This window comes from Camellia sinensis, chromosome 6 (genome assembly GCF_055761805.1).
Source record: "Camellia sinensis isolate YWXY chromosome 6, ASM5576180v1, whole genome shotgun sequence".
In the NCBI taxonomy this organism is placed as follows: Eukaryota; Viridiplantae; Streptophyta; class Magnoliopsida; order Ericales; family Theaceae; genus Camellia; species Camellia sinensis.
The window spans coordinates 66,847,289-66,991,467 of NC_138966.1; positions in this window are offsets into that span (position 1 = coordinate 66,847,289).

Genomic DNA, 144,179 nt, shown 5'->3' on the forward strand with positions numbered 1-144,179 from the left:
AGAAGCTCTAGAAGAGGGAGAAGAGTTCTTGAGAGAGAAGTAGATCTTCAAGCTTGATTCCTAGAGATCGAACCGTTAGATCCGTGTTCTAAGGTTAGATTCTTGATCTGCTCATGATGTTCTTTATGTTTATGTTATTGCATTGCATGATTGAAAATGATTTGTAAGCCATGCATCGTTTTGAAGCTCGATTCTAGAAAGAGAAAATGACATTCATGTGTTCTTCAAGAAAGTCTTGTTTTGATCCGAAAGCTTTTCGCCTAGACTCAAGTTTTGTGTTTGTTCTTGCATGATTTTCAACTACGGGTACCCAGGTCCATGTTTTCAAACTCTTAGCACGAAAATCCCAGATTTGTGATGGCGGATTATGATCAAGCATTCGTATTTTCCATGTTTTCACACTCATGTTCTTCATGTTCATCAACAGAGGGAAACCCAGAGTTTCCCGACCTCTTTCCTTGCATGTGGCCCTCGGGAACACACCTCGGCAAGGAGGTGTGGAACCTCGGCCTAGACCTGGTTGGTGCCCAGCATGTTTTCCGAAAACATTTGTGTATATGAGAGACTCGTTTGAAAGCGCATTCAATAGGCTTTGCCATGTGTTGTAGGACTTGGGCTTGTCTCGACCCCGACGTGTGAAGAAACGAAGTGAGTGGTATTTTTAATAAAGCTATGTTACACTTGCTTTCATAAATCTCGTCTTGCCTTGCTTTGAAAAGTACTTGATCTAGCATGAATGACTATCCCTATTTTGTATATCAAATGCTATCTTGTTTTGATGACTTGTCTTGACAGTCCTTAGTGCTAGAGGACTATAAACTTTCGCAGCACAGCTTGTCTTGACAGTCCTTAGTGCTAGAGGACTCTAAACTTTCGCAGCACAGCTTGTCTTGACAGTCCTTAGTGCTAGAGGACTCTAAACTTTCGCAGCACAGCTTGTCTTGACAGTCCTTAGTGCTAGAGGACTATAAACTTTCGCAGCACAGCTTGTCTTGACAGTCCTTAGTGCTAGAGGACTCTAAACTTTCGCAGCACAGCTTGTCTTGAAACTCTTGTCTTGATATGTCATCACCCCTTGAAATAAGTAGATGTTATTAACATCCAAGGAACATGAAAGCCGGCAAATGAACTTGATTTCCCTCTTGATCGAAAAGTATGCTATGTATAGTTTTGAAAGAAATCTTGGATATCAATCATGCAAAACCTTTATTTCTAGTATCATTCACTGAGTATCCAAGCTCACCCTCTCTATATATATGTAGGTGATGAACAAGAAGGCATTGAGGCCTAGACGTGATTGCCGATGTGTTTTGGGTGCCTTGCCGACATGTTTTGGATTTGCGTTTTGCATCGTCTTGAAGATTATGCTTCTCGGCTTATGTTTTCTTTGTTTGTTTTGGCATATGTCGGCTTGAGAAGCCTTTTGGTCAGGATGTATTTTGTGTTCCATTTTGTTGTATCTAAAATTGTAAGACTTGTAAAGATGTTTGATGTATGGCATTCCATTGGACTTATGCACGGCTCTCATGGACAACTCGGTTTATATGTATATTTTGCTTCCGCTCTTGTAAGCCCCATATTTCATACTCTGATTGTGTGTGATTTTTGTAAGACGGCCTTCGGTAACCTCGGGTTACTGGCCATCACGGCACCAAACTACTAGGGGCGGTTTGGGGGCGTGACAAAATTCTCATTAAATTACTCTAAAAATTCTCAGTAAATGATAAAGTAAATTACTTAGAAAATTCTCAATAAATTCCTAGCAAATTCTTAGTAAATTACTTAGTAAATTCTCAGTAAATTACTAATTAAATATCCAAGAAATTCTCAATAAATTATTTAGTAAATTCTCAATTAATTACTCGGTAAATTTCTAGTAAATCTTCAGTAAATTATATAGAAAATTTGAAGTAAATTTTTCATAATTTCACGGTAAATTACTCAATAAAATCTCAGTAAATTACTCATTGAATTCTTAATAAATTACTCAGAACATTACCCAGTAAATCGCTAAGTAAATTACTCCGCAAATTCCCAGTAAATTACTTGGTAAATTATTCAGTAAATTCAAATTAAATTACTCAAAAAATTCACAGTAAATTACAAAGTAAATTACTTAGAAAATTCTCAATAAATTCCCAGTGAATTACTTTCCAAATTATCAGTAAATTACTAATTAAATTCCCAAGAAATTCTCAGCAAATTATTCAGTAAATTCCCAATTAATTACTCAGTAAATTCCTAGTAAATCCTCAGTAAATTATTTGGAAAATTTGAAGTAAATTTTTCGTAATTTCACGGTGAATTACTCAATAAAATCTCAGTAAATTACTCACTGAATTCTCAGTAAATTACTCAGAACATTACCCAGTAAATTGCTAAGTAAATCAATCAGTAAATTCTGAGTAAATCACTCAGTAAATTCCAAGTAAATTACTTGGTAAATTACTCAGTAAATTCTCATTAAATTACTCAGAAAATTCTCAGTAAATTATAAAGTAAATTACTTAAAAAATTCTCAATAAATTCCCAATATATTCTCAGTAAATTACTAATTAAATTCCCAAGAAATTCTCAGTAAATTATTCAGTAAATTCTCAATTAATTACTCGGTAAATTTCTAGTAAATCCTCGGTAAATTATATAGAAAATTCGAAGTAAATTTTTCATAATTTCACGGTAAATTACTCAATAAAATCTCCGTAAATTACTCATTGAATTCTCTGTAAATTACTCAGAATATTACCTAGTAAATTGCTAAGTAAATTACTCAGTAAATTATAAAGTAAATTACTTAGAAATTTCTCAATAAATTCCGAGTAATTTCTCAGTAAATTACTTAGTGAATTCTCAGTAAATTACTAATTAAATTCTCAAGAAATTCTCAGTAAATTATTCAGTAAATTCCTAGTAAATCTTCAGTAAAGTATTTAGAAAATTCGAAGTAAATTTTTCATAATTTCACGGTAAATTACTAAATAAAATCTCAGTAAATTACTCAGAACATTACCCAGTAAATTGAGAAGTAAATTACTCAGTAAATTCTGAGTAAATCGCTCAGTAAATTCCCCGTAAATTACTCGGTAAATTACTCAGTAAATTCTCATTAAATTACTCAAAAAATCCTCAGTAAATTATAAAGTAAATTACTTAGAAAATTCTCAATAAATTCCCAGTAAATTACTTAGTAAATTCTCAGTAAATTACTGATTATATTCCTAACAAATTCTCAAAAAATTATTCAGTAAATTCTCAATTAATTACTTAGTAAATTCCTTGTAAATCCTCAAAAAATTATTCAAAAAATTCGAAGTAAATTTTTCATAATTTCACAGTAAATTACTCAATAAAATCTCAGTAAATTACTCATTGAAATCTCAGTAAATTACTCAGAACAGTACCAAGTAAATTGCTAAGTAAATTACTCAGTAAATTCCGAGTAAATCACTTAGTAAATACCGAGTAAATTACTCGGTAAATTACTCAGTAAATTCTCATTAAATTACTCAGAAAATTGTCAGTAAATTATAAACTAAATTACTTAGAAAATTTTCAATTAATTTCCAGTAAATTCTCCGTAAATTACTTAGTAAATTCTCAGTAAATTACTAATTAAATTCCCAAGAAATTCTCTAAAAATTATTCAGTAAATTCTCAATTAATTATTCAGTAAATTATTTAGAAAATTCGAAGTAAACTTTTCATAATTTCATGGTAAATTACTAAATAAAATCTCAGTAAATTACTCATTGAATTCTTAGTAAATTACTTAGAACATTACCCAGTAAATTGCTAAGTAAATTCCAAATGAATCACTCAGTAAATTCCCACTAAATTACTCGGTACATTACTCAATAAATTCTCATTAAATTACTCAGAAAATTCTCAGTATATTATAAAATAATTACTTAGTAAATTCTGAATAAATTCCCAGTAAATTCTCAGTAAATTTCTTATCAAATTCTCAGTAAATTACTAATTAAATTCCTAAGAAATTCTCAGTAAATTATTCAGTAAGTTCTCAATTAATCACTCAGTAAATTCCTGGTAAATCCTCAGTAAATTATTTAGAAAATTCGAAGTAAATTTTTCATAATTTCTCGGTAAATTACTCATTGAATTCTAAGTAAATTACTCAGAACATTACCCTGTAAATTGCTAAGTAAATTACTCAGTAAATTCCGAGTAAATCACTCAGTAAATTCCTAGTAAATTACTCGGTAAATTACTCGGTAAATTCTCATTAAATTACTCATAAAATTCTCAGTAAATTATAAAGTATATTACTTAGAAAATTCTCAATAAATTCCCAGTAAATTCTCAGTAAATTACTAATTAAATTCCCAAGAAATTCTCAATAATTTATTCAGTAAATTCTCAATTAATTACTTAGTAAATTCCTAGTAAATCCTCAGTAAATTATTTAGAAAATTCGAAGGAAATTTTTCATAATTTCATAGTAAATTACTCAATAAAATCTCAGTAAATTACTCATTGAATTCTGAGTAAATTACGAGTAAATCACTCAGTAAATACCTAGTAAATTACTCGGTCAATTACTTAGTAAATTCTCATTAAATTACTCAGTAAATTCTCAGTAAATTACTCAGTAAATTCTTATTAAATTCTCAGTAAATTATAAAGTAAATTACTTAGAAAATTCTCAATAAATTTCCAGTAAATTCTCAGTAAATTCAAAATTAATTACTCAGTAAATTCATAGTAAATCCTCAGTAAATTATTTAGAAAATTCGAAGTAAATTTTTCATAATTTCACGGTAAATTACTCAAAAAAATCTCAGTAAATTACTTATTGAATTCTCAGCAAATTACTCAGAACATTACCCAGTAAATTGCTAAGTAAATTACTCAGTAAATTCCTAGTAAATTACTCGGTAAAGTACTCAGTAAATTCTCATTAAATTACTCAGATTATTCTGAGTAAATTATAAAGTAAATTACTTAGAAAATTCTCAATAAATTCCTTATAAATTCACAATAAATTACTTAGGAAATTCTCAGTAAATTTTTCAGTAAATTCTCAATTAATTAAACTGTAAATTCATAGTAAATCCTCAGTAAATTATTTAGAAAAATCGGAGTAAATTTTTCATAATTTCACCGTAAATTTCTCAATAAAATCTCAGTAAATTACTCTTGAATTCCCAGTAAATTACTCAGAACATTACCCAGTAAATTGGTAAGTAAATTACTCAGTAAATTCTGAGTAAATCACTCAGTAAATACCCAGTAAATTACTCGGTAAATTACAAAGTAAATTCTCATTAAATTACTCAGAAAATTCTCAGTAAGTTATAACGTAAATTAGTTACAAAATTCTTAATAAATTGCCAGTAAATTCTCAGTAAATTACTTAGTAATTTCTCAGTAAATTATTCAGTAAATTCTAAATTAATTAATCAGTAAATTATTTAGAAAATTCGAAGTAAATTTTTAATAATTTCACGGTAAATTACTCAATAAAATATCAGTAAATTACTCAGAACATTACCCAGTAAATTGCTAAGTAAATTACTTATTAAATTCCGAGTAAATTCCCAGTAAATTACTCGGTAAATTACTCAGTAAATTCTTATTAAATTACTCAGTAAATTCCCAAAAAATTCTCAGTAAATTACAAAGTAAATTACTTAGAAAATTCGCAATAAATGCCCAGTAAATTACTTAGTAAATTCTCAGTAAATTACTCTGAACATTACCCAGTAAAATGTGAAGTAAATTCCGAATAAATCACTCAGTAAATTCCCAGTAAATTACTCGGTAAATTTCTCAGTAAAGTCTCATTAAATTACTCAAAAAATTCTCAGTAAATTACTTAGAAAATTCTCAATAAATTCTCAGTAAATTACTAATTAAATTCCCAAGAAATTCTCAGTAAATTATTCAGTAAATTCTCATTTAATTACTCAGTAAATTCCCAGTAAATTACTAATTAAATTCCCAAGAAATTCTCAGTAAATTATTCAGTAAATTCTCATTTAATTACTCAGTAAATTCCCAGTAAATTATAAAGTAAATTACTTAGAAAATTTTCAATAAATTTCCAGTAAATTACTTATTAAATTCTTAGAAAATTACTAATTAAATTCTCAAGAAATTCTCAATAAATTATTTTGTAAATTCCCAACTAATTACTCAGTAAATTCCTAGTAAATCCTCAGCTAATTATTTTCAAAATTTGAAGTAAATTTTTCATAATTTCACTGTAAATTATTCAATAAAATCTCAGTAAATTACTCATTGAATTCTCAGTAAATTACTCAGAACATTACCCCGTAAATTGCTAAGTAAATTGCTCAGTAAATTCTGAGTAAATTACTCGATAAATTACTAAGTAAATTCTCATTAAATTATTCAGAAAATTCTCAATAAATTCCCAGTAAATTACTTAGTAAATTCCTAATTAAATTCCCAAGAAATTATTAGAAAATTATTCTATAAAATCTCAATTAATTACTTAGTAAATTCCTAGTAAATCCTCCGTAAATTATTTAGAAAAATCGAAGTAAATTTTTCATAATTTCATCGTAAATTACTCAATAAAATCTCTGTAAGTTACTCATTGAATTCTCAGTAAATTACTCAGAACATTACCCAGTAAATTGCTAAGTAAATTACTCAGTAAATTCTGAGTATATCACTCAGTAAATTCGAAGTAAATTACTCGGTAAATAACTCAGTAAATTCTCATTAAATTACTCTAAAAATTGTCAGTAAATTATAAAGTAAATTACTTAGAAAATTCCAAATAAATTCTCAGTAAATTACTAACTAAATTCCCAAGAAATTCTCAGTAAATTATTCAGTAAATTCTCAGTTAATTACTCAGTAAATTCCTAGTAAATCCTCAGTAAATTATTTAGAAAATTTGAAGTAAATTTTTCATAATTTCACGGTAAATTACTCAATAAAATCTCAGTAAATTACTCATTGAATTCTCAGTAAATTCTGAGTAAATCACTCAGTAAATTCCCAGTAAATTACTCGGAAAATTACTTAGTAAATTCTCCTTAAATTACTCAGAAAATTCTTAGTAAATTAAAAAGTAAATTATTAGGAAGTTCTCAATAAATTCCTAGTAAATTCTCAGTAAATTACTTAGTAAATTCTCTTTAAATTACTAATTAAATTCCAAAGAAATTCTCGGGAAATTATTAAATAAATTCTCAATTAATTACTCAGTAAATTCCTAGTAAATCCTCAGTAAATTATTTAAAAAATTCGAAGTAAATTTTTCTTAATTTCACGGTAAATTACTCAATAAAATCTTAGTAAAGTACTTAGAACATTACCCAGTAAATTGCTAAGTAAAGTAGTCAGTAAATTCTGAGTAAATTTTGAGTAAATTCCCAGTAAATTACTCGGTAAATTACTCAGTAAATTCTCATTAAATTACTCAGAAAATTCTCTGTAAAATAAAAAGTAAATTACTTAGAAATTTCTCTATAAATTCCTAATAAATTCTCAGTAAATTACAAATTAAATTCCCAAGAAATTCTCAGTAAATTATTCTGTAAATTCTCAATTAATTACTCAGTAAATTCCTAGTAAATCCTCAGTAAATTATTTAGAAAATTAGAAGTAAATATTTCATAACTTCACGGTAAATTACTCAATAAAATCTCAGTAAATTACTCATTGAATTCTCAGTAAATTACACAGAGCATTACCCAGTAAATTGCTAAGTAAATTACTCAATAAATTTCGAGTAAATCACTCAGTAAATTCTCAGTAAATTGCTCGGTAAAATACTCAGTAAATTTTCGTCAAATTACTCTGATAATTCTCAGAAAATTATAAAGTAAATTACTTAGAAAATTCTCAATAAGTTCCCAGTAAATTCTCAATAAACTACTTAGTAAATTCTCAATAAATTACTAATAAAATTCTCAGTAAATTATTCAGTAAATTCCTAGTAAAACCTCAGTAAATTATTTAGAAAATTCGAAGTAAATTTTTCATAATTTCACAGTAAATTACTCAATAAAATCTCAGTAAATTACTCATTGAATTCTCAGAAAATTACTCAGAACATTACCTAGAAAATTGCAATGTAAATTACTCAGTAAATTCCGAGTAAATCACTCAGTAAATTCCCAGTAAATTACACGGGAAATTACTTAGAAAGTTCTCAATAAATTCCCAGTAAATTCTCAGGAAATTATGAAATAAATTCTCTATTAATTACTCAGTAAATTCTTAGTAAATCTTCAGTTTAATATTTAAAAAATTCGAAGTAAATTTTTCATAATTTCACGGTAAATTACTCAATAAAATCTTAGTAAATTACTCATTGAATTCTCAGTAAATTACTCAGAACATTACCCGGTAGATTGCTAAGTAAATTACTCAGAAAATTCCAAGTAAATCACTCAGTAAATTCCCAGTAAATTACTCGGCAAATTACTCAGTAATTTCTTATTAAATTACTCAGAAGATTCCCAGTAAATTATAAAGTAAATTACTTAGAAAATTCTCAATAAATTCCCAGTATATTCTCAATAAATTGCTTAGTAAATAATCAATAAATTATTCAGTAAATTCTCAATTAATTACTCCGTAAATTCCTAGTAAATCCTCAATAAATTATTTAGAAAATTCGAAGTAAATTTCTCATAATTTAACGATAAATTCCCCAATAAAATCTCAGTAAATTACTCATTGAATGCTCAGTAAATTACTCAGAACATTACCCAGTAAATTGCGAAGTAAATTCTGAATAAATCACTCAGTAAATTCCCAGAAAATTACTCAGAAAATTACTCAGTAAATTCTCATTAAATTACTCAGAAAAATCTCAGTAAATTATAAAGTAAATTACTTAGATAATTCTCAATAAATTCCTAGTAAATTCTCAGTAAATTACTTTGTAAATTCTCCGTAAATTACAAATTAAATAGCCAAGAAATTCTCAGCAAATTATTTAGTAAATTCCCAATTAATTACTCTGTAAATTCTTAGTAAATCCTAAGTAAATTATTTAGAAAATTCGAAGTAAATTTTTCATAATTTCACGGTAAATAACGCAATAAAATCTCAATAAATTACTCATTGAATTCTCAGTAAATTACTCAGTAAATCCTAGTAAATCACTCAGTAAATGCCCAGTAAATTACTCGGTAAATTACTCAGTAAATCTCATTAAATTACTCAGAAAATTCTAAGTAAATTATTTGGTAAATTCTCAATTAATTACTTTGTAAATTCCTAGTAAATGCCCAATAAATTATTTACACAATTCGAAGTAAATTTCTCATAATTTAACGGTAAATTCCTCAATAAACTCTGAGTAAATTACTTGTTGAATTCTCAGTAAATTACTCAGAACATTACCCAGTAAATTGCGAACTAAATTCCGAATAAATCACTCAGTAAATTCTCATTAAATTCTTAGTAAATTTCCAGTAAATTATAAAGTAAATTACTTAGAAAATTCTCAATAAATTCTTAGTAAATTCTCAGTAAATTACTAAGTAAATTCTCAGTAAATTACTAATTAAATTCCCAAGAAATTCTCAGCAAATTATTCAGTAAATTCTCAATTAATTACTCTGTAAATTCCTAGTAAATCCTCAGTAAATTATTTAGAAAATTCGAAGTAAATTTTTCATAATTTCACGGTAAATTACTCAATAAAATCTCAGTAAATTACTCATTGAATTCTCAGTAAATTACTCAGTAAATCCTAGTAAATCACTCAGTAAATGCCAGTAAATTACTCGAAAAATTCTCATTAAATTACTCAAAAAATTCAAAGTAAATTACTTAGAAAATTCTCAATAAATTCCCAGTAAATTCTCCGTAAATTATTTTGTAAATTCTCACTAAATTACTAATTAAATTCCCAAGAAATTCTCAGTAAATTATTCAGTAAATTCTCAATTAATTACTCAGTAAATTCCTTGTAAATCCTCAATATATTATTTAGAAAATTCGAAGTAAATTTTTCATAATTTCACGGTAAATTACTAATTGAATTCTCAGTAAACTACTCAGAACATTACCCAATAAATTGCTGTGTAAATTCTCATTAAATTACTCAGAAAATTCTCTGTAAATTATAAAGTAAATTACTTAGAAATTCTCAATAAATTTCCAGTAAATTCTCCATAAATTACTAATTAAATTCCCAAGAAATTCTCAAAAAATTATTCAGTAAATTCTCAATTAATTACTCAGTAAATCCTTAGTAAATTACTTTCAAAATTCGAAGTAAATTTTTCATAATTTCACGAAAAATTACTTAATAAAATCTCAGTAAATTACTCAGAACATTACCTAGTAAATTGCTAAGTAAATTCTAAGTAAATTCTGAGTAAATCACTCAGTAAATTCCCAGTAAATTACTCGGTAAATTACTCTGTAAATTTTCATTAAATTACTCAGAAAATTATAAAGGAAATTTCTTAGAAAATTCTGAATAAATTCCCAGTAAATTCTCAGTAAATTACATAGTAAATTATCCATAAATTACTAATTAAATTCCCAAGAAATTCTCAGTAAATTATTCAAAAAATTCTCAATTAATTACGAAGTAAATTCCAAGTAAATCCTCAGTAAATTCGAAGTAAATTTTTCATAATTTCACGGTAAAATACTCAATAAAATCTCAGTAAATTACTCAGAACATTACCCAGTAAATTCCGAGTAAATTACTCAGTAAATCCTGATTAAATTAATCAGAAAATTCTCAGTAAATTCCGATTAAATTCCCAAGAAATTCTCAGTAAATTCTCAATTAATTACTCCGTAAATTCCTGGTAAATCCTCAATAAATTATTTAGAAAATTCGAAGTAAATTTTTCATAATTTTACGGTAAATTACACAATAAAATCTTAGTAAATTACTTATTGAATTCTCAGTAAATTACTCAGTAAATCCCAGTAAATCACTCAGTAAATGCCTAGTAAATTACTCGGTAAATTACTAAGTAAATTCTCATTAAATTACTCAGAAAATTCTAAGTAAATTATAAAGTAAATTACTTAGAATATTCTCAATAAATTCTCAGTAAATTACTTAGTAAATTATCTGTAAATTACTAATTAAATTCCCAAGAAATTCTCAGTAAATTATTCAGTAAATTCTCAATTAATTACTCTGTAAATTCCTAGTAAATCCCCAATAAATTATTTAGAAAATTCGAAGTAAATTTCTCATAATTTCACGGTAAATTCCACAATAAAATCTGAGTAAATTACTCAGAACATTACCCCGTAAATTGCGAAGTAAATTCTGAACAAATCACTCAATAAATTCGCAGTAAATAACTCGGTAAATTACTCAGTAAATTCTCATTAAATTACTCAGTAAATTCCCAGTAAATTATTTATTAAATTCTCAGAAAATTACCAATTAAATTCCAAAGAAATTCTCAATAAATTATTTAGTAAATTCCCAATTAATTACTCAATAAATTCCTAGTAAATCCTCAGTAAATTATTTAGAATATTCGAAGTAAATTTTTCATAATTTCACGGTAAATTACTCAATAAAATCTCAGTAAATTACTCATTGGATTCTCAGTAAATTAATCAGAACATTACTCAGTAAATTGCAAAGTAAATTACTTAGTAAATTCCGGGTAAATCACTCAGTAAATTCCCAGTAAATTACTCGGTAAATTACTCAGTAAATTCTCATTAAATTAATCAGAAAATTCTAAGTAAATTATAAAATAAATTACTTAGAAAATTCTCAATAAATTTCCAGTAAATTCTCAGTAAATTACTTAGTAAATTCACAGTAAATTACTAATTAAATTCTCAAGAAATTCTCAGTAAATTATGCAGTAAATTCTCAATTAATTAAACAGTAAATTCCTAGTAAATCCGTAGTAAATTATTTAGAAAGTTTGAAGTAAATTTTTCATAATTTCACGGTAAATTACTCAATAAAATCTCAGTAAAGTACTCATTGAATTCTCAGTAAATTACTCAGAATATTACCCAGTAAATTGCTAAGTAAATTACTTAGTAAATTTCGAGTAAATCACTGAGTAAATTCTTATTAAATTACTTGAAAAATTCTCAGTAAATTATAAAGTAAATTACTTAGAAAATTCTCAATAAATTCCCAGTATATTCTCAGTAAATTACTTAGTAAATTATCAGTAAATAACTAATTAAATTCCTAAGAAATTCCCAGTAAATTATTCAGTAAATTCTCAATTAATTACTCCGTAAATTCCTAGTAAATCCTAAACAAATTAATTAGAAAATTCGAAGTAAATTTCTCATAATTTCACGGTAAATTCCTCAATAAAATCTCAGTAAATTACTCATTGAATTCCCAGTAAATTACTCAGAACATTACCCAGTAAATTGCAAAGTAAATTCTGAATAAATCACTCAGTAAATTCCCAGTAAATTACTCGGTAAATTACTCAGTAAATTCTCATTAAATTACTCAGAAAAATCTCAGTAAATTATAAAGTAAATTACTTAGATAATTCTCAATAAATTTCCAGTAAATTCTCAGTAAATTACTTAGTAAATTATCCGTAAATTACAAATTAAATACCCAAGAAATTCTCAGCAAATTATTCAGTAAATTCTCAATTAATTACTCTGTAAATTCCTAGTAAATCCTAAGTAAATTATTTAGAAAATTCAAAGTAAATTTTTCATAATTTCACGGTAAATAACACAATAAAATCTCCGTAAATTACTCATTGAATTCTCAGTAAATTACTCAGTAAATCCTAGTAAATCACTCAGTAAATGCCCAGTAAATTACTCGATAAATTACTCAGTAAATCTCACTAAATTACTCAGAAAATTCTAAGTAAATTAGAAAGTAAATTACTTAGAAAATTCACAACAAATTCTCTGTAAATTACTTAGTAAATTATCAGTAAATAACTAATTAAATTCTCAAGAAATTATAAGTAAATTATTCAGTAAATTCTCAATTAATTACTCTGTAAATTCCTAGAAAATCCCAAATAAATTATTTAGAAAATTTGAAGTAAATTTCTCATAATTTAATGGTAAATTCCTCAATAAAATCTGAGTAAGTTACTTATTGAATTCTCAGTAAATTACTTAGAACATTACCCAGTAAATTGCGAAGTAAATTCTGAATAAATCACTCAGTAAATTCCAATTAAATTATAAAGTAAATTACTTAGAAAATTCTCAATAAATTCCCAGTAAATTACTTATTAAATTCTCAGTAAAGTATAAAGTAAATTACTTAGAAAATTCTCAATAAATTCTTAGTAAATTCTCAGTAAATTACTAAGTAAATTCTCAGTAAATTACTAATTAAATTCCCAAGAAATTCTCAGCAAATTATTCAGTAAATTCTCAATTAATTACTCTGTAAATTCCTAGTAAATCCTCAGTAAATTATTGAGAAAATTCGAAGTAAATTTTTCATAATTTCACGGTAAATTACTCAATAAAATCTCAATAAATTACTCATTGAATTCTCAGTAAATTACTCAGTAAATCCCAGTAAATAACTCAGTAAATGCCAGTAAATTACTCAAAAAATTCTCATTAAATTACTTAGAAAATTCAAAGTAAATTACTTAGAAAATTCTCAATAAATTCCCAGTAAATTCTCCGTAAATTACTTAGTAAATTCTCACTAAATTACTAACTAAATTCCCAAGAAATTCTCAGTAAATTATTCATTAAATTCTCAATTAATTACTCAGTAAATTCCTTGTAAATCCTCAGTATATTATTTAGAAAATTCGAAGTAAATTTTTAATAATTTCACGGTAAATTACAAATTGAATTCTCGGTAAATTACTCAGAACATTACCCGGTAAATTGCTATGTAAATTCTGAATAAATGACTTAGTAAATTACTCAGTAAATTCTCATTAAATTACTCAGAAAATTCTCAGTAAATTATAAAGTAAATTACTTAGAAAATTCATAATAAATTCCCAGTAAATTCTCAGTAAATTACTTAGTAAATTCCCGTAAATTACTAATTAAATTCCCAAGAAATTCGCAAAAAATTATTCAGTAAATTATCAATTAATTACTCAGTAAATTCCTAATAAATCCTCAGTAAATTACTTACAAAATTTGAAGTAAATTTTTCATAATTTCACGAAAATTACTTAATAAAATCTCAGTAAATTACTAAGAACATTACCTAGTAAATTGCTAAGTAAATTCTAAGTAAATTCTGAGTAAATCACTCAGTAAATTCCTAGTAAATTACTCGGTAAATTACTTAGTAAATTTTCATTAAATTACTCAGAAAATGCTCAGTAAATTATAAAGTAAATTTCTTAGAAATTTCTCAATAAATTACTTAGTAAATTATCTGTAAATTACTAATTAAATTCCCAAGAAATTCTCAGTAAATTATTCAGTAAATTCTCAATTAATTACTAAGTAAATTCCTAGTAAATCCTCAGTAAATTATTTAGAAAATTCAAAGTAAATTTTTCATAATTTCACGGTAAATTACTCAATAAAATCTTAGTAAATTACTCAGAACGTTACCAAGTAAATTTCGAGTAAATTACTCAGTAAATCCTGATTAAATTAGTCAGAAAATTCTCAGTAAATTAAAAAGTAAATTACCTAGAAAATTCTCAATAAATTCCCATTAACTTCCCAAGAAATTCTCAGTAAATTCTCAATTAATTACTCAGTAAATTCCAGATAAATCCTAAATAAATTATTTAGAAAATTCAAAGTAAATTTTTCATAATTTCACAATAAATTACTCAATAAAACCTCAGTAAATTACTCATTGAATTCTCAGTAAATTACTCAGTAAATCCCAGTAAATCACTCAGTAAATGCCTAGTAAATTACTCGGTAAATTACTCAGTAAATTCTCATTAAATTACTCAGAAAATTCTAAGTAAATTATAAAGTAAATTACTTAGAATATTCTCAATAAATTATCAGTAAATTACTTAGTAAATTATCTATAAATTACTAATTAAATTCCCAAGAAATTCCCAGTAAATTATCCAGTAAATTCTCAATTAATTACTCTGTAAATTCCTAGTAAATCCTCAATAAATTATTTAGAAAATTTGAAGTAAATTTCTCATAATTTCACGGTAAATTCCTCAATAAAATCTGAGTAAATTACTCATTGAATTCTCAGCAAATTACTCAGAACATTACCCCGTAAATTGCGAAGTAAATTCCGAATATATCACTCAGTAAATTCGCAGTAAATTACTCGGTAAATTACTCAGTAAATTCTCATTAAATTACTCAGTAAATTCCCAGTAAATTATAAAGTAAATTACATAGAAAATTCTCAATAAATTCCCAGTAAATTATTTGTTAAATTCTTAGAAAATTACTAATTAAATTCCAAAGAAATTCTCAATAAATTATTTAGTAAATTCCCAATTAATTACACAATAAATTCCTAGTAAATCCTCAGTAAATTATTTAGAAAATTCGAAGTAAATTTTTCGTAATTTCACGGTAAATTACTCAATAAAATCTCAGTAAATTACTCATTGAATTCTCAGTAAATTAATCAGAACATTACCCAGTAAATTGCAAAGTAAATTACTTAGTAAATTCCGGGTAAATCACTCAGTAAATTGCCAGTAAATTGCTCGGTAAATTACTCAGTAAATTCTCATTAAATTACTCAGAAAATTCTAAGTAAATTATAAAATAAATTATTAGAAAATTGTCAATAAATTCCCAGTAAATTCTCAGTAAATTACTTAGTAAATTCACAGTAAATTACTAATTAAAATCTCAAGAAATTCTCAGTAAATTGTGCAGTAAATTCTCAATTTATTAAACAGTAAATTCTTAGTAAATCCTCAGTAAATTATTTAGAAAGTTAAAAGTAGATTTTTCATAATTTCACGGTAAATTACTCAATAAAATCTCAATAAATTAGTCATTGAATTCTCAGTAAATTACTCAGAATATTACCCAGTAAATTGCTAAGTATATTACTTAATAAATTCCGAGTAAATCACTGAGTAAATTCCCAGTAAATTACTTAGTAAATTACTCTGTAAATTCTCATTAAATTACTCATAAAATTCTAAGTAAATTATAAAGTAAATTACTTAGAAAATTCTCAATAAATTCCCAGTATATTCTCAGTAAATTACTAATTAAATTCCCAAGAAATTCTCAGTAAATTATTCAGTAAATTCTCAATTAATTACTCCGTAAATTCCTAGTAAATCCTCAATAAATTATTTAGAAAATTCGAAGTAAATTTCTCATAATTTCATTGTAAATTCCTCAATAAAATCTCAGTAAATTACTCATTGAATTCTTAGTAAATTACTCAGAACGTTACCCAGTAAATTGCGAAGTAAATTCGGAATAAATCACTCAGTAAATTCCCAGAAAATTACTCGGTATATTACTCAGTAAATTCTCATTAAATTACTCAAAAAATTCTCAGTAAATTATAAACTAAATTACTTAGAAAATTCTCAACAAATTCCTTGTAAATTCTCAATAAATTACTTAGTAAATTCTCAGTAAATTACAAATTAAATTCACAAGAAATTCTAAGAAAATTATTTAGTAAATTCTCAATTAATTACTCAGTAAACTCCTAGTAAATCCTCAATAAATTATATAGAAAATTCGAAGTAAATTTTTCATAATTTCACGGTAAATTACTGAATAAAATCTCAGTAAATTACTCAGTAAATCCCAGTAAATCACTCAGTAAATGCCCAGTAAATTACTATGTAAATTACTCAGTAAATTCTCATTAAATTACTCAGAAAATTCTAAGTAAATTATAAAGTAAATTACTTAGAAAATTCTCAATAAATTCTCGGTAAATTACTTAGTAAATTCTCAGTAAATTACTAATTAAATTACCAAGAAATTCTTAGTAAATTATTCAGTAAATTCCTAGTAAATCCTCAGTAAATTATTTAGAAAATTTGAAGTAAATTTTTCATAATTTCACTGTAAATTACTGAATAAAATCCCAGTAAATTACTCAAAACATTACCCAGTAAATTCCGAGTAAATTACTCAGTAAATCCTCATTAAATTAATCAAAAAATTCTCAGTAAATTGTGAAGTAAAGTACTTAGAAAATTCTTAATAAATTCCCAGTAAATTCTCAGAAATTTACATAGTAAATTATCAATAAATTACTAATTAAATTCCCAAGAAATTCTCAGCAAATTATTCAGTAAATTTTCAATTAATTACTTAGTTAGTTCCTAGTAAATCCTCAATAAATTATTTAGAAAATTCGAAGTAAATTATTCATAATTTCACGGTAAATTACTCAATAAAATGTCAGTAAATTACTAATTTAATTCTCAGTAAATTACTCAGAACATTACCCAGTAAATTGCTAAGTAAATTACTTTGTAAATTTCGAGTAAATCACTCAGTAAATACCCAGTAAATTACTCGGTAAATTACTCAGTAAATTCTCATTAAATTACTCAGAAAATATTAGGGAATTATACAGTAAATTACTTAGAAAATTCTCAATAAATTCCCAGTAAATTCTCCGTAAATTACTAATTAAATTCCAAAGAAATTCTCAGTAAATTATTCAGTAAATTCTCAATTAATTACTCAGTAAATTCCTTGTAAATCCTCATTAAATTATTTAGAAAGTTCAAAGTAAATTTTTCATAATTTCACGGTAAATTACTCAATAAAATCTTAGTAAATTACTCAGAACATTACCTAGTAAATTCCGAGTAAATTACTCAGTAAATCCTCATTAAATTAGTCAAAAAATTCTCAGTAAATTACTTAGAAAATTCTCAATAAATTTCCAGTAAATTCTCAGAAATTTACGTAGTAAATTATCAGTAAATTACTAATTAAATTCCTAAGAAATTCTCAGTAAATTCCTTGTAAATGCTCAATAAATTATTTAGAAAATTCAAAGTAAATTTTTCATAATTTCACGGTAAATTACTCAATAAAATCTCAGTAAATTACTCATTGAATTCTCAGTAAATTACTCAGAAAATTACCCAGTAAATTCCTAAGTAAATTACTCAGTAAATTTCGAGTAAATCACTCAGTAAATACCCAGTAAATTACTCAGTAAATTCTCATTAAATTACTTAGAAAATTCTCAGTAAACTATAAAGTAAATTACTTAGAAAATTCTTAATAAATTCCTAGTAAATTCTCAGTAAATTACTTAGTAAATTCTCAGTAAATTACTAATTAAATTCCCAAGAAATTCTCAGAAAATTATTTCGTAAATTCTGAATTAATTACTTAGTAAATTCCTTGTAAATCCTCAGTAAATAATTTAGAAAATTCGAAGCAAATTTTTCATAATTTCACGGTAAATTACTCAATAAATTCTCAGTAAATTACTCAATGAATTCTCAGCAAATTACTCAGAACATTACCCAGTAAATTACTAAGTAAATTACTTAGTAAATTCTAAGTAAATCACTCAGTAAATACCCAGTAAATTCTCATTAAATTACTCAAAAAATTCTTAGTAAACTCTAAAGTAAATTACTTAGAAAATTTTCAGTAAATTCTAAAGTAAATTACTTACAAAATTCTTAGTAAATTCTCAATAAATTACTAATTAAATTTCCAAGAAATTCTCAGTAAATTATTCAGTAAATTCTCAATTAATTACTTGGTAAATTTCTAGTAAATCCTCAGTAAATTATATAGAAAATTCAAAGTAAATTTTCATAATTTCACGGTAAATTACTCAATAAAATCTCAGTAAATTACTTATTGAATTCTCAGTAAATTACTCACAACATTACCCAGTAAATTGCTAAGTAAATTACCCAGTAAATTCAAATTAAATTACTCAGAAAATTTCCAGTAAATTATAAAGTAAATTACTTAGAAAATTCTCAATAAATTCCCAGTAAATTACTTAGTAAATTCTCAGTAAATTACTAATTAAATTCCCATGAAATTCTCAGAAAATTATTCAGTAAATTCTCAATTAATTACTAAGTAAATTCCTTGTAAATCCTCAGTAAATTATTTAGAAAATTCGAAGTAAATTTTTCATAATTTCACGGTAAATTACTCAATAAAATCTCAGTAAATTACTCAGAACATTACCCAGTAAATTGCTAAGTAAATTACTCAGTAAATTCTGAGTGAATCACTCAGTAAATACCCAGTAAATTACTCGGTAAATTACTTAGTAAATTCTCATTAAATTACTCAGAAAATTCTCAATAAATTCTAAAGTAAATTACTTAGAAAATTCTCAATAAATTCCCAGTAAATTCTCAGTAAATTACTTAGTAAATTCTCAGTAAATTATTCAGTAAATTCTCAATTAATTACTCAGTAAATTCCTTGTAAATCCTTAGTAAATTATTTAGAAAATTCGAAGTAAATTTTTCTTAATTTCATGATAAATTTCTCAATAAAATCTCAGGAAATTACTCATTGAATTCTTAGCAAATTACTCAGAACATTACCCAGTAAATTGCTAAGTATATTACTCGGTAAATTAGTCAGTAAATTCAAATTAAATTACTCAGAAAATTCTCAGTAAATTATAAAGTAAATTTCTTAGAAAATTCTCAACAAATTCCCAGTAAATTACTTAGTAAATTCTCAGTAAATTACTAATTAAATTCCCAAGAAATTCTCAAAAAATTCTTCAGTAAATTCTCAATTAATTACTCAGTAAATTCCTTGTAAATCCTATGTAAATTATTTAGAAAATTCGAAGTAAATTTTTCACAATTTCACAGTAAATTACTCAATAAATTCTCAGTAAATTACTCAATGAATTCTCAGCAAATTTATAGCGACCCCGGTCTTTTCCCATTTGATTATTGTATCCGGACTTAGGTTCCGTAGATTCTGTCATTGTATAATGGTTGTTGTTGTTGTTCCTTATTTTCTCTTTTGGAATTATAGGATGTGTTAGGCAGGTTTGTTCAGGTTGGTTGGGTTTAGAAACCAAGTGTTGCTGTCCAGGTTTTTGGTTCTTCGCTCGAGCGAGGAGTTGTTCGCTCGAGCGAGAGGTAGTGTTTGATTTGGACCTGTAGCTGTGCATTCTTGGCTCGAGCGAGCTTTTCTTCGCTCGAGCGAGTTAGTTCATCCTTCGCTCGAGCTATAGTTCCTTCGCTCGAGCGTGTGTCTGGGTTCTGACCTAAGGGTTTGAGTTCTTCGCTCGATCGAGCTTTCTTTCGCTCGAGCGAGCTTTTGGGTTGTTGGCTCGAGCAAGGCTTCCTTGGCTCGAGCGTAGTTTCTCTGTGTCTGGTCGCTCGAGCGACCAAGTCTTCGCTCGAGCGAGCCTGTCCAGTTTATATACACAGCAGCGGGATTTGATCAGTCTTTTTCATTTTCTTTTGATTCCAAACCCTAGGACCGACTTCTCTCTCTCCCTACTCACCTTCTTTCTTAGATTTGATCCACTTAGGGTGTGTGTCTACCCTAGATCCTTCATTAAAAAGATAGAGTGAGGCAAGGGCTACCATTTAATCTGAGCATTTGGCGATTTGGAGCACTTTGGTATTTGGGCACTCATCTCTTTCTTCACCTTTTGGGTTGTTTTCTTTGAGGTAGGGATTTCCTACTCCATTTTATAGGTTTTGTTCTAAGTTTTGGTATTTTAACATGTTGGGGATACTTTGGTAAATTTTGGGAAAAACCCTAGTTGTATTATTGAATTAATTTGTATAAGTAATTCATGGAATTGGGAAAAGAGGGTTAAATTCATGGAATTCATTGATTAAATGGCGTAATTGGGTAATTGGTATCATTTGTCTATTGAATTGTTGACATAGTTATTTTCAGTTTAGAAATAACTGTTTGGGCTATCGGTGGAGGATAGTCGTGATTGTTGTAGACATTGCATGTGGATTAGGAATAACTGAAACTAATCACATTGGTTAAGTCATTAATTTTGACTATGGCATTGATACAGAAAATACGTGTATTGATTGAGCATTGCATTTGCATACATTGTTTTGTGTGTGGGAGGAGATAGGGGATGTACTCCACGGTTTAGGGGAAGATAGGGGATGGACCTCTAAACCGGATTTTGTTTGGGAGGAGATAGGGGATGGACTCCATTAGCATCACTTTTATGTGTGCTTATTTATATAGAAGTGTTTTATTGATACAGCACTAAAATGTGTATCAATCTGGAAGTATGAAGTGTTTGATTTGAGCTTGAGTCTCATTTGTTGTTAATATTGGAAGGATGTAAATATGATATATGTGATTTCACTGTTATAAGTTTGGCCAGGTTCTGAGCCATGTTGATAAAACTGGAAAGTAAAACGTATCTTTGGCAATAATGTCATGAGTCTGTAAAATGAAGCAATTGATTATTTTGGTTAACCATCTGTTGAATGCTATTGCTTTATTCATTGCTTATATGTGGTTTAGTATATTTCTACTGGGCTGTGGCTCACCCTTTATGGGAACATCATTTTTAGGTTCAGGTGATAAACTACCTCCAAGGACTTAGCTTGGGAGGGTTTGGCTTCTGGATTGGAGAAGACTACCTTTAGTTAATTGTCTTTAGTTATTATTACATGTAAACATTCAAGCCTAGGGCTTTTCTTGTATTGAGTTAGAACTCATATTTTTGTATCCAAGTGTTGGCTTGGAAAGATGTAAGCCTGTAGGGCATTTTATTCGATATTACATGTAATGCTTTATTTAGTATTACTCTGATGAATGAATTCATAAATTGTCTTCTTTAAATAATGCATGTCAATGTTATATAATGGGTTAATTTTGAGGGCATGACAAAATTACTCAGAACATTACCCAGTAAATTGCTAATTAATTACTCAGTAAATTCGAGTAAATCACTCAGTAAATACCCAGTAAATTACTCAGCAAATTGTCAATAAATTACTCAGAAAATTCTCAGTAAATTCTAAAGTAAATTACTTAGAAAATTCTTAGTAAATTCTCAGTAAATTACTAATTAAACTCCCATGAAATTCTTAGTAAATTATTCAGTAAATTCTCAATTAATTACTGGGTAAATTTCTAGTAAATCCTCAATAAATTATATAGAAAATTCGAAGTAAATTTTTCATAATTTCACGGTAAATTACTCAACAAAATCTCAGTAAATTACTCATTGAATTCTCAGTAAATTACTCAGAACATTACCCAGTAAATTGCTAAGTAAATTACTCAGTAAATTCTGAGTAAATCACTCAGTAAATACCCAGTAAATTACTCGGTAAATTACTTAGTAAATTCTAAAGTAAATTACTTAGAAAATTCTCAATAAATTCCCAGTAAATTACTTAGTAAATTCTCAGTAAATTACTAATTAAATTTCCAAGAAATTCTCAGAAAATTATTTAGTAAATTCTCAATTAATTACATAGTAAATTCCTTGTAAATCCTTAGTAAATTATTTAGAAAATTTGAAGTAAATTTTTCTTAATTTCATGGTAAATTTCTCAATAAAATCTTAGGAAATTACTCATTGAATTGTCAGTAAATTACTCAGAACATTACCCAGTAAATTGCTAAGTAAATTACTCAGAAAATTATTTAGTAAATTCAAATTAAATTACTCAGAAAATTCTCAGTAAATTATAAAGTAAATTTCTTAGAAAATTCTCAATAAATTCCCAGTAAATTACTTAGTAAATTCTCAGTAAATTACTAATTACATTCCCAAGAAATTCTTAGAAAATTATTCAGTAAATTCTCAGTTAATTACTCAGTAAATTCCTTGTAAATCCTCGGTAAATTATTTAGAAAATTCGAAGTAAATTTTTCATAATTTCACGGTAAATTACTCAATAAATTCTCAGCAAATTACTCAATGAATTCTCAGCAAATTACTCAGAACATTACCCAGTAAATTACTCTTTAAATTATGAGTAAATCACTTAGTAAATATCCAGTAAATTCTCATTAAATTCTAAAGTAAATTACTTAGAAAATTCTCAGTAAATTACTTAAAAAATTCCCAAGAAATTCTCAGTAAATTATTCAGTAAATTCTCAGTAAATTACTCAGAACATTACCCAGTAAATTGCTAAGTAAATTACTCAATAAATTCAAATTAAATTACTCAGAAAATTCCTAGTAAATTATAAAGTAAATTACTTAGAAAATTCTCAATAAATTCCCAGTAAATTACTTAGTAAATTCTCAGTAAATTACTATTTAAATTCCCATGAAATTCTCAGAAAATTATTGAGTAAATTCTTAATTAATTACTACGTAAATTCCTTGTAAATCCTCAGTAAATTATTTAGAAATTTCGAAGTAAATTTTTCATAATTTCACGGTAAATTACTCAATAAAATCTCAGTAAATTATTGTAGCAACCCTCACCTTACTTTTGTCATACTTGCATACATCCATGCATGATCTTGTCTTGTTATGTTGTTTTGCAAGTTTTGCCTTGTCTTGCTTTGTTTAAGTATTGCTTACATGATTTTTGTTCCTTGCTTGGAGTGTAGCCGAGGTCACCTTGAGCTTAGTTCACCTCTGAACCTTTGTACTTAGAACTGTTTTGGAACCACTTGGTCGACCCCATCTTCACCCCCAGGCATGTTTGTCGAGATGTTTTGCACTTAGTGATCCTTGTCCTTGGGCAGGTATGGCCTAGACCGAGGTGTGGCACACCCCGGCCAAGGTGTGGCACAGCTTAGTCAAGTGTCGTCCTCCCTAGCCGATGTCTTTGTTACCCTATTGCCGAAGCTTTAACTTTAGCCGATGTCATTACTTGCCAATGTGTCTTGCCTTAGCTTGCTGTATATGCTTTGTCATAGACTTGTCTTATCAATCAATCACCTTTTTGAGTTAAACCAACCCAGTAGCGCCACATGTCCGAGCTGATTGTTAAGACAGCCGGCAGACCTAGAAACAAATCATTTTGTCTCAAATCTTTGCCTTTAGAGAGAGAAGCTCTAGAGAAAGGAGGAGAAGTTCTTGAGTGAGAATAGATCTTCCAAGCTTGATCTTCGAGGTTTGAACCGTTGGATTCGAGTTTTGAGGTTAGAATCTTAACCTACTCTTGTTGTTCTTATTGATCGTCTAGCTGCATTGCATGATCGAATCTGTTTTGCATGTCATGCATCGATCTGAAGTTGGTTTCGAAAGAGAAAGATAGTATTCACATGTTCTTGAAGAAAGTCTCGTTTTGATCCGAAAGTTTGGAGCAAAAACCATGTTTTTGTGTTTGTTCTTGCATGACCTTCTTGTATGGGTACCCAGGTCCATGTTTTGAACTCATGGAATGAAATCTCAGATTTTTGTAACAAGTTATGATCTTGCATTCATCTTCCTCATGATCATGTTCATCATGTTCTTCATGTTCTTCAAAGGGAAACCCAGGTTTTCCCGACCTTGCTTTTGAATGAGGCCATCGGGACCACACCTCGGCAAGGACCTAGTTAGTACCCAGTGTGTCTTCGTGGGACGGAAGCAGTGTTTAAACTCCTAGCATGTTTTGCTTTGTTATTGACTTGGATCTGATGAGAATGCCAGGATCATCTGCATGCATATAAAGCTTGTTTTGAGAATGTGATTGCCATGTGATTGTAGGTCCTTGATCTTTGCTTTGAGCTTACACCCGAGGAGATCTATGTGAGTGGTATTTTTAATAAAGCTATGTTATACTGTTTTGATAAATCTTGCTTTGCTTTGTTTTGACGAAAGTATTTGTTAAGCATGAATGAATAGCTCTGTTTTGATGTATCAAGTATAAGCTTTGTTTTGATGTCATTCTTGAAAAGTCCCTTGTACTGAAAGACTCTAAACTTTCGCAGTACCAAGTATAAAAGTCCCTTGTGCTGGAGGACTCTAAACTTTCGCAGCACTAAGTATAAAAGGATACGGTCCTTTCTTGGAAGGACTATTGTGTTAAAACGGGCTACGGGCCTAAGTAACACAAGACCATCATGTTAAAAAGAGCTACGGGCTTAAGTAACACAAGTCCCTTGTGCTGGAGGACTATAAACTTTCGCAGTACCTTCGACTAATCGATTACGGATCGTGCAGTCCTTGTTTTGCCACTGACGGTTTACCGCGTGGACTTGTTGTTCGGAAAGCTTGATTTGTGTTTTGCCGATGCCAGTAAGCATCCCTTGAGACTTGTAAGACTTGATAGATGAATACGGTTCATCTCTTGCTTTGGTAGAGTTTTGATGTGTTTTGCTCTGAAAGGATCTCGGCTAATATTCATATGATTTTGGCATGCTTTGTTTGGAATAGACTTCGGCTATATTCATGAAAAACCTTTATTACTAGTACCATTCACTGAGTATCCAAGCTCACCCTCTCTATATATATGTAGGTGATGAGCAGGACGTCGGCGACGCCTAGATGTGTTTTGAAAGCTTGTTTTGGATCCATGATTTTGCCGGCTTTGTTTTGTATTCACGTCGGCGATGTCATTTTTATGTCGGCAATTCTTGAAAATTATGCTTCTTGGCTTGTATTCACCGTATTTTGTATATGTCGGCTTGAGAGGCCTTTTGATCAAGATGTAATACGTATTTTACTTTGTTGTATTCAAGTTTGTAAAGTCATGTAAAGATGTATGTCATTCCATTTGATCTATGCACTGCTTTTAGGAACCACTTGTATTTTAGATTATCGATTCCGCATTTGTGAGCCCCGTTTATTATACTCTGATTGTGTTAAACTTTTGAAAGTTGGCCTTCGGTAATCTCGGATTACTGGCCATCACGGCACCAAACTACTAGGGGCGGTTTGGGGTCGTGACAGAATGGTATCAGAGCACAAGTTCCTCAGTATACGTTATTCACACACTTTGAGTCCTAAAGAGCATAGGATTTCTCTTAGAAAGATGTTAGGATTGCATCATGGTGCTTGCTATTTGAACGAGGTGTGCATTGTCTTGACATACCTATTTTTTACTTGCCTACGTGATTATTTGCTTATTTGTTTTAAAGTCACACTTTGCATGCTCATAGCATCATGAGGAGAGGTAGACCTCCAATTGGCCAGGATCAGCCCGAAGACAGATTGGACAGACTAGAAAGATTAGTTGAAGGTTTGGCCCGCGAGTTGAGGCAAACAAGACAGCAGTATGCTAGTGCTACGTCGACTCAGGCCGAGCAGACTAACGACTGAAATGTAGTTCCGCCTCCACCTCCACCAGTGCCACAAGTTCCCCCGCAACCAGCCTTATATGGGGATGGCACGATAGCTCTGATCAGGGAGTTCAAGAAAATGAAACCACCGAGATTCTCTGGGGGTATAGAGCCGATGAAGGCTGAGGCGTGGGTTTTGGAAATAGAAAAGTTGTTCGAAATCTTTCCTAGCACCGACGCTCAGAAGGTGACATTGGCAGCATTCACGTTAGATGATGACGCTCGCAGATGGTGGATGATGGTTCGAGAAAGCAATCCAGATCTAACCTGGACCCGATTCTTAGAGTTGTTCTACAACAAACACTTTCCCCTAAGTGTTCGAAACCGCAAGGCTACCGAATTTCAGACTTTGACGCAAGGCAACCGAACAGTGGCGGAATACGACGGCGCTTTTACTGAATTGGCGAGGTTTGCACCTCACATAGCCAACGATGAATACATGAAGGCCAGGAAGTTCGAGAGTGGGCTTCGCGAACCGATTCAAGACCGGGTTAACTTGCACAATATGCCGGCTTACGCCGAAGTGTTGAACAAAGCCATTCTGGCCGAAGCTAACCTGAATCGATACTAGAGCTCGGGGGAGAACCAGCGAAAGAGACAGAACTATGACAACCGCCGAGCACAGTTGGGCACCAAGAATAAGACGAACATGGGCAGTGCTGGTAACCTAAGGCAGGAAGGTAATGCTAAACCGACGTGTTCGGATTGTGGGAAGCAACATTTCGGGGTCTGTCGTCGGACGTCTAGAGCTTGCTATGAATGTGGCGAAATGGGTCATTATGTGAAAGATTGCCCTAAGACAAAGGCTGATAACAACAAGAAAGGTGAGAATATCTCGGGTTCCGTCCAGAAGGGTAATGTTGGAAAAGAACAGATGAGAGAGGGCAGAGTATTTGCGCTAGTACCAGGGGACACTCAGAATGCTGAGACAGTGGTGTCAGGTATACTCCTAATTTGCTCCCAAGATGCCTATGTGCTGATTGATTCGGGTTCTACGCATTCGTTTGTATCTACTAAGTTTGCCGAGAAAATTAATAGAGAACTAGAGCCCCTTGATTCTATATTATCTGTGTCTACTCCATCTGGGAGATCTATGATTGCTGTATCCATTTATAGAGCATGTGTTGTTGTGATTGAGAATGTTTAATTGTTAGTAGATTTAATGCCTCTGACATAACTCATTTTGATGTTATACTGGGAATGGATTGGTTAGTCGCAAATCATGCATCTATTGATTGTGTTTCGAAAAGTGTCACACTGAGACCCCCAAACCTAGCCGAGGTTATTTTCCAGGGTAAAGGGATAGTGCCCCCACCTTACTTGATTTCGTCCATTAAGGCCTATAAGTTAATTCAGAAAGGGTGTCGAGGCTACTTGTGTAGTATACTGGGTGATCAGAATGGAAATGTTAATTTAGCCGACATCCCAGTTATTAATGAATTCCCCGACGTCTTCCCGAACGAATTGCCTGGCCACTTAGCCGATAGAGAGATAGAGTTTACTGTTGATATCATGCCGGGAACCCAGCCGATCTCCAAAACACCCTACAGGATGGCCCCAGCTGAACTTAGGGAATTGAAGCTGCAATTACAAGAACTGTTGGATAAGGGATTTATTAGGCCGAGCACTTCACCATGGGGAGCACCTGTTTTATTTGTTAAGAAAAAGGATGGCACACTCCGCCTTTGCATCGATTACAGAGAACTTAATAAGGTCACCATTAAGAACAAGTACCCATTACCTAGGATTGATGATTTGCTTGACCAATTACAAGGAGCACGAGTCTTTTCTAAGATCGACCTTAGGTCTGGTTACCACCAACTTAAAGTTAAAGCCGAAGATATTGAGAAGACTGCTTTTCGGACAAGATATGGCCACTACGAGTTTTTAGTAATGCCTTTTGGAGTGACCAATGCCCCTACTGCATTTATGGATTTAATGAACAGAGTCTTCAAGCCATATTTAGATGAGTTTGTAGTTGTCTTCATTGATGATATATTGATCTATTCCAGGAGTAAAGCTGAACATGAAAATCATTTGAGACTTGCCTTATAGATTTTGAGGGACCGAAAATTGTATGCTAAGTTTAACAAGTGTGAGTTTTGGCATCCTACTATCTCATTCTTGGGTCATGTGATTAATGAAGAGGGTATCTCGGTTGATCCTAGCAAAATTGAGGCCGTAGTAAATTGGCCGAGGCCGACTAATGTGTCCGAGATTCGTAATTTTCTGGGTTTGGCGTTATTACAGGAAGTTTGTGAAGGATTTCTCAAGAATTGCAATTCCATTGACGCAATTGACTAAGAAGGGAACACTGTATGAATGGACTAAAGATCGGGAGTCAGCTTTCCAGGAACTGAAGACGAGGTTAGTTACAGCACCAGTACTTGTACTCCCATCAGGTAATGAAGAGTTTCATATCTATAGTGATGCATCGCATAAGGGTTTGGGTTGTGTATTGATGCAAAAGGGTAAAGTCATAGCATATGCATCTCGTCAGTTGAAACCACATGAAAGGAACTATCCCACCCATGATTTGGAGCTAGCAGCCGTCGTATTTGCTTTAAAGATTTGGCGTCACTACTTGTATGGAGCTTCTTGTCAGGTTTTTACGGATCATAAGAGTTTAAAGTACCTGTTCACTCAGAAGGAATTGAATTTGAGACAGAGAAGGTGGCTTGAGTTGTTGAAAGACTATGATATGCAAATTCAATATCACCCAGGTAAAGCTAACAGCGTGGCCGACGCTTTGAGTAGAAAGTCAGATGGAAATTTGGCATGTTTGACCATGGTAGCAATGGAGCCGACTATTGTTGATGAGGTAAAGACAAGACAGATGGAGGATAAATTCTTCAAGAAAATAGCCGAGGAGATTGTCACAAAGCCGAGATCAGGGTACACCATCGAAAATCAAGTGCTCAAGTTTGAAGGAAGGTTATGTGTGGCCGACATCCCAGAGTTGAAAAGGAAGATTTTGCAAGAAGCCTGCAACTCCAAATTTGCCGTCCATCTAGGAAGCACCAAGATGTATCAAGATGTGAAGCGGACCTTCTGGTGGCCAAATATGAAAAGAGAAATAGCTGAGTTCGTATTTCAGTGTCTGAGTTGTCAGCAAGTGAAGGCAGAACACCAGAGACCAGCAGGGCTTCTACAACCCTTATCAGTTCCTGAGTGGAAATGGGAACACATCTCCATGGATTTTGTGGTGGGTTTGCCGAGGACGCAAAGAGGTATGGATTCAATTTGGGTTATCGTTGACAGGTTAACTAAGTCAGCACACTTTTTGCCAGTAAAAACTACGTTCAATGCCGACCGACTTGCCGAACTGTACATGAATGAGATTATTAGACTTCACGGTGTGCCGGTGTCCATTGTATCAGACCGAGATTCGAAATTCGTTTCTAGATTTTGGCAGAGCCTGCAAGGAGCCTTGGGGACTGAGTTGAGGTTTAGCACAGCTTTTCACTCCCAGACTGATGGGCAAACGGAAAGAACCATTCAGACACTTGAGGACATGCTCAGAATGTGTGTACTGGATTTCAAGGGAAGTTGGGAATCGCATCTGTCATTAGTAGAATTCGCATACAACAACAGTTATCAAGCCAGCATTAGAATGGTGCCGTACGAAGCTTTGTATGGAAGGGAGTGCAGGTCGCCGATATGTTGGACCGAGGTGGGAGATACAGCTTTGATTGGCCCCGAGTTAGTTCAAAGAACGACCAAAAAGATTAAGCTCATTCAGCAGAGGATTAGGACCGCGCAGAGTCGACAGAAGAGTTATGCCAACCAGAGGAGAAGGGAGCTAGAATTCGAGGCTGGGGATCATGTATTTTTGAAGATCTCGCCGATGACAGCAGTTTCAAGATTTGGAAAGAAAGGTAAATTAGCACCCCGATATATTGGACCGTTTGAAATTCTTGAGAGAATTAACCCCGTTGCCTACAGACTTGCTTTGCCGCCAGATTTAAGCCAAGTCCACAATGTGTTTCATGTTTCGATGTTGAGGGAGTACATTTGAGACCCACTACATATAATTGATCATTCTGGAATTATGGTTAATGAGGATTTGGGCTATGAGGAGAAACCAATGAGGATTATGGACAGGCAAGTGAGGCAGTTGAGAAACAAATCGATACCAATGGTAAAGGTCGAATGGAAGGAGCATTATGGCACAAAAGCCACGTGGGAAAAGGAAGAGGATGTGAGAATCCGTTATCCGGAGTTGTTTATAGAGCAAGGTAATTTAAGTTTGGGGACCAAACTTCTTTAAGGGGGGTAGACTGTAGCAACCCTCACCTTACTCTTGTCATATTTGCATACATCCATGCATGATCTTGTCTTGTTATGTTGTTTTGCAAGTTTTGTCTTGCCTTGTTTTGTTTAAGTGTTGCTTGCATGATTTTGTTCTTTGCTTGGTGTAGCCGAGGTCATTTTGAGCTTAGTTCACCTCTGAACCTTTGTGCTTAGAACTGTCTTGGAACCACTTGGTCGACCCCCATCTTCACCCCGGGCATGTTTGCCGAGATGTTTTGCACTTAGTGATCCTTGTCCTTGGGCAGGTATGGCCTAGACCGAGGTGTGGCACACCCCGGCCAAGGTGTGGCACAGCTTAGTCAAGTGTCGTCCAGCCTAGCCGATGTCTTTGTTACCCTGTTGCCGAAGCTTTAACTTTAGCCGATGTCATTACTTGCCGATGTGTCTTGCCTTAGCTTGCTGCATACGCTTTGTCATAGACTTGTCTTATCAATCAATCACCTTTTGAGTTGAACCAACCCAGTAGCGCCACGTGTCCGAGCTGATTGTTAAGACAGCCGGCAGACCTGGAAACAAATCATTTTTTTGTCTCAAATCTTTGCCTTTAGAGAGAGGAGCTCTAGAGAAAGGAGGAGAAGTTCTTGAGTGAGAATAGATCTTCCAAGCTTGATCTTCGAGGTTTGAACCGTTGGATTCGAGTTTTGAGGTTAGAATCTTAACCTACTCTTGTTGTTCTTATTGGTCATCTAGCTGCATTGCATGATCGAATCTGTTTTGCATGTCATGCATCGATCTGAAGTTGGTTTCGAAAGAGAAAGATAGTATTCACATGTTCTTGAAGAAAGTCTCGTTTTGATCCGAAAGTTTGGAGCAAAAACCATGTTTTTGTGTTTGTTCTTGCATGACCTTCTTGTATGGGTACCCAGGTCCATGTTTTGAACTCATGGCATGAAATCTCAGATTTTTGTAACAAGTTATGATCTTGTATTCATCTTCCTCATGATCATGTTCATCATGTTCTTCGTGTTCTTCAAAGGGAAACCCAGGTTTTCCCGACCTTGCTTTTGAATGAGGCCATCGGGACCACACCTCGGCAAGGAGGTGTAGGACCTCAGCAAGGACCTAGTTGGTACCTAGTGTGTCTTCGTGGGACGGAAGCAGTGTTTAAACTCCCAGCATGTTTTGCTTTGTTATTGACTTGGATCTGGTGAGAATGCCGGGATCATCTGCATGCATATAAAGCTTGTTTTGAGAATGTGATTGCCATGTGATTGTAGGTCCTTGATCTTTGCTTTGAGCCTACACCCGAGGAGATCTATGTGAGTGGTATTTTTAATAAAGCTATGTTATACTGTTTTGATAAATCTTGCTTTGCTTTGTTTTGACGAAAGTATTTGTTAAGCATGAATGAATAGCTCTGTTTTGATGTCATTCTTGAAAAGTCCCTTGTACTGGAGGACTCTAAACTTTCGCAGTACCAAGTATAAAAAGTCCCTTGTGCTGGAGGACTCTAAACTTTCGCAGCACTAAGTATAAAAGGATACGGTCCTTTCTTGGAAGGACTATTGTGTTAAAACGGGCTACGGGCCTAAGTAACACAAGACCATCGTGTTAAAAAGAGCTACGGGCTTAAGTAACACAAGTCCCTTGTGCTGGAGGACTATAAACTTTTGCAGTACCTTCGACTAATCGATTACGGATCGTGCAGTCTTTGTTTTGCCACTGACGGTTTACCGCGTGGACTTGTTGTTCGGAAAGCTTGATTTGTGTTTTGTCGATGCCAGTAAGCATCCCTTGAGACTTGTAAGACTTGATAGATGAATACGGTTCATCTCTTGCTTTGGTAGAGTTTTGATGTGTTTTGCTCTGAAAGGATCTCGGCTAATATTCGTATGATTTTGGCATGTTTTGTTTGGAATAGACTTCGGCTATATTCATGCAAAACCTTTATTACTAGTACCATTCACTGAGTATCCAAGCTCACCCTCTTTATATATATGTAGGTGATGAGCAGGACGTCGGCGACGCCTAGATGTGTTTTGAAAGCTTGTTTTGGATCCATGATTTTGCCGGCTTTGTTTTGTATTCACGTCGGCGATGTCATTTTTATGTCGGCAATTCTTGAAAATTATGCTTCTTGGCTTGTATTCACCGTATTTTGTATATGTCGGCTTGAGAAGCCTTTTGATCAAGATGTAATATGTATTTTACTTTGTTGTATTCAAGTTTGTAATGTCATGTAAAGATGTATGCCGTTCCATTTGATCTATGCACTGCTCTTAGGGACCACTTGTATTTTAGATTATCGCTTCCGCATTTGTGAGCCCCGTTTATTATACTCTGATTGTGTTAAACTTTTGAAAGTTGGCCTTCGGTAATCTCGGATTACTGGCCATCACGGCACCAAACTACTAGGGGCGGTTTGGGGTCGTGACAAAATTACTCACTGAATTCTCAGTAAATTACTCAGAACATTACCCAGTAAATTGCTAAGTAAATTACTCAGTAAATTCTGAGTAAATCACTCAGTAAATACCCAGTAAATTACTCGGTAAATTACTCAGAAAATTCTCAGTAAATTCTAAAGTAAATTACTTAGAAAATTCTCAATAAGTTCCCAGTAAATTCTCAGTAAATTACTTAGTAAATTCTCAGTAAATTACTAATTAAATTCTCAGAAAATTATTCAGTAAATTCTCAATTAATTACTCAGTAAATTCCTTGTAAATCCTTAGTAAATTATTTAGAAAATTCGAAGTTAATTTTTGTTAATTTCATGGTAAATTTCTAAATAAAATCTCAGGAAATTACTCCTTGAATTCTCAGTAAATTACTCAGAACATTACCCAGTAAAATGCTAAGTAAATTACTCGGTAAATTACTCAGTAAATTCAAATTAAATTACTCATAAAATTCTCAGTAAATTCTAAAGTAAATTACTTAGAAAATTCTTAGTAAATTCTCAGTAAATTACTAATTAAACTCCCAAGAAATTCTCAGTAAATTATTCAGTAAATTCTCAATTAATTACTCGGTAAATTTCTAGTAAATCCTCAGTAAATTATATAGAAAATTCGAAGTAAATTTTTCATAATTTCACGGTAAATTACTCAATAAAATCTCGGTAAATTACTCATTGAATTCTCAGTAAATTACTTAGAACATTACCCAGTAAATTGGTAAGTAAATTACTCTTTAAATTCAGGGTAAATTACTCAGTAAACTCAAATTAAATTACTCAGAAAATTCTCAGTAAATTATAAAGTAAATTTTTTAGAAAATTCTCAACAAATTCCCAGTAAATTACTTAGTAAATTCTCAGTAAATTACTAATTAAATTCCCAAGAAATTCTCCAAAAATTATTCAGTAAATTCTCAATTAATTACTCAGTAAATTCCTTGTAAATCCTCAGTAAATTATTTAGAAAATTCGAAGTAAATTTTTCATAATTTCACGGTAAATTACTCGATAAATTCTTAGTAAATTACTCAATGAATACTCAGCAAATTACTCAGAACATTACCCAGTAAATTGTTAAGTAAATTACTCACTAAATTCTGAGTAAATCACTCAGTAAATACCCAGTAAATTACTCAGTAAATTCTCATTAAATTGCTCAGAAAATTCTCCATAAATTCTAAAGTAAATTACTCAAAAAATTCTTAGTAAATTCTCAGTAAATTACTAATTAAATTCCCAAGAAATTCTCAGTAAATTATTCAGTAAATTCTCAATTAATTACTCAGTAAATTTCTAGTAAATCCTCAGTAAATTATATGGAAAATTCGAAGTAAATTTTTCATAATTTCACGGTAAATTACTCAATAAATTCTCAGTAAATTACTAAATGAATTCTCAGCAAATTACTCAGAACATTACCCAGTAAATTGCTAAGTAAATCACTCAGTAAATTCTGAGTAAATCACTCAGTAAATACCCAGTAAATTACTCAGTAAATTCTAAAGTAAATTACTTAGAAAATTCTTAGTAAATTCTCAGTAAATTACTAATTAAATTCCCAAGAAATTCTCAGTAAATTATTCAGTAAATTCTCAATTAATTACTCGGTAAATTTCTAGTAAATCCTCAGTAAATTATATAGAAAATTCGAAGTAAATTTTTCTTAATTTCCTAGTAAATTTCTCTATAAAATCTCAGGAAATTACTCATTGAATTCTCAGTAAATTACTCAGAACATTACCCAGTAGATTGCTAAGTAAATTACTCGTTAAATTACTCAGTAAATTCAAATTAAATTACTTAGAAAATTCTCAGTAAATTTCTTAGAAAATTCCCAATAAATTCCCAATAAATTACTTATTAAATTTTCAGTAAAATACTAATTAAATTCCCAAGAAATTATCAGAAAATTATTCAGTAAATTCTCAATTAATTACAGAGTAAATTCCTAGTAAATTACTCGGTAAATTACTCAGTAAATTCAAATTAAATTACTCAGAAAATTCTCAGTAAATTATAAAGTAAATTACTTAGAAAATTCTCAATAAATTCCCAGTAAATTCTCAGTAAATTATTAATTAAATTCCCAAGAAATTCTCAGAAAATTATTCCGTAAATTCTCAATTAACTACTCAGTAAATTCCTTGTAAATTGTCACGCCCCACTTTTTATTACTCAAAGTATTACCAATTTCATTTACTTAATTCCATTTCAGAGATAACATGCGGAAATAAACTTGTATATTCAACTTGTAGAAGTGAATAACATTGCTCTCATTCGTATGTAAGTAAATATAACATGAGTACACTAAATAAATTGCCCTTGGGCTTACATCATTAAAAGTCAATAAGAAGGGTATAACCCTTTTTACATAAATGGCATTCCGCCAACACAAAAGAGGCCCCGTGGCCAACAAATAAGAAGATCCAAAACCTTGTAGAACATCCTGGCTATCACCTGAAAAAAGATTCAACAACGTGGGATGAACATATAGTCCAGTAGGGATCTCAACATGATCTCCAACAATAACAACTTACAGATAGCTATGATCATGAATGTTCATTCTCATACTAGAATAGTAATGTGGCAGTTTATACAAAATATACATAAGTATGAACTTTTCGAAAACAGCCATTTCATTCGACGCTATAAGCGGTTCACCTTTTTTTTCCTTTTTATTACCCATTTTTCCAAACTTTCATGACTATAACAGTTTTAGATAAAAACAATTTCACCAAGCCCATTACTCTTCCCCCATTTTCCGTACTTACAACAAAATGACCTTTTTTGAAAACATGTTCACAAATACCCCATTTTCCTTCACACTTCCAAAATCTCAAAATGGCATTTTGGTTTGTTTCCAATACATGCATATCAATACATGCATGCCTTAAATAAAAGGGAAATAACAAATCATCAACATGTATATAATCCACAAATGAGGCAGCTCGGCCTTTCAAAACTGTAACCATCGCAACCCATAACATACTTAGATATACTGACGATAACAATTAAAACTCTGCTCTACCGGCTATATGCACAGTAAGCTAAGGATATGCCAAACGATAAGCGAGATAATAACTCATTTTAAACATTTCATACCTCATAATAGATACACATTTTAGTACTGTATCAATCTCAGATAAAAATACTTCCATACTTCACAAATGATACACATTTTAGTGTTGTATCAATAACATGTAAAAACACTTCCAATATCAATAAGCACACATATAGTGGTGCTAATGGAGTCCATCCCCTATCTCCTCCCAAACAAAATCCGGTTTAGAGGTCCATCCCCTATCTTCCCCTAAACCGTTGAGTAACCAAAAACACTTCTATACTTCACAAATGATACACATTTTAGTGCTGTATCAATATCAAACAAAAACACTTCTAATATCAATAAGCACACATATAGTGGTGCTAATGGAGTCCATCCCCTATCTCCTCCCAAACAAAATCCGGTTTAGAGGTCCATCCCCTATCTTCCCCTAAACCGTGGAGTACATCCCCTATCTCCTCCCACACAAAACAATGTATATAAGCGATTATCATGTACAAATTCCTCAATACAACAAAGCATAAATAACAAGTGTAATACATACACATAAACCATTCAATAATGTTTACCCAACACAAGTGTAACGCATGCATCACAATTCAACACAACAATGTCATCATCCACCGATGACCAAGGACAAAACCTCTAGATACATGTATTCAGTACACCTAATAAAAGAGACTCAACTCTCAAGCAATCCTTAAACCCAACAACGACACTAGTACGATAGGTAAAGATAAAACCCCCAAATGTGTGTATTCAACACTCATGATACAATAGTTCAATTCTCAAATTTATTTTCTGAGACTCACATAGAGTTAACATTTCATTTACCATTTTCAAGATCAACTTTCATAATTTTTCAAGTCAACACGTTCCAACACTTATTCCAAAAACACTTTTCCCTTTTCACAAAACCAATTACATTCTCTTCATTTTACAAAATCAATTCCATGGATAATAAGCCATAACCCAACTTGATTCAATACATTCATTTCAAAATAACTCCAATACCATAATTAATCCTTTAACTGTTAACACCTTCTACACAACTCATATTAACAATAGAAATTTACCAACATTGTTCAACCATAAACCCTTTTTATTTTACCAAATCAAAATATAATTTAGGGCTTTCTCTTCTTTCAATAATAACATGCTAATTTTATTCTCTAATTAGTCCAAACCACAGTCAATGATAACAAAACCATTCTCAAACAACCAACCCTAGGTTCCCCTCATGATTTTCAAACAAATCCAACACGGATATGATTTTCATCCAATACAAAATTACCACATGTCTATCTATAGACGGAGTATTGAAAAAGAACAAAGAAATCCGTACCTCAAATGGAGAAGATGAAGGCCAAAAACCAAAGTGCTCCAAATCGCCAAACTTTCAGATTAAAATGAAGATCAAGGGAAGCTCCACACTCAATACAAAGGAACTAGGGTAGAAGATCACTAGAACTAGATGTATTTATAGAGAGAAGATGTAGTCTAGAGAGAGAAACTCTCAAGTTATTCATTCAATGAATTTCATTAAATTGATTAATGTATCTCATACATTCATGATACATAATGCATCTTCTATATTAATGAATTCATTAGATAGATTAATGTATTTTACATATTCATAATAGAAACATAATGCATCTCTAAGATTCATTCATGATAAATCCATCACATTCAATGTATTAGCATTAGTCTTCTATACATTGTATAAATAGGTATCAATGATTAGTCACCATCTAATTGATGTACATATATCTTACTAATGAGATGAATCTAGTATAATCATGCATAATCTTTGAAAAGTTGTCATATATTACAATTAAACAATGAAGGTAAAATTGGGATCGCTATATAAATCCTCAGTAAATTATTTAGAAAATTCGAAGTAAATTTTTCATAATTTCACGGTAAATTACTCAATAAATTCTCAGTAAATTACTCAATGAATTCTCAGAAAATTACTCAGAACATTACCCAGTAAATTGCTAAGTAAATTACTCAGTAAATTCTGAGTAAATCACACAGTAAATACCCAGTAAATTACTCAGTAAATTCTCATTAAATTACTCAGAAAATGCTCAGTTAATTATAATGTAAATTACTTAGAAAATTCTCAATAAATTTCCAGTAAATTCTCAGCAAATTACTAATTAAATCCCAAGAAATTCTCAGTAAATTATTCAGCAAATTCTCAATTAATTACTCGGTAAATTTCTAGTAAATCCTCAGAAAATTATATAGAAAATTCGAAGTAAATTTTTCATAATTTCACGGTAAATTACTCATTGAATTCTCTGTAAATTACTCAGAACATTACGCAGTAAATTACTCGATAAAGTACTCCGTAAATTCAAATTAAATTACTCAGAAAATTCTCAGTAAATAATAAAGTAAATTACTTAGAAAATTCCCAATAAATTTTCCAATATATTACTTAGTAAATTCTCAGAAAATTACTAATTAAATTACCAAGAAATTCTCAGAAAATTATTCAGTAAATTCTTAATTAATTACTAAGTAAATTCCTTGCAAATCCTCATTAAATTATTTAGGAAATTTGAAGGAAAATTTTCATAATTCCATGGTAAATTACTCAATAAAATCTCAGTAAATTACTCATTGAATTCTCAGTAAATTACTAAGAACATTACCCAGTAAATTGCTAAGAAAATTACTCAGTAAATTCTGAGTAAATCACTCAATAAATACCCAACAAATTACTCGGTAAATTACTCAGTAAATTCTCATTAAATTACTCAGAAAATTCTCAGTAAATTCTAAAGTAAATTACTTAGAAAATTCTCATTAATTCCCAGGAAATTTTTCGTAAATTACATAGTAAATTCTCAGTAAATTACTAATAAAATTCCCAAGAAATTCTCAAAAAATTATTCAATAAATTCTCAATTAATTAATCAGTAAATTCCTTGTAAATCCTTAGTAAATTATTTAGAAAATTCGAAGTAAATTTTTCTTAATTTCATGGTAAATTTCTCAATAAAATCTCAGTAAATTACTCATTGAATTCTCAGTAAATAACTTAGATCATTACCGAGTAAATTGCTTAGTAAATTACTCTGTAAATTCCTAGTGAATTACCTGATAAATTACTCAGTAAATTTTCAGTAAATTATAAAGTAAATTACTTTGAAAATTCTCAAGAAATTCCCAGGAAATTCTCAGTAAATTACTTAATAACTTCTCAGTAAATTACTAATTAAATTCCCAAGAAATTCTCAGTAAATTATTCAGTAAATTCTCAATAAATTACTCGGTAAATTTCTAGTAAATTCTCAGTAAATTATATAGAAAATTCGAAGTAAATTTTTCCTAATTTCACGGTAAATTACTCAGAACATTACCCTGTAAATTGCTAAGTAAATTACTCAGTAAATTCAAATTATGTTACTCAGAGAATTCTCAGTAATTTATAAAGTAAATTACTTAGAAAATTCTCAATAAATTCCCAGTAAATTACTTAGTAAATTCTAAGTAAATTATTAATTAAATTCCCAAGAAATTCTCAGAAAATTATTCCGTAAATTCTCAATTAATTAGTCAGTAAACTTCTTGTAAATCCGGAGTAAATTATTTAGAAAATTCGAAGTAATTTTTTTATAATTTCACGGTAAATTACACAATAAAATCTCAGTAAATTACTCAATGAATTCTCAGCAAATTACTCAGAACATTACCTAGTAAATTGCTAAGTAAATTGCTCAGTAAATTCTAAGTAAATCACTCAGTAAATTACTCGGTAAATTACTCAGTAAATTCTCAGTAAATTATAAAGTAAATTACTTAGAAAGTTTCCAACAAATTCCCAGTAAATTCTCAGTAAATTATTCAGTAAACTCTCAATTAATTACTCGATAAATTTCTAGTAAATCCTCAGTAAATTATATAGAAAATTCGAAGTAAATTTTTCATAATTTCACGGTAAATTACTCAGTAAAATCTCAGTAAATTACTCATTGAATTCTCAGAAAATTACTCAGAACATTACCTAGTAAATTTCTAAGTAAATTATTCAGTAAATTCCCAGTAAATCAATTGGTAAATTACTCTATAAATTCAAATTAAATTACTCAGAAAATTCTCAGTAAATTACTTAGAAAATTCTCAATAAATTCCCAATAAGTTGCTTAGTAAATTCTCAGCAAATTACTAACTAAATTTCCAAGAAATTCTCAAAAAATTATTTAGTAAATTCTCAATTAATTACTAAGTAAATTCCTTGTAAATCATCAGTAAATTATTCAGAAAATTTGAAGTAAATTTTTCATAATTTCACGGGAAATTACTCAACAAAATCTCAGTAAATTACTCATTGAATTCTCTGTAAATTACTCAGAACATTACCCAGTAAATTGCTAAGTAAATTACTCAGTAAATTCTGAGTAAATCACTCAGTAAATACCCAGTAAAATACTCGGTAAATTACTCAGTGAATTCTAATTAAATTACAGAGAAAATTCTCAGTAAATTCTAAAGTAAATTCCTTAGAAAATTCTCAAAAAATTCCCAGTAAATTCTCAGTAAATTTTCAGTAAATTACTAATTAAATTCCCAAGAAATTGTAAGAAAATTATTCAGTAAATTCTCAATTAATTACTTAGTAAATTCCTTGTAAATCCTCAGTAAATTATTTAGAAAATTCGAAATAAATTTTTCATATTTTCACGGTAAATTACTCAATAAAATCTCAGTAAATTACTCATTGAATTCTCAGTAAATTACTTAGAACATTACCTAGTAAATTGCTAAGTAAATTACTAGATAAATTACTTAGTAAATTCAAATTAAATTACTCAGAAAATTATCAGTAAATTATAAAGTAAATTACTTAGAAAATTCTCAATAAATTCCCAGTAAATTACTTAGTAAATTCTAAGTAAATTACTAATTAAATTCCCAAGAAATTCTCAGAAAACTATTCAGTAAATTCTCAATTAATTACTCAGTAAATTCCTTGTAAATCCTCAGTAAATTATTTAGAAAATTTGAAGTAAATTTTTCATAATTTCACGGTAAATTACTCAATAAATTCTTAGTAAATTACTCAATGAATTCCCAGCAAATTACTCAGAGCATTACCCTGAAAATTGCTAACTAAATTACTCAGTAAATTCTGAGTAAATCACTCAGTAAATTCTCTTTAAATTACTCAAAAATTTCTCAGTAAATTACTTCGTAAATTCTCAGTAAATTATAAAATAAATTACTTAGAAAATTCTCAATAAATTCCCAGTAAATTCTCAGTAAATTACTTAGTAAATTCTCAGTAAATTACTAATTAAATTGCCAAGAAATTCTCAGTAAATTATTCAGTAAATTCTCAATTAATTACTCGGTAAATTTCAAGTAAATCCTTTGTAAATTATATAGAAAATTCGAAGTAAATTTTTCATAATTTCATGGTAAATCACTCAATAAAATCTCAGTAAATTACTCATTGAATTCTCAGTAAGTTACTCAGAACATTAGCCAGTAAATTGCTAAGTAAATTACTCAGTAAATTCCCAGTAAATTACTTGGTAAATTACTCAATAAATTAAAATTAAATTACTCAGAAAATTCTCAGTAAATTATAAAGTAAATTACTTGGAAAATTCCCAATAAATTACTTAGTAAATTCTCAGTAAATTACTAATTAAATTCCCAAGAAATTCTCAGAAAATTATTCAGTAAATTCTCAATTAATTACTAAGTAAATTCCTTGTAAATCCTCCAAAAATTATTTAGAAAATTTGAAATAAATTTTTCATAATTTCACGGTAAATTACTCAATAAAATCTCAGTAAATTACTCCTTGAATTCTCAGTAAATTACTTAGAACAGTACCCAGTAAATTGCTAAGTAAATTACTCAGTAAATTCTGAGTAAATTACTCGGTAAATTACTCAGTAAAGTCTCATTAAATTACTCAGAAAATTCTTTGTAAATTCTAAAGTAAATTACATAGAAAATTCTCAGTAAATTCTCAGTAAATTACTTATTAAATTCTCAAAAAATTACTAATTAAATTCCCAAGAATTCTCAGAAAATTATTTAGTAAATTCTCAATTAAGTACTCATTAAATTCTTTGTAAATCCTTAGTAAATTATTTAGAAAATTCGAAGTTAATTTTTGTTAATTTCATGGTAAATTTCTCAATAAAATCTCAGTAAATTACTCAGAACATTACCCAGTGAATTGCTAAGTAAATTACTCGGTAAATTACTCAGTAAATTCAAAATAAATTACTCGAAAAATTTTCAGTAAATTATAAAGTAAATTACTTAGAAAATTCTCAATAAATTCCCAGTAAATTACTTAGTAAATTCTCATTAAATTACAAATTAAATTCCCAAGAAATTCTCAGACAATTATTCAGTAAATTCTCAATTAATTACTCAGTAAATTCCTTGTAAATCCTCAGTAAATTATTTAGAAAATTCGAAGTAAATTTTTCATAATTTCACGGTAAATTACTCAATAAATTCTCAGTAAATTACTCAATGAATTCTCAGCAAATTACTGAGAACATTACCCAGTAAATTATCACGTAAATTACTCAGTAAATTCTGAGTAAATCACTCAGTAAATTCTCTTTAAATTACTCAAAAATTTCTCAGTAAGTTACTTAGTAAATTCTCGGTAAATTACTAATTAAATTCCCAAGAAATTCTTAGTAAATTATTCAGTAAATTCTCAATTAATTACTCGGTAAATTTCTAGTAAATCCTCAGTAAATTATATAGAAAATTTGAAGTAAATTTTTCATAATTTCATGGTAAATTACTCAATAAAATCTTAGTAAATTACTCATTGAATTCTCTGTAAATTACTCAGAACATTACCCAGTAAATTGCTAAGTAAATTACTCGGTAAATTACTCAGTAAATTCAAATTAAATTACTAAGAAAATTCTCAGTAAATTATAAAGTAAATTACTTAGAAAATTCTCAATAAATTCCCAGTAAATTACTTAGTAAATTCTCAGTAAATTACTAATTAAATTCCCGAGAAATTCTAAGAAAATTATTCAGTAAATTCTCAATTAATTACTCAGTAAATTCCTTGTAAATTCTCAGTAAATTACTCAATGAATTCTTGACAAATTACTCAGAACATTACCTCGTAAATTGCTATGTAAATTGCTCTGTAAATTCTGAGTAAATCACCCATTAAATTCCCAGTAAATTACTCGGTAAATTACTCAGTAAATTCTGATTAAATTAATCAAAAACTTCTTAGTAAATTATAAAGTAAATTACTTAGAAAATTCTCAATAAATTCCCAGTAAATTCTCAGTAAATTGCTAAGTAAATTACTCAGTAATTTCTTAGTAAATCACTCAGGAAATACCCAGTAAATTACTCGGTAAATTACTCAGTAAATTCTCATTAAATTACTCAGAAAATTCTCAGTAAATTATAAAGTAAATTACTGAGAAGTCTCTCAATTAATTCCCATTAAATTCCCAGTAAATTACTTAGTAAATTCACAGTAAATTACTAATTAAATTCGCAAGAAATTCTAAGAAAATTATTCAGTAAATTCACAATTAATTACTCGGTAAATTCCTTGTAAATCCTTAGTAAATTTTTTAGAAAATTCGAAGTAAATTTTACATAATTTAACGGTAAATTACTCAATAAAATCTCAAAAAATTACTCATTGAATTCTCATTAAATTACTCAGAACATTACCCAGTAAATTGCTAAGTTAATTCCGAATGAATCACTCAGTAAATTCCCACTAAATTACTCGGTACATTACTCAGTAAATTCTCATTAAATTACTCAGAAAATTCTCAGTAAATTATAAAGAAAATTACTTAGAAAATTCTCAATAAATTCCCAGAAAATTCTCAGTAAATTACTTAGTAAATTCTCAGTAAATTACTAATTAAATTCCCAAGAAATTCTCAGTAAATTATTCAGTAAGTTTTCAATTAATTACTCAGTAAATTTCTAGTAAATCCTAAGTAAATTATTTGGAAAATTCAAAGTAAATTTTTCTTAATTTCAAGGTAAATTACTAAATAAAATCTCAGTAAATTACTCATTGAATTCTCAGTAAATTACACAGAATATTACCCAGTAAATTGCTAAGTAAATTACTCGGTAAATTACTCAATCAATTCTCATTAAATTACTCAGAAAATTCTCAGTAAATTATAAAGTAAATTACTAAGAAAATTCTGAATAAATTCTCAGTAAATTACTAATTAAATTCCCAAGAAATTGTCAGTGAATTATTCTGTAAGTTCTCAATTAATTACTCAGTAAATTTCTAGTAAATCCTCAGCAAATTATTTGGAAAATTCAAACTAAATGATTCATAATTTCACGGTAAATTACTCAAAAAAATCTCAGTAAATTACTCATTGAATTCTCAGTAAATTACTCAGAATATAACCCAGTAAATTGCTAAGTAAATTACTCAGTAAATTCTCATTAAATTACTCAGAACATTCTTAGTAAAATTATAAAGTAAATTACTAACAAAATTCCCAATAAATTTCCAGCAAATTCTCAGTAAATTACTTAGTAAATTCTCAGTAAATTATTCAGTAAATTCTCCATTGATTACTCGGTAAATTTCTTGTAAATCCTCAGTAAATTATATAGAAAATTCGAAGTAAATTTTTCATAATTTAACGGTAAATTACTCAAGAAAATCTCAGTAAATTACTCATTGAATTCTCTGTAAATTACTCAGAACATTACCCTGTAAATTGGTAAGTAAATTACTTTGTAAATTCTGAGTAAATCACTCAGTAAATACCCAGTAAATTACTCGGTAAATTACTCAGTAAATTCTAATTAAATTACTCAGAAAATTCTCAGTAAATTATAAAGTAAATTACTTAGAAAATTCTCAATAAATTCCCAGTAAATTACTTAGTAACTTCTCAGTAAATTTCTAATTAAATTCCCAAGAAATTCTCAATAAATTATTCAGAAAATTCTCAATTAATTACTCAGTAAATTCCTTGTAAATCCTCAGCATTTTATTTAGAAAATTTGAAGTAAATTTTTAATAATTTCACGGTAAATTACACAATAAAATCTCAGTAAATTACTCATTGAATTCTCAGTAAATTACTCAGAACATTACCCGGTAAATTGCGAAGTAAATTACTCAGTAAATTCTGAGTAAATCACTCAGTAAATTCCCAGTAAATTACTCGGTAAATTACTCAGTAAATTCTCATTAAATTACTCAGAAAATTCTCAGTAAATTATAAAGTAAATTACTTATAAAATTCTCAATAAATTTCCTTTAAATTGTCAGTAAATTACTAATTAAATTCCCAAGAAATTCTTAGTAAATTCTTAATTAATTACTCAGTAAATTCTTAGTAAATCCTCAGTAAATTATTTAGAAAATTCGAAGTAAATTTTTCATAATTTCACGGTAAATTACTCAATAAAATCTCAGTAAATTACTCATTGAATTCTCAGAAAATTACTCAGAACATTACCCAGTAAATTGCTAAGTAAATTACTCAGTAAATTCTTAGTAAATCACTCAGTAAATACCCAGTAAATTACTCGGCAAATTACTCAGTAAATTCTCATTAAATTACTCAGAAAATTCTCAGTAAATTATAAAGTAAATTACTGAGAAAATTCTCAATTAATTCCCATTAAATTCCCAGTAAATTACTTAGTAAATTCACAGTAAATTACTAATTAAATTTGCAAGAAATTCTCAGAAAATTATTCAGTAAATTCTCAATTAATTACTCGGTAAATTCCTTGTAAATCCTCAGTAAATTATTTAGAAAATTCGAAGTAAATTTTACATAATTTAACAGAAAATTCCTCAATAAAATCTCAGTAAATTACTCAATGAATTCTCAGTAAATTACTAAGAATATTACCCGGTAAATTGCTAAGTAAATTCCGAATGAATCACTCAGTAAATTCCCACTAAATTACTCGGAACATTACTCAGTAAATTCTCATTAAATTGCTCAGAAAATTCTCAGTAAATTATAAAGTAAATTACTTAGAAAATTTTGAATAAATTTGCAGTAAATTCTCAGTAAATTACTTAGTAAATTCTTAGTAAATTACTAATTAAATTCCCAAGAATTCTCAGTAAATTATTCAGTAAGTTCTCAATTAATTACTCAGTAAATTTCTAATAAATGCTCAGTAAATTATTTGGAAAATTCAAAGTAAATTTTTCATTATTTCAAGGTAAATTACTAAATAAAATCTCAGTAAATTACTCATTGAATTCTCAGTAAATTACTCAGAATATTACCCAGTAAATTGCTAAGTAAATTACTCGGTAAATTACTCAATCAATTCTCATTAAATTACTCAAAAAATTCTCAGTAAATTATAAAGTAAATTACTAAGAAAATTCTGAATAAATTCCCAGTAAATTTTCAGTAAATTACTTAGTAAATTCCTAGTAAATTACTAATTAAATTCCCAAGAAATTCTCTACAAATTATTCAGTAAGTTGTCAATTAATTACTCAGTAAATTTCTAGTAAATCCCCAGTAAATTATTTGGAATATTCAAAGTAAATGTTTCATAATTTCACAGTAAATTACTCAATAAAATCTTAGTAAATTACTCATTGAATTCTCAGTAAATTACTCAGAATATTACCGAGTAAATTGCTAAGTAAATTACTCAGTAAATTCTCATTAAATTACTCAGAACATTCTCAGTAAATTATAAAGTAAATTACTTACAAAATTCTCAATAAATTCCCAGTAAATTCTCAGTAAATTACTAATTAAATTCTCAGGAAATTCTCAGTAAATTATTCAGTAAGTTATCAATTAATTACTCAGAAAATTTCTAGTAAATCCTCAGTAAATTATTTGGAAAATTCAAAGTAAATATTTCATAATTTCACGGTAAATTACTCAATAAAATCTCAGTAAATTACTCATTGAATTCCCAGTAAATTACTCAGAATATTACCCAGTAAATTCTCATTAAATTACTCAGAACATTCTCAGTAAATTACAAAGTAAATTACTTACAAAATTCTCAATAAATTCCCAGTAAATTCTCAGTAAATTACTTAGTAAATTCTCAATAAATTACTAATTAAATTCCCAAGAAATTTTCAGTAAATTATTCAGTAAATTCTCAATTAATTACTCGGTAAATTTCTTGTAAATCCTTAGTAAATTATATAGAAAATTCGAAGGAAATTTTTCATAATTTCACGGTAAATTACTCAAGAAAATCTCAGTAAATTACTCATTAAATTCTTAGTAAATTACTCAGAACATTACCCTGTAAATTGCTAAGTAAATTACTCAGTAAATTCTGAGCAAATCACTTAGTAAATACCCAGTAAATTACTAGGTAAATTACTCAGTAAATTCTAATTAAATTACTCAGAAAATTCTCAGTAAATTACAAAGTAAATTACGTAGAAAATTCTCAATAAATTCCCAGTAAATTCTCAGTAAATTACTTAGTAAATTCTCAGTAAATTTCTAATTAAATTCCCAAGAAATTCTCAGAAAATTATTCAGAAAATTCTTAATTAATTACTTAGTAAATTCCTTGTACATCCTCAGTAAATTATTTAGAAAATTTGAAGTAAATTTTTAATAATTTCACGGTAAATTACACAATAAAATCTCAGTAAATTACTTATTGAATTCTTAGTAAATTACTCAGAACATTACCCGTTAAATTGCAAAGTAAATTACTCAGCAAATTCTGAGTAAATCACTTAGTAAATTCCCAGTAAATTACTCGGTAAATTACTCAGTAAATTCACATTAAATTCCTCAGAAAATTATAAAGTAAATTACTAAGAAAATTCTCAATAAATTTCCAGTAAATTCTCAGTAAATTACTAATTAAATACCCAAAAAATTCTCAGTAAATTCTCAATTAATTACTCAGGAAATTCCTAGTAAATCCTCAGTAAATTATTTAGAAAATTCGAAGTAAATTTCTCATAATTTCACGGTAAATTACTCAATAAAATCTCAGTAAATTACTCATTGAATTCTCAGTAAATTACTCAGAACATTACCCAGTAAATTGCTAAGCAAATTCTTAGTAAATCACTCAGTAAACTTCCAGTAAATTACTCAGTAAATTACTTATTAAATTCTCATTAAATTACTCAGAAAATTCTCAGTAAATTATAATGTAAATTACTTTGAAAATTCTCAATAAATTCCCAGTAAGTTCTCAGTAAATTACTAATTAAATTTCCAAGAAATTCTCAGCAAATTCTCAATTAATTACTCAGTAAATTCCTAGTAAATCCTCAGTAAATTGTTTAGAAATTTCGAAGTAAATTTTTCATAATTTCACGGTAAATTACTCAATAAAATCTTAGTTAATTACTCATTGAATTCTGGGTAAATTACTCAGAATATTACCCAGTAAATTCCTAAGTAAAATACTCAGTAAATTCTCATTAAATTACTCAGAAAATTGTCAGTAAATTATAAAGTAAATTACTTAGAAAATTCACAATAAATTCCTAGTAAATTCTCAGTAAATTACTTAGTAAATTATCAGTAAATTACTAATTAAATTCCCAACAAATTCTCATTAAATTCTCAATTAATTACTCAGTAAATTCCTAGTAAATCCTCAGTAAATTATTTAGAAAACTCGAAGTAAATTTTTCATAATTTCACGGTAAATTACTCAATAAAATCTCAGTAAATTACTCATTGAATTCTCAGTAAATTACTCTGAACATTACCCAGTAAATTGCTAAGTAAATTACTCAGTAAATTTCGATTAAATCACTCAGTAAATACCCAATAAATTACTCGGTAAATTACTCAGTAAATTCTCCTTAAATTACTCAGAAAATTCTCAGAAAATTATAAAGTAAATTACTTAGAAAATTCTCAATAAATTCCCAGTAAATTCTTAGTAAATTACTTTGTAAATTCTCAGTAAATTAGTAGTTAAATTCCCAAGAAATTCTAAAAAAATTATTCAGTAAATTCTAAATTAATTACTCAGTAAATTCCTTATAAATCCTCAGTAAATTATTTAGAAAATTTGAAGTAAATTTTTCATAATTTCACGGTAAATTACTCAATAAAATCTCAATAAATTACTCATTGAATTCTTAGTAAAGTACTCAGAATATTACCCAGTAAATTGCTAAGTAAAATACTCAGTAAATTACTTGGTAAATTACTCAGTAAATTCTCATTAAATTACTCAAAAAATTCTCAGTAAATTATAAAGTAAATTACTTAGAAAATTCACAATAAATTCCCAGTAAATTCTCAGTAAATTACTTAGTAAATTATCTGTAAATTACTAATTAAATTAACAAGAAATTCTCAGTAAATTATTCAGTAAATTCTCAATTAATTACTCGGTAAATTTCTAGTAAATCCTCAGTAAATTATATAGAAAATTCGAAGTAAAATTTTCATATTTTCACAGTATGTAACGCCCTCAAAATAATAACATTATACCCATCAAATAAGACATGCATTTACATATAAACTAACCACATTCCTTTATTCCTTAGAGTTCCATTACATAAGTATTACATGTTAACATCATAACAAAATGCCCTACGGGCTTACAGCTTTCCAAGTTAACACTTGGTTACAACAAAGAGTACTAACTCGTTTACACATTAAGCCCTTGGCTTGAAGTTACATGTAATACATCAAAAGTTAAGCAACAAAAGTATGCCTGCCTCTAGCCTCCCAGCTATGTCCTTGGAGGTGGCATGCTGCCTGCACCTGAAAATGATATTCCCATATAGGGTGAGCCACAGCCCAGTAGAAATACACTAAACCAACCATGAACAATGACTAAAATATTAGCAATTGATAGATGGCCAACACTGATACATTCACATAAATTACACATTTATGTCAAACGACTTACAAGTCCCAATTACTTTTCATTTCCCTTTTTCAACGGACAGGCATATAAGCACTACCCACATGCACAACAGATATGTATAACAACAATATCCACATTCTCAGATAAGCAAATAAGCTAAATCCACATTCTACAACAGATATGTATAACCACAATATCCACAGATAAGCATATAAGCTCTATCTTCACTTCTAGACAAGCATATGAGCTGTATCCACACATCACAAAGATAAGCATATAAGCTCTATCTTCACTTCTAGACAAGCATATGAGCTGTATCTACGGAGTTCATCCCCTATCTTCTCCCAACACTAACCGGTTTAAAGGTACATCCCCTATCTTCCCCTAAACCGCGGAGTACATCCCCTATCTCCTCCTCTACACATAACGTATATAAACACATTGGTTCTATATACAATCACCCAATACATACAATTAATGTATTCTATCAATCGTCAAGTTCCATGACACATTTCATTGATTAGTTTCAGTTTGCCTAATCATCATACATTGTCTACAACAATCACGACTATCCTCCACCGATAGCCCAAAGCAGTTATTTCTAAACAGAAAATAAATGCACAATGGATATTCAATCAACATTTCATTTCTTCATTCTTCTCAATTAATTATCCCAATTAATTAAACAATGTAATTAGGTCAATTCCCATAATTAACATTTCAACCCTTAGGTCCCATTTTCATCAATGATTCAACAATCATTCCATTTTTCTATGCCAAACATGCATCTAGGTTTATTATGAATAAAACCCCAACTTTTGTAAAATTACACAAAAGCCCCAAACTTTCACAAAATTACCAAACCAAGCCCAACATCTCAAAATACCAAAATTTAAAGACAAAACCCATAGAGAGGAGTAGGATATCCCTACCTTGAAGTTTTAGCCAAAAAGGAGATGAAGACTCGAAGATCAACTTGCTCCAAATCCAAACTTTTTCAGATTAAATCGAAGCTCTCAACACCCTCTATCTTTTTAACAAAGGCCCTAGGCTAGATTCACACCCTAGGGAGATCAAATCTTATAGAGAATGTAAGTGTAGGGAGAGAGAGGCTCGGATCAAGGGTTAGATCAAAGAAAAGAAGTGAAAAAGTGATGTTTTAGACGCTGCTGTCCGCTGATATAAAACACGCTCGCTCGAGCGAAGACTTGGTCGCTCGAGCGACCAGACACAGAAAACTCTCGCTCGAGCCAAGAAGTTCTCGATCGAGCGAAGAAAAATCCAGACCGCTCGAGCGAAGGAAGCTCGCTCGAGCCAAGAAAGACAGCTCTCAGGTCCAGAACCAGGTGCAACCGCTCGCTCGAGCGAGCCACTCTGGCTCGACCCACCAAACACGAACCCCACTCTCGCTCGAGCGACCAACTCCTCGCTCGAGCGAAGGTCCAAAATTCTGGGCAGCAACACTAGGCTCCCGAACACAACCAACCTGTAACAAACCTGCTTAACACATCCTATAACTCAAATATGAAGAAAAAGGAATGTAAACACGATAATAACCAACTACCAACATCCACGGACACATGTCCGGATCACTGTACAACAAGGGTAAACCCGGGATCGCTATAACCTTCCCCCCTTAAAGAATTTCGCCCCCGAAATTAAGCACAAGTTTTCAAAAACAGGTTTTCCTTCATTTTAGACAATGTTACAATTTAACATTCAACAATTCGACCCATTACCGGTCATCCCATCTCTTTAACAAGAGGCATTTCACAATATGTAAACAACATATGTACTTTCAACATGCATCAACATTACGCATTATCTTTCCAATTTCAACAATATACTTAACACATATAATGTTACATTCAACTTCCATATGAGGCAAGTTCCAAAACATACTTCCAATAACCAAAACATTTTCAATGTTTCACAACTTAAGACATATATAAAAGCTCTTAAGTTCAACAAAATGCAAAATGTAAATACAAGATCACATATCAACAAACAAGTCCGGATATTTCTCACGGACTCCCAACTCACGTTCCCAAGTGGCTTCCTCCACCCCGTGATGTTTCCACAAGACTTTCACCAAAGGAATGGTCTTGCCACGCAGGACCTGATCCCGCCTATCCAAGACCCGAACCGGTCTCTCCTCATACGAGGCATCCTCATCTACCTCTAAATTGGTCCAATCCAACACATGTGATGGATCTGGCTCATACTTCCGAAGCATACTCACATGAAACACGTCATGCACTCCGGACAACTGCGGCGGTAAAGCTAACCGATAAGCAACCTCACCTATCCTCTCAAGGATCTCAAAAGGACCAATAAACCGAGGGGATAACTTCCCACTCTTCCCAAACCTCATCAACCCTCTCCTAGGTGATATCTTCAGAAAGACATGATCACCTACCTCAAACGCCAAAGGCCTCCTCCTACGGTCGGCATAACTCTTTTGTCGACTCTGGGCTGTAACAAGCCTCCTACGGATAAGCTCAACTTTCTCCGTCGTCTCCCTAACCAACTCCGGACCCAACAAAGGTGCATCACCCACCTCGGCCCAACACACTGGAGACCTACACGGTCGGCCATACAAGGCCTCAAACGGTGCCATACCGATGCTAGACTGAAAACTGTTGTTGTAGGCAAACTCTACCAATGGCAAGTGCCTCTCCCACGTCCCACTGAAATCCAGGACACAACCCCGAAGCATATCCTCGAGGATCTGAATAGTACGCTCGGACTGCCCGTCAGTCTGAGGATGATAAGCCGTACTAAAGGTCAACTTAGTGCCCAAGGCACTCTGCAAACTCTGCCACAACCTAGCAGTAAAACGAGGATCTCTATCTGAGACGATCTTCACTGGGACCCCGTGCAATCTCACTACATCCCGAACATACAAGTCGGCAAGATGATCTACCGAATCTCTCACGCGCATAGGAATGAAGTGCGCCGACTTAGTCAACCGGTCTACAACCACCCAAATAGCATCACTACCCCGCTGAGTCCTCGGAAGACCTACAACGAAGTCCATAGTGACATGCTCCCACTTCCACTCGGCAATAGGCAAGGGTTGCAACAAACCCGCTGGCCTTTGATGCTCGGCCTTCACTTGCTGGCAAGTAAGGCACTTCGATACGAAAACAGCCACATCTCTCTTCATACCCCGCCACCAAAACTGGCGACCCAAATCCTAATACATCTTAGTACCTCCCGGATGCACCGCAAGGCGCGAATGGTGAAACTCTCGGAGTACTTCCTCTCGGCAAGACTCCGGTACAAACAAACAGTCTCGGTATCTCACACTCAGGTCGGGATACACCGTCAAGCCCTTCTCAACTTTCCCACTGGAGATCTTCTCTCGGAGGGATTCTACCTCAAGGTCACCTCTCTGTGCCTCTAACACTCTAATCACAAGTGTAGGTTGCGCAACAACAGAAAACAAGGCCGCAGCCTCAACAGATTCGCCCAGTAGCAAATCAAACTCGCCAAGTGCTCCCAACATCTCCCATTCCCGGATGGCTATACAAGCTACATCACTAATGGATTTCCTACTAAGGGCATCGGCCACAACATTGGCCTTTCCCGGATGATAGTGCAACTCAAAATCATAATCCTCGATGAACTCCATCCATCTCCTCTGCCTCAGATTCAAGTCTCTCTGTGTAAACAGATACTTCAAACTCTTATGATCCGAGAATACCTCGAACCTCTCACCATAAAGGTAGTGCCTCCAGATTTTCAAGGCAAAGATCACAGCTGCTAACTCTAGGTCGTGCGTGGGGTAATTCTTCTCGTGTATTTTCAACTGACGTGAGCCATAAGCTACCACTTTCCCCTCTTGCATCAACACACAACCCAAACCCTCTCGTGAGGCATCACAATAAACTGCATAACCCAACCCTCTCTCCGGAATAATCAACACCGGAGCGGTGGTCAATCTAACTTTCAACTCTTGAAACGACTTTTCACAAGTCTCACTCCACACAAACTTGACTCCCTTCTGAGTCAGTCTAGTCAACGGTGACGCTAACTTGGAGAAATCTTTCACAAACCGACGGTAATACCCAGCTAATCCCAGAAAACTGCGGATCTCAAACACACTCTTAGGCTGTGCCCAATCTTGCACTGCCTCAACCTTGGATGTATCAACCGACACCCCTTCCCCGGATACTACGTGGCCTAAGAATTTGACTTCTCTCAGCCAGAACTCACACTTCCCAAACTTGGCATACAGCCTATGGGCTCTAAGCAACTCAAGCACCACTCCCAAGTGTTCCTCGTGCTCCTCCTCTGAAGGCGAATAGATAAGGATGTCGTCCACGAAGACGACCACAAAGCGGTCTAAGAACTCCCGGAAAATCCGGTTCATCAAGTCCATAAAGACTGCCGGTGCATTGGTAAGCCCAAATGGCATCACCAGAAACTCATAATGGCCATACCACGTACGGAATGCCGTCTTCGGAATATCCTCTTCCCTGACCCTCAACTGGTGGTAACCCGATCTCAAGTCTATCTTAGAGAAACAACGGGAACCCTTCAACTGGTCAAACAAATCATCTATATGGGGCATAGGGTACTTATTCTTAACCGTAGCCCGATTCAACTTCCGGTAGTCAATACACAATCTCAAGGCACCATCTTTCTTTTTAACAAAGAGGGCCGGTGCTCCCCACGGCGAAACACTAGGGCGAACAAAGCCCTTATCAAGCAATTCCTGGAGCTGAACTTTCAACTCAACCAACTCTGCTGGAGCAAAACGGTAAGGTGCCATAGAAATCGGCGCCGTACCAGGCACTAAATCAATAGAGAACTCTATCTCTCGGTGAGGTGGCAAACTAACAAGATCTTCGGGAAAGACATCCGAATACTCACAAACCACCCTCGGCAATACATGCTGGGTCTCACCACTCTCACCACTCTCAAAGCTAGCAAGTAGACTACTAAGCTCACTTCGCCCTCGCGAATCATACCCCGGTGGCAAAACACTACCAACCCGGTCTCCTAAGAAATGGAACCACTCCCCGCTCAAGGTACATAACGTGACCCTCTGGCGGTAGCAATCAATAACAGCCCGGTATGACGATAGCCAGTCCATACCCAAAATAACATCAAAACCCTTCATGGGCATGACAACAAACGAAAAAGGAAGCCTATAGTCGGCGACCTCTATATCACATCCTCTAACACCCTGTTTCAGGATCAACTCACCACCCAAAGGCGATACCACACAAATAGGAGATGCTAACTGTGCTAACTCCAATTCCAAAACCGATGCAAATGCAGCAGATACAAAAGAATGAGATGCACCCGTGTCTATCAACACACTAGCAACCGAGTTGCAAAACAGAAAAGTACCTCTCACTACTGATGGAGCCGGTACTAAATCCTGCGCGGTAACAGCATACACGCGTCCCGTAGGCCCCTGGTCTACCTGCTCACCTCTCGGAGCAAAAGACTGCTGCATAGACTGGGATGACGAAGCTCCCGGATTGGCCCTCGAGGCCTGCACAGACTGAGCTGGCTGAAAACCCTGCGTCTGTCTAGAACCAGACGCTCCCGAAGTGGCACTCAATTGTGGGCAAAACCTCTTCAGGTGCCCAGGCTGTCCACACTGATAACAAGTCAAGGGCTGCCCCCTGCCCAAACTCTGACTCTGCGGTCTAGCTGAAGAAGAAGCAGCTTTCTGACCCCCACCCTTCTGGCAAACTGAAACCTTGTGACCCAGCTGGCCACACTTGTAACAAGTGAATTCTCCCTGACTGCCTCTCCCCGAGCCTACACTCGGCACTGGAAAGGTCGATCTAGAGACTGCACCCTGAGACTGCTGAGGGTTATAACCCTTCTGTCTCCTGCCATCACTCTGACTATCCTGGCTCCTCTTGGAGCCCCTCTGTTCTTCCTCCTCCTCCTGCATCATAATCTCCATATGAGCAGCAGCATCAACTAGGTGTCTATACTCTCGGATGTAAGACCCACCAACTCTCAACTTGAGGCCCCGCCTCAACTTCCGCTCAAACTCATAGCAACGGCGTTCCTCAGACGCCACCAGTTCCGGTGCAAACCTGGACAGACTGGTAAAAGTAGCCTCAAACTCGGCCACTGACAAGCCCTGCTGTTTAAGCCGGCTAAATTGATCCCTCAGCTTCTCCCTAGCTGCTGCAGACAAAAACCTCTCCTGAAAAGCATTCAGAAACGCCTCCCAAGTACCGCCCACACGAGCCTTCTCGTACTTCCACCATTGACCCGCATCTCCCTTCAGCTGGAAGGATGCCAAGGTCACTTTCAGTGCTCCGTCCTCAATGCCAAGCATCTCGAACGTCTTACTCATCTGTTCTAACCACTCATCAGCCTTCAGTGGCTCCTTCGGATCCCCGACAAACTCATCCGGATTAGACCGGAAAAACTCCCTCTTCAAGAAAGAAGGCCCTGTCTCAGCTGCCTGATTCCCAGCTCTAAGAATACCCAAAGCTCCTGCTATCTCTCTGGCCAAGGCACCCATAGCCTGCTGAGCCACTGGCTCGACCACATTGGCCTGCCCAACTCCCTCCTACACTGCCGGAATCTCACCCGGTAACGGTACTTCCTGCCTCGCAGGTCTACCACGCCTAGCTCCTCTTCCTCGTCCTGACATCCTAATAAAGGCAACACAGAACGTTAGCACATTCATAAATGTGCCGAAACTAAACACTCACGTCCTAATACATGGACAACTGTAATTCACTCCACATAAGCACATAAACACATAAGCACTTACGAATTTCATTCCCGGATAATGATAGTCCCGAGACGTTACTAGAGTTCCGGTTAGAAACAGCATTGATCAAGTGCTTTTCCAACAAGACTCCCAGAAACTCAAGGATCCAATCAACATCCTAGAAATTAAATCCCATACCCACATAGTCACATAAGCATGTTATCAATTAAGCACATAGCATATGATACTACATCTAAGTCTCTATCAAGCGAGACAAACCCATTGTGATACTAATCACTTCCCACGTACCCAAAGTATTCGAACCCGGTACGCTCTGATACCAAGTTGTAACGCCCTCAAAATAATAACATTATACCCATCAAATAAGACATGCATTTACATATAAACTAACCACATTCCTTTATTCCTTAGAGTTCCATTACATAAGTATTACATGTTAACATCATAACAAAATGCCCTACGGGCTTACAGCTTTCCAAGTTAACACTTGGTTACAACAAAGAGTACTAACTCGTTTACACATTAAGCCCTTGGCTTGAAGTTACATGTAATACATCAAAAGTTAAGCAACAAAAGTATGCCTGCCTCTAGCCTCCCAGCTATGTCCTTGGAGGTGGCATGCTGCCTGCACCTGAAAATGATATTCCCATATAGGGTGAGCCACAGCCCAGTAGAAATACACTAAACTAACCATGAACAATGACTAAAATATTAGCAATTGATAGATGGCCAACACTGATACATTCACATAAATTACACATTTATGTCAAACGACTTACAAGTCCCAATTACTTTTCATTTCCCTTTTTCAACGGACAGGCATATAAGCACTACCCACATGCACAACAGATATGTATAACAACAATATCCACATTCTCAGATAAGCAAATAAGCTAAATCCACATTCTACAACAGATATGTATAACCACAATATCCACAGATAAGCATATAAGCTCTATCTTCACTTCTAGACAAGCATATGAGCTGTATCCACACATCACAAAGATAAGCATATAAGCTCTATCTTCACTTCTAGACAAGCATATGAGCTGTATCTACGGAGTTCATCCCCTATCTTCTCCCAACACTAACCGGTTTAGAGGTACATCCCCTATCTTCCCCTAAACCGCGGAGTACATCCCCTATCTCCTCCTCTACACATAACGTATATAAACACATTGGTTCTATATACAATCACCCAATACATACAGTTAATGTATTCTATCAATCGTCAAGTTCCATGACACATTTCATTGATTAGTTTCAGTTTGCCTAATCATCATACATTGTCTACAACAATCACGACTATCCTCCACCGATAGCCCAAAGCAGTTATTTCTAAACAGAAAATAAATGCACAATGGATATTCAATCAACATTTCATTTCTTCATTCTTCTCAATTAATTATCCCAATTAATTAAACAATGTAATTAGGTCAATTCCCATAATTAACATTTCAACCCTTAGGTCCCATTTTCATCAATGATTCAACAATCATTCCATTTTTCTATGCCAAACATGCATCTAGGTTTATTATGAATAAAACCCCAACTTTTGTAAAATTACACAAAAGCCCCAAACTTTCACAAAATTACCAAACCAAGCCCAACATCTCAAAATACCAAAATTTAAAGACAAAACCCATAGAGAGGAGTAGGATATCCCTACCTTGAAGTTTTAGCCAAAAAGGAGATGAAGACTCGAAGATCAACTTGCTCCAAATCCAAACTTTTTCAGATTAAATCGAAGCTCTCAACACCCTCTATCTTTTTAACAAAGGCCCTAGGCTAGATTCACACCCTAGGGAGATCAAATCTTAGAGAGAATGTAAGTGTAGGGAGAGAGAGGCTCGGATCAAGGGTTAGATCAAAGAAAAGAAGTGAAAAAGTGATGTTTTAGACGCTGCTGTCCGCTGATATAAAACACGCTCGCTCGAGCGAAGACTTGGTCGCTCGAGCGACCAGACACAGAAAACTCTCGCTCGAGCCAAGAAGTTCTCGATCGAGCGAAGAAAAATCCAGACCGCTCGAGCGAAGGAAGCTCGCTCGAGCCAAGAAAGACAGCTCTCAGGTCCAGAACCAGGTGCAACCGCTCGCTCGAGCGAGCCACTCTGGCTCGACCCACCAAACACGAACCCCACTCTCGCTCGAGCGACCAACTCCTCGCTCGAGCGAAGGTCCAAAATTCTGGGCAGCAACACTAGGCTCCCGAACACAACCAACCTGTAACAAACCTGCTTAACACATCCTATAACTCAAATATGAAGAAAAAAGAATGTAAACACGATAATAACCAACTACCAACATCCACGAACACATGTCCGGATCACTGTACAACAAGGGTAAACCCGGGATCGCTATACGGTAAATTACTCATTGAATTCTCAGTAAATTACTCAGAACATTACCTAGTAAATTGCTAAGTAAATTACTCAGTAAATTACTCGGTAAATTACTCAGTAAATTCAAATTAAATTTGTAACAACCCTCACCTTACACTTGTTGTAACGACCCTCACCTTACTCTTGCCATACTTGCATACATTCTTGCATGGTCTTGCTTGTCATGTTAATTTAAAGGTTTTATCTTGCCTTGGTTCGCTTAAGTTGCTTGCATGATTTTGTTCCTTGCTTAGTGCGTGTGCGTAGCCGAGATCATCTTGAGCTTAGTTCGCCTTTGACCCTTTGTACTTAGAACTATCTTGAGGTCTTGTTTAACCCCATCTTCACCTCGGGCATTCTTTGCCGAGATGTTTCGCACTTGAACCTTGTCCTCAGGCAGGTATGGCCTAGGCCGAGATGTGGCGCACCCCGGCCAAGGTGTGGCACAGCTTAGTCAAGTGTCGTCCTCCCTAGCCGATGTTTTTCTATCCCGTTGCTGGATCCTTGTTTTGAGCCGATGTCATCTCTTTGCCGATGTGTCTTACCCGAGCTTGCTGCATACGTTTTGTCAGAGGCTGTCTTGTCTATCAATCACCTTTTTGGAGCTGAACCAACCCGATAATGCCACGTGTCCGAGCTGTTTGTTAAGGCAGCCGACAGACCTTGAAACAAATCATTTCTTGTCTCAAATCTTCGTTTTAGAGAGAGAAGCTCTAGAAAGGAGGAAGAAGAGTTCTTGAGTGAGAGTTGTCTTCCAAGCTTGATCTTTGTGGCTTGAACCATTAGATCCGAGTTTTGAGGTTAGAATCTTGATCCCCTTTGATTGTTCTTGCTGAATATCTAGCTGCATTGCATGATCGGATTTGTTTTGCATGTCATGCATCGTTTTGAAGATTGGCTTTGGAAAGAGAAAACGGCTTTCTGTGTTCTTGAAAAAGGTCTCTTTTGATCGAGGAGTTTGGAACGAAAATCATGTTTTGTGTTTGTTCTTGCATGCCTTTCTTTGATAGGTACCCAGGTCCATATATTTTGAACTCTTGGCATGAAAACTCAGATTTTTGTAACAAGTTGTGAACTTGCATCCATCTTTCAAATGATCATGTTCTTCATATTCTTCAAAGGAAAAGGAAAACCCAGATTTTTCCTGACCTTGTTTAGCGGGACCTCGGCTTAGCCCGGGACTGTACCCAGTGTGTTTTCGAGAAACGGGAGCAGTGTGTAAGCTCCCAGCTTGTTTTGTTTTGTCCTTGACTTAGATCTGGCATGAATGCCGAGATCATTTGCATGTATATATAGAGCTTGCTTTGAGAATGTGACTTGCCATGTGATTGTAGGTCCTTGATATTGCTTTGAGTTTGCACCTGAAGAACTAGGTGAGTGGTATTATTGATAAAGCTATGTTATACTTGTTTTGATAAACCTTGCTTGCCTTGTTTGACAAAGTATTTTGTTAGCATGAATAAATAGCTCTTGTTTGATGTGCCAAGTATACTCCTTGTTGATGCCACCTTTGAAAAGGATACGGTCTTTGTTAAATCGGGCTACGGGCCTAAGTAACACAAGTCCCTTGTGCTGGAGGACTTTAAACTTTCGCAGTACTAAGTATAAAAGGATACGGTCCTTGTTAAATCGGGCTACGGGCCTAAGTAACACAAGTCCCTTGTACTGGAGGACTCTAAACTTTCGCGGTACCAAGTGCACAAGTCCCTTGTATTGGAGGACTCTAAACTTTCGCAATACTTTTGACCAAATGATTACGGATCGTACAGCCCTTGATACTTGTATGATGAATACGGTTCATCCCTTGCTTTGCCGATGTTATGATACTTGTATGATGAATACGGTTCATCCCTTGCTTTGCCGATGTTACGATACTTGTATGATGAATACGGTTCATCCCTCGCTTTGCCGATGTTACGATACTTGTATGATGAATACGGTTCATCCCTCGCTTTGCCGATGTTACGATACTTGTATGATGAATACGGTTCATCCCTCGCTTTGCCGATGTTACGATACTTGTATGATGAATACGGTTCATCCCTTGCTTTGCCGATGTTACGATACTTGTATGATGAATACGGTTCATCCCTTGTTTTGCCTATGTCAGTAAACACCTTTGGATACTTGTAATGTTTGATTGATGAATACGGTTCATCCCTTACCTTGCTAAGTTTGATGTGTTTCGTTTTGAAGGACCTCGGCTTTATTCATGTAAAACCTTTATTTTTAGTACCATTCACTGAGTTTTGTACTCACCCCTCTATATATATGTAGGTGATGAGCAGGACGGCGGCGACGCCTAGATCGTTTGGATGCTTGTTTTGGTTTTGTACTTATGTCGGCTTGCTTTGCATTTACGTCGGCGATGCCTACCTTGCATGTCGGCAAATCTTGAAAATCATGCTTCTTGACTTGTATTAGCTGTATTTTGTATATGTCGGCTCGAGAAGCCTTTTGATCAAGATGTAACATGTAATTTTACCTTGTTGTATTTAAGTTGTGAAGTTAATTGGAATGTATGGCATTGCTTTGATCTACGCACAGCTCTTATGGATCACTTGTATTTAATTTATTGCTTCCGCATTTGTGAGCCCCCTATATTCATACTCTGAATGTGTTAAGTTTTGAAAAGTTGGCCTTCGGTAATTACGGATTACTGGCCATCACGGCACCAAACTACTAGGGGCGGTTTGGGGTCGTGACAGAATGGTATCAGAGCACAAGTTCCTCGGTATACGTTATTCACACACTTTGAGTCCTGAAGAGCATAGGATTTTCCTTAGAAAAATGTTAGGGTTGCATCATGGTATTTGTTGTTTGAGTGAAGTGTGCATTGTCTTGATATGCTTATTTGCTATTTGCCTATGTGGTTATTTGCTTAATTGTTTTAAAGTCATACTTTGCACGCTCATAGCATCATGAGGAGAGGTAGACCACCGCTTGGCCGAGATCAGCCCGAAGACAGAATGGACAGATTGGAAAGATTAGTTGAGGGTTTGGCCCGTGAGTTGAGGCAAACCAGGCAGCAGTTCGCTAGTGCTACGTCGACTCAGGCCGAGCAGACCAACGGCCGAAATGTAGCTCCACCTCCACCTCCTCCCGTGCCGCAGGTTCCCCCGCAACCAGCCTTATATGGGGATGGCACGATAGCTTTGATCAGGGAGTTCAAGAAAATGAGACCGCCAAGGTTCTCTGGGGGTATAGAGCCGATGAAGGCTGAAGCATGGGTGTTGGAAATGGAAAAGTTATTCGAGATCTTCCCTAGCACCGACGCACAGAAAGTGACGTTGGCAGCATTCACATTGGATGATGACGCCCGTAGGTGGTGGATGATGGTTAGGGGGAGCAATCCGGATTTGACCTGGACCCGATTCTTAGAGTTGTTCTACAAGAAACATTTTCCCCTAAGTGTTCGAAACCGCAAGGCTACCGAATTTCATACTCTAACGCAAGGCAACAGAACAGTGGCGGAATATGACCGCGCTTTCACTGAATTGGTAAGATTTGTACCTCACATGACCAACGATGAATATATGAAGGCCAGGAAGTTCGAGTGTGGGCTTCGTGGACCGATTCAAGACCGGGTCAACTTGCTGGATATGCCGACTTATGCCGAAGTGTTGGACAAAGCCATTCAGGCCGAAGCTAATCTGAACCGATACCAGAGCTCGGGAGAAAACCAGCGAAAGAGGCAGAATTATGACAATCGCCGAGGACAGCTGAACACCAAGAAGAGAACGAACATGGACAGTACTGGTAACCTAAGGCAGGAAGGGAGTGTTAAACCGACGTGTTCGGATTGTGGGAAACAGCATTTTGGGATCTGCCGACGAACGTCTGGAGCCTGTTATGAATGTGGCGAGATGGGCCATTATGTGAGGGATTGCCCCAAAGCAAAGGCTGATGACAACAAGAAAGGAGAAAATACCTCGGGTTCCGTTCAGAAGGGAAATGCTGGGAGAGGACAGATGAGACAGGGCAGAGTGTTTGCATTAGTACCAGGAGACACTCAGAATGCTGAGGCAGTGGTGTCAGGTATTTTACTAATTTGCTCCCAAGATGCCTATGTATTGATTGATTCGGGTTCTACTCATTCGTTTATATCTACTAAGTTTGCCGAGAAAATTAATAGAGAACTAGAGCCCCTTGACTATGTGTTGTTTGTATCTACTCCATCTGGGAAATCTATGATTGTTGCATCCATTTACAGAGCATGTATTATTGTGATTGAAAATGTTGAACTGTTAGTAGATCTGATGCCTCTAGACATAGCTCATTTTGATATTATACTGGGAATGGATTGGCTAGTCGCGAACAATGCATCTATTAATTGTGTTTCGAAAAGTGTCACCTTGAGACCCCCAAACCTAGCCGAGGTTATTTTCCAGGGAAAAGGGGTAGTGCCCCCACCCTACTTGATTTCGTCCATTAAGGCCTGTAAGTTAATTCAGAAAGGGTGTCGAGGTTACTTGTGCAGTATACTGAGTGATCAGAATGGAAGTGTTAACTTAGCCGACATCCCGATTGTTAGTGATTTTCCCGACGTCTTTCCGGATGAATTGCCTGGCCACTTGACCGATAGAGAAATAGAATTTACTGTCGATATTATATCGGGAACGCAGCCGATCTCCAAACCACCTTATAGGATGGCCCCCGCTGAACTTAGAGAATTGAAACTGCAATTGCAAGAGTTGTTAGATAAGGGATTTATTAGGCCGAGCACTTCACCATGGGGAGCACCTGTTTTATTTGTTAAGAAGAAGGATGGCACACTCCGTCTTTGCATTGACTATAGAGAACTCAATAAAGTCACCATTAAGAACAAGTACCCGTTACCTAGAATTGATGATTTGCTTGATCAGTTACAAGGAGCACGAGTCTTTTCTAAGATCGACCTTCGGTCTGGTTACCATCAGCTTAAAGTTAAAGCCGAAGATGTTGAGAAGACTGCTTTTCGAACAAGGTACGGCCACTACGAGTTTTTAGTAATGCCTTTTGGAGTGACCAATGCCCCTGCTGCATTTATGGATTTAATGAACAGAATCTTCAAACCGTACTTAGATGAATTTGTAGTTGTTTTCATTGATGATATATTGATCTATTCCAAGAGTGATGTTGAACATGAAAACCATTTGAGACTTGCCTTACAGATTTTGAGAGAACGGAAATTGTATGCGAAGTTTAACAAGTGTGAGTTTTGGCTTTCTACCATCTCATTTTTGGGTCATGTGATTAATGAGGAGGGTATCTCAGTAGATCCTAGCAAAGTTGAAGCCGTAGTAAATTGGCCGAGGCCGACTAATGTGTCCGAGATTCGTAGTTTTCTGGGTTTGGCAGGTTACTACAGAAAGTTTGTGAAAGATTTCTCAAGGATTGCAATTCCGTTAACGCAACTGACTAAGAAGGGAACACTGTATGAATGGACTAAAGATCGGGAGTCAGCCTTCCAGGAACTGAAGACGAGGTTAATTACAGCACCAGTACTTGTACTACCATCAGGTAACGAAGAATTTCATGTCTATAGTGATGCATCGCATAAGGGTTTGGGTTGTGTATTAATGCAAAAGGGTAAGGTTATAGCTTATGCATCTCGTCAGTTGAAACCTCATGAGAAAAACTACCCTACCCATGACTTAGAATTGGCGGCCGTAGTATTTGCTTTAAAGATTTGGCGTCACTACTTGTATGGAGCTATTTGTCAGGTTTTTACAGATCATAAGAGCTTAAAGTACCTATTCGCTCAGAAGGAATTGAATTTGAGACAGAGACGGTGGCTTGAATTGTTGAAGGACTATGATATGCAAATCCAATATCACCCCGGGAAAGCTAACAGTGTAGCCGACGCTTTGAGCAGGAAGTCAGATGGAAATTTGGCGTGTTTAACCGTGATATCAGCAGAGCCGACTATTGTTAATGAAGTAAAGACAAGACAGATGGAGGATAACTTCCTCAGGAAAATGGCCGAGGAAAATGAAACGAGGCCGAGACCAGGGTATACCATCGAAAACCAAGTACTCAAGTTTGAAGGGAGGTTATGTGTGGCCGACATCCCAGAGCTGAAGAAAAAGATTTTGCAGGAAGCTCATGGTTCCAAGTTTGCTGTCCATCCAGGGAACACCAAAATGTATCAAGATGTGAAGCAGACCTTCTGGTGGCCAAATATGAAGAGAGAAATAGCCGAATTCGTGTCCCAGTGTTTACATTGCCAGCAAGTGAAAGCAGAACATCAAAGACCAGTAGGACTTCTTCAACCCTTGCCGATTCCTGAGTGGAAATGGGAGCACATCTCCATGGATTTTGTGATTGGGTTGCCGAAGACACCAAAGGGTATGGATTCAATTTGGGTTGTTGTGGATAGGTTAACTAAGTCAGCACACTTTCTACCCGTTAAGACTACCTTCAACGCCAATCAACTTGCCTTGCTATATGTGAACGAGATTGTTAGACTTCATGGAGTGCCGATGTCAATTGTTTCAGACCGAGATCCTAAATTTGTTTCTAGATTTTGGCAGAGTCTACAGAGGGCTTTTGGAGCCGAGCTGAGATTTAGTACAGCCTTTCATCCCCAGACAGATGGGCAGACTGAGAGGACAATTCAGACGCTTGAAGATATGCTTAGACTTTGTGTATTGGACTTCCAAGGAAGTTGGGGAACACATCTACCCTTAGTGGAATTCGCTTACAATAACAGTTATCAAGCTAGCATTGGCATGGCGCCGTATGAAGCCTTGTACGGAAGGAAATGTAGATCGCCGATATGTTGGACCGAAGTCGGAGACAGAGCTCTGCTTGGTCCCGAATTGATTCAAGTGACAACGGAAAAGATTAAACTTATCCAACAGAGGATTAGAACTGCCCAGAGCCGACAAAAGAGCTACGCCGATCAGAGGAGAAATGAGTTAGAGTTCGTAGTTGGGAATCATGTATTCCTGAAGGTTTCACCAATGAAAGGAGTTTCCAGATTTGGAAGGAAAGGTAAGTTAGCACCTCGCTATATTGGGCCATTTGAAATTCTTGAGAGAATTAACCCCGTTGCCTACAGACTTGCTTTGCCGCCAGATTTGAGCCAAGTCCACAATGTGTTTCATGTTTCGATGTTGAGGAAGTACATCCAAGATCCACTACATGTAATTGATCATTTCGAGATCACAGTTAATGAAGATTTGGGCTACGAGGAGAAGCCAATGAGGATTATTGACCGACAAGTGAGGCGATTGAGGAATAGATCGATACCAATGGTAAAGGTCGAATGGAAAGAACATTATGGCATAGAAGCCACCTGGGAAAAGGAAGAGGATGTGAGAATCCGTTATCCAGAGCTGTTCATAGAGCAAGGTAATCTAAGTTTGGGGACCAAACTTCTTTAAGGGGGGTAGGATGTAACGACCCTCACCTTACTCTTGCCATACTTGCATACATTCTTGCATGGTCTTGCTTGTCATGTTAATTTAAAGGTTTTATCTTGCCTTGGTTCGCTTAAGTTGCTTGCATGATTTTGTTCCTTGCTTAGTGCGTGTGCGTAGCCGAGATCATCTTGAGCTTAGTTCGCCTTTGACCCTTTGTACTTAGAACTATCTTGAGGTCTTGTTTAACCCCATCTTCACCTCGGGCATTCTTTGCCGAGATGTTTCGCACTTGAACCTTGTCCGCAGGCAGGTATGGCCTAGGCCGAGATGTGGCGCACCCCGGCCAAGGTGTGGCACAGCTTAGTCAAGTGTCGTCCTCCCTAGCCGATGTTTTTCTATCCCGTTGCTGGATCCTTGTTTTGAGCCGATGTCATCTCTTTGCCGATGTGTCTTACCCGAGCTTGCTGCATACGTTTTGTCAGAGGCTGTCTTGTCTATCAATCACCTTTTTGGAGCTGAACCAACCCGATAATGCCACGTGTCCGAGCTGTTTGTTAAGGTAGCCGACAGACCTTGAAACAAATCATTTCTTGTCTCAAATCTTCGTTTTAGAGAGAGAAGCTCTAGAAAGGAGGAAGAAGAGTTCTTGAGTGAGAGTTGTCTTCCAAGCTTGATCTTTGTGGCTTGAACCATTAGATCCGAGTTTTGAGGTTAGAATCTTGATCCCCTTTGATTGTTCTTGCTGAATATCTAGCTGCATTGCATGATCGGATTTGTTTTGCATGTCATGCATCGTTTTGAAGATTGGCTTTGGAAAGAGAAAACGGCTTTCTGTGTTCTTGAAAAAGGTCTCTTTTGATCGAGGAGTTTGGAACGAAAATCATGTTTTGTGTTTGTTCTTGCATGCCTTTCTTTGATAGGTACCCAGGTCCATATATTTTGAACTCTTGGCATGAAAACTCAGATTTTTGTAACAAGTTGTGAACTTGCATCCATCTTTCAAATGATCATGTTCTTCATATTCTTCAAAGGAAAAGGAAAACCCAGATTTTTCCTGACCTTGTTTAGCGGGACCTCGGCTTAGCCCGGGACTGTACCCAGTGTGTTTTCGAGAAACGGGAGCAGTGTGTAAGCTCCCAGCTTGTTTTGTTTTGACCTTGACTTAGATCTGGCATGAATGCCGAGATCATTTGCATGTATATATAGAGCTTGCTTTGAGAATGTGACTTGCCATGTGATTGTAGGTCCTTGATATTGCTTTGAGTTTGCACCTGAAGAACTAGGTGAGTGGTATTATTGATAAAGCTATGTTATACTTGTTTTGATAAACCTTGCTTGCCTTGTTTGACAAAGTATTTTGTTAGCATGAATAAATAGCTCTTGTTTGATGTGCCAAGTATACTCCTTGTTGATGCCACCTTTGAAAAGGATACGGTCCTTGTTAAATCGGGCTACGGGCCTAAGTAACACAAGTCCCTTGTGCTGGAGGACTTTAAACTTTCGCAGTACTAAGTATAAAAGGATACGGTCCTTGTTAAATCGGGCTACGGGCCTAAGTAACACAAGTCCCTTGTACTGGAGGACTCTAAACTTTCGCGGTACCAAGTGCACAAGTCCCTTGTATTGGAGGACTCTAAACTTTCGCAATACTTTTGACCAAACGATTACGGATCGTACAGCCCTTGATACTTGTATGATGAATACGGTTCATCCCTTGCTTTGCCGATGTTATGATACTTGTATGATGAATACGGTTCATCCCTCGCTTTGCCGATGTTACGATACTTGTATGATGAATACGGTTCATCCCTCGCTTTGCCGATGTTACGATACTTGTATGATGAATACGGTTCATCCCTCGCTTTGCCGATGTTACGATACTTGTATGATGAATACGGTTCATCCCTTGCTTTGCCGATGTTACGATACTTGTATGATGAATACGGTTCATCCCTTGTTTTGCCTATGTCAGTAAACACCTTTGGATACTTGTAATGTTTGATTGATGAATATGGTTCATCCCTTACCTTGCTAAGTTTGATGTGTTTCGTTTTGAAGGACCTCGGCTTTATTCATGTAAAACCTTTATTTTTAGTACCATTCACTGAGTTTTGTACTCACCCCTCTATATATATGTAGGTGATGAGCAGGACGGCGGCGACGCCTAGATCGTTTGGATGCTTGTTTTGGTTTTGTACTTATGTCGGCTTGCTTTGCATTTACGTCGGCGATGCCTACCTTGCATGTCGGCAAATCTTGAAAATCATGCTTCTTGACTTGTATTAGCTGTATTTTGTATATGTCGGCTCGAGAAGCCTTTTGATCAAGATGTAACATGTAATTTTACCTTGTTGTATTTAAGTTGTGAAGTTAATTGGAATGTATGGCATTGCTTTGATCTACGCACAGCTCTTATGGACCACTTGTATTTAATTTATTGCTTCCGCATTTGTGAGCCCCCTATATTCATACTCTGAATGTGTTAAGTTTTGAAAAGTTGGCCTTCGGTAATTACGGATTACTGGCCATCACGGCACCAAACTACTAGGGGCGGTTTGGGGTCGTGACACTTGTCATGCTTGCATACATTCCTGTATGATCTTGCCTTGTTATGATAATAGGAAGGATTTGCTTGCCTTGATTTGATTGTATTGCTTGCGTGGTTTTGTTCCTTGCTCGGTATGTGTGTGTGGCCGAGGTCACCTTGAGCTTAGTTCGTCTTTGAACCCTTGTACTTAGATCTATTTTGAGACCTTGGCCAACCCCATCTTCACCTCGGGCATTATTGCCGAGATGTTTTGTACTTGATGATCCTTGTCCGCGGGCAGGTATGGCCTAGGCCGAGATGTGGCACACCCCGGCCAAGGTGTGGCACAGCTTAGTGAAGTGTCGTCCTCCCTAGCCGATGTTTTTGTTATCCTGTTGCCGGATCCTTGATTGAGCCAATGTCATTACCTGCCGATGAGTCTTACCCGAGCTTGCTGCATACGCTTTGTCAGAGACCTGTCTTATCTATCAATCACCTTTTTGAGCTGAACCAACCCGATAGCGCCACGTGTCCGAGCTGATTGTTAAGACAGCTGGCAGACCTTGAAACAAATCATTTTCTTGTCTCAAATCTTTGCCTTTAGAGAGAGAAGCTCTAGAGAGAAGGAAGAGAAGTTCTTGAGTGAGAGTAAGTCTTCCAAGCTTGATCTTCGTGGTTTGAACCGTTGGATTCGAGTTTTGAGGTTTGAATCTTGATCTACTTTAATTATTGCTGTTGATCATCTAGCTGCATTGCATGATCGAATCTGTTTTGCATGTCATGCATCGATTTGAAGTTGGTTTTGGAAAGAGAAAATGGTTTTCCACATGTTCTTGAAGGAAGCCTCGTTTTGATCCAAAAGTTTGGAACGAAAACCATGTTTTTGTGTTTGTTCTTGCATGACCATCTTGCATGGGTACTCAGGTCCATGTTTTGAACTCATGGCATGAAATCTTAGATTTTTGTAACAAGTTATGATCTTGCATTCATCTTTCTCATGATCGTGTTCATCATGTTCTTCATGTTATTTCAAGGGAAAACCCAGGTTTTCCCGACTTTGCTTTTGAATAAGGCCAGCAGGACCACACCTCGGCTAGGATGTGTGGGACCTCGGCAAGGACCTGGTTGGTACCCAGTGTGTTTCCATGAGACGGGAGCAGTGTTTAAACTCCCAGCATGTTTTGCTTTGTTTTTGACTTGGATCTGTTAAGAATGCCGAGATCATTCGTATATAGGTATAGCTTGTTTTGAGAATATGGTTTGCCATGTGATTTGTAGGACCTTGATCCTTGCTTTGAGCCTACACCTGAAGAACTAGGTGAGTGGTATTATTGATAAAGCTACGTTATACTTGTTTTGATAAATCTTGCTTGCTTTGTTTTGACGAAAGTGTTTTGTTAAGCATGAATGAATGGCCCTGTTTTGATGTATCAAGTATAAGCTTCGTTTGATGTTAACCTTGGAAAGTCCCTTGTGCTGGAGGACTCTAAACTTTCGCAGTACTAAGTATAAAAGGATACGGTCCTCTCTTGGAAAGTCCCTTGTGCTGGAGGACTCTAAACTTTCGCAGTACTAAGTATAAAAGGATACGGTCCTTGTTAAATCGGGCTACGGGCCTAAGTAACACCAGTTTTGCCATGTTAAATCGGGCTACGGGCCTAAGTAACACAAGTCCCTTGTGCTGGAGGACTATAAACTTTCGCAGTACCTTTGAGTAAACGATTACGGGTCGCACAGCCCTTGTTTTGATGAGCTTGATGTGTTTTGCCGATGTCAGTAAGCATTCCTTGAGACTTGTAATACTTGATTGATGAATACGGTTCATCCCTTGCTTCGCCGATGTTGTAATACTTGATTGATGAATACGGTTCATCCCTTGCTTCGCCGACGTTGTAATACTTGATTGATGAATACGGTTCATCCCTTGCTTCGCCGATGTTGTAATACTTGATTGATGAATACGGTTCATCCCTTGTTCGATAAAGTTTTGATGAGTTTGTTTTGAAAGACTTCGGCTATAATTCATGCAAAACCTTTATTTCTAGTACCATTCACTGAGTATCCAAGCTCACCCTCTCTATATATATGTAGGTGATGAGCAGGACGTCGGCGACGCCTAGACTGTTTTGAAAGCTTGTTTTGGATCCGTGCTTATGTCGGCTTATTTTGCATTCATGTCAGCGAATCTTGAAAATCATGCTTCTTGACTTGTATTTACTGTATTTTGTGTATGTCGGCTCGAGAAGCCTTTTGATCAAGATGTAACACATGTTTTGCCTTGTTGTATTCAAGTTGTAAGATGAATGAATGACATTGCATTTGATCTACACACAGCTCTTATGGACTACTCGTATTTTAGATTATTGCTTCCGCATTTGTGAGCCCCGATTATTATACTCTGATTGTGTTAAGTTTTTGAAAGTTGGCCTTCGGTAATTACGGATTACTGGCCATCACGGCACCAAACTACTAGGGGCGGTTTGGGGCCGTGACAAAATTACTCAGAAAATTCTCAGTAAATTATAAAGTAAATTACTTAGAAAATTCTCAATAAACTCCCAGTAAATTCTCAATAAAATTACGTAGCAAATTATCAGTAAATTACTAATTAAATTCCCCAGAAATTCTCAGCAAATTATTCACTAAATTCCCAATTAATTACTCAGTAAATTCCTAGTAAATCCTCAGTAAATTATTTAGAAAATTTGAATTAAATTTTTCATAATTTCACGGTAAATTACTCATTGAATTCTCAGTAAATTACTCAGAACATTACCTAGTAAATTGTTAAGTAAATTCCGATTGAATCACTCAGTAAATTCCCACTAAATTACTCGGTACATTACTCAGTAAATTCTCACTAAATTACTCAGAAAATTCTCAGTAAATTATAAAGTAAATTACTTAGGAAATTCTGAATAAATTTCCAGTAAAATCTCAGTAAATTACTTAGTAAATTCTCAGTAAATTACTAATTAAATTCCCAAGAAATTCTCAGTGAATTATTCAGTAAGTTCTCAATTAGTTACTCAGTAAATTTCTAGTAAATCCTCAGTAAATTATTTGAAAAATTCAAAGTAAATTTTTCATAATTTCACGGTAAATTACTAAATAAAATCTCAGTAAATTACTCAGAATATTACCCAGTAAATTGCTAAGTAAATTACTCAGTAAATTCTCATTAAATTACTCAGAACATTCTCAGTAAATTATAAAGTAAAATAAATTCGCAGTAAATTATCACTAAATTACTTAGTAAATTCTCAGTAAATTCCTTATTAAATTCCCAAGAAATTCTCAATTAATTACTCGGTAAATTTCTATTAATCCTCAGTAAATTATATAGAAAATTCGTAAATTTTTCATATTTTCACGGTAAATTACTCAATAAAATCTTAGTAAATTACTCATTGAATTCTCAGTAAATTACTCAGAATGTTACCCAGTAAATTGCTAAGTAAATTTCTCAATAAATTCCCAGTAAATTACTCGATAAATTACTCAGTAAATTCAAATTAAATTACTCAGAAAATTCTCAGGAAATTATAAAGTAAATTACATAGCAAATTCTCAATAAGTTCCCAGTAAATTCTAAATAAATTACTTAGCAAATTATCCGTAAATTACTAATTAAATTCCCAAGAAATTCTCAGCAAATTATTCAGTAAATTCCCAATTAATTACTCAGTAAATTCCTAGTAAATCCTCAGTAAATTATTTAGAAAATTCGAAGTAAATTTTTCATAATTTCACGGTAAATTACTCAATAAAATCTCAGTAAATTACTCATTGAATTCTCAGAAAATTACTCAGAACATTGCCCAGTAAATTGCTAAGTAAATTACTCAGTAAATTCTGAGTAAATCACTCAGTAAATACCCAGTAAATTACTCGGTAAATTACTCAATAAATTCTCATTAAATTACTCAGAAAATTCTCAGTAAATTATAAAGTAAATTACTTAGAAAATTCTCGACAAATTCTCAGTAAATTCTCAGTAAATTTCTAATTAAATTCCCAAGAAATTCTCAGAAAATTATTCAGTAAATTCTCAATTAATTACTCAATAAATTCCTTGTCAATCCTCAGTAAATTATTTAGAAAATTCGAAGTAAATATTTCATAAATTCACTGTAAATTACTTAATAAAATCTCAGTAAATTACTAATTGAATTCTCAGTAAATTACTCAGAACATTACCCAGTAAATTGCAAAGTAAATTACGAATGAATCACTCAGTAAATTCCCACTAAATTACGTGGTACATTACACCGTAAATTCTCATTAAATTACTCAAAAAATTCTCAGTAAATTATAAAGTAAATTACTTAGAAAATTCTGAATAAATTCGAAGTAAATTCTCTATAAATTACTAATTAAATTCCCAAGAAATTCTCAGTAAATTATTCTGTAAGTTCTCAATTAATTACTCAGTAAATTCCTAGTAAATCCTCTGTAAATTATTTGGAAAATTCAAAGTAAAGGTAAATTACTCAATAAAATCTCAGTAAATTACTTATTAAATTCTCTGTAAATTACTCAGATTATTACCCAGTAAATTGCTAAGTAAAACACTCAGTAAATTCCCAGTAAATTACTCGATACATTACTCAGTAAATTCTCATTAAATTACTCAGAAAATTCTCAGTAAATTAAAAGTAAATTACTTAGAAAATTCTCAATAAATTCCCAGTAAATTCTCCGTAAATTACTTAATAAATTCTCAGTAAATTATTCAGTAAGCACTCAATTAATTACTCAATAAATTCCTAATAAATTCTCAGTAAATTATTTGGAAAATTCAAAGTAAATTTTTCATAATTTCACGGTAAATTACTCAATAAAGTCTTAGTAAATTACTCATTGAATTCTCTGTAAATGACTCAGAATATTACCCAGTAAATTGCTAAGTAAATTACTTAGTAAATTCCCAGTAAATTCTCATTAAATTACTCAGAAAGTTCACAGTAAATTATAAAGTAAATTACTTAGAAAATTCTCAATAAATTCCCAGTAAATTAATTAGTAAATTCTCAGTAAATTACTAATTAAATTCCCAAGAAATTCTCAGTCAATTATTCAGTAAATTCTAAATTAATTACTCGGTAAATTTCTAGCAAATCCTTAGTAAATTATATAGAAAATTCGAGTTAAATTTTTCATAATTTCACCGTAAATTACTCAATAAAATCTCAGTAAATTACTTATTGAATTCTCAGTAAATTACCCAGAACATTACCCAGTAAATTGCTAAGTAAATTACTTAGTAAATTCCCAGTAAATTACTCAGTAAAGTCAAATTAAATTACTCAAAAAATTCTTAGTGAATTATAAAGTAAATTACTTAGAAAATTCTCATTAAATTCCCAGTAAATTCTCAGAAAATTACTAATTAAATTCCCCAAAAATTATTAGCAAATTATTTAGTAAATTCCCAATTAATTACTCAGTAAATTCCTAGTAAATCCTCAGTAAATTATTTAGAAAATTCGAAGTAAATTTTTCATAATTTCGCGGTAAATTACTCAATAAAACCTCAGTAAATTACTCATTGAATTCTCAGTAAATTACTCAGAACATTACCCAGTAAATTGCGAAGTAAATTACTCAGTAAATTCTGAGTAAATCACTCAGTAAATTCCCAGTAAATTACTCGGTAAATTACTCAGTAAATTCTCATTAAATTACTCAGAAAATTCTTAGTAAATTATAAACTAAATTACTCAGAAAATTCTTAACAAATTCCCAGTAAATTCTCCGTAAATTACTAATTAAATTCCCAAGAAATTGTCAGTAAATTCCTAGTTAATCCTCAGTAAGTTATTTAGAAAATTCGAAGTAATTTTTCTTAATTTCACGGTAAATTACTCAATAAAATCTCAGTAAATTACGCATTGAATTCTCAGTAAATTACGAGTAAATCACTCAGTAAACACCCAGTAAATTACTCGGTCAATTACTCAGTAAATTCTCATTAAATTACTCAGAAAATTCTCAATAAATTACTAATTAAATTCTCAAGAAATTCTTAGAAAATTATTCAGTAAATTCTCAATTAATTACTCAGCAAATTTCTTGTAAATACTCAGTAAATTATTTAAAAAATTTGAAGTTAATTTTTCATAATTTCACGGTAAATTACTTAATAAAATCTCAGTAAATTACTCATTGAATTCTCAGTAAATTACTTAGAACATTACGTAGTAAATTGCTAAGTTAATTACTCAGTAAATTCTGAGTAAATCACTCCGTAAATTCCCAGTAAATTACTCGGTAAATTACTCCGTAAATTAAAAATAAATTACACAGAAAATTCTCAGTAAATTTTAAAGTAAATTACTTAGAAAATTCTCAATAAATTCTCAGTAAATTACTTAGTAAATAATCGGTAAATTACTAATTAAACTCCCAAGAAATTCTCAAAAAATTATTCTGTAAATTCTAAATTAATTACTCAGTTAATTCCTTATAAATCCTTAGTAAATTATTTAGAAAATTCGAAGTAAATTTTTCATAATTTCACGGTAAATTACTCAATAAAATCTCAATAAATTACTCACTGAATTCTCAGTAAATTACTCAGAATATTACCCGGTAAATTGCTAAGTAAAATACTCAGTGAATTCCCAATAAATTACTCAGTAAATTCTAATTAAATTACTCAGAAAATTCTCAGTAAATTATAAAGAAAATTACTTAGAAAATTCTCAATAAATTCCCAGAAAATTCTCAGTAAATTACTTAGTAAATTCTTAGTAAATTACTAATTAAATTCCCAAGAAATTCTCAGTAAATTATTCAGTAAAATCTCAATTAATTACTCGGTAAATTTCTAGTAAATCCCCAGTAAATTATATAGAAAATTCGAAGTAAATTTTTCATATATTCACAGTAAATTACTCAATAAAATCTCAGTAAATTACTCATTGAATTCTCAGTAAATTACTCAGAACATTACCCAGTAAATTGCTAAGTAAATTACTCAGTAAATTCCGAGTAAATCACTCGGTACATTACTCAGTAAATTCAAATTAAATAACTCAAAAAATTCTCAGTAAATTATGAAGTAAATTACTTAGAAAATTCCCAGTAAATTCTCAATAAATTACTTAGCAAATTATCAGTAAACTACTAATTAAATTCCCCAAAAATTCTCAGCAAATTCCTAGTAAATCCTCAATAAATTATTTAGAAAATTTGAAGTAAATTTTTCATAATTTCACGGTAAATTACTCAACAAAATCTCAGTAAATTACTCATTGAATTCTCAGTAAATTTCTCAAAACATTACCCAATAAATTGCTAAGTAAATTACTTAGTAAATACTCAGTAAATTACTCAGTAAATTCTCATTAAATTATAAAGTAAATTACTTAGAAAATTCTCAGTAAATTCTCATTAAATTACTTAGGAAATTCTAAGTAAATTACAAATTAAATTCCCAAGAAATTCTAAGTAAATTATTCAGTAAATTCTCAATGAATTACTCAGTAAATTCCTAGTAAATCCTCAGTAAATTATTTAGAAAATTCGAAGTAAATTTTTCATAATTTCACGGTAAATTACTCAATAAAATCTCAGTAAATTACTCATTGAATTCTCAGTAAATTACACAGAGCATTACCCAGTAAATTGGTAAGTAAATTACTCAGTATATTACTCGGTAAATTGCTCAGTAAATTCTCATTAAATTACTCTGAAAATTTTTAGTAAATTATAAAGTAAATTACTTAGAAAATTCTCAATAAATTCCCAGAAAATTACTTAGTAAATTCTCAGTAAATTACTAATTAAATTCCCAACCAATTCTCGGAAAATTATTTGGTAAATTCTCAATTAATTACTCAGTAAATTCCTTGTAAATCCTTAGTAAATTATTCAAAAAATTCGAAGTAAATTTTTCATAATTTCACGGTAAATTACTCAATAAAATCTCAGTAAATTACTCATTGAATTCTTAGTAAATTACTCAGAACATTGCCTAGTAAATTGCAAAGTAAATTACTCAGCAAATTCCCAGTAAATTACTTGGTAAATTACTCAGTAAATTCAAATTAAATCACTCAGAAAATTCGCAGTAAATTACAAAGTAAATTACTTAGAAAAATCTCAATAAATTCCATGTGAATTACTTTGCAAATTATCATTAAATTACTAATTAAATTCCCAAGAAATTCTCAGCAAATTATTCAATAAGTTCCCAATTAATTACTTAGTAAATTCCTAGTAAATCCTCAGTAAATTATTCAGAAAATTCGAAGTAAATTTTTCGTAATTTCACGGGGAATTATTCAATAAAATCTCAGTAAATTACTCATTGAATTCTCAGTAAATTACTCAGAGCATTACCCAGTAAATTGCTAAGTAAATTACTCAGTAAATTCTGAGTAAATCACTCAGTAAATACCCAGTAAATTACTCGGTAAATTACTCAGTAAATTCTCATTAAATTACTCAGAAAATTCTCAGTAAATTATAAAGTAAATTACTTAGAAAATTCTCAGTAAATTACTAATTAAATTCCCAACAAATTCTCAGAAAATTATTCAGTAAATTCTCAATTAATTACTCAGTAAATTCCTTGTAAATCCTTAGTAAATTATTCGAAAAATTTGAAGTAAATTTTTCATAATTTCACGGTAAATTACTCAATAAAATCTTGGTAAATTACTCATTGAAATCTCAGGAAATTACTCAGAACATTACCCAGTAAATTGCTAAGTAAATTACTCAGTAAATTTTGAGTAAATCACTTAGTAAATACCTAGTAAATTACTCAGTAAATTACTTAGTAAATTCTCATTAAATTACTCAGAAAATTCTCAGTAAATTATAAAGTAAATTACTTAGAAAATTCTCAATTAATTCCCAGTAAATTCTCCGTAAATTACTAATTAAATTCCCAAGAAATTCTCTGAAAATTATTCAGTAAATTCTCAATTAATTATTTAGTAAATTCCTTGTAAATCCTCAGTAAATTATTTAGAAAATTCGAAGTAAATTTTTCATAATTTCACGGTAAATTACTCATTGAATTCTTAGTAAATTACTCAGAACATTACCCAGTAAATTGCTAAGTAAATTCCAAATGAATCACTCAGTAAATTCCCACTAAATTACTCGGTACATTACTCAGTAAATTCTTATTAAATTACTCAGAAAATTCTCAGTATATTATAAAGTAAATTACTTAGTGAATTCTGAATAAATTCCCAGTAAATTCTCAGTAAATTACTTATCAAATTCTCAGTAAATTACTAATTAAATTCCCAAGAAATTCTCAGTAAATTATTCAATAAGTTCTCAATTAATTACTCAGTAAATTCCTAGTAAATCCTCAGTAAATTATTTAGAAAATTTGAAGTAAATTTTTCATAATTTCCCGGTAAATTACTCCATAAAATCTCAGTAAATTACTCATTGAATTCTCAGTAAATTACTCAGAACATTACCCTGTAAATTGCTAAGTAAATTACTCAGTAAATTCCGAGTAAATCACTCAGTAAATTCCTAGTAAATTACTCGGTAAATTACTCAGTAAATTCTCATTAAATTACTCAGAAAATTCTCAGTAAATTATAAAGTAAATTACTTAGGAAATTCTCAATAAATTCCCAGTAAATTCTCTATAAATTACTAATTAAATTCCCAAGAAATTCTCAATAAATTATTCAGTAAATTTTCAATTAATTACTCAGTAAATTCCTAGTAAATCCTCAGTAAATTATTTAGAAAATTCGAAGTAAATTTTTTATAATTTCACGGTACATTACTCATTGAATTCTCAGTAAATTACGAGTAAATCACTCAGTAAATACCCAGTAAATTACTCAGAAAATTCTCAATAAATTATAAAGTAAATTACTTAGAAAATTCTGAATAAATTCCCAGTAAATTCTCATTAAATTACTTAGTAAATTCTGAGTAAATTACTAATTAAATTCTCGAGAAATTCTTAGAAAATTATTCAGTAAATTCTCAATTAATTACTCAGTAAATTTCTTGTAAATCCTCAGTAAATTATTTAGAAAATTCGAAGTTAATTTTTCATAATTTCACGGTAAATTACTCAATAAAATCTCAGTAAATTACTCATTGAATTCTCAGTAAATTACTTAGAACATTACGCAGTAAATTGCTAAGTAAATTACTTAGTAAATTCTGAGTAGATCACTCCGTAAATTCCCAGTAAATTACTCGGTAAATTACTCCGTAAATTAAAATTAAATTACACAGAAAATTCTCAATAAATTCTCAGTAAATTCTCAGTAAATTACTTAGTAAATAATCAGTAAATTACTAATTAAATTCCTGAGAAATTCTCGGCCAATTATTAAGTAAATTCTCAATTAATTACTCAATAAATTCCTAGTAAATCCTCAGTAAATCATTTAGAAAATTCGAAGTAAATTTTTCATAATTTCACGGTAAATTACTCATTGAATTCTCAATATTCCCCAGTAAATTGCTAAGTAAATTACTCAGTAAATTCTGAGTAAATCACTCAGTAAATTCTCATTAACGTCACGACCCCATTCCGCCCCTAGTAGAATGGTGCCGTGATAGCCAGAAATCCGAGATTACCAAAGGCCAACTTACAAGGATTCACACACAATCAGAGTATACATATGGGGCTAACATGTGCGGAAGCAATAAATTTAAATCTAATTAGTCCATAAGAGCTGTGCATAGATCGAATGGAATGTCATACATCTTATCAGGGTCTTACAACTTGGATACAATAAAAATGAAATACAAAAAAACACATCTTGACCAAAAGGCTTCTCAAGCCATCATATACAAAATACAATGAAATGCAAGCTAAGAAGCATGATCTTCAAGATGCTACAAAATACGGATCCAAAACAAGTTGCAAAGCACATCTAGGCGTCACCGCCGTCCTGCTCATCACCTACATATATATAGAGAGGGTGAGCTTGGATACTCAGCGAATGGCACAAGTAATAAAGGGGTTTGCATGAATAATATCCGATATCTTTATCAAAGCGATACACATTATATCTTGCACAAAATCAAAGACAAAACAAGTTCATCTAACAAGTCTTTCAAGCTTCATCAATCAAAGTCTTTCAAGGCTTCCAAGTTTCAAGGGATGACATTAACAAAGGTTGTGCTACAATTGCTTATAGTCCCCTAGCACGTACGGACTTTCAAAGGTTGTGCTACAAATGCTTATAGTCCCCTAGCACGTACGGACTTTCAAAGGTTATGCTACAAATGCTTATAGTTCCCTAGCACATACGGACTTTCAAAGGTTGTTATCAAAACCAAAGCTAATACATGATATACCAAAATGGGGATAGTTATTCATGCTTAACAAATACTTTTCAAAACGAAGCAAGGCAAAGTTTATCAAACATTATAACATAGCTTTATTAAAAATACCACTCACATAGTTCTTCAAACGTCGGTGTCACGCCCCCAAACCGCCCCTAGTAGTTTGGTGCCGTGATGGCCAGTAACCCGAGGTTACCGAAGGCCGTCTTACAAAAATCACACACAATCAGAGTATAAAATATGGGGCTTACAAGTGCGGAAGCAATATATATATATACATATACAAAATCTAAATAGTCCATGAGAGCCGTGCATAAGTCCAATGGAATGTCATACATCAAACATCTTTACAAGTCTTACAATTTAGGTACAGCAAGAATGAGATACAAAACACATCCTGACTAAAAGGCTTCTCAAGCCGACATATGCCAAAACAAACAAAGAACATAAGCCGAGAAGCATAATCTTCAAGACGATGCAAAACGCAAATCCAAAACATGTCGGCTATACGCCCAAAACACATCGGCAATCAAAACACATCGGCAATCACGTCTAGGCCTCAATGCCTTCTTGTTCATCACCTACATATATATATAGAGAGGGTGAGCTTGGATACTCAGTGAATGATATTAGAAATAAAGGTTTGCATGATTGATATCCAAGATTTCTTTCAAAACAATACAAAGTATACTTTACAATCAAGAAAAAGTCAAGTTCATTGCCGGCCTTTCAAGTTCTTTGGATGTTATTACATCTACTTAATACAAGAGGGTGATGACATTCCCAAAACAAGAGTGCAGTTGCATTATAGTCCCCTGCAACTAAGGACCTTCAAGACAAGCTGTGCTGCGAAAGTTTAGAGTCCTCTAGCACTAAGGACTGTCAAGACAAGCTGTGCTGCGAAAGTTTAGAGTCCTCTAGCACTAAGGACTGTCAAGACAAGCTGTGCTGCGAAAGTTTAGAGTCCTCTAGCACTAAGGACTGTCAAGACAAGCTGTGCTGCGAAAGTTTAGAGCCCTCTAGCACTAAGGACTGTCAAGACAAGAGTGCAGTTGCATTATAGTCCCCTGCAACTAAGGACTTTCAAGACGAGTCATCAAAACAAGATAGCATTTGATATACAAAATAGGGATAGTCATTCATGCTAGATTAAGTACTTTTCAAAACAAGGCAAAACAAGATTTATCAAAACAAGTGTAACATAGCTTTATTAGAAATACCACTCACATCGTTTCATCACACGTCGGGGTCGAGACAAGCCCAAGTCCTACAACACATGGCAAAGCCTATTGAATGCGCTTTCAAACGAGTCTCTCATGTACACAAATGTTTTCGGAAAACATGCTGGGTACCAACCAGGTCTAGGCCGAGGTTCCACACCTCCTTGCCGAGGTGTGTTCCCGAGGGCTACATGCAAGGAAAAGAGGTCGGGAAACTCTGGGTTTCCCTCTGCTGATAAACATGAAGAACATGAGTGTGAAAACATGAAAAATACGAATGTTTGATCATAATCTGCCATCACAAATCTGGGATTTTCGTGCTATGAGTTTGAAAACATGGACCTGGGTACCCGTACTTGAAATCCTTGCGGAAACAAACACAAAATCATGATTCTTTATGCAAGCTTTCGGATCAAACAAGACTTTTCTTGAAGAACACATGAATGTCATTTTCTCTTTCTAAAATCGAGCTTCAAAACGATGCATGGCTTACAAATCATTTTTCAATCATGCAATGAAATAACATAAACATAAGGAACATCATGAGCAGATCAAGAATCTAACCTTAGAACGCGGATCTAACGGTTCGATCTCTAGGAATCAAGCTTGAAGATCTACTTCTCTCTCAAGAACTCTTCTCCCTCTTCTAGAGCTTCTCTCTCTCTACAAGGCAAGTTTATGATACCAAATGATAGCTTTCTATACTCGGTTCTGGGGTTAACCCTCTGCTGAGACACGTGGCGGCGACTGGTTGGGTTCATCCTGAAAAGGTGGCTGACAGGCCAGACAAAGCATGGTGGAAGGGTGTTCAACAAGCAAAGCGGTATGGGCTCTCTGACAGACTATGACATCGGCTAACAACAAGGCATATCTAACAAGCTACACGGAATGGCACTCCGGTAAGGGGGAGACATCGGCTAATCATAAGACTTTGGCAACTAAGGTGACAATGACCTCGGCTAGGAAGGACAACACTTGACTAAGCTGTGCCACATCTTGGCCTAGATGTGCCACACCTCGGCCTAGGTCATACCACTTCCAGGACGAGATCACTTGGGTGCAAGGTAACATCTCGGCTAATGTGGTCAAGGCAAGGACTGAGGTCAACAAGGGGTTTCAAGATACTAATACTAGACTAAGGATGACCTCGGCATTGGAATAACATCGGCTAGTATAACTCAAGCAAGGCGTAACCTAGGTTTCGCATTAAGGGAGAAACAAGACAAGCACACTACACTAGACAAATCACAAGGCTTCAAATCAAGACATGGATCGCATTAGCTCAAGCGAAACAAATCACAACATACACATGCAAGCTAAACAAGTCATAATCTTACCGATGCTCATGAACATGATGAGGACATAAAGTGTGGGTTCCTACAGTCTACCCTCCTTAAAGAAGTTTGGTCCCCAAACTTAAGTTACCTTGTCCTACGAATAACTCCGGGTAACGGATTTTCATCTCTTCTTCTTTTTCCCATGTGGCCTCCTCGCCATAATGCTTCTCCCATTCGATTTTCACCATTGATATCGACTTGTTTCTCAACTGCCTCACTTGTCTGTCGATAATTCTCATCGGCTTCTCTTCGTAGCCCAAGTCTTCATTAACTACAACCCCGGAGTAATCTATTACATGCAGTGGGTCTCGGATATATTTTCTCAGCATTGAAACATGGAACACACTGTGGACTTGGCTCAAATCTGGCGGCAAAGCGAGTCTGTAAGAAACGGTGTTAACTTTCTCAAGAATTTCAAACGGCCCAATATATCGGGGTGCAAGTTTACCCTTCTTCCCAAATCTCGAAACTCCTGTCATCGGCGAGACCTTCAAAAATACATGATCCCCAATTTCAAATTCTAACTCCCTCCTTCTTTGGTCGGCATAACACTTCTGTCGACTCTGTGCAGTTTTAATCCTCTGCTGAATGAGTTTGATCTTTTCAGTTGTCATATGAACCAACTCGGGGCCAATTAGGGCTTTGTCTCCTACTTCAGTCCAACATATCGGCGATCTACACTCCCTTCCATACAAAGCTTCATACGGCGCCATGCCTATGCTGGCTTGATAACTGTTGTTGTATGCGAATTCTACTAATGGCAAATGCGATTCCCAACTTCCCTGGAAGTCCAACACGCACAGTCTGAGCATGTCTTCGAGTGTCTGAATCGTCCTTTCTGTCTGTCCGTCGGTATGGGGGTGAAAGGCTGTGCTAAATCTCAACTCTGTTCCCAAGGCTCCTTGTAGACTCTGCCAAAATCTAGAAATGAACTTCGGGTCTCGGTCTGACACAATGGACATCGGCACACCATGAAGCCTAACGATCTCGTTTACGTACAATTCGGCAAGTCGGTCGGCATTGAATGTAGTCTTGACAGGCAAGAAGTGAGCTGACTTAGTAAACCTGTCAACTATAACCCAAATGGAATCCATACCTCTTTGCGTCCTCGGCAAACCCACTACGAAATCAATGGAGATGTGCTCCCATTTCCACTCAGGAATTGACAAGGGTTGAAGAAGTCCTGCTGGTCTCTGGTGTTCTGCCTTCACTCGCTGACAACACAGACACTGAGATACAAACTCGGCTATCTCTCTTTTCATGTTTGGCCACCAAAAGGTCCGTTTTACGTCCCGATACATCTTGGTGCTCCCTGGATGAATGGCAAATTTGGAACTATGGGCCTCTTGCAAAATCTTCCTTTTTAACTCTGGTACGTCGGCCACGCACAATCTTCCTTCAAACTTAAGCACTTGATTCTCCATAGTGTATCCCGGCCTCGGCTTGGTGACGAATTCATCAATTACCTTCTCGAGGAATTTATCCTCCCTCTGTCTGGTCTTCGCTTCCTCAATAATGGTTGGTTCCACCGAAACCGCTGTCAGGCACGCCAAACTTCCAACTAACTTCCTGCTCAATGCGTCGGCTACGGAATTTGCCTTACCTGGGTGGTACTGAATCTGCATGTCATAATCCTTCAGTAGCTCGAGCCATCTTCTCTGCCTCATATTTAACTCTTTCTGGGTGAACAAGTATTTCAGACTCTTGTGATCGGTGAAAACTTGGCAAGATGTTCCGTACAGGTAATGACGCCATATCTTCAAGGCAAAAACCACGGCAGCTAGCTCCAAATCATGGGTAGGATAATTCTTTTCATTGGGCTTCAACTGACGAGACGCGTACGCTATGACTTTACCTTCTTGCATTAACACGCAACCCAAACCTTTATGTGAAGCATCACTGTAAATCTGAAATTCCTCATTAGCTGACGGTAGTACTAGAACTGGTGCTGTGACTAACCTCGTCTTCAATTCCTGGAAAGCTGATTCCCTTTCATTGGTCCATTCATAAGCTGCTCCCTTCTTGGTTAGTTGTGTCAATGGCACTGCAATCCTCGAGAAGTCCTTCACAAACTTTCTGTAATAACCTGCCAAACCCAGAAAACTACGAACCTCGGACACGTTGGTCGGCGTCGGCCAATCCACAATGGCTTCAATCTTACTGGGGTCAACTGATATACCGCCTTCATTAATCACATGTCCTAGAAATGAAATGCTGGAAAGCCAAAACTCGCATTTACTTAACTTGGCGTACAACTTCTTATCTCTCAAGGTCTGTAGGGCAAGTCTCAGATGATTCTCGTGCTCGCTCGCACTCCCGGAATAAATCAATATGTCGTCGATAAAAATAATGACGAACTCATCTAGGTACGGCTTAAAGACTCTGTTCATCAGGTCCATGAATGCTGCTGGGGCATTGGTTACTCCGAAGGGCATTACCAAAAATTCGTAGTGACCATATCTTGTCCGAAAAGCAGTTTTCTCAATGTCCTCGGCTTTAACCTTCAACTGGTGGTAGCCTGACCTAAGGTCAATCTTGGAAAAGACTCGTGCTCCTCGTAGTTGATCAAGCAAATCATCGATTCTTGGCAATGGGTATTTGTTCTTAATGGTCACCTTATTAAGTTCTCTGTAGTCAATGCAAAGACGAAGGGTGCCGTCCTTTTTCTTAACAAATAGAACGGGTGCTCCCCACGGTGAAGTGCTCGGCCTGACGAATCCCTTATCCAACAATTCCTGTAATTGCGATTTCAGTTCTCTAAGTTCGGCTGGAGCCATTCTGTAGGGTGTTTTGGAGATAGGTTGCGTTCCTGGCAGGACTTCCACAGTAAACTCTATTTCTCTATCGACAAGGTGGCCAGGCAACTCATCCGGAAAGACGTCGGGGAATTCCTCAACAACGGGTATGTCGGCTAACTCAACATTTCCATTCAGATCACTTAGTATACTGCATAAATAACCCTTACATCCTTTTTGGATCAACTTGTAGGCCTTCATGGATGAGATTAAGTAAGGTGGGGGTACTACTCCTTTACCCTGGAAAATGACCTCGGCTTGACTTGGGGTCTTCAATGTGACGTTCTTAGTAACACAATTAATGGATGCATGGTTCGCCACTAACCAATCCATTCCCAATATAACATCGAAGTGAGTCATGTTTAATGGCATCAAATCAACTAACAATTCTACACTCTCAATCATAGCAATACACGCCCTATAAATGGATGTAACAATCATATTTCTCCCAGATGGAGTAGACACAGATAATACATAATCAAGGGGTTCTAATTCTCTATCCAACTTCTCGGCGAATATAGTGGACACAAATGAATGCGTAGAACCCGAATCAATCAATACGTATGCATCTTGAGAACAAATTGAAATGGTACCTGACACCACTGTTTCAGCATTCTGGGCGTCTCCTGGCACCAATGCGAAAACTCTGCCCTGCCTCGCCTGTACTCCCACGATGTTATTCTTCTGCGCAGAGCCCGAGGTGCTTCCAATCCTCTTCCCATCATCGGTCCTTGCTTTCGGGCAGTCCTTCACGCGATGGCCTATCTCGCCGCACTCATAACAAGCTCCTGTTGCCCAACGACAAACCCCGAAATGTAGCTTTCCACAACTCGCGCACATCGGCTTAACGTTACCTTCCTGATTTGAGTTGCTGGAACTGTCTGTGCTTATCTTCTTCTTGGCATTGAACGGAACTCGACGATTGTCATAACTCTGTCTCTTCCTCTGACCCTCACCTGAACTCTGGTACCGGTTCAAGTTAGCTTCAGCCAGGATGGCCTTGTCCAGTACTCCGGCGTACGTCGGCATATTGAGCATATTGACCCGATCTTGTATCGGTCCACGCAACCCACTTTCGAACTTCCTCGCCTTTCGGTACTCGTCGTCAACCATATGAGGTGCATATCTCGCTAGTTCAGTAAAGGCACGATCATACTCTGCTACTGTCTTGTTCCCCTGTGTCAGATTCTGAAACTCCGTGGTCTTTCGGTCTCGGACGCTAAGGGGAAAATGCTTGTTGTAGAACAACTCCAAAAATTTTGCCCAAGTCAAACCCGGATTGCTTTCTCGGACCATCATCCACCACCTACGAGCATCGTCGTCTAATGTGAATGCCGCCAGAGATACCTTCTGGGCGTCTGTACTGGGGAAAACTTCAAACAACTTCTCCATCTCTAAAACCCATGCCTCGGCTTTCATTGGTTCTATGCCTCCCTGAAATCTCGGCGGTTTCATCTTCTTGAACTCTCTGATTAGAGTTATCGTGTCGTTCCCATACAAAGCTTGCTGCATAGGCACTTGTGGCACTGGAGGGGGTGGAGCTGCATATCGGCCATTCGTCTGTTCGGCATGCATAGAAGTGGTACCAGTATCCTGCGGCCTAGGTTGTCTCTGCTCACGAACCAAGCCTTCGACTAACCTTTCCAATCTCTCCAACCTGTCTTCCGATCGATCTCGGCCAACCGGGGGTCTACCTCTCCTCATGATGCTAGGGGGAATGCAAGATGAGACTTTAAAACAACTAAACAAATAACACATACGCAAGTAACGAGCGTCTAGGCCAAAATGATGCACACATAGTCAAGTAGCAAGCAATATGATGCAATTCCTAACATCATTCTAGGGGAAATCCTAGGCTCTCTAGGACTCAAGGTGTGTGATTAACGTACTACAAGGATCTTGTGCTCTGATACCAATCTGTCACGCCCCCAAACCGCCCCTAGTAGTTTGGTGCCGTGATGGCCAGTAACCCGAGGTTACCGAAGGCCGTCTTACAAAAATCACACACAATCAGAGTATAAAATATGGGGCTTACAAGTGCGGAAGCAATATATATATATACATATACAAAATCTAAATAGTCCATGAGAGCCGTGCATAAGTCCAATGGAATGTCATACATCAAACATCTTTACAAGTCTTACAATTTAGGTACAGCAAGAATGAGATACAAAACACATCCTGACTAAAAGGCTTCTCAAGCCGACATATGCCAAAACAAACAAAGAACATAAGCCGAGAAGCATAATCTTCAAGACGATGCAAAACGCAAATCCAAAACATGTCGGCTATACGCCCAAAACACATCGGCAATCAAAACACATCGGCAATCACGTCTAGGCCTCAATGCCTTCTTGTTCATCACCTACATATATATATAGAGAGGGTGAGCTTGGATACTCAGTGAATGATATTAGAAATAAAGGTTTGCATGATTGATATCCAAGATTTCTTTCAAAACAATACAAAGTATACTTTACAATCAAGAAAAAGTCAAGTTCATTGCCGGCCTTTCAAGTTCTTTGGATGTTATTACATCTACTTAATACAAGAGGGTGATGACATTCCCAAAACAAGAGTGCAGTTGCATTATAGTCCCCTGCAACTAAGGACCTTCAAGACAAGCTGTGCTGCGAAAGTTTAGAGTCCTCTAGCACTAAGGACTGTCAAGACAAGCTGTGCTGCGAAAGTTTAGAGTCCTCTAGCACTAAGGACTGTCAAGACAAGAGTGCAGTTGCATTATAGTCCCCTGCAACTAAGGACTTTCAAGACGAGTCATCAAAACAAGATAGCATTTGATATACAAAATAGGGATAGTCATTCATGCTAGATTAAGTACTTTTCAAAACAAGGCAAAACAAGATTTATCAAAACAAGTGTAACATAGCTTTATTAGAAATACCACTCACATCGTTTCTTCACACGTCGGGGTCGAGACAAGCCCAAGTCCTACAACACATGGCAAAGCCTATTGAATGCGCTTTCAAACGAGTCTCTCATGTACACAAATGTTTTCGGAAAACATGCTGGGTACCAACCAGGTCTAGGCCGAGGTTCCACACCTCCTTGCCGAGGTGTGTTCCCGAGGGCCACATGCAAGGAAAAGAGGTCGGGAAACTCTGGGTTTCCCTCTGCTGATAAACATGAAGAACATGAGTGTGAAAACATGAAAAATACGAATGTTTGATCATAATCTGCCATCACAAATCTGGGATTTTCGTGCTATGAGTTTGAAAACATGGACCTGGGTACCCGTACTTGAAATCCTTGCGGAAACAAACACAAAATCATGATTCTTTATGCAAGCTTTCGGATCAAACAAGACTTTTCTTGAAGAACACATGAATGTCATTTTCTCTTTCTAAAATCGAGCTTCAAAACGATGCATGGCTTACAAATCATTTTTCAATCATGCAATGAAATAACATAAACATAAGGAACATCATGAGCAGATCAAGAATCTAACCTTAGAACGCGGATCTAACGGTTCGATCTCTAGGAATCAAGCTTGAAGATCTACTTCTCTCTCAAGAACTCTTCTCCCTCTTCTAGAGCTTCTCTCTCTCTACAAGGCAAGTTTATGATACCAAATGATAGCTTTCTATACTCGGTTCTGGGGTTAACCCTCTGCTGAGACACGTGGCGGCGACTGGTTGGGTTCATCCTGAAAAGGTGGCTGACAGGCCAGACAAAGCATGGTGGAAGGGTGTTCAACAAGCAAAGCGGTATGGGCTCTCTGACAGACTATGACATCGGCTAACAACAAGGCATATCTAACAAGCTACACGGAATGGCACTCCGGTAAGGGGGAGACATCGGCTAATCATAAGACTTTGGCAACTAAGGTGACAATGACCTCGGCTAGGAAGGACAACACTTGACTAAGCTGTGCCACATCTTGGCCTAGATGCGCCACACCTCGGCCTAGGTCATACCACTTCCAGGACGAGATCACTTGGGTGCAAGGTAACATCTCGGCTAATGTGGTCAAGGCAAGGACTGAGGTCAACAAGGGGTTTCAAGATACTAATACTAGACTAAGGATGACCTCGGCATTGGAATAACATCGGCTAGTATAACTCAAGCAAGGCGTAACCTAGGTTTCGCATTAAGGGAGAAACAAGACAAGCACACTACACTAGACAAATCACAAGGCTTCAAATCAAGACATGGATCGCATTAGCTCAAGCGAAACAAATCACAACATACACATGCAAGCTAAACAAGTCATAATCTTACCGATGCTCATGAACATGATGAGGACATAAAGTGTGGGTTCCTACAGTCGGGGTCAAGCGAGAGTCCAAGTCCTACAAACACATGACAAAGTCTATTGAATGCATTTTCAAACAAGCTTTACATGAATGCAAATGATCTCGGCATTCCTTTAAAACTAAGTCGAGCCGAAACAAAACACTGTTTCTCATCTCGGGGAAACTTGCTGGGCACCAACCAGGTCTTGGCCGAGGTCCCACATCTCCTTGCCGAGGTGTGGTCCCGATGGCCACATTCAAGGAAATGAAGTCGGGAAAATCTAGGTTTCCCTTTCTTTGAAGAACATGAAGAATATGGATGCAAAGATCATAACTTATCATTACAAAATTTGAGATTTCATGCTATGAATTCAAAATCATGGACCAGGATACCCATACTCGAAGATCTTATGAAACAAACACAAAAACAAGAATCTTGATGCAAGCTTTCGGATCAAACAAGGCTTTTTATTCAAGAACACATGAATATCACTTTCTCTTTCTAAAACCAAACTTTAAATCGATGCATGGCTTACAAATCGTGCTCGATCATGCAATGTAGGTGGATGAACAATAAGAACAACAAGAGTAGATCAAGATTCTAACCTCAAAACACGAATCAAACGGTTTGAACTCTAACGAGCAAGCTTGGAAATCTATTCCTTCTCTAAGAACTCCTTCTCCCTCTTCTAGAGCTTCTCTCTCTTCAAGAACAAAGACATATAGCAAATGATACATTCTAGGTCTGCTGGCTGACTTAACACTCAGCTGGGACACGTGGCACTACCGGGTTGGTTCTCCTAAAAAAGGTGGCTGAGTGAAAAGACAAGACTATGACAAAGTGTGTTCAACAAGCAAGATGGCATAGGCACTCCGACAGGTAATGACCTCGGCTAAGAACAAGGCATCAACAAGTAGGGGAACAATGATCTCGCCTAGGAAGGACAACACTTGGCCTAGTTGTGCCACACCTCGACCTAGATGTGCCACACCGCGGTCTAGGTCATACCAATCCAAGAACAAGATCACTAGGTGCAAAGGTAACATCTCGGCCTAGATAATACATATCTCGGTCTTGGTGATGAACACCTCGACCTAGATGATGACATCCCGGCCAACATGCCTTGGTGAAGGTGGAGGTCAACCAAAGTGGTTCCAAGATGGTTCTAAGCTTAAGGTGACCTCGGCCTAGATTAACCTAGGCTAACCACACACACACACACCAAACAAGGAACCAAGCATGCAAGTAACACTCATGCAAGACAAATTAAGGTTTCACAAATGCAACATATCAAGACAAGATCATGTAATATATGCAAGCAAAGCTAGAGCAAAGTAAGGGTTGTTACAATAAAATTACTTAGAAAATTCTCATTAAATTATAAAGTAAATTACTTAGAAAATTCTCAATAAATTCCCAGTAAATTACTTAGTAAATTCTGAGTAAATTACTAATTAAATTCCCAAGAAATTCTCAGAAAATTATTTAGTAAATTCTCAATTAATTACTCAGTAAATTCCTTGTAAATCCTCAGTAAATTATTTAGAAAATTCGAAGTAAATTTTTCATAATTTCACGGTAATTACTCAATAAAATCTCAGTAAATTACTCATTGAATTCTCAGTAAATTACTCAGAACATTACCCAGTAAATTGCTAAGTAAATTCCGAATGAATCACTCAGTAAATTCCCAGTAAATTCCCAATAAATTACTCGGTAAATTACTCATTAAATTACTCAGAAAATTCTCAGTAAATTATAAAGTAAATTACTTAGAAAATTCTCAATAAATTCTCAGTAAATTACTTAGTAAATTCACAGTAAACTACTAATTAAATTCCCAAGAAATTCTCAGTAAATTATTCAGTAAATTCTCAATTAATTACTCAGTAAATTCCAAGTAAATCCCCAGTAAATTACTTAGAAAGTTCGAAGTAAATTTTTCATAATTTCACGATAAATTACTCAATAAAATCTCAGTAAATTACTCATTGAATTCTCAATATATTACTCAGAACATTACCCAATAAATTGCTAAGTAAATTACTTAGTAAATTTCGAGTAAATCACTCAGTAAATTCCCAGTCAATTACTGGGTAAATTACTCAGTAAGTTCCCATTAAATTACTCAGAAAATTCTAAGTAAATTATAAAGTAAATTACTTAGAAAAATCTCAATAAATTCCCAGTAAATTCTCAGTAAATTAAAAATTAAATTCCCAAGAAATTATCAGTAAATTATTCAGTAAATTCTCAATTAATTACTTAGTAAATTCCTAATAAATCCTCAGTAAATTATTTAGAAAATTCGAAGTAAATTTTTCTTATTTTCATGGTAAATTACTAAATAAAATCTTAGTGAATTACTCATTGAATTCTCAGTAAATTAGTCAGAACATTACCTAGCAAATTGCTAAGTAAATTACTCAGTAAATTCTGAGTAAATCACTCAGTAAATTACTTAGATAATTCTAAAAAAATTCTCAGTAAATTCTCTATAAATTACTGAGTAAATTCTCAGTAAATTACTAATTAAATTCCCAAGAAATTCTCAGTAAATTATTCAGTAAATTCTCAATTAATTATTCAGTAAATTCCTAGTAAATCCTCAGTAAATTATTTAGAAAGTTCGAAGTAAATTTTTCATAATTTCACGGTAAATTACCCAATAAAATCTCAGTAAATTACTCATTGAATTCTCAATAAATCACTCAGAACATTACCCAGTAAATTGCTAATTAAATTACTCAGTAAATTTTGAGTAAATCACTCAGTAAATTCCCAGTAAATTACTCGGTAAATTACTCCGTAAATTCTCATTAAATTACTCAGAAAATTCTCAGTAAAATATAAAGTAAATTACTTAGAAAATTCTAAATAAATTCCCAATAAATTCTCAGTAAATTACTTAGTAAATTCTCAGTAAATTAGTAATTAAATTCCCAAGAAATTCTAAGTAAATTATTCAGTAAAATCTCAATTAATTACTCAGTAAATTCATAGTAAATCCTCAGTAAATTATTTAGAAAATTCGTAGTAAATTTTTCATAACTTCACGGTAAATTACTCAATAAAATCTCAGTAAATTACTTATTGAATTCTCAGTAAATTACTCAGAACATTACCTAGTAAATTGCTAAGTAAATTACTCAGTAAATTCTGAATAAATCACTCAGTAAATTCCTAGTAAATTACTCGGTAAAGTACTTAGTAAATTTTTATTAAATTACTCAGAATATTCTAAGTAAATTATAAAGTAAATTACTTAGAAAATTCTCAATAAATTCCCAGTAAATTCACAATAAATTACTTAGTAAATTCTCAGTAAATTACTAATAAAATTTCCAAGAAATTCTCAGTAAATTATTCAGTAAATTCTCAATTAATTAAACAGCAAATTCATAGTAAATCCTCAGTAAATTATTTAGAAAATTCGAAGTAAATTTTTCATAATTTCACAGTAAATTTCTCAATAAAATCTCAGTAAAGTACTCTTGAATTCCCAGTAAATTACTAAGAACATTACCCAGTAAATTGCTAAGTGAATTACTCAATAAATTCCGAGTAAATCACTCAGTAAATACCCAGTAAATTACTTGGTAAATAACAAAGTAAATTCTCATTAAATTACTCAGAAAATTCTCAGTAAGTTATAACGTAAATTACTTAGAAAATTCTTAATAAATTGCCAGTAAATTCTCAGTAAATTCTTAGTAAATTACTAATTAAATTTCAAAGAAATTCTTAGTAAATTATTCAGTAAATTCTAAACTAATTAATCAGTAAATTCCAAGTAAATCCTCAGTAAATTATTTAGAAAATTCGAAGTAAATTTTTAATAATTTCACGGTAAATTACTCAATAAAATATCAGTAAATTACTTATTAAATTCTGAGTAAATCACTCAGTAAATTCCAGTAAATTACTCGGTAAATTACTCGGTAAATTCTTAATAAATTACTCAGTAAATTTCCAGAAAATTCTAAGTAAATTACAAAGTAAATTACTTGGAAAATTTGCAATAAATTCCTAGTAAATTACTTAGTAAATTCTCAGTAAATTACTAATTAAATTCGCAAGAAATTCTCAATTAATTCTTCAGTAACTTCTCAATTAATTAATCAGTAAATTCCTAATAAATCCTCAGTAAATTATTAAGAAAATTCGAAGTAAATATTTCATAATTTCACGGTAAATTACTCAATAAAATCTCAGTAAATTACTATGAACATTACCCAGTAAATTGCGAAGTAAATTCCGAATAAATCACTCAGTAAATTCCCAGTAAATTACTTGGTAAATTACTTAGTAAATTCTCATTAAATTACTCAAAAAATTCTCAGTAAATTATAAAGTAAATTACTTAGAAAATTCTCAATAAATTCCCAGTAAATTCTCAGTAAATTACTAATTAAATTCCCAAGAAATTCTCAGCAAATTCTCATTTAATTACTCAGTTAATTTCCGGTAAATTATAAAGTAAATTACTTAGAAAATTTTAAATAAATTCCAAGTAAATTACTTATTAAATTCTCAAAAAATTACTAATTAAATTCCCAAGAAATTCTCAATAAATTATTTAGTAAATTCCCAATTAATTAATCAGTATATTCCTAGTAAATCCTCAGCAAATTATTTTCAAAATTTGAAGTAAATTTTTCATAATTTCTGTCACGCCCCCAAACCGCCCCTAATAGTTTGGTGCCGTGATGGCCAGTAATCCGTAATTACCGAAGGCCAACTTTCAAAATCACACACAATCAGAGTATAAAATATGGGGCTTACAAGTGCGGAAGCAATATATATACATATACAGAATCTAAATAGTCCATGAGAGCCGTGCATAAGTCCGATGAAATGACATACATCCTTATAAAGTCTTACAACTTAAATACGATAAGGAAATGAGATACAAAACACATCTTGACCAAAAGGCTTCTCAAGCCGACATATACAAGTACAAATGAAAAATAAGCCGAGAAGCATGATCTTCAAGATGGTGCAAAAATGCTAATCCAAAACATGTCGGCAATGCACCCAAAACACATCGGCAATCACGTCTAGGCCTCAATGCCTTCTTGTTCATCACCTACATATATATAGAGAGGGTGAGCTTGGATACTCAGTGAATGATATTAGAAATAAAGGTTTTGCATGATTGATATCCAAGATTTCTTTCAAAACAATACATAGCATACATTACAGTCAAGGCAAAAATCAAGTTCATTGCCGGCCTTTCAAGTTCTTTGGATGTTATTACATCTACTTAATACAAGAGGGTGATGACGATTTCAAGACAAGAGTGCAGTTGCATTATAGTCCCCTGCAACTAAGGACTTTCAAGACAAGAGTGCAGTTGCATTATAGTCCCCTGCAGCTAAGGACTTTCAAGACAAGAGTGCAGTTGCATTATAGTCCCCTGCAGCTAAGGACTTTCAAGACAAGAGTGCAGTTGCATTATAGTCCCCTGCAGCTAAGGACTTTCAAGACAAGAGTGCAATTGCATTATAGTCCCCTGCAGCTAAGGACTTTCAAGAAATGTCATCAAAACAAGATAGTGTTTAATATACAAGTAGGGATAGTCATTCATGCTAGATCAAGTACTTTTCAAAACAAGGCAAGACGAGATTTATGAAAGCAAGTGTAACATAGCTTTATTAAAAATACCACTCACATAGTTTCTTCAAACGTCGGGGTCGAGACAAGCCCAAATCCTACAAACACATGGCAAAGCCTATTGAATGCACTTTCAAACAAGTCTCTTATGGATGCAAATGATCTCGGAAAAGCATGCTGGGCACTAACCAGGTCTAGGCCGAGGTTCCACACCTCCTCGCCGAGGTGTGTTCCCGAGGGCCACATGCAAGGAAAAGAGGTCGGGAAACCCTGGGTTTCCCTCTGTTGATGAACATGAAAAACATGAGTGTGAAAACATGAAAAATATGAATGCTCAATCATAATCTGTCATCACAAATCTGGGATTTTCGTGCTATGAGTTTGAAAACATGGACCTGGGTACCCGTACTTGGAATTCTTGCGGAAATAAACACAAAAACATGATTCTTTATGCAAGCTTTCGGATCAAAACAAGACTTTCTTGAAGAACACATGAATGTCATTTTCTCTTTCTAAAATCGAACTTCAAAACGATGCATGGCTTACAAATCATATCCGATCATGCAATGCAATAACATGAACATAGAGAACATCATGAGCAGATCAAGAATCTAACCTTAGAACACGGATCTAACGGTTCGATCTCTAGGAATCAAGCTTGAAGATCTACTTCCTCACTCTAAAACTCCTTCTTCCTCCTAGAGCTTCTCTCTCTACAAGGCAAGTTTATGATACCCAATGATAGTTTTCTATACCCGGTTCTGGGGTTAACCCTCTGCTGAGACACGTGGCGGCAACTGGTTGGGTTCTACCTGCAAAGGTGGCTGACAGGCCAGACAAAGCATGGTGGAAGGGTGTTCAACAAGCAAAGCGGTATGGGCTCTCTGACGGGCTATGACATCGGCTAACAGCAAGGCGTATCTAACAAGCTACACGGAATGGCACTTCGGCAAGGGACGACATCGGCTAACAAAGGACTTCGGCAACTAAGGTGACAATGACCTCGGCTAGGAAGGACAACACTTGACTAAGCTGTGCCACATCTTGGCCTAGATGCGCCACACCTCGGCCTAGGTCATACCACTCCAGGACGAGATCACTTGGGTGCAAGGTAACATCTCGGCTAATGTGGTCAAGGCAAGGACGGGGGTCAACAAGGGATTCCAAGATACTACTACTAGACTAAAGATGACCTCGGCTTGGAATAACATCGGCTAGTACAACTCAGGCAAGGCGCGACCTAAGTTTCACATCAAGGAAGGAACAAGACAAGCATACTGCACTTAGACAAATCACAAGGCTTCAAAACAAGGCATGGATTACACTCGCATAAGCGAAACAAGTCACAAACATACACATGCAAAATTAACAGGCCATAATCATACAGATGCTCTTGAACATGATGAGAACATAAAATTGTGGGTTCCTACAGTCTACCCTCCTTAAAGAAGTTTGGTCCCCAAACTTAAGTTACCTTGTCCTACGAATAACTCCGGGTAACAGATTTTCATCTCCTCTTCCTTTTCCCATGTGGCCTCCTCGCCATAATGCTTCTCCCATTCGATTTTCACCATTGATATCGACTTGTTTCTCAACTGTCTCACTTGTCTGTCGATAATTCTCATCGGCTTCTCTTCGTAGCCCAAGTCTTCATTAACTACAACTCCGGAGTAATCTATTACATGTAGTGGGTCTCGGATATATTTTCTCAGCATTGAAACATGGAACACGCTGTGGACTTGGCTCAAATCTGGCGGCAAAGCGAGTCTGTAAGCAACGGTGTTAACCTTCTCAAGAATTTCAAACAGCCCAATATATCGGGGTGCAAGTTTACCCTTCTTCCCAAATCTCGAAACTCCTGTCATCGGCGAGACCTTCAAAAACACATGATCCCCAATTTCAAATTCTAACTCCCTCCTTCTTTGGTCGGCATAACACTTCTGTCGACTCTATGCAGTTTTAATCCTCTGCTGAATGAGTTTGATCTTCTCAGTTGTTATCTGAACCAACTCGGGGCCAATTAGAGCTTTGTCTCCTACTTCAGTCCAACATATCGGCGATCTGCACTCCCTTCCATACAAAGCTTCATACGGCGCCATGCCTATGCTGGCTTGATAACTGTTGTTGTACGCGAACTCTACTAATGGCAAATGCGATTCCCAACTTCCCTGGAAATCCAACACGCACAGTCTGAGCATGTCTTCGAGTGTCTGAATCGTTCTTTCTGTCTGCCCATCGGTCTGAGGGTGAAAGGCTGTGCTAAATCTCAACTCTGTTCCCAAGGCTCTTTGTAGACTCTGCCAAAATCTAGAAACGAACTTCGCATCTCGGTCTGACACAATGGACATCGGCACACCATGAAGCCTAACGATCTCATTCATGTACATTTCGGCAAGTCGGTCGGCATTGAATGTAGTCTTGACCGGCAAAAAGTGAGCTGACTTAGTAAACCTGTCGACTATGACCCAAATGGAATCCATGCCTCTCTGCGTCCTCGGCAAACCCACTACGAAATCCATGGAGATGTGCTCCCATTTCCACTCAGAAATTGACAAGGGTTGAAGAAGTCCTGCCGGTCTCTGGTGTTCTACCTTCACTCGCTGACAACACAGACACTGAAATACGAACTCAGCTATCTCTCTTTTCATGTTTGGCCACCAAAAGGTCCGCTTCACGTCCTGATACATCTTGGTGCTCCCTGGATGAATGGCAAACTTGGAACTATGGGCCTCTTGCAAAATCTTCTTTTTCAACTCTGGTACGTCGGCTACACACAACCTCCCTTCAAATCTAAGCACTTGATTCTCCATAGTGTATCCCGGCCTCGGCTTGGTGACGAATTCATCAATTACCTTCTTGAGGAAATTATCCTCCTTCTGTCTGGTCTTCGCTTCCTCAATAATCGTCGGTTCCACCGAAACCGCTGTCAGGCACGCCAAGCTTCCAACTAACTTCCTGCTTAATGCGTCGGCTACGGAATTTGCCTTACCTGGGTGATACTGAATCTGCATGTCATAATCCTTCAGTAGCTCGAGCCATCTTCTCTGCCTCATATTTAACTCTTTCTGAGTGAACAAGTACTTCAGACTCTTGTGGTCGGTGAAAACTTGGCAAGATGTTCCATACAGGTAATGACGCCATATCTTCAAAGCGAAAACCACGGCAGCTAGCTCCAGATCGTGGGTAGGATAGTTCTTCTCATTGGGCTTCAACTGACGAGACGCGTACGCTATGACTTTACCCTCTTGCATTAGCACGCAACCCAAACCCTTATGTGAAGCATCACTGTAAATCTGAAATCCCTCATTAGCCGATGGTAGTACCAAAACTGGTGTTGTAACTAACCTCGTCTTCAGCTCCTGGAAGGCTGATTCTCTTTCATTGGTCCATTCATAAGCTGCTCCCTTCTTAGTTAGTTGGGTCAATGGCACTGCAATCCTCGAGAAATCCTTCACAAACTTTCTGTAATAACCTGCCAAACCCAGAAAACTACGAACCTCGGACACGTTGGTCGGCGTTGGCCAATTCACAATGGCTTCAATCTTACTGGGGTCAACTGATATACCGTCTTCATTAATCACATGCCCTAGAAATGAAATGCTGGAAAGCCAAAACTCGCATTTACTTAACTTGGCGTACAACTTTTTATCTCTCAAGGTCTGCAGGGCAAGTCTCAGATGATTCTCATGCTCGCTCGTACTCCCGGAATAGATCAATATGTCGTCGATAAAGATAATGACAAACTCATCTAGGTACAGCTTAAAGACTCTGTTCATCAAGTCCATGAATGCTGCTGGGGCATTGGTTACTCCGAAGGGCATTACCAAAAATTCGTAGTGGCCATATCTTGTCCGAAAAGCAGTTTTCTCGATGTCCTCGACTTTAACCTTCAACTGGTGGTAGCCTGACCTAAGGTCAATCTTGGAAAAGACTCGTGCTCCTCGTAGTTGATCAAGCAAATCGTCGATTCTGGGCAATGGGTACTTGTTCTTGATGGTCACCTTATTAAGCTCTCTGTAATCAATGCAAAGACGAAGTGTGCCATCCTTTTTCCTAACAAATAGAACGGGTGCTCCCCACGGTGAAGTGCTCGGCCTAACAAATCCTTTGTCCAACAATTCTTGTAACTGCGATTTCAGCTCTCTAAGTTCGGCTGGGGCCATTCTGTAGGGTGTTTTGGAGATGGGTTGTGTTCCTGACATGATGTCCACGGTAAACTCTATTTCCCTATCAACAAGGTGGCCAGGCAACTCCTTCGGAAAGACATCGGGGAATTCCTCAACAACGGGTATGTCGGCTAACTCAACATTTCCATTCAAATCACTTAGTATACTGCATAAATAACCCTTACATCCTTTTTGGATCAACTTGTAGGCCTTCATGGATGAAATTAAGTAAGGTGGGGGTACTACCCCTTTACCCTGGAAAATGACCTCGGCTAGATCTGGGGTCTTCAACGTGACGTTCTTAGTAACGCAATTAATGGATGCATGATTCGCTACTAACCAGTCCATCCCCAATATGACATCGAAATGAGTCATGCTCAAAGGCATCAAATCGACTAACAACTCTACACCCTCAATCATAACAACACACGCCCTATAAATGGATGCAACAATCATGTTTCTCCCAGATGGAATAGACACAGATAATACATAGTCAAGGGGTTCTAAATCCCTATCCAACTTCCCGGCGAATAAGGTAGATACAAATGAATGCGTAGAACCCGAATCAATCAATACGTATGCATCTTGAGAACAAATCGAAATGGTACCTGACACCACTGCTTCGGCATTCTGGGCGTCTCCTGGCACCAATGCGAAAACTCTGCCCTGCCTCGCCTGTACTCCCCCGATGTTATTCTTCTGTGCAGAGCCCGAGGTGCTTCCATTCCTCTTCTTATCATCGGTCCTTGCTTTCGGGAAATCTTTCACGCGATGGCCTATCTCGCCACACTCATAGCAAGCCCCTGTCGCCCAACGGCAGACCCCAAAATGCAGCTTCCCACAACTCGTACACAACGGCTTAGCATTTCCATCCTGATTTGAGTTACTGGAACTGTCCACATTCACCTTCTTCTTGGCATTGAACGGAACTCGGCGATTGTCATAATTCTGTCTCTTCCTCTGGCCCTCACTTGAACTCTGGTATCGGTTTAAATTAGCTTCAGCCAGGATGGCCTTGTCCAGTACTCCAGCGTATGTCGGCATATTGAGCATATTGACCCTGTCTTGTATCGGTCCACGTAACCCACTTTCGAACTTTCTCGCTTTTCGGTATTCGTCGTCAACCATATGGGGCGCATATCTCGCCAGTTCAGTAAAGGCACGATCGTATTCTGCGACTGTCTTGTTTCCTTGCATCAGATTCTGAAACTCCGTGGTTTTTCGGTCTCGGACGCTGAGGGGGAAATGCTTGTTGTAGAACAACTCCAAAAATTTTGCCCAAGTCAAACCCGGATTGCTTTCTCGGACCATCATCCACCACCTACGAGCATCGTCGTCTAATGTGAATGCTGCCAGAGATACCTTCTGGGCGTCTGTACTGGGGAAGATCTCAAACAGCTTCTCCATCTCTAAAACCCATGCCTCGGCTTTCATTGGTTCTATGCCCCCTTGGAATCTTGGCGGTTTCATTTTCTTGAACTCTCTGATCAGGGTTATCGTGTCGTTCCCATACAAAGCTTGATGCGGAGGCACTTGTGGTACTGGAGGAGGTGGAGGCGGAGCTGTATATTGGCCATTGGTCTGCTCGGCCTGGGTAGAGGTGGTACCAGTATCCTGTGGCCTTGGTTGTCTCAATTCACGAACCAAGCCTTCGACTAACCTTTCTAGTCTCTCCAACCTATCCTCGGAATGATCTCGGCCAACTGGAGGTCTACCTCTCCTCATGGTGCTGGGGGTGTGGAGGATGTGACACTTAGAACAAAATGAACAAATGAACGTGCATGCAAGTGAACATGATCATGCCGATGTAACAAAATGCTCATGCCGAGATAATGCACACATTGTCAAGTAGCAAGCAACATGATGCAATCCTAACATTCTTCTAAGGGACATCCTATGCTCTTTAGGACTCAAGTGTGTGAACAACGTACTATAAGGAATGCGTGCTCTGATACCATTCTGTCACGCCCCCAAACCGCCCCTAGTAGTTTGGTGCCGTGATGGCCAGTAATCCGTAATTACCGAAGGCCAACTTTCAAAATCACACACAATCAGAGTATAAAATATGGGGCTTACAAGTGCGGAAGCAATATATATACATATACAGAATCTAAATAGTCCATGAGAGCCGTGCATAAGTCCGATGAAATGACATACATCCTTATAAAGTCTTACAACTTAAATACGATAAGGAAATGAGATACAAAACACATCTTGACCAAAAGGCTTCTCAAGCCGACATATACAAGTACAAATGAAAAATAAGCCGAGAAGCATGATCTTCAAGATGGTGCAAAAATGCTAATCCAAAACATGTCGGCAATGCACCCAAAACACATCGGCAATCACGTCTAGGCCTCAATGCCTTCTTGTTCATCACCTACATATATATATAGAGAGGGTGAGCTTGGATACTCAGTGAATGATATTAGAAATAAAGGTTTTGCATGATTGATATCCAAGATTTCTTTCAAAACAATACATAGCATACTTTACAGTCAAGGGAAAAATCAAGTTCATTGCCGCCCTTTCAAGTTCTTTGGATGTTATTACATCTACTTAATACAAGAGGGTGATGACGATTTCAAGACAAGAGTGCAGTTGCATTATAGTCCCCTGCAACTAAGGACTTTCAAGACAAGAGTGCAGTTGCATTATAGTCCCCTGCAGCTAAGGACTTTCAAGACAAGAGTGCAGTTGCATTATAGTCCCCTGCAGCTAAGGACTTTCAAGAAATGTCATCAAAACAAGATAGTGTTTAATATACAAGTAGGGATAGTCGTTCATGCTAGATCAAATACTTTTCAAACAAGGCAAGACGAGATTTATGAAAGCAAGTGTAACATAGCTTTATTAAAAATACCACTCACATAGTTTCTTCAACCGTCGGGGTCGAGACAAGCCCAAGTCCTACAAACACATGGCAAAGCCTATTGAATGCACTTTCAAACAAGTCTCTTATGGATGCAAATGATCTCGGAAAAGCATGTTGGGCACTAACCAGGTCTAGGCCGAGGTTCCACACCTCCTCGCCGAGGTGTGTTCCCGAGGGCCACATGCAAGGAAAAGAGGTCGGGAAACCCTGGGTTTCCCTCTGTTGATGAACATGAAAAACATGAGTGTGAAAACATGAAAAATATGAATGCTCAATCATAATCTGTCATCACAAATCTGGGATTTTCATGTTACGAGTTTGAAAACATGGACCTGGGTACCCATAGTTGAAAATCATGCAAGAACAAACGCAAAACATGAGTCTAGGCAAAAAGCTTTCGGATCAAAACATGACTTTCTTGAAGAACACATGAATGTCATTTTCTCTTTCTAAAATTGGACTTCAAAACGATGCATGGCTTACAAATCATATCCGATCATGCAATGTAATAACATGAACATAGAGAACATCATGAGCAGATCAAGAATCTAACCTTAGAACACGGATCTAACGGTTCGATCTCTAGGAATCAAGCTTGAAGATCTACTTCCTCACTCTAAAACTCCTTCTTCCTCCTAGAGTTTCTCTCTCTACAAGGTAAGGTTATGACACCAAATGATAGTTTTCTATACTCGGTTCTGGGGTTAACCCTCTGCTGAGACACATGGCGGCGACTGGTTGGGTTCTACCTGCAAAGGTGGCTGACAGGCCAGACAAAGCATGGTGGAAGGGTGTTCAACAAGCAAAGCGGTATGGGCTCTCTGACGGGCTATGACATCGGCTAACAGCAAGGCGTATCTAACAAGCTACACGGAATGGCACTCCGGCAAGGGACGACATCGGCTAACAAAGGACTTCGGCAACTAAGGTGACAATGACCTCGGCTAGGAAGGACAACACTTGACTAAGCTGTGCCACATCTTGGCCTAGATGCGCCACACCTCGGCCTAGGTCATACCACTCCAGGACGAGATCACTTGGGTGCAAGGTAACATCTCGGCTAATGTGGTCAAGGCAAGGACGGGGGTCAACAAGGGATTCCAAGATACTACTACTAGACTAAGGATGACCTCGGCTTGGAATAACATCGGCTAGCACAACTCAGGCAAGGTGCGACCTAAGTTTCACATCAAGGAAGGAACAAGACAAGCACACTACACTTAGACAAATCACAAGGCTTCAAAACAAGGCATGGATCACATTAACTCAAGCGAAACTAATCACAACACACACACATGCAACTTAACAAGTCATAATCACGCAGATGCTCATGAACATGATGAGAACATAAAATGTGGGTTCCTACAAAATTGCTCGGTAAGTCACTTAGTAAATTCTCATTAAATTACTCAGAAAATTTTTGTAAATTATAAAGTAAATTACTTAGAAAATTCTCAATAAATTCCTAGTAAATTCTCAATAAATTACTCAATAAATTCTCAGTAAATTAGTAATAAAATTCCTAAGAAATTCTAAGTAAATTATTCAGTAAATTCTCAATTAATTACTCAGTAAATTCCTAGTAAATCCTCAATAAATTATTTAGAAAATTTGAAGTAAATTTTTCATAATTTCATGGTAAATTACTCAATAAAATCTCAGTAAATTACTCATTGAATTTTCAGTAAATTACTCAGAAAATTACCTAGAAAATTACTATCTAAATTACTCAGTGAATTCCGAGTAAATCACTAAGTAAATTCCCAGTAAATTACACGGTAAATTACTCAGTAAATTTTCGTTAAATTATTCTGAAAATTCTCAGTAAATTGAAACGTAAATTGCTTAGAAAGTTCTCAATAAATTCCCTGTAAATTCTCAGTAAATTACATAGTAAATTCTCTAGAAATTATGATATAAATTCTGATTTAATCACTCAGTAAATTCCTAGTAATTCCTCAGTAAATTATTTAGAAAATTCGAAGTAAATTTTTCATAATTTCACGGTAAATTACTCAATAAAATCTCAGTAAATTACTCATTGAATTCTCAGTAAATTACTCAGAACATTACCCAGTAAATTGCTAAGTAAATTACTCAGTAAATTCTAAATAAAACACGCAGAAAATTCCCAGCAAATTAGTCGGTAAATTTCTCAGAAAATTCTCATTTAATTACTCAGAAAATTCTCAGTAAATTATAAAGTAAATTACATAGAAAATTCTCCATAAATTACCAGTAAATTCTCAGAAATTTACTTAGTAAATTATCATTAAATTACTAATTAAATTCCCAAGAAATTCTCAGTAAATTATTCAGTAAATTCTCAATTAATTACTCAGTAAATCCCTAGTAAATCCTCAATAAATTATTTAGAAAATTCGAAGTAAATTTTTCAATAATTTCACGGTAAATTACTCAATAAAATCTCAGTAAATTACTCATTGAATTCTAAGTAAATTACTCAGAACATTACCCAGTAAATTGCTAAGTAAATTACTCAGTAAATTCCGAGTAAATCACTCAATAAATACCCAGCAAATTACTTGGTAAATTACTCAATAAAATCTCAGTAAATAACTCATTGCATTCTCAGTAAATTACCCAGAACATTGACCAGTAAATTGCCGAGTAAATTACTCGGTAAATTAGTCAGTAAATTCTCATTAAATTACTTAGAAAATTCTCAATAAATTATAAAGTAAATTACTTAGAAAATTCTCAAAAAATTCCCAGCAAATTACTAATTAAATTCCCCAGAAATTCTTAGAAAATATTTCAGTAAATTCTCAACTAATTACACAGTAAATTCCTAGTAAATCCTCAGTAAATTATTTAGAAAATTCGAATTAAATTTTTCATAATTTCACGGTAAATTACTCAATAAAATCTCAGTAAATTACTCATTGAATTCTCAGTAAATTACTCAGAACATTAACCAATAAATTGCTAAGAAAATTACTCAATAAATTTTGAGTAAATCACTCAGTAAATTCGCAGTAAATTACTCTTTAAATTACTCAGTAAATTCTCATTAAATTACTCAAAAAATTCTCAGTAAATTATAAAGTAAATTACTTAGAAAATTCTCAATAAATTCCTAGTAAATTCTCAGTAGATTATTTAGTAAATTCTCAGTAAATTACTAATTAAATTCCAAAGAAATTCTCAGTAAATTATTCAGTAAATTCTCAATTAATTACTCAGTAAATTCCTTGTAAATCCTCATTAAATTATTTAGAAAATTCGAAGTAAATTTTTCCTAATTTCATGGTAAATTACTCAACAAAATCTCAGTAAATTACTCAGAACGTTACCTAGTAAATTCGGAGTAAATTACTCAGTAAATCCTCATTAAATTAGTCAAAAAATTCTCGGTAAATTATGAAGTAAATTACTTAGAAAAATCTCAATAAATTCCCAGTAAATTATCAGAAATTTACTTAGTAAATTATCAGTAAATTTCTAATTAAATTCCCAAGAAATTCTCAGTAAATTGTTCAGTAAAGTCGCAATTAATTACTCAGTAAATTCCGAATAAATCCTCAATAAATTATTTAGAAAATTCGAAGTAAATTTTTCACAATTTCACGGTAAATTACTCAATAAAATCTCAGTAAATTACTCATTGAATTCTCAGTAAATTACTCAGAACATTACCCAGTAAATTGCTAAGTAAATTACCCAGTAAATTCCGAGTAAATCACTCAGTAAATTCCCAGTAAATTAGTCGATAAATTACTCAGAAAATTCTCATTAAATTAGTCAGAAAATTCTCAGTAAATTATAAAGTAAATTACTTAGAAAATTCTCCATAAATTCCCAGTAAATTCTCAGCAATTTACTTAGTAAATTATCAGTAAATTACTAATTAAATTCCCAAGAAATTCTCAGTAAATTATACCGTAAATTCTCAATTAATTACTCAGTAAATTCCAAGTAAATCCTCAATATATTATTTAGAAAATTCGAAGTAAATTTTTCATAATTTCACGGTAAATTACTCATTGAATTCTCAGTAAATTACTCAGAACATTACCCAGTAAATTGCTAAGTAAATTACTCAGTAAATTACCCGGTAAATTACTCAATAAAATCTTCGCAAATAACTCATTGAATTCTCAGTAAATTACCCAGAACATTAACCAGTAAATTGCCAAGTAAATTACTCGGTAAATTACTCAGTAAATTCTCATTAAATTACTTAGAAAATTCTCAGTAAATTATAAAGTAAATTACTTAGAAAATTCTCAAAAAATTTCCAGCAAATTCTCATTAAATTACTAATTAAATTCCCCAGAAATTCTCTGAAAATTATTCAGTAAATTCTCAATAAATTACTTAGTAAATTCGTAGTAAATCCCCAGTAAATTCTTTAGAAAATTCGAATTAAATTTTTCATAATTTCACGGTAAATTACTCAATAAAATCTCAGTAAATTACTCAGAACATTAACTAGTAAATTGATAAGGAATTTACTCAGTAAATTTTGAGTAAATCACTCAGTAAATTCGCAGTAAATTACTCGGTAAATTACTGAGTAAATTCTCATTAAATTACTCAGAAAATTCTCAGTAAATTAAAAAGTAAATTACTTAGAAAATTCTCAATAAATTCCTAGTAAATTCTCAGTAAATTATTTAGTAAATTCTCAGTAAATTACTAATTAAATTCCAAAGAAATTCTCAGTAAATTATTCAGTAAATTCTCAATTAATTACTCAGTAAATTCCTTGTAAATCCTCATTAAATTATTTAGAAAATTCGAAGTAAATTTTTCCTAATTTCATGGTAAATTACTCAACAAAATCTCAGTAAATTACTCAGAACATTACCCAGTAAATTTGGAGTAAATTACTCCGTAAATCCTCATAAAATTTGTCAGAAAATTCTCGGTAAATTATAAAGTAAAATACTGAGAAAATTCTCAATAAATTCCCAGTAAATTCTCAGAAATTTACTTAGTAAATTATCCGTAAATTTCTAATTAAATTCTCAAGAAATTCTCAGTTAATTATTCAGTAAATTCTCAATTAATTACTCAGTAAATTCCTAGTAAATCCTCAATAAATTATTTAGAAAATTCGAAGTAAATTTTTCATAATTTCACGGTAAATTACTCAATAAAATCTCAGTAAATTACTCATTGAATTCTAAGTAAATTACTCAGAACATTACCCAGTAAATTGCTAAGTAAATTACCCAGTAAATTCTGAGTAAATCACTCAGAAAATTCCCAGTAAATTAGTCAATAAATTACTCAGAAAATTCTCATTAAATTAGTCAGAAAATTCTCAGTAAATTATAAAGTAAATTACTTAGAAAATTCTCCATAAATTCCCAGTAAATTCTCAGCAATTTACTTAGTAAATTATCAGTAATTTATACAGTAAATTCTCAATTAATTACTCAGTAAATTCCAAGTAAATCCTCAATATATTATTTAGAAAATTCGAAGTAAATTTTTCATAATTTCACGGTAAATTAGTCATTGAATTCTCAGTAAATTACTCAGAACATTACCCAGTAAATTGCTAAGTAAATTACTCAGTAAATTCCGAGTAAATCCCTCAGTAAATACCTAGTAAATTACCCGGTAAATTACTCAATAAAATCTCCGCAAATAACTCATTGAATTCTCAGTAAATTACCCAGAACATTAACCAGTAAATTGCCAACTAAATTACTCGGTAAATTACTCAGTAAATTCTCATTAAATTACTTAGAAAATTCTCAGTAAATTATAAAGTAAATTACTTAGAAAATTCTCAAAAAATTCCTAGTAAATTCTCAGCAAATTTCTAATTAAATTCCCCAGAAATTCACCGAAAATTATTCAATAAATTCTCAATTAATTACTCAGTAAATTCATAGTAAATCCTGAGTAAATTGTTTAGAAAATTCGAATTAAATTTTTCATAATTTCACGATAAATTGTTCATTGAATTCTCAGTAAATTACTCAGAACATTAACCAGCAAATTGCTAAGGAAATTACTTAGTAAATTTTGAGTAAATCACTCAGTAAATTCGCAGTAAATTACTCGGTAAATTACTGAGTAAATTCTCATTAAATTACTTAGAAAATTCTCAGTAAATTATAAAGTAAATTACTTAGAAAATTATCAATAAACTCCTAGCAAATTCTTAGTAAATTATTTAGTAAATTCTCAGTAAATTACTAATTAAATTCCAAAGAAATTCTCAGTAAATTATTCAGTAAATTCTCAATTAATTACTCAGTAAATTCAAAGTAAATTTTTCCTAATATCATGGTAAATTACTCAATAAAATCACAGTAAATTACTCAGAACATTACCCAGTAAATTCTGAGTAAATTTCTCCGTAAATCCTCATTAAATTAGTCAGAAAATTCTTGGTAAATTATAAAGTAAAATACTGAGAAAATTCTCAATAAATTCCCAGTAAATTCTCAGAAATTTACTTAGTAAATTATCAGTAAATTTCTAATTAAATTCGCAAGAAATTCTCAGTTAATTATTTAGTAAATTCTCAATTAATTACTCAGTAAATTCCTAGTAAATCCTTAATAAATTATTTAGAAAATTCGAAGTAAATTTTTCATAATTTCACGGTAAATTACTCAATAAAATCTCAGTAAATTACTCATTGAATTCTAAGTAAATTACTCAGAACATTACCCAGTAAATTGCTAAGTAAATTACCCAGTAAATTCTGAGTAAATCACTCAGTAAATTTCCAGTAAATTAGTCGATAAATTACTTAGAAAATTCCCATTACATTAGTCAGAAAATTCTCAGTAAATTATTAAATAAATTACTTAGAAAATTCTCCATAAATTCCTAGTAAATTCTCAGAAATTTACTTAGTAAATTATCAGTAAATTACTAATTAAATTCCCAAGAAATTCTCAGTAAATTATACAGTAAATTCTCAATTAATTACTCAGTAAAATCCAAGTAAATCCTCAATATATTATTTAGAAAATTCGAAGTAAATTTTTCATAATTTCACGGTAAATTACTCATTGAATTCTTAGTAAATTACTCATAACATTACCCAGTAAATTGCTAAGTAAATTACTCAGTAAATTCCGAGTAAATCACTCAGTAAATACCCAGTAAATTACCCGGTAAATTACTCAATAAAATCTCCATAAATAACTCATTGAATTCTCAGTAAATTACCCAGAACATTAACCAGTAAATTGCCAAGTAAATTGCTCGGTAAATTACTCAGTAAATTCTCATTAAATTACTTAGAAAATTCTCAGTAAATTATAAAGTAAATTACTTAGAAAATTCTCAAAAAATTCCCAGTAAATTACTAATTAAATTCCCCAGAAATTCTCTAAAAATTATTCAGTAAATTCTCAATAAATTACTCAGTAAATTCGTAGTAAATCTCCAGTAAATTGTTTAGAAAATTCGAATTAAATTTTTCATAATTTCACGGTAAATTACTCATTGAATTCTCAGTAAATTACTCAGAACATTAACCAGTAAATTGCTAAGGAAATTACTCAGTAAATTTTGAGTAAATCACTCAGTAAAATCGCAGTAAATTACTCGGTAAATTACTGAGTAAATTCTCATTAAATTACTCAGAAAATTCTCAGTAAATTATAAAGTAAATTACTTAGAAAATTCTCAATAAATTCCTAGTAAATTCTTAGTAAATTATTTAGTAAATTCTCAGTAAATTACTAATTAAATTCCAAAGAAATTCTCAGTAAATTATTCAGTAAATTCTCAATTAATTACTCAGTAAATTCAAAGTAATTTTTTCCTAATTTCATGGTAAATTACTCAATAAAATCATAGTAAATTACTCAGAACATTACCTAGTAAATTCGGAGTAAATTACTCCGTAAATCCTCATTAAATTAGTTAGAAAATTCTCGGTAAATTATAAAGTAAAATACTGAGAAAATTCTCAATAAATTCCCAGTAAATTCTTAGAAATTTACTTAGTAAATTATCAGTAAATTTCTAATTAAATTCGCAAGAAATTCTCAGTTAATTATTCAGTAAATTCTCAATTAATTACTCAGTAAATTCCTAGTAAATCCTCAATAAATTATTTAGAAAATTCGAAGTAAATTTTTCATAATTTCACGGTAAATTACTCAATAAAAACTCAGTAAATTACTCATTGAATTCTAAGTAAATTACTCAGAACATTACCTAGTAAATTGCTAACTAAATTACCCAGTAAATTTCGAGTAAATCACTCAGTAAATTCCCAGTAAATTAGTCGATAAATTACTTTGAAAATTCCCATTAAATTAGTCAGAAAATTCTCAGTAAATTATTAAGTAAATTACTTAGAAAATTCTCCATAAATTCCCAGTAAATTCTCAGAAATTTACTTAGTAAATTATCAGTAAATTACTAATTAAATTCCCAAAAAATTCTCAGTAAATTATACCGTAAATTCTCAATTAATTGCTCAGTAAATTCCTAGTAAATCCTCAATAAATTATTTAGAAAATTTGAAGTAAATTTTTCATAATTTCACGGTAAATTACTCAATAAAATCGCAGTAAATTACTCATTGAATTCTCAGTAAATTACTTAGAACATTACCCAGTAAATTGCTAAGTAAATTACTCAGTAAATTCTGAGTAAATCACTCAGTAAATACCCAGTAAATTACTCGGTAAATTACTCAAAAAAATCTCCGTAAATAACTCATTGAATTCTCAGTAAATTACCCAGAACATTAACCAGTAAATTGCCAAGTAAATTACTCGGTAAATTACCCAGTAAATTCTCATTAAATTACATAGAAAATTCTAAGTAAATTATAAAGTAAATTACTTAGAAAATTCTCAAAAAATTCCGAGTAAATTCTCAGTAAATTACTAATTAAATTCCCTAGAAATTCTCAGAAAATTATTCAGTAAATTCTCAATTAATTACTCAGTAAATTCCTAGTAAATCCTCAGTAAATTATTTAGAAAATTTGAATTTAATTTCTCATAGTTTCACGGTAAATTACTCAATAAAATCTCAGTAAATTACTCAGAACATTAACCAGTAAATTGCTAAGAAAATTACTTAGTAAGTTTTGAGTAAATCACTTAGTAAATTCGCAGTAAATTACCCGGTAAATTACTCAGTAAATTCTCATTAAATTACTCAGAAAATTCTCAGTAAATTATAAAGTAAATTACTTAGAAAATTCTCAATAAATTCTCAGTAAATTATTTAGTAAATTCTCAGTAAATTACTAATTAAATTCCAAAGAAATTCTCAGTAAATTATTTAGTAAATTCTCAATTAATTACTCAGCAAATTCGAAGTAAATTTTTCCTAATTTCATGGTAAATTACTCAATAAAATCTCAGAAAATTACTCAGAACATTACCCAGTAAATTCGGAGTAAATTACTCAGTAAATCCTCATTAAATTAGTCAGAAAATTCTAGGTAAATTATAAAGTAAATTACTGAGAAAATTCTCAATAAATTCCCAGTAAATTCTCAGAAATTTACTTAGTAAATTATCAGTAAATTTCTAATTAAATTCCCAAGAAATTCTCAGTAAATTATTCAGTAAATTCTCAATTAATTACTCAGTAAATTCCTAGTAAATCCTCAATAAATTATTTAGAAAATTTGAATTAAATTTTTCATAATTTCACGGTAAATTACTCAATAAAATCTCAGTAAATTACTCATTGAATTCTCAGTAAATTACTCAGAACATTACCTAGTAAATTGCTAAGTAAATTACCCAGTAAATTCCTAGTAAATCACTCAGTAAATTCCCAGTAAATTAGTCGATAAATTACTTAGAAAATTCCCATTAAATTAGTCAGAAAATTCTTAGAAAATTATAAAGTAAATTACTTAGAAAATTCCCAATAAATTCGCAGTAAATTCTCAGCAAATTACTAATTAAATTCCCAAGAAATTCTCAGTAAATTATTCAATAAATTCTCAATTAATTACTCAGTAAATTCCTAGTAAATTCTCAATAAATTTTTCATATATTCACGGTAAATTACTCAATAAAATCTCAGTAAATTACTCATTGAATTCCCAGTAAATTACTCAGAACATTACCCAGTAAATTGCTAAGTAAATTACTCAGTAAATTCTGAGTAAATTACTCAGTAAATTCTCATTAAATTACCCAGAAAATTCTTAGTAAATTATAAAGTAAATTATTTAGAAAATTCTCAATAAATTCCCAGTAAATACTTAGTAAATTACTAATTAAATTCCTAAGAAATTCTCAATTAATCAATCAGTAAATTCTCAATTAATCACTCAGTAAATTCCTAGTAAATCCTCAATAAATTATTTAGAAAATTCGAAGTAGATTTTTCATAATTTCATGGTAAATGTCACGACCCCAAACCGCCCCTTGTAGTTTGGTGCCGTGATGGCCAGTAATCTGGGATCACCGAAGGCCAACTTTCAAAACTCAACACCATCAGAGTATAATAAACGGGGCTCACAAATGCGAAAGCAATAATCTAAAAATACGAGTGGTCCATAAGAGCTGTGCATAGATCAAATGCAATGTCATTCATCTTACAACTTGAATACAACAAAACAAAATACGTATTACATCTTGATCAAAAGGCTTCTTGAGCCGACATATACAAAATACAGTAATTACAAGCCAAGAAGCATGATTTTCAAGATTCGCCGACATGAGATAAATGGCATCGCCGACATGAATACAAAAAACAAAGCCGACATGATCATGAATCCAAATAAGCTTTCAAAAGCAGTCTAGGCGTCGCTGACGTCCTGCTCATCACCTACATATATATAGAGAGGGTGAGCTTGGATACTCAGTGAATGGTACTAATAATAAAGGTTTGCATGAATATAGCCGGAGTCTTTCAAACAAGCGCATCAAACTTTATCAAGACAAGGGATGAACCGTATTCATCAATCAAATATTACAAGTATCAAGGGATGCTTACTGACATCGGCGAAACAAGGGATGAACCGTATTCATCAATCAAATCTTACAAGTCTCAAGCTTTCCGAACAAACAAAGGATGAACCGTATTCATCTGTCAAGTCATACAAGTCTCAAGGATGCTTACTGACAACGGCAAAACACGTCAAGCTCATCAAAACAAGGGCTGTACGATCCGTAATCGTTTAGTCAAAGGTACTGCGAAAGTTTATAGTCCTCCAGCACAAGGGACTTGTGTTACTTAGGCCCGTAGCCCGATTTAACAATATAGTCATTTCAAGAAAGGACCGTATCCTTTTATACTTAGGGCTGCGAAAGTTTAGAGTCTTCCAGCACAAGGGACTTGTGTTACTTAGGCCCGTAGCCCGATTTAACAACATAGTCTTTCCAAGAAAGGACCGTATCCTTTTGTACTTAGTGCTGCGAAAGTTTAGAGTCCTCCAGCACAAGGGACTTTTCAAGGATGACATCAAAACAAGGCTTATACTTGATACATCAAGACAGAGCTATTCATTCATGCTTAGCAAATACTTTCGTCAAAACAAAACAAAGCAAGATTCATCAAAACAAGTGTAACATAGCTTTACTAGAAATACCACTCACATAGTTTTCCACGGGTGTAGGCTCAAAGAAAATATCAAGGACCTACAATCACATGGCAAATCACATTCTCAAAACAAGCTCATATACACATGCGAATGATCTCGGCATTCTCGCCAGACCCAAGTCGATAACAAAGCAAAACATGCTGGGAGTTTACACACTGCTCCCGTCTCATGAAAACACACTGGGGTACCAACCAGGTCTTTGCCGAGGTCCCACACATCCTTGCTGAGGTGCGGTCCCGATGGCCTCATTCAAAAGCAAAGTCGGGAAAACCTGGGTTTTCCCTTTGAAGAACATGTGAAGAACATGATGAACATGATCATGAGGAATATGAATGTAAGTTCAAAACTCGTTACAAAGATCTGAGGTTTCATGCCAAGAGTTCAAAACATGGACCTGGGTACCCATACAAGAAGGTCATGCAAGAACAAACATGAAAACATGGTTTTCATTCCAAACTTTCGGATCAAAATGAGACTTTCCTGTAAGAACTCATGAAAACCATTTTCTCTTTCCAAAACCAACTTCAAAGCAATGCATGACATGCAAAACAAATCCGATCATGCAATGCAGCTAGATGATCAACAACAACAATCAAAGTAGATCAAGATTCTAACCTCAGAACTCGAATCCAACGGATCAAACCACGAAGATCAAGCTTGGAAGGCTAGCTCTCACTCAAGAACTTCTCCTCCTTCTCTCTAGAGCTTCTCCCTCTAAAAGGCAAGGATTTGAGACAAAAATGATTTGTTTCTAGGTCTGCCGGCTGTCTTAACAATCAGCTCGGACACGTGGCGCTGCCGGGTTGGTTCAACTCAAAAAGGTGATTGATAGATAAGACAAGTCTCTGACAAAGCGTATGCAGCAAGCTCGGGTAAGACACATCGGCAATAAATGACATCGGCTCAAATCAAGGATCCGGCAACAGGGTAACAAAGACATCGGCTAGGGAGGTCGACACTTGGCCACACCTTGGCCGGGGTGTGCCACATCTCGGCCTAGGCCATACCTGCCTGCGGACAAGGTTCACTAAATGCAAAACATCTCGGCAATAAATGCCCGAGGTGAAGGTGGGGGGGGGGGGGGAATCGACCAAAGTCTCCAAACAGTTCCAAGTACAAGGGTTCAAAGGCGAACTAAGCTCAAGATGACCTCGGCCACACACACACCGAACAAGGAGCAAAAATCATGCAAGTAACTTTAAGCAAATCAAGGCAAGACAAAACCTTCAAAACAATATAACAAGGCAAGATCATGCATGAATGTATGCAAGTATGACAAGAGTAAGGTGAGGGTTGTTATAGTAAATTACTCAACAAAATCTAAGTAAATTACTCATTGAATTCTCAGTAAATTACTCAGAACATTCCCCGTGAATTGCTAAGTAAATTACCCAGTAAATTCTGAGTAAATCACTCAGTAAATTCTAAGTAAAATGCTCGGTAAGTCACCCAGTAAATTCTCATTAAATTACTCAGAAAATACTCAGTAAATTATAAAGTAAATTACTTAGAAAATTCTCAATAAATTACTTAGTAAATTCTCAATAAATTAGTAACAAAATTCCCAAGAAATTCTAAGTAAATTATTCAGTAAATTCTAAATTAATTACTCAGTAAATTCCTAGTAAATCCTCAGTAAATTATTTAGAAAATTTGAAGTAAATTTTTCATAATTTCACAGTAAATTACTCAATAAAATCTCAGTAAATTACTCATTGAATTCTTAGTAAATTACTCAGAAAATTACCTAGAAAATTACTATGTAAATTACTCAGTAAATTCCCAGTAAATTAGTCGGTAAATTACTCAGAAAATTCTCATTAAATTACTCAGAAAATTCTCAGTAAATTATAAAGTAAATTACTTAGAAAATTCTCCATAATTCCCAGTAAATTCTCTGAAATTTACTTAGTAAATTATCAGTAAATTACTAATTAAATTTCCAAGAAATTCTCAGTAAATTATTCAGTAAATTCTCAATTAATTACTCAGTAAATTCCTAGTAAATCTTCAATAAATTATTTAGAAAATTCGAAGTAAATTTTTCATAATTTCACGGTAAATTACTCAATAAAATCTCAGTAAATTACTCATTGAATTCTCAGTAAATTAGTTAGAACATTACCCAGTAAACTGCTAAGTAAATTACTCAGTAAATTTCGAGTAAATCACCCAGTAAATACTCAGCAAATTACTTGGTAAATTACTCAATAAAATCTCAGTAAATAACTCATTCAATTCTCAGTAAATTATCCAGAACATTAACCAGTAAATTGCCAAGTAAATTACTCGGTAAATTACTCAGTAAATTGTCATTAAATTACTTAGAAAATTCTCAGTAAATTCTCAGTAAATTTTCAGTAAATTACTAGTTAAATTCCCCAGAAATTCTCAAAAAATTATTCAGTAAATTCTCAATTAATTACTCAGTAAATTCTTAGTAAATCCTCAGTAAATTATTTAGAAAATTCGAATTAAATTTCTCATAATTTTACGGTAAATTACTCAATAAAATCTCAGTAAATTACTCATTGAATTCTCAGTAAATTACTCAGAACATTACCCAATAAATATCTAAGTAAATTACTCAGTAAATTCTGAGTAAATCACTCGGTAAATACCCAGTAAATTACTCGGTAAATTACTCAGTAAATTCTCAGTAAATTACTCAGAAAATTCTCAGTAAATTATAAAGTAAATTACTTAGAAAATTCCCAATAAATTCCTAGTAAATTCTCAGTAAATTACTAATTAAATTCCAAAGAAATTCTCAGAAAATTATTCAGTAAATTCTCAATTAATTACTCAGTAAATTCCTTGTAAATCCTCATTAAATTATTTAGAAAATTCGAAGTAAATTTTCATAATTTCATGGTAAATTACTCAATAAAATCTCAGTAAATTACTCAGAACATTGCCCAGTAAATTTGGAGTAAATTACTCAGTAAATCCTCATTAAATTAGTCAGAAAAATCTCGGTAAATTATAAAGTAAATTACTTAGAAAATTCTCAATAAATCCCCAGTAAATTCTCTGAAATTTACTTAGTAAATTATCAGTAAATTTCTAATTAAATTCCCAAGAAATTCTCAGTAAATTATTTAGTAAATTCCTAATTAATTACTCAGTAAATTCCTAGTAAATCCTCAATAAATTATTTAGAAAATTCGAAGTAAATTTTTCATAATTTGACGGTAAATTAGTAAATAAAATCTCAGCAAATTACTCATTGAATTCTTAGTAAATTACTCAGAACATTACCCACTAAATTGCTAAGTAAATTACTCAGTAAATTCCGAGTAAATCACTCGGTAAATTCTCAGTAAATTAGTCGGTAAATTACTTAGAAAATTCTCATTAAATTAGTCAGAAAATTCTCAGTAAATTATAAAGTAAATTACTTAGAAAATTCCCCATAAATTCCCAGTAAATTCTCAGAAATTTACTTAGTAAATTATCAGAAAATTACTAATTAAATTTCCAAGAAATTCTCAGTAAATTATTCAGTAAATTCTCAATTAATTACTCAGTAAATTCCTAGTAAATCCTCAATAAATTATTTAGAAAATTCGAAGTAATTTTCATAATTTCACGGTAAATTACTCAATAAAATCTCAGTAAATTACTCATTGAATTCTCAGTAAATTACTCAGAACATTACCCAGTAAACTGCTAAGTAAATTACTCAGTAAATTTCGAGAAAATCACTTAGTAAATACCCAGCAAATTACTTGGTAAATTACTCAATAAAATCTCAGTAAATAACTCATTGAATTCTCAGTAAATTACCCAGAACATTAACCAGTAAATTGCCAAGTAAATTACTCGGTAAATTACTCAGTAAATTCTCATTAAATTACTTAGAAAATTCTCAGTAAATTATAAAGTAAATTACATAGAAAATTCTCAATAAATTCCCAATAAATTTTCAGTAAATTACTAGTTAAATTCCCTAGAAATTCTCAGAAAATTATTCAATAAATTCTCAATTAATTACTCAGTAAATTCCTAGTAAATCCTCGGTAAATTATTTAGAAAATTCGAATTAAATTTTTCATAATTTCACGGTAAATTACTCAATAAAATCTCAGTAAATTACTCATTGAATTCTGAGTAAATTAGTCAGAACATTACCCAGTAAATTGCTGAGTAAATTACTTAGTAAACTTTGAGTAAATCACTCAGTAAATTCGCAGTAAATTACTCGGTAAATTACTCAGTAAATTCTCATTAAATTACTGAGAAAATTCTCAGTAAATTATAAACTAAATTACTTAGAAAATTCTCAACAAATTCCTAGTAAATTCTCAGTAAATTACTTAGTAAATTCTCAGTAAATTACTAATTAAGTTCCAAAGAAATTCTCAATAAATTATTTAGTAAATTCCTTGTAAATCCTCATTAAATTATTTAGAAAATTCGAAGTAAATTTTTCATAATTTCTTGGTAAATTACTCAATAAAATCTCAGTAAATTAGTCAGAACATTACCCAGTAAATTTGGAGTAAATTACTCAGTAAATCCTCATTAAATTAGTTAGAAAATTCTCGGTAAATTATAAAGTAAATTACTTAGAAAATTCTCAATAAATCCCCAGTAAATTCTCAGAAATTTACTTAGTAAATTATCAGTAAATTTCTAATTAAATTCCCAAGAAATTCTCTGTAAATTATTTAGTAAATTCTCAATTAATTACTCAGTAAATTCCTAGTAAATCCTCAATAAATTATTTAGAAAATTCGAAGTAAATTTTTCATAATTTCACGGTAAATTACTAAATAAAATCTCAGTAAATTTGTCACGACCCCAAACCGCCCCTAGTAGTTTGGTGCCGTGATGGCTAGTAATCTGGGATCACCGAAGGCCAACTTTCAAAACTCAACACCATCAGAGTATAATAAACGGGGCTCACAAATGCGGAAGCAATAATCTAAAAATACGAGTGGTCCATAAGAGCTGTGCATAGATCAAATGCAATGCCATTCATCATACAACTTGAATACAACAAAACAAAATACGTATTACATCTTGATCAAAAGGCTTCTTGAGCCGACATATACAAAATACAGCAATTACAAGCCAAGAAGCATGATTTTCAAGATTCGCCGACATGAGATAAATGGCATCGCCGACATGAATACAAAAAAACAAAGCCGACATGATCATGAATCCAAATAAGCTTTCAAAAACAGTCTAGGCGTCGCCGACGTCCTGCTCATCACCTACATATATATAGAGAGGGTGAGCTTGGATACTCAGTGAATGGTACTAATAATAAAGGTTTGCATGAATATAGCTGGAGTCTTTCAAACAAACGCATCAAACTTTATCAAGACAAGGGATGAACCATATTCATCAATCAAATATTACAAGTATCAAGGGATGCTTACTGACATCGGCGAAACAAGGGATTAACCGTATTCATCAATCAAATCTTACAAGTCTCAAGCTTTCCGAACAAACAAAGGATGAACCGTATTCATCTGTCAAGTCATACAAGTCTCAAGGATGCTTACTGACAACGGCATAACACGTCAAGCTCATCAAAACAAGGGCTGTACAATCCGTCATCGTTTAGTCAAAGGTACTGCGAAAGTTTATAGTCCTCCAGCACAAGGGACTTGTGTTACTTAGGCCCGTAGCCCGATTTAACAATATAGTCATTTCAAGAAAGGACCGTATCCTTTTATACTTAGGGCTGCGAAAGTTTAGAGTCCTCCAGCACAAGGGACATGTGTTACTTAGGCCCGTAGCCCGATTTAACAACATAGTCTTTCCAAGAAAGGACCGTATCCTTTTGTACTTAGTGCTGCGAAAGTTTAGAGTCCTCCAGCACAAGGGACTTTTCAAGGATGACATCAAAACAAGGCTTATACTTGATACATCAAGACAGAGCTATTCATTCATGCTTAGCAAATACTTTCGTCAAAACAAAACAAAGCAAGATTCATCAAAACAAGTGTAACATAGCTTTACTAGAAATACCACTCACATAGTTTTCCACGGGTGTAGGCTCAAAGCAAATATCAAGGACCTACAATCACATGGCAAATCACATTCTCAAAACAAGCTCATATACACATGCGAATGATCTCGGCATTCTCGCCAGACCCAAGTCGATAACAAAGCAAAACATGCTGGGAGTTTACACACTGCTCCCGTCTCATGAAAACACACTGGGGTACCAACCAGGTCTTTGCCGAGGTCCCACACATCCTTGCTGAGGTGCGGTCCCGATGGCCTCATTCAAAAGCAAAGTCGGGAAAACCTGGGTTTTCCCTTTGAAGAACATGTGAAGAACATGATGAACATGATCATGAGGAATATGAATGTAAGTTCAAAACTCGTTACAAAGATCTGAGGTTTCATGCCAAGAGTTCAAAACATGGACCTGGGTACCCATACAAGAAGGTCATGCAAGAACAAACATGAAAACATGGTTTTCATTCCAAACTTTCGGATCAAAATGAGACTTTCCTGTAAGAACTCATGAAAACCATTTTCTCTTTCCAAAACCAACTTCAAAGCAATGCATGACATGCAAAACGAATCCGATCATGCAATGCAGCTAGATGATCAACAACAACAATCAAAGTAGATCAAGATTCTAACCTCAGAACTCGAATCCAACGGATCAAACCACGAAGATCAAGCTTGGAAGGCTAGCTCTCACTCAAGAACTTCTCCTCCTTCTCTCTAGAGCTTCTCCCTCTAAAAGGCAAGGATTTGAGACAAAAATGATTTGTTTCTAGGTCTGCCGGCTGTCTTAACAATCAGCTCGGACACGTGGCGCTGCCGGGTTGGTTCAACTCAAAAAGGTGATTGATAGATAAGACAAGTCTCTGACAAAGCGTATGCAGCAAGCTCGGGTAAGACACATCGGCAATAAATGACATCGGCTCAAATCAAGGATCCGGCAACAGGGTAACAAAGACATCGGCTAGGGAGGTCGACACTTAACTAAGCTGTGCCACACCTTGGCCGGGGTGTGCCACATCTCGGCCTAGGCCATACCTGCCTGCGGACAAGGTTCACTAAATGCAAAACATCTCGGCAATAAATGCCCGAGGTGAAGGTGGGGGGCGGGGGGGGGGGGGGGAATCGACCAAGGTCTCCAAACAGTTCCAAGTACAAGGGTTCAAAGGTGAACTAAGCTCAAGATGACCTCGGCCACACACACACCGAACAAGGAGCAAAAATCATGCAAGTAACTTTAACCAAATCAAGGCAAGACAAAACCTTCAAAACAATATAACAAGGCAAGATCATGCATGAATGTATGCAAGTATGATAAGAGTAAGGTGAGGGTTGTTACAAAATTACTCATTGAATTCGCAGTAAATTACTCAGAACGTTACCTAGTAAATTGCTAAGTAAATTACTCAGTAAATTCCGAGTAAATCACTCAGCAAATTCCCAGTAAATTAGTCGGTAAATTACTCAGAAAATTCTCATTAAATTAGTCAGAAAATTCTCAATAAATTATAAAGTAAATTACTTAGACAATTCCCCATAAATTCCCAGTAAATTCTCAGAAATTTACTTAGTAAATTATCAGTAAATTACTAATTAAATTCCCAAGAAATTCTCAGTAAATTATTCAGTAAATTCTCAATTAATTACTCAGTAAATTTCTAGTAAATCCTCAATAAATTATTTAGAAAATTCGAAGTAAATTTTTCATAATTTCACGATAAATTACTCAATAAAATCTCAGTAAATTACTCATTGAATTCTCAGTAAATTACTCAGAACATTACCCAGTAAAGTGCTAAGTAAATTACTCAGTAAATTTCGAGTAAATCACTTAGTAAATACCCAGCAAATTACTTGGTAAATTACTCAATAAAATCTCAGTAAATTACCCAGAACATTAACCAGTAAATTGCCAAGTAAATTACTCGGTAAATTACTCAGTAAATTCTCAGAAAATTATTCAGTAAATTCTCAATTAATTACTAAGCAAATTCCTAGTAAATCCTCGGTAAATTATTTAGAAAATTCGAATTAAATTTTTCATAATTTCACGGTAAATTACTCAATAAAATCTCAGTAAATTAATGATTGAATTCTGAGTAAATTACTCAGAACATTACCCAGTAAATTTCTAAGTAAATTACTCAGTAAATTTTGAGTAAATCACACAGTAAATTCGTAGTAAATTACTCGGTAAATTACTCAGTAAATTCTCATTCAATTACTCAGAAAATTCTCAGTAAATTATAAAGTAAATTACTTAGAAAATTCTCAATAAATTCCTAGTAAATTCTCAGTAAATTACTTAGTAAATTCTCAGTAAATTACTAATTAAATTCCAAAGAAATTCTCAGTAAATTATTCAGTAAATTCTCAATTAATTACTCATTAAATTCCTTGTAAATCCTCATTAAATTATTTAGAAAATTCGAAGTAAATTTTTCATAATTTCATGGTAAATTACTCAATAAAATCTCAGTAAATTACTCAGAACATTACCCAGTAATTTCGGAGTAAATTACTCAGTAAATCCTCATTAAATTAGTCAGAAAATTCTCGGTAAATTATAAAGTAAATTACTTAGATAATTCTCAATAAATCCCCAGTAAATTCTCAGAAATTTACTTAGTAAATTATCAGTAAATTTCTAATTAAATTCCCAAGAAATTCTCAGTTAATTATTCAGTAAATTCTCAATTAATTACTCAGTAAATTCCTAGTAAATCCTCAATAAATTATTTAGAAAATTCGAATTAAATTTTTCATAATTTCACGGTAAATTACTCAATAAAATCTCAGTAAATTACTCATTGAATTCTCAGTAAATTACTCAGAACATTACCCAGTAATGTAATAACCCACATTCATATCCTAGTCATGTTCCTGCACACTTGCATGTTTCTGTTTTGTTAAAGCTTGCATTTGCACATTTTGACTTGTTCTGCTTAAGTAAGATCCATGCCTTGCTTTGATGCCTCGTGATTTGTCTAAGTGTTGTGTGCTTGCTTTGCTCCCACCTTGATGTGAAGCCTAGGTTATGTTAAGCCTAGATCATTCCAAGCCGAGGTCATCCTCAGTATAGAAGTATCTTGGAACCCCTTCGTTTGACCTCCACCTTTGCTTGACATATTGTCCGGGATGTCATTATCTGGGCCGAGGTGTGAATCACCAAGGCCGAGATGTGTATCATCTAGGCCGAGATGTTACCCTTGCACCTGAGCGACCTTGTCCTGGAGTGGTATGACCTAGACCGAGGTGTGGCACATCTAGGCCAAGGTGTGGCACAGCTTAGTCAAGTGTTGTCCTTCCTAGCCGAGGTCATTGTCACCCTAGTTGCCGAAGTCTTGTGGTTAGCCGATGTCACCCCTTGCCGGAGTGCCATTCCGAGTAGCTTGCTAAATACGCCTTGTCAGGGCCTTGTCTTGTCAATCTATCACCTTTTTGAAGAGAACCAACCAACCGTTGCCACGTGTCCGAGCTGAGAGTTAAGTCAGCCGGCAGAGAGAGAAACCCATCATTTGTTGTATATTGTTTTGAAGAGTGGAGAGAGAAGCTCTAGAAGAGGGAGAAGAGTTCTTGAGAGAGAGTAGATTTCCAAGCTTGATTCCTAGAGATCCAACCGTTAGATCCGCGTTCTAAGGTTAGATTCTTGATCGGCTCATGATGTTCTTTATGTTTATGTTATTGCATTGCATGATTGAAAATGATTTGTAAGCCATGCATTGCTTTGAAGTTCGGTTTTAGAAAGAGAAAATAGCATTCATGTGTTCTTCAAGAAAAGTCATGTTTTGATCCGAAGGCTCATGCCTAGATCCATGTTTTTGTGTTTGTTCTTGCATGATTTTCAAGTATGGGTACCCAGGTCCATGTTTTCGAACTCATGTCATGAAATCCCAGATCTCGTAATAACAAGTTATGATTTTAGCATTCATGTTCTTCATGATCTTCATGTTCATGTCCTTCCTGTTCTTCACGGGTGGAAACCCAGGTCTCCAGACTTCACTTTCCGGGGTGTAGTCGCCGAGACCACTCTCATCTAGACCTCACACTTAGGCCAAGCATCGTATCTCACCTTGGCCTACCTTGCATAATCACTTACACCTTTGGTTGTCTTGTGCGCACCTCGGCGTGCAGCCGCATGCCGAAGCCTAGGTAGTCGCACCTCGGCCAGGAGGTGTAGGGCCTCGGCTTAGACCTGGTTGGTACCCAGCATGTCTTCCTGACATGAAAAACAGTGTTTTGACTTCTAGCATGTGTTCCCGAGAATCATTGCATGCATGTGAGACTTGTTTTGAGAAGTATGTTCAGTATGCTTTGCCATGTGTTTGTAGGACTTGGACCTTTGCCTTGACCCGACGTCCCAAGAACTAGGGTGAGTGGTATTTTTAATAAAGTTATGTTCTTAAAGTTTTGATAAAGCTTTGCCTTGTTTTGATAAAAGTATTTGTTAAGCACGAATGATCACCCCTATTTTATGTATCAAGTATAAGCTTTGTTTTGAATGGCATTCTTGGAACCGTCCTTTCGTGTTAGGGGACGTTAAGCCTAAGTAACACCGTCCTTTCGTGTTAGGGGACGTTAAGCCTAAGTAACACCGTCCTTTCGTGTTAGGGGACGTTAAGCCTAAGTAACACCGTCCTTTCGTGTTAGGGGACGTTAAGCCTAAGTAACACCGTCCTTTCGTGTTAGGGGACGTTAAGCCTAAGTAACGCCGTCCTTTCGTGTTAGGGGACGTTAAGCCTATGTAACACAAGTCCCTTGTGCTGGAGGACTCTAAACTTTCGCAGTACTAAGTATAAAAGGATACGGTCCTTGTCAAAGCGGGCTACGGGCCTAAGTGACACAAGTAATGGTCAAAGCGGGCTACGGGCCTAAGTGACACAAGTGATGGTCAAAGCGGGCTACGGGCCTAAGTGACACAAGTAATGGTCAAAGCGGGCTACGGGCCTAAGTGACACAAGTGATGGTCAAAGCGGGCTACGGGCCTAAGTGACACAAGTAATGGTCAAAGCGGGCTACGGGCCTAAGTGACACAAGTAATGGTCAAAGCGGGCTACGGGCCTAAGTGACACAAGTAATGGTCAAAGCGGGCTACGGGCCTAAGTGACACAAGTGATGGTCAAAGCGGGCTACGGGCCTAAGTGACACAAGTATGTTTCGAAGGACCAAGGTTATGCCGAGGTTATGTTATGAGATTTGACACGTGTTAAGTATGTGAGTTTTGCAAGACCAAGTTTGATGAACAAGATTTACTTCATGTTTTGTACAAGTTATGATAAGTATGGTTTTGACTTGATATATTATGTATTGCTTTGTAAAGACCTCGGGAATCATTCATTTAACCCCTTTATTACTTGTACCATTCACTGAGTATCCAAGCTCACCCTCCCTATGTATATATGTAGGTAACAAGCTTTAAGTCGGCTACGCCGAGATGTGTGTGTTTTACAAGGTGTTTTGTATGCATGTTACGTCGGCAGTGAGGACGTCGGCAATCTTGAAGCTTTTGTATTTTGAACATGCCGGCTTGGGAAGCCCTTTGTTATGATGTAATGTGTATTTTGTACCTTGTATTCAAGTTTTAAAGCTATATAAAGATGTATGCCATTTCATTTGACTTATGCACTGCTCTTATGGGCCACTTGTATCTTGAATTATTGCTTCCGCATTTGCGAGCCCCCTATATAAATACTCTGATTGTGTGTGAATTTTGTAAGTTGGCCTTCGGTAATTACGGATTACTGGCCATCACGGCACCAAACTACTAGGGGCGGTTTGGGGTCGTGACAGAATGGTATCAGAGCACAAGATCCTTATAGTACGTTATTCACACACTTTGAGTCCTAAAGAGCATAGGATGTCCCTTAGAAGAATGTTAGGATTGCATCATGTTGCTTGCTACTTGACAAGGTGTGCATCATCTCGGCATGAACATTTTGTTACATCGGCATGATCATGTTCCCTTGCATACATGTTCATTTGTTCATTTTGTTTAAGTGTCACATCCTGCATATCCCCAGCATCATGAGAAGAGGTAAAACCCCAGCTAGCCGAGGTTATCTCGAAGACCGAATAGACAGATTGGAAGAACTGGTTGAAGGTTTGACACGCGAGTTAAGGCAGGTAAGCCAACAGAACACTGACATCGCATCCACTCAGGCCGAGCAGACGGACGACCGACAAGCAGTACCACCTCCACCTCCTCCAGTACCACAAGTGCAACCACAGTCAGCCTCGTATGGAGATGGCACATTGCTCAACATGCCGACGTATTTCAGAGCATTGGACAAGGCCATCTTGACAGGAACCAACTTGAACAAGAGTCAGAATTTGGGGGAGAAACAGAAAAAGAGGCAGCACTATGACAATTACAAGGTACCGTTCAATGCCAAGAGGAAGGCGAACATGGGCAGTTCCAGCAACACAGAGCAAGAAGGTAATAGTAAGCCGACATGTACGAGTTGCAAGAGGCGACATTTTGGAGTTTGTTATTGGGCATCAGGAGCGTGTTTTGAATGTGGCGGAATCGGTCACCGTGTGAAGGACTGTCTGTGGGCAAAGGCTAGAAAAGATAAGAAGAAATGAGAACTTGACATCGGGAACTGTTTTGGAAATAAGGTAAGCGAAGTTTGGGGACCAAACTTCTTTAAGGGGGGAAGAATGTAATAACCCACATTCATATCCTAGTCATGTTCCTGCACACTTGCATGTTTCTGTTTTGTTAAAGCTTGCATTTGCACATTTTGACTTGTTCTGCTTAAGTAAGATCCATGCCTTGCTTTGATGCCTCGTGATTTGTCTAAGTGTTGTGTGCTTGCTTTGCTCCCTCCTTGATGTGAAGCCTAGGTTATGTTAAGCCTAGATCATTCCAAGCCGAGGTCATCCTCAGTATAGAAGTATCTTGGAACCCCTTCGTTTGACCTCCACCTTTGCTTGACATATTGGCCGGGATGTCATTATCTGGGCCGAGGTGTGAATCACCAAGGCCGAGATGTGTATCATCTAGGCCGAGATGTTACCCTTGCACCTGAGCGACCTTGTCCTGGAGTGGTATGACCTAGACCGAGGTGTGGCACATCTAGGCCAAGGTGTGGCACAGCTTAGTCAAGTGTTGTCCTTCCTAGCCGAGGTCATTGTCACCCTAGTTGCCGAAGTCTTGTGGTTAGCCGATGTCACCCCTTGCCGGAGTGCCATTCCGAGTAGCTTGCTAAATACGCCTTGTCAGGGCCTTGTCTTGTCAATCTATCACCTTTTTGAAGAGAACCAACCAACCGTTGCCACGTGTCCGAGCTGAGAGTTAAGTCAGCCGGCAGAGAGAGAAACCCATCATTTGTTGTATATTGTTTTGAAGAGTGGAGAGAGAAGCTCTAGAAGAGGGAGAAGAGTTCTTGAGAGAGAGTAGATTTCCAAGCTTGATTCCTAGAGATCCAACCGTTAGATCCGCGTTCTAAGGTTAGATTCTTGATCGGCTCATGATGTTCTTTATGTTTATGTTATTGCATTGCATGATTGAAAATGATTTGTAAGCCATGCATTGCTTTGAAGTTCGGTTTTAGAAAGAGAAAATAGCATTCATGTGTTCTTCAAGAAAAGTCATGTTTTGATCCGAAGGCTCATGCCTAGATCCATGTTTTTGTGTTTGTTCTTGCATGATTTTCAAGTATGGGTACCCAGGTCCATGTTTTCGAACTCATGTCATGAAATCCCAGATCTCGTAATAACAAGTTATGATTTTAGCATTCATGTTCTTCATGATCTTCATGTTCATGTCCTTCCTGTTCTTCACGGGTGGAAACCCAGGTCTCCAGACTTCACTTTCCGGGGTGTAGTCGCCGAGACCACTCTCATCTAGACCTCACACTTAGGCCAAGCATCGTATCTCACCTTGGCCTACCTTGCATAATCACTTACACCTTTGGTTGTCTTGTGCGCACCTCGGCGTGCAGCCGCATGCCGAAGCCTAGGTAGCCGCACCTCGGCCAGGAGGTGTAGGGCCTCGGCTTAGACCTGGTTGGTACCCAGCATGTCTTCCTGACATGAAAAACAGTGTTTTGACTTCTAGCATGTGTTCCCGAGAATCATTGCATGCATGTGAGACTTGTTTTGAGAAGTATGTTCAGTATGCTTTGCCATGTGTTTGTAGGACTTGGACCTTTGCCTTGACCCGACGTCCCAAGAACTAGGGTGAGTGGTATTTTTAATAAAGTTATGTTCTTAAAGTTTTGATAAAGCTTTGCCTTGTTTTGATAAAAGTATTTGTTAAGCACGAATGATCACCCCTATTTTATGTATCAAGTATAAGCTTTGTTTTGAATGGCATTCTTGGAACCGTCCTTTCGTGTTAGGGGACGTTAAGCCTAAGTAACACCGTCCTTTCGTGTTAGGGGACGTTAAGCCTAAGTAACACCGTCCTTTCGTGTTAGGGGACGTTAAGCCTAAGTAACACCGTCCTTTCGTGTTAGGGGACGTTAAGCCTAAGTAACACCGTCCTTTCGTGTTAGGGGACGTTAAGCCTAAGTAACGCCGTCCTTTCGTGTTAGGGGACGTTAAGCCTATGTAACACAAGTCCCTTGTGCTGGAGGACTCTAAACTTTCGCAGTACTAAGTATAAAAGGATACGGTCCTTGTCAAAGCGGGCTACGGGCCTAAGTGACACAAGTAATGGTCAAAGCGGGCTACGGGCCTAAGTGACACAAGTGATGGTCAAAGCGGGCTACGGGCCTAAGTGACACAAGTAATGGTCAAAGCGGGCTACGGGCCTAAGTGACACAAGTGATGGTCAAAGCGGGCTACGGGCCTAAGTGACACAAGTAATGGTCAAAGCGGGCTACGGGCCTAAGTGACACAAGTAATGGTCAAAGCGGGCTACGGGCCTAAGTGACACAAGTAATGGTCAAAGCGGGCTACGGGCCTAAGTGACACAAGTGATGGTCAAAGCGGGCTACGGGCCTAAGTGACACAAGTATGTTTCGAAGGACCAAGGTTATGCCGAGGTTATGTTATGAGATTTGACACGTGTTAAGTATGTGAGTTTTGCAAGACCAAGTGTGATGAACAAGATTTACTTCATGTTTTGTACAAGTTATGATAAGTATGGTTTTGACTTGATATATTATGTATTGCTTTGTAAAGACCTCGGGAATCATTCATTTAACCCCTTTATTACTTGTACCATTCACTGAGTATCCAAGCTCACCCTCCCTATGTATATATGTAGGTAACAAGCTTTAAGTCGGCTACGCCGAGATGTGTGTGTTTTACAAGGTGTTTTGTATGCATGTTACGTCGGCAGTGAGGACGTCGGCAATCTTGAAGCTTTTGTATTTTGAACATGCCGGCTTGGGAAGCCCTTTGTTATGATGTAATGTGTATTTTGTACCTTGTATTCAAGTTTTAAAGCTATATAAAGATGTATGCCATTTCATTTGACTTATGCACTGCTCTTATGGGCCACTTGTATCTTGAATTATTGCTTCCGCATTTGCGAGCCCCCTATATAAATACTCTGATTGTGTGTGAATTTTGTAAGTTGGCCTTCGGTAATTACGGATTACTGGCCATCACGGCACCAAACTACTAGGGGCGGTTTGGGGTCGTGACAAGTAAATTGCTAAGTAAATTACTCAGTAAATTTCGAGTAAATCACTCAGTAAATTCCCAGTAAATTAGTCGGTAAATTACTCAGAAAATTCTCATTAAATTAGTGAGAAAATTCTCAGTAAATTATAAATTAAATTACTTAGAAAATTCTCCATAAATTCCCAGTAAATTCTCAGAAATTTACTTAGTAAATTACCAGTAAATTACTAATTAAATTCCCAAGAAATTCTCAGTAAATTATTCAGTAAATTCTAAATTAATTACTCAGTAAATTCCTAGTAAATCCTCAATAAATTATTTAGAAGATTCGAAGTAAACTTTTCATAATTTCACGGTAAATTACTCAATAAAATCTCAGTAAATTACTCATTGAATTCTCAGTAAATTACTCAGAACATTACCCAGTAAACTGCTAAGTAAATTACTCAGTAAATTCTGAGTAAATCACTCAGAAAATTCTAAGTAAATTGCTCGGTAAATCACTTAGTAAATTCTCATTAAATTACTCAGAAAATTCTCAGTAAATTATAAAGTAAATTACTTAGAAAATTCTCAATAAATTCCCAGTAAATTCTCAATAAATTACTTAGTAAATTCTCAGTAAATTAGTAATAAAATTCCCAAGAAATTCTAAGTAAATTATTCAGTAAATTCTCAATTAATTACTCAGTAAATTCCTGGAAAATCTTCAGAAAATTATTTAGAACATTTGAAGTAAATTTTTCATAATTTCACAGTAAATTACTCAATAAAATCTCAGTAAATTACTCATTGAATTCTCAGTAAATTACTCAGAAAATTACCTAGAAAATTACTATGTAAATTACTCAGTAAATTCCGAGTAAATCACTCAGTAAATTCCCAGAAAATTACACGGTAAATTACTCGGTAAATTTTCGTTAAATTATTCAGAAAATTCTCAGTAAATTAAAATGTAAATTTCTTAAAAAGTTCCCAATAAATTCCCAGTAAATTCTCAGTAAATTACTTAGTAGATTCTCAGGAAATTGTGAAATAAATTCTCAATTAATTACTCAGTAAATTCCTTGTAAATCCTCAGTAAATTATTTAGAAAATTTGAAGTAAATTTTTCATAATTTCACGGTAAATTACTCAATAAAATCTCAGTAAATTACTCATTGAATTCTCCGTAAATTACTCAGAACATTACCCAGTAAATTGCTAAGTAAATTTTTCAGTAAATTCCCAGTAAATCACTTAGTAAATTCCCAGTAAATTAGTCGGTAAATTACTCAGAAAATTCTCATTAAATTACTCAGAAAATTCTCAGTAAATTATAAAGTAAATTACTTAGAAAATTCTCCATAAATTCCCAGTAAATTCTTAGAAATTTACTTAGTCAATTATCAGTAAATTATTCAGTAAATTCTCAATTAATTACTCAGTTAATTCCTAGTAAATCCTCAATAAATTATTTAGAAAATTCGAAGTAAATTTTTCATAATTTCAGGGTAAATTACAAAATAAAATCTCAGTAAATTACTCATTGAATTATCAGTAAATTACTCAGAACATTACCCAGTAAATTGCTAAGTAAATTACTCAGTAAATTCTGAGTAAATCACTCAGTAAATACCCAGTAAGTTACTCAATAAAATCTCAATAAATAACTCATTGAATTCTCAGTAAATTACCCAGAACATTAACCAGTAAATTACTCAGTAAATTCTCATTAAATTACTTAGAAAATTCTTAGTAAATTATAAAGTAAATTACTTAGAAAATTCTCAATAAATTCCCAGTAAATTCTCAGTAAATTACTAATTAAATTCCGAAGAAATTCTCAGAAAATTATTCAGTAAATTCTCAATTAATTACTTAGTAAATTCCTTGTAAATCCTCAGTAAATTATTTAGAAAATTCGAAGTAAACTTTTCATAATTTCACGGTAAATTACTAAATAAAATCTCAGTAAATTACTCATTGAATTCTCAGTAAATTACTCAGAACATTGCCTAGTAAATTGCGAAGTAAATTCCGAATAAATCACTCTGTAAATTCCCAGTAAATTACTCGGTAAATTGCTTAGTAAATTCTCAATTAATTACTTAGTAAATTACTTTGAAAATTCTCAGTAAATTATAAAAGTAAATTACTTAGAAAATTGTCAATAAAATTCCCAGTAAATTATTCAGTAAATTACTAATTAAATTCCATGGAAATTCTCAGTAAATTATTCAGTGAATTCTCAAGTAATTACTCAGTAAATTCCTAGTAAATCCTCAGTAAATTATTTAGAAAATTTGAAGTAAATTTTTCATAATTTCATAGTAAATTACTCAATAAAATCTCAGTAAATTACTCATTGAAATCCCAATAAATTACTTAGTAAATTCCGAGTAAATCACTCAGTGAATGCCCAGTAAATTACTCGGTAAATGACACAGAAAATTCTCATTAAATTACTAGGAAAATTCTCAGTAAATTATAAAGTAAATTACTTAGAAAATTCTCAATAAATTCCCATAAATTCTCAAAAATTTACTTAGTAAATTATCGATAATACACTAATTAAATTCCCAAGAAATTCTCAGTAAATTATTCAGTAAATTCTCAATTAATTACTCAGTAAATTCCTAGTAAATCCTCAATAAATTATTTAGAAAATTAGAAGTAAATTTTTCATAATTTCACGATAAATTACTCAATAAAATCTCAGAAAATTACTCATTGAATTCTCAGTAAATTACTCAGAACATTACCCAGTAAATTGCTAAGTAAATTACTCAGTAAATTCCAAGTAAATCACTCGGTAAATACCCAGTAAATTACTCGGTAAATTACTCAGTAAATTCTCATTAAATTACTCAGAAAATTCTCAGTAAATTATAAAGTAAATTACTTAGAAAATTCTCAATAAATTTCGAGTAAATTCTTAGTAAATTATTCAGTAAATCTCAATTAATTACTCAGTAAATTCCTAGTAAATCCACAGTAAATTATTTAGAAAATTCAATGTAAATTTTTCATAATTTCACGGTAAATTACTCAATAAAATCTCAGTAAATTACTCATTGCATTCTCAGTAAATTACTCAGAACATTACCCAGTAAATTGCTAAGTAAATTACTCGTTAAATTTCGAGTAAATCACTTTGTAAATTCCTTGCAAATCCTCAGTAAATTATTAAGAAAATTCGAAGTAAATTTTTTATAATTTCACGGTAAATTACTCAATAAAATCTCAGTAAATTACTCAGAACATTACCCAGTAAATTACGAAGTAAATTCCGAATAAATCACTCAGTAAATTCCCAGTAAATTACTCGGTAAATTACTCTGTAAATTACTCAGAAAATTCTCAGTAAATTATAAATCAAAATTACTAAGAAAATTCTCAATAAATTCCGAGTAAATTCTCAGTAAATTACTTAGTAAATTCTCAGTAAATTATCAATTAATAACTCAATAAATTCCTAGTAAATCCTCCATAAACTATTTAGAAAATTCGAAGTAAATTTTTCATAATTTCACGGTAAATTACTCAATAAAATCTCAGTAAATTACATATTGAATTCTCTATTTATTACTCAGCAAATTCCGATTAAAACACTCAGTAGATGCCCAGTAAATTACTTGGTAAATTACTCCGTAAATTCTCAATAAATTACTCTGAAAATTCTAAGTAAATTATAAAGTAATTTACTAAGAAAATTCTCAATAAATTTCCAGTAAATTCTCAGTAAATTACTTAGTAAATTATCAGTAAATTACTTATTAAATTCCAAAGAAATTCTCAGTAAATTATTTAGTAAATTCTAAATTAATTACTCAGTAAATTCCTTGTAAATCCACAATAAATTATTTAGAAAATTCGAAGCAAATTTTTCATAATTTCCCGTTAAATTACTCAATAAAATCTCAGTAAATTACTCATTAAATTCTCAGTAAATTACTCAGAACATTACCCAGTAAATTGCTAAGTAAATTACTCAGTACATTCCGAGTAAATCACTTAGTATATGCCCAGTAAATTACTCCGTAAATTACTCCGTAAATTCTCATTAAATTACTCAAAAAATTCTAAGTAAATTATAAAGTAAATTACTTAGAAAATTGTCAATAAATTCCCAGTAAATTTAAGTAAATTACTTATTAAATTCTCAGTAAATTACTAATTAAATTCCCAAGAAATTCTCAGAAAATTATTCAGTAAATTCTATATTATTTACTCAGTAAATTCCTTATAAATCCACAGTAAATTATTTAGAAAATTTGAAGTAAATTTTTCATAATTTCACGGTAAATTACTCAATAAAATCTCAGTAAATTACTCATTGAATTCTCAGTAAATTACTAAGAACATTACCCAGTAAATTGCGAAGTAAATTCTAAATAAATCGCTCAAAAAATTCCCCGTAAGTTACTCGGTAAATTACTCAGTAAATTCTCATTAAATTACTTAGAAAATTCTCAGTAAATTATAAAGTAAACTACTTAGAAAATTATCAATAAATTTCCAGTAAGTTCTCAGAAAATTAATCAGTAAATTCTCAATTAATTACTCAGTAAATTCCTTGTAAATCCTCAGTAAATTATTTAGAAAATTCGAAGTAAATTTTTCATAATTTCATGGTAAATTACTCAATAAAATCTCAGTAAATTACTCATTGAATTCTCAGTAAATTACTCAGAACATTACCTAGTAAATTGCGAAGTAAATTCTGAATAAATCACTCAGTAAATTCCCAGTAAATTACTCGGTAAATTACTTAGCAAATTCTCATTAAATCACTCAGAAAATTCTCAGTAAATTATAAAGTAAATTACTAAGAAAATTCTCAATAAATTCCCAGTAAATTCTTAGTAAATTACTTAGTAAATTCTCAGTAAATTATTCAGTAAATTCTCAATTAATTACTCAGTAAATTCCGAGTAAATCCTCAGTAAATTATTTAGAAAATTCGAAGTAAACTTTTCATAATTTCACGGTAAATTACTCAATAAAATCTCAGTAAATTACTCATTGAATTCTGAGTAAATTACTCAGTAAATTCCGAGTAAATCACTCAGTAAATGCCCAGTAAATTACTCGGTAAATTACTCCATAAATTCTCAATAAATTACTCAGAAAATTCTAAGTAAATTATAAAGTAAATTACTTAGAAAATTCTCAATAAATTCCCAGTAAATTCTCAGTAAATTACTAATTAAATTCCCAAGAAATTCTCAGTAAATTATTTAGAAAATTCTAAATTAATTACTCAGTAAATTCCTAATAAATCTACAGTAAATTATTTAGAAAATTCGAAATAAATTTTTCATAATTTCACGGTAAATTACTCAATAAAATCTCTGTAAATAACTCATTGAATTCTCATTAAATTACTCAGAAAATTCTTAGTAAATTATAAAGTAAATTACTTAGAAAATCCTCAATAAATTCCCAATAAATTCTTAGTAAATTACTAATTGAATTCCCAATAAATTCTCAGAAAATTATTCAGTAAATTCTCAATCAATTACTCAGTAAATTCCTAGTAAATCCTCAATAAATTATATAGAAAATTCGAATTAAATTTTTCACAATTTCATGGTAAATTACACAATAAAATCTAAGTAAATTACTCATTGAATTCTCAGTAAATTACTCAGAACATTATCCAGTAAATTGCTAAGAAAATTCTGAATAAATAACTTAGTAAATTACTCGGTAAATTACTGAGTAAATTACTCCAAAAATTCTCAAAAAATTATAAAGTAAGTTACTTAGAAAATTCTCAATAAATTTCCAGGAAATTCTCAGTAAATCGCTTAGTAAATTCTCAGTAAATTACTAATTAAATTCCCAAGAAATTCTCAGAAAATTATTTAGTAAATTCTCAATTAATTACTCAGTAAATTCCTTGTAAATCCTCAGTAAATTATTTAGAAAATTCGAAGTAAATTTTTCAAAATTTCACGGTAAATTTCTAAATAAAATCTCAGTAAATTACTCTTTAAATTCTCAGTAAATTACTCAGAACATTACCCAGTAAATTGCGAAGTAACTTTCGAATAAATCACTCAGTAAATTCCCCGTAAATTACTCGGTAAATTACTTAGTAATTCTCATTAAATTACTCAGAAAATTATCAATAAATTATAAAGTAAATTACTTAGAAAATTCTCAATAAACTCCGAGTAAATTCTCAGTAAATTACTTTGTAACTTCTCAGTAAATTACTAATTAAATTCCAAAGAAATTCTCAATAAATTATTCAGTAAATTCTCAATTAATTACTCAGTAAATTCTAAATAAATCCACAGTAAATAATATATAAAATTTGAAGTAAATTTTTCATAATTTCACGGTAAATTACTCAATAAAATCTCAGTAAATTACTCATTGAATTCTCAGTAAATTGCGAGTAAATCACTCAGTAAATGTCCCGTAAATTACTCGATAAATTACTCCGTAAATTCTCTTTAAATTACTCAGAAAATTCTAAATATATTATGAAGTAAATTATTTAGAAAATTCTCAATAAATTCCCTGTAAATTATCAGTAAATTACTAATTAAATTCTCAAGAAATTCTCTGTAAATTATTTAGTAAATTCTAAAATAATTACTCGGTAAATTCCTAATAAATCCTTAGTAAATTATTTAGAAAATTTTAAGTAAAATTTTTGATAATTTCACGATAAATTACTCAATAAAATCTCATTAAATTACTCATTGAATTCTCAGTAAATTACCCAGAACATTACCTAGTAAATTGCCAAGTAAATTCTGAATAAATCACTTAGTAAATTACTTGGTAAATTACACAGAAAATTATCATTAAATTACTCAGAAAATTCTCAGTAAATTATAAGTAAATTACTTAGAAAATTCTCCATAAATTTCTAGTAAATTCTAAGAAATTTACTTAGTTAATTATCCGTAAATTACTAATTAAATTCGCAAGAAATTCTCAGTAAATTATTTTGCAAATTCTCAATTAATTACTCAGTAAATTCCTAGTAAATCCTCAATAAATTATTTACAAAATACGAAGTAAATTTTTCATAATTTCACGATAAATTACTCAATAAAATCTCAGTAAATTACTCATTGAATTCTCAGTAAATTACTCAGAACATTAACCAGTAAATTGCTAAGTAAATTACGTAGTAAATTCTGAGTAAATCACTCAGTAAATACCCAGTAAATTACTTGGTAAATTACTCAGTAAATTCACAATAAATTACTCAAAAAATTCTCAGTAAATTATAAAGTAAATTACTTAGAAAATTCTCAATAAATTCCCAGTAAATTCTCAGTAAATTTCTTAGTAAATTCCCAGTAAATTACTAATTAAATTCCTAAGAAATTCTCAGAAAATTATTCAGTAAATTCTCAATTAATTCCTCAGTAAATTCCTTGCAAATCCTCAGTAAATTGCGAAGTAAATTCCGAATAAATCACTCAGTAAATTCCCAGTAAATTACTCGGTAAATTCTCATTAAATTACTCAGAAAATTCTTAGTAAATTATAAAGTAAATTACTTAGAAAATTCTCAATAAATTTCGTGTAAATTCTCAGAAAATTACTTAGTAAATTCTCAGTAAATTATTCAGTAAATCTCAATTAATTACTCAGTAAATTCCTAGTAAATCCACAGTAAATTATTTAGAAAATTTGAAGTAAATTTTTCATAATTTCACGGTAAATTACTCAATAAAATCTCAGTAAATTACTCATTGAATTCTCAGTAAATTCCAAGTAAATCACTGAGTAAATGCCCTGTAAATTATTCGGTAAATTACTCCGTAAATTCTCATTAAATTACTCAGAAAATTCTACGTAAATTATAAAGTAAATTACATAGAAAATTCCCAATAAATTCCCTGTAAATTCTCAGTAAATTACTCAGTAAATTCTCAGTAAATTACTAATTAAGTTCGCAATAAATTCTTAGTAAATTATTTAGTAAATTCTAAATCAATTACTCGGTAAATTCCCAGTAAATCCTCTGTAAATTATTTAGAAAATTCGAAGTAAATTTTTCATAATTTCACGGTAAATTACTAAATAAAATCTCAGTAAATTATTCATGGAATTCTCAATAAATTACTCATAACATTACCTAGTAAATTGCCAAGTAAATTCTGAATAAATCACTTAAGAAATTACTTGGTAAATTACTCAGTAAATTCTCATTAAATTACTCAGAAAATTCTCAAAAAATTATAAAGTAAATCACTTAGAAAATTCTAAATAAATTCCCAGTAAATTCTCAGAAATTTAATTAGTAAATTACTAATTAAATTCCCAAGAAATTCTCAGTAAATTATTCTGTAAATTCTCAATTAATTACTTAGTAAATTCCTAGTAAATCCTCAATAAATTATTTAGAAAATTCGAAGTAAATTTTTCATAATTTCATGGTAAATTACACAATAAAATCTTAGTAAATTACTCATTGAATTCTCAGTAAATTACTCAGAACATTACCCAGTAAATTGCTAAGTAAATTACTCAGTAAATTATGAGTAAATCACTCAGTAAATACCCAGTAATTTACTCGGCAAATTACTCAGTAAATTCTCATTAAATTACTCCAAAAATTCTTTGTAGATTATAAAGTAAGTTACTTAGAAAATTCTCAATAAATTAACAGTAAATTCTTAGTAAATTACTAATTAAATTCCCAAGAAATTCTCAAGAAATTATTCAGTAAATTCTCAATTAATTACTCAGTAAATTCCTTGTAAATCCTCAGTAAATTATTTAGAAAATTCGAAGTAAATTTTTCATCATTTCACAGTAAATTACTCAATAAAATCTCAGTAAATTACTCATTGAATTCTCAGTAAACTACTCAGAACATTACCTAGTAAATTGCGAAGTAAATTCCCAATAAATCACTTAGTAAATTCCCAGTAAATTTCTCGTTAAATTACTCAGTAAATTCTCATTAAATTACTCAGAAAATTCTCAGTAAATTATAAAGTAAATTACTTAGAAAATTCTCAATAAATTCCCCGTAAATTCTCCGTAAATTACTTAGTAAATTCTCAGTAAATTACTAATTAAATTCCCAAGAAATTCTCAGGAAATTATGAAATTAATTCCAAATTAATTATTCAGTAAATTCCAACTAAATCCTCAGTAAATTATTTAGAAAATTCGAAGTAAATTTTTCATAATTTCACGGTAAACTACTCAATAAAATCTCAGTAAAGTACTCATTGAATTCTCTGTAAATTACTCAGCAAATTCCGAGTAAATCACTAAGTAAATGCCCAGTAAATTACTCGGTAAATTACTCCGTAAATTCTCAATAAATTACTCAGAAAATTCTAAGTAAATTATAAAGTAAATTACTTACTAAATTCTCAGTAAATTACTAATTAAATTCCCAAGAAATTCTCAGTAAATTATTCAGAAAATTCTCAATTAATTACTCAGTAAATTCCTAGTAAATCCATAGTAACTTATTTAGAAAATTCGAAGTAAATTTTTCATAATTTTACGGTAAATTACTCAATAAAATCTCAGTAAATAACTCATGAATTCTCAGTAAATTACTCAGAACATTACCTAGTAAATTGCCAAGTAAATTACTCGATAAATTACTCAGTAAATTCTCATTAAATTACTCAGAAAATTTTCAGTATATTACTTTGAAAATTCTCAATAAATTCCCAGTAAATTCTCAATAAATTACTAATCAAATTTCCAAGAAATTCTCTAAAAATTATTCAGTAAATTCTCAATTAATTACTCAGTAAATTCCTAGTAAATCCTCAGTAAATTACTTAGATAATTCGAAGTAAATTTTTCAGAATTTCACGGTTAATTACTCAATAAAATCTCAGTAAATTACTCATTGCATTCTCAGTAAATTACTCAGAACATTACCCAGTAAATTACTAAGTAAATTACTCATTAAATTTCGAGTAAATCACTTTGTAAATTCCCAGTAAATTACTCGGTAAATTACTCAGTAAATTCTCATTAAATTACTCAAAAAATTCTTAGTGAATTATAAAGTAAATTACTTAGAAAATTCTCAATAAATTCCCAGTAAATTCTCAGTAAATTGCTTAGTAAATTCTCAGTAAATTACTAATTAAATTCCAAAGAAATTCTCAGTAAATTATTCAGTAAATTCTCAAATTAACTACTCAGTAAATTCCTAGAAAATCCTTAGTAAATTATTTAGAAAATTTGAAGTAAATTTTTCATAATTTCCTGGTAAATTACTCAATAAAATCTCAGTAAATTACTCATTGAATTCTCAGTAAATTACTCAGAACATTACCAGTAAATTTGCTAAGTAAATTCTGAATAAATCACTTAGTAAATTACTCGGTAAATTACTTAGTAAATCTCATTAAATTACTCAGAAAATTCTCAGTAAATTATAAATTAAATTACTTAGAAAATTCTCAATAAATTCCGAGTAAATTCTTAGAAATTTACTTAGTAAATTTTCAGTAAATTACTAATTAAATTCCCAAGAAATTCTCAGTAAATTATTCAGTAGATTCTCAATTAATTACCCAGTAAATTCCTAATAAATCCTCAATAAATTATTTAAAAAATTCGAAGTAAATTTTTCATAATGTCACGGTAAATTCCTCAATAAAATCTCAGTAAATTACTCATTGAATTCTGGGTAAATTACTCAGAACATTACCCAGTAAATTGCTAAGTAAATTACTCAGAAAATAACCAGTAAATTACTCGGTAAATTACTTAGTAAATTCTGATTAAATTACTTAGAAAATCTCAGCAAATTATAAAGTAAATTACTTAGAAAATTCTCAATAAATTCCCAGTAAATTCTCAGTGAATTACTTAGTAAATTCTTAGTAAATTACTAATTAAATTCCCAAGAAATTCTCAAAAAATTATTCAGTAAATTCTATATGATTTACTCAGTAAATTCCTAGTAAATCCTCAATAAATTATTTAGAAAATTCGAAGTAAATTTTTCATAATTTCACAGTAAATTACTCAATAAAATCTCAGTAAATTACTCATTGAATTCTCATTAAATTACTCAGAACATTACCCAGTAAATTGCTAAGTAAATTACACCGTAAATTCTGAGTAAATCACTCAGTAAATTCTAAGTAAATTGCTCGGTAAATTACTCAGTAAATTCTCATTAAATTACTTAGAAAATTCTTAGTAAATTCCCAAGAAATTCTCAATAAATTACTTAGTAAATTCTTAGTAAATTAGTAATAAAATTCAAAAGAAATTCTTAGTAAATTATTCAGTAAATTCTCAATTAATTACTCAGTAAATTCCGTGTAAATCCATAGTAAATTATTTAGAAAATTTGAAGTAAATTTTTCAAAATTTCACGGTAAATTACTCAATAAAATATCAGTAAATTACTCATTGAATTCTCCGTAAATTACTCAGAAAATTACCTAGAAAATTGCTATATAAATTACTCAGTAAATTCCAAGTAAATCACTCAGTAAATTCCCAATAAAATTACTCGGTAAATTACTCAGTAAATTTTCGTTAAATTAATCAGAAAATGCTCAGTAAATTAAAATGTAAATTACTTAGAAAGTTCTCAATAAATTCCTAGTAAATTCTCAGTAAATTACTTAGTAAATTCTCAGGAAATTATGAAATAAATTCCCAATTAATTACTCAGTAAATTCCAAGTAAATCCTCAGTAAATTATTTAGAAAATTTGAAGTAAATTTTTCATAATTTCACGGTAAATTACTCAATAAAATCTCAGTAAATTACTCATTGAATTCTCAGCAAATCACTCAGAACATTACCCAGTAAATTCCGAGTAAATCACTCAGTAAATTCCTAGTAAATTAGTGGATAAATTACTCAGAAAATTCTCATTAAATTACTCAGAAAATTCTCAGTAAATTATAAAGTAAATTACTTTGAAAATTCTCCTTAAATTCCCAGTAAATTCTCAGAAATTTACTTAGTAAATTATCAGTAAATTACTAATTAAATTCCCAAGAAATTCTCAGTCAATTATTCAGTAAATTCTCAATTAATTACTCACCAAATTCCTAGTAAATCCTTGATAAATTGCTAAGTAAATTGAATTCTTAGTAAATTACTCAGAACATTACCCAGTAAATTGCTAAGTAAATTACTCAGTAAATACCCAGTAAATTACTCAGTAAATTACTTAGTAAATTCTCATTAAATTACTCAGAAAATTCTCAGTAAAATATAAAGTAAATTACTTAGAAAATTCTCAATAAATTCCCAGTAAATTCTCAGTGAATTAATTAGAAAATTCTCAGTAAATTACGAATTAAATTCCCAAGAAATTCTCAGAAAATTATTCAGAAAATTCTATATTATTTACTCAGTAAATTCCTTGTAAATCCTCAGTAAATTATTTAAAAAATTTGAAGTAAATTTTTCATAATTTCACGGTAAATTACTCAATAAAAACTCAGTAAATTACTCAGAACATTACCCAGTAAATTGCGAAGTAAATTCCGAATAAATCACTTAGTAAATTCCCAGTAAATTACTCGGTAAATTTCTCAGTAAATTCTCATTAAATTAGTCAGAAAATTCTCAATAAATTATAAAGTAAATTACTTAGAAATTTATCAATAAATTTTCAGTAAATTCTCAGTAAATTACTTAATAAATTCTCAGTAAATTATTCAATAAATTCTCAACTAATTACTCAGTAAATTCCTAGTAAATCCTCAGTAAATTATTTAGAAAATTCGATGTAAATTTTTCATAATTTCACGGTAAATTCCTCAATAAAATCTCAGTAAAGTACTCATTGAATTCTCAGTAAATTACTCCGTAAATTCCGAGTAAATCACTCAGTAAATGCCCAGTAAATTACTCGGTAAATTACTCCGTAAATTCTCATTAAATTCCTCAGAAAATTCTAAGTAAATTATAAAGTAAATTACTTAGAAAATTCTCAGTAAAGTACTTAGTAAATTCTCAGTAAATTACTAATTAAATTCCCAAGAAATTCTCAGTAAATTATTTAGTAAATTCTAAATTAATTAATCAGTAAATTCCCAATAAATCCTCAGTAAATTATTTAGAAAATTCGAAGTAAATTTTTCATAATTTCACGGTAAATTACTCAATAAAATCTCAGTAAATTACTCATTGAATTCTCAGTAAATTACTCAGAACATTACCCAGTAAATTGCTAAATAAATTCCGAATAAATCACTTAGTAAATTACTTGGTAAATTACTCAGTAAATTCTCATTAAATTACTCAGAAAATTCTCAAAAAATTATAAAGTAAATTACTTAGAAAATTCTCAATAAATGCCCCGTAAATTCTCAGAAATTTACTTAGTAAATTATCAGTAAATTACAAATTAAATTCCCAAGAAATTCTCAGTAAATTATTCAGTAAATTCTCAATTAATTACTCAGTAAATTTCAAGAAAATCCTCAATAAATTATTTAGAAAATTCGAAGTAAATTTTTCATAATGTCACGGTAAATTCCTCAATAAAATCTCAGTAAATTACACATTGAATTCTAAGTAAATTACTCAGAACATTACCCAGTAAATTGTTAAGTAAATTACCCAGTAAATACTCAGTAAATTACTCGGTAAATTACTTAGTAAATTCTCATTAAATTACTCAGAAATTCTCAGTAAATTATAAACTAAATTACTTAGAAAATTCTCAATAAATTCCCAGTAAATTACTTAATAAATTCTCAGTAAATTATTCAGGAAATTCTCAACTAATTACTCAGTAAATTTGTAGCAACCCTCACCTTACTCTTGTCATACTTGCATACATTCATGCATGTTCTTGCCTAGATATGTTATTTTGTTAGGTTTTGCCTTGCCTTGTTTTGTTAAGTATTGCTTGCGTGATTTTGTTCCTTGTTCGGTGTGTGTGGCCGAGGTCACCTTGAGCTTAGTCGCCTCTGAACCTTTGTGCTTAGAACTGTTTTGAGACCTTGGTCGACCCCCATCTTCACCTCGGGCATTATTGCCGAGATGTTTTGCACTTAATGAACCTTGTCCGCAGGCAGGTATGGCCTAGGCCGAGATGTGGCACACCTCGGCCAAGGTGTGGCACAGCTTAGTCAAGTGTCGTCCTCCCTAGCCGATGTCTTTATTACCCTGTTGCCGAAGCTGTGGCTTAAGCCGATGTTGTTACTTGCCGATTTGTCTTACCCAGCTTGCTGCATACGCTTTGTCAGAGACTTGTCTTATCTATCAATCACCTTTTTGAGTTGAGCCAACCCGATAGCACCACGTGTCCGAGCTGATTGTTAAGACAGCCGGCAGACTTAGAAACAAGTCATTTTTTGGTCTCAAATCTTTGTTTTTAGAGAGAGAAGCTCTAGAGAGGAGGAAGAGAAGTTCTTGAGTGAGGGCAAGTCTTCCAAGCTTGATCTTCGTGGTTTGATCCGTTGGATTCGAGTTTTGAGGTAAGAACCTTGATCTACTTTGATTGTTGATATTAATCATCTAGCTGCATTGCATGATCGGATCTGTTTTGCATGTCATGCATCAATTTGAAGTTGGTTTCGGAAGAAAGAGATAGTGTTCATATGTTCTTGAAGAAAGTCTCGTTTTGATCCAAAAGTTGGAACCGAAATCATGTTTTGTGTTTGTTCTTGCACGATCTTCTTGTATGGGTACCAGGTCCATGTTTTGAACTTATGGCATGAAACCTCAGATCTTTGTAACGAGTTTTGAACTTGCATTCATATTCCTCATGATCATGTTCATCCTGTTCTTTATGTGCTTCAAAGGGGAAGCCAGGTTTCCCCGACCCTGCTTTTGAATAAGGCCAGCGGGACCACACCTCGGCAAGGATGTGTGGGACCTCGGCAAGGACCTGGTTGGTACCCAGTGTGTTTACATGAGACGGGAGCAGTGTTTAAACTCCCAGCA